The 144,179-nt window shown below is 40.3% G+C and overlaps 1 protein-coding gene and 1 long non-coding RNA gene across 2 annotated transcripts; both read left to right on the top strand.

Moving 5' to 3' along the window:
- The first annotated feature begins 4,838 nt into the window (after window positions 1-4,838).
- Window positions 4,839-27,871, top strand: LOC140250966 (uncharacterized). The gene is made up of 3 exons (XR_011903342.1): window positions 4,839-4,899; window positions 25,343-25,410; window positions 27,736-27,871. It is a non-coding gene; the product is annotated as an uncharacterized lncRNA (long non-coding RNA).
- Window positions 27,872-42,885: 15,014 nt separating this feature from the next.
- Window positions 42,886-100,145, top strand: SLC7A11 (solute carrier family 7 member 11). The gene is made up of 12 exons (XM_072334878.1): window positions 42,886-43,373; window positions 46,001-46,127; window positions 49,862-49,977; window positions 57,048-57,173; window positions 59,913-60,012; window positions 62,442-62,486; window positions 85,659-85,782; window positions 86,960-87,063; window positions 87,549-87,645; window positions 90,480-90,629; window positions 92,746-92,923; window positions 97,736-100,145. The coding sequence occupies exons 1-12, from the start codon at window positions 43,103-43,105 to the stop codon at window positions 97,801-97,803; spliced, it is 1,506 nt and encodes a 501-aa protein (XP_072190979.1). The 5' UTR covers window positions 42,886-43,102; the 3' UTR covers window positions 97,804-100,145.
- Window positions 100,146-144,179: the final 44,034 nt, after the last annotated feature.

Consider the following 144,179-nt stretch of genomic DNA (forward strand, 5'->3'; position numbering starts at 1 on the left):
GCGCCTTCCAGTATCTCTATTGAGTTGCCAACAGGTTTTTAGTCAGTGTTTTTCCACGTCTTTTTACATCTTCTGTTTATTCAGAAGTTTGAGGTAACCACGCTGCTCCAATGGTTTAGCTGATTCATTGTAAAGTCCTGGAAGAGTTGAAAACATGAACAAAAATCCATCCAAGAAAAATAATTACGGGATTTGGAGGAGACAGGTAGGAGACCTTGTTTCCTGTACGAGTACGTTCCATTGGCAGCTCTACTACTATAGTTCCCTTGTTATAACAGAGAGCCACATTAACAGAGGCTCTTCAAGTTTTGGAAAATTTGAGCTCTTGAGTATATTGTCTGTGTAAGTCTGTGCTGCAACTGATCCTAAGCCTGATCAGCTGTTTAAAATTCTTCTTTTTCCATTAACGTGCAGGAAATATTTTTATGAGGGGGAAAAAAAAAAAAGCCAGTGCATTCAAACACTTTCTTTTTCCCTTTGTTTTCCTGTACAATGTTATGGTAGTATTAAATGTTCAGCATGCTTTGAACATTTGATCTGAAAATGAGAAATCCTCATATGCTTCATAGTGAAAGCAGCTGATACTGAAAATGGACAAAAATAAACGCTACAGAAATATTGAAAAATGTTTAAAATTTGTGGCTGGTATGTTTTTGTGAGTAATAAATAGGCCTAGGCTTCTCTTGGGGTTTCAGCCATTCATTTCTAATGTTTCAGTCCTTTCTTCTTTTGAAATGTACAGGAAAAGTGCTAAGGTAGCCACCTTATTCCACAATCCATTATTTCAAAATAGGCAATTAGGAGAGCAAATAATTTAATATTAGTTGACAGATCATTAGCCTGTAATACAAAAAGTAGATGAACAAGTAAGAAAAGTCAGGAGCCTAAGGAAGCAATAGCTAAATTTGGAATTAAGTGGGAGAAAAAAAAGATCTTAATAGTGAAGCATGGTAATAGCTAGAGGATAGGCACAAGAAAGCAGAAAATTGCTGGTACACAAAAAACTTAGACTATCTTACTACTGAGCTGAGTCAGCTTGAATCTGAGCACTAATTGGCACTCATAGGCTGCTCTCTCTACTTCTCCTGCATGACCTGGACCTGTCTTGGGTGATGGTGTATGCTGAGTACCTTGGTGAATGACAGCTGTGATGAGCAAATCTGGGCCTCATTTCCCAGAGGACTGGGTCTTCATTAGGAAAATTGTTTTTTGAATGACTGAAAATAGAGTTAAGTCCTGGTGAAGAAGTAGCCTGAGTATTTAATTTGTTAAGATTAAGTTTATAAGTCACCCTGAAATGGGAGGATGTGTTGCGGTGAGGAGGTACTGACTGGTGCATGAGATTGAAGTGGGAATTTCATGAGACTGAAATGGGAAGCTGGATGGCCCCAAGAGTAGTTTTTTAAAATAAAGATTTTCTTTCAAAGGATGACGTAGGGCTGCCTCAAACCTAGAAACTTCTTGGCTTTCTAGGTAATCTCATTCATATTTGGGGAACAAATCTAGTTACAGATCTTCCATAATGAGAAAAGAAAGCTACAGGAAATGCCTACTCTGTATGTCAAACTGCTGCCAGATTTGTGCATGGTAATGCATTTGTCACATTCAGAAAAGCATTCCAATAAACAACAGCAGCAGCAGCAACAGGAGATGGATGTCCTAAGACAGAGGAAAGCACATTCAGCAGGAAAACGGGATAAGTGTTTTTCATTCAGGAATTTATAATGAGATCACAACAAAACTGGGCTGGAACTAATAACTGGTTAATTTTTCACTCTAGGCAAATCAGTACAATGCATTCTATTGTTAACATATACATATTTTATTTTAATTTTGTGTCTGATTAATCCCCAGCTAAACATTCACTGAAATTCAGTTTGCTAAACACTACATTGTGATTTTGGATAGATTTTGGATGCACCTTTCGAGGTATTATTCTTTGTTTCCCCATCTTTTTTAAGGAAAAACCTAAAAAACTTCAAAGTAAAGCAGAATTCTATTCTTCCCTTTCTAGTGTTCATTTGTAATATTTACCTTTTGTTAAATTTTCTCTTCTCCCAGTATTAATGGTTGCCTTTGCCTTTGCTCTCCATTTCCTCATGGCAAATTATTAGGAAACAGAAGTAGTAACGGTGTCTAAAAATAAACACCAAGCTTGAAGTTTGCTGTATTCTTTAAGAAACATAGATCCTTAATAGCGTAGAATAGTATGCAGTTCTTGAACATTATATAGTTAAATATTTTTTATTAAAAAAAAAAAAATCAAAAAAAATCTCAGGAGAATAGATTTACTGCATGCTTTTGTTGCAATTAAGAGTTTCCATTCTGCAAAGACAAAATGTTTGCATCACATTTTAACTAATTGCAACTTATAAACCATATAGTAGTCTGAGTTTGAAGAGCAGTTTTAGAGAGAAAGTTTAGGATATCTTTAGATTGATGGTTGAATTTACAGTTCTATGAGACTATTCTATAGACACAGTATTGAATAGATCCCAGTAGAAGTGATATGAGACTCCTATTCTTCTGTTTTGCCTTCAGCCATGGAGCTGGTTCTCCTCTTGACCAAACTGGGTTCCTCTTTAAGTTCTGTCAATGAAATATGTACATATGAGTATTCTCAGGGAACTACTGGTGCTGGGTTTCATCTTACTCCTCCACTTCACATGCCTTGGAATCATAGGCAGACACCTTAAAGTATGTCGCCAAAGGAAAGGAAGATATATTTTTAGCTTCTGATTCCTCTGATCCATTTTCAGTTTCTTTTGACTTATGCCATGTCCCCTTGGCCAAGGATATATGTCAGTATGTTCCCTTTGCCAAAGGAATGTCACATTTCAGTACAATAACTGGAAATTTTTCTGTGTGTTGTGGAGCAAGAGGGATCATCTAGATCAGCAGATTAAAAAAAAAAAATGTTTCCTTTAGAATTTAACTTGACATTAAAAATTTCAAACACTGCCACTTTGGCTTGCACTGCTTCTTGGTGGAGTGCTGCTAGTCAGCACAGGTATTAACTCTTCAATGCGTTAAAAATGTATTAGCCTCAAGTTAATTTGTTTGTTCTGCAACTTGTTTTACATGAGCTTTTGTGGTCCAGATTTTCTGCATCACTTTGAGTTTACTTGCCTGAAAGTACATGTTCCTTAAAGTATTTTTTTGAAGTTAGAGGAACCCTACAAATATAAACTATGGCCACAGAACAGGGGATTGAGCTGCAATTACAGCTGACTGAAATTTTCTAGCAAGTGGATATGAACAAACATGTTACGTAGTTTTAGTTTCAAATCAGGATACTCAAAATCCTTGTCTGCTCATTGGTGAGGCATAGAATATTATTATTATTATTATTATTATTCTATGCCTTACCAATAATAATAATAATTATTATTATTATTATTAGTGTTTTCCCCCTGAGAAAAGGTAAACAGGAAAACTCTGCTAAAGTAGTGTCTCAACATTGGATCTTCTTGAGCTAGTCTAGAAGTAAAATAATTATTGTTTTTATATGTGGAAAATTGATATTTAAGGCCATTGAGAGTTACCCTTGGTGCCTAGAACTAGGCAAATAGTTTATATTTGAGTTAGAGACATCTTGGTGTTTGTTGTGGGTGTTTCTCACCGGTTTATCTGAGAGTCTTTAATATATAATTGTTTACAGTTCTCTACTTTTTCTCTGTTATATGTGAAAATCAATTTCTTGTGTTTTAATTGCATCATGGATTCATCTAAAAACATTCCAAAACTCTAACGTGATCTAATGCTTATAATATATTTCACTCATAATGTCACTCTTGACATGACTGCATGGCACCATGACTGGTTTCTTTCCACTGTGTCGCAGAAGTATATGTAGTGTTGTTGAGAACCAGCATTTTCTCAGAGACCTCTGCAGTTTTCTGAAAACCCTGAATGCCAGTAGGGAGATAGTTATTAGAAAAAAGAGGAGGATGTGTTTTAGATCTCTTGGCTCAGCTATTCTGCAGGGAAAGGCCAGAAAACAGGAGCTTAATTCTTCCTCAGTGTCTGGACAAAGGACAGCACACCATGATACAAAGGGATAAATCTTCAGATAGAGATTTAAAAAAGACATTTGAGGAAAGGGATTGTTGTGGGAGAGATGAAGGCTCACTAATGGATTGATAATGCCAGGAACTGGCAAGACTGCATGTGTTCTGGAACTGAATTCTGCCCATGCAACCAGTGGCACAGAAATTACTTCTCTCTTTTATCTCATGTGTGACAGCTAACAATTTAATCTGCTCTGTTCATTATGCAGGTTGGCTTCTCTTCCTAGTTAGTGGATTATGGGAACAAAAAGCACTGTGGTTGTGAAACAATTACTCTGATCCTCCGATTGTTTGTGTGCTATAAAGCAAGATAATCTTTCAGATATTAAGCAAATACATTTAGGCTCTCAATAACCTGACATTCAGCAGTGTGCTAGGTATTCTGATAAGCAACTTGTAGGCTCAGGTTTCATGTGGAAGTCAACTTAACAAGAGGTGTCATGGGAACAATAACTTGGAGTCCCTCTTTGATCAATCGCTTATGTGGAGTTACTTCATTTCCCTTTCAAAGAACAATCTCCCTTGAGTCTGAGGTGAGGTCTATAGGAATCTTTGCTGATTCAGTGTTGGTTGCTGTGTAAAACAGCACTGGGGATGACTGTGGTCTCTTCTGATCCTTCCAAGCTCTTATTCAAGCTTATAAAATTGTGCAGAAGTGGGTGAGTGGGGGGAACAGGTGGACTGAATGGGATGGAAGCTGGGAATTCTTCAGTGCTTGTTTGTCTCTGATAGAACGGCTCTTTCTCTTTCAGAGACCCCATTTGTCAGCTGAGGAGGACCCTTTCTAGGTCAAGGGACTGCCACCTTGGGGCATACTCTCAATCACAAGGTAAAAGTGGACAAGTTTAAACTCTTTGGCATGTATAGTGTGAGAAAGCAGGAAGTTTTTTTAGTTGCCAGGAACCTCTGTCATTCTGTCATATCCTTTCCTCCTCTGTTTGTTTTTTTGTCTGTGGCATGGGTATGTGCAAAATGAGCTCTATCTTTTCCCCCTTTTCAAAGGTGAGATAACAAATACTACTATAATAAACGTTTGTTTCCTTTGAACTAAATGTCTTCATCACTTAAGTCACCCTGCCTCATGTTCATCTTCTTGAAAAAGTTTTGTTTCAGTTTGATTTCTGGTTGACAGAGGAGAGGAAACGGATTTTCTAGGAGGAGAAGGCTTATGGCATGCACATTACTGTTGGCAATATAGGTGTTTAGAGCACAGGAACTTCTAGAGAGGCTAGAGCTTGGGGGTGTTTTACTTTAGTCCAGGTGGAGGTGGAATCCTTATGGATCTTTACAGATAAGAAAGGCATCTGAGTCTCATTCCTGGCCTGCTGTCTTCCTGCTTGAAGAACTCTAAGAGTTGATGTGGTGCAAACCAAATCTTTTTTCCATCCACCTGCTCTTCTTCCTGCCTGTCATAGAACAGCTGCTCAGATTGGCTTGCACAGATGTGTTCATGAAGCACAGGCTTTCCCTGTACTGTCACACTGTTTGGGGTTAGATGCTTCAAAGGTAGGTGTTTTCATTCATTTGTTCATTGTCTCTCCATCTCTTGATTTTTAAGAGCATCAGCGTGTATGAGAAAATGACAACTTGTTCCATTAGAATTATCCCACAGATTGACACAGTCTCATTTCCCTGTGTGTCCTCAGATTTTGTTTCTGTCGGTTTTATAATTCAGGTGGTGTGAATAAAATCTGATGGCAGAGAACTGTTGAGATATAAGTACTTTAGATCTAGCGTGATTTCATTGGTTCATTAAGTAAGGGATGAAGAGAATTTGCAGACTGTCACATTTTCAGTTATTTGAATGTTCTGTTGCCCTAGTCTCTCCATGTGCTTTTCACCAAGCTTTAAGTTGTACAAAACCCTTATCCTTTACCTGCCCATGTCCTGGCTTCTCCATTGCTTTGCATTTCTAAGCCTGAGGTACTTGGAGTCTAGCAAAACTCCTTGTCTCGGCACCCCTGTATCTTTTCATCTCTCTAGTATGTCTCTGATACAGAGATGAGATATCACATGGTTAGAAAGAGAAGCAGCTTTCCCTTTCCTTGAGGGATGCTGGATTAGTGTTGCTTAGCTCCTTGGCTGGCTGGCTCTGTGAACCAGCATTTTATGTTTTCTCCTCCAATGCTGCACTCTTAGAAAAGGGAGTGCAGCAGGAGTGTCAGTGGTTGAGAACACTTAGCCTGGATCATTTTTGATTTTGTGTCTTAACATATAGCAGTTTTAGGGCTGTGCATAAAGCCAATGAAGCATAAAGAGCATTAGAGATTTGGAGAGTCTCAGGATGTGGCTTAATTGTTCTGGAAATGAATCAGTTGGGATATGACTGTAAATCTGTCTTCTCTGTCTCTGTAGTATAGTCCTTCTGCTTCTGGGTAAAATGTTTGACATTTCAGAAAAGAAAGAACTAGTATGTAATGCAGGGCAGCCTCTTCTCCATATCGATTGGGTGATGTGGAAGATACAGCAGCAACAGTCTCCTGACTCACGCATGCCATTGTATTCATATTGATTTGTCAGCATTTATGAAGCTGTAATATCTTTAAAATAAGTGTAGTCTAATCTACTGTCTAAGTTCTAATTGTCTTATTTTTGCTTTATAATTTTCTTATAAAAATCTATTTAGTTCTTCTCTTGAGCATTTGTTCTTTTGCCTCAGACATTTTGCAGTGATGAATCTTGGTTTGATCTTTGAGACAGCCAGGACAGACTTCTGACATAGTGTAGCAAATATAGCAGTTTTTGATGATATGGGTAAGTCTTAGCTATTTTTAAAAGGTCCCAATCGTAGTGCTTTGAAGTCTTTACTTCAGTAGCCCACAGTGAGGATCAGCTAAAATCACAAAACCAGGATCAGAGTTAAAAAGCATTAGGAAACGGAATCTTTTGTTATCTCCCATATGTAGAAGATCCTGTGCAGAGACTGCACCTACTACCTCACCAGAGCAGTTCTGAAATAATTTTTACTGTGTTGTACTTGAAGGCTGTGACTGAAGGCTTCTCTGTAAGTGTACTTAGTTTAGCAGTGAAGGAGAATGCAAGGCCACTGAATCTGTTTTCCATTTTGTCATTGGTAAGAGAGGGAATCATTTAGCAAAAAAGATTACTAAATAGGCAGTTTTCCTACACTCTGTCTCTCTCTTCTCTCTACAATTGCATACTTCCACCCACACACTGTTTTCTCCACAAGAATTGTCTGCATGCAACTGAACTACAAAACCATTTCCAAATTTGTTACCAGAAAGGAAAACAATTTTTCAATTCACTTTTACCTTGTAATTCCTTCATCCCAATCAGTGGCTTGCGCCTCACGTTTATTATTCATGTCAGGAATTCTAAAGTGAGCCACTTGTTTTTTATTATGAAAGACAGATCTTATTTTCTGATCATGGGCTGTAGATACAAAGGGATGTTGATTATAAAACCATTATTTAAACTCTGTGCCCTTCTCTTAGTTTATAGAAAATATTGCAATTATTTTCCTACTTGCACAAGGCTTGGACTGCTGTGACTGGACTACAGTACAGATCTGCACTATTCAGACTTTAAACTTCCAAGCCTGTACCACAGTGGATTTGAAATGCAATGCTTTCTGGAGAAAAGTATATTAATTTTTTCAAAAAGGTCTGATGTATCAACACAACTATGCCTTTGCTGCTTGTTTGTGGAGCTTTTGGATTTCCATTGCCAAGGTTCCACTGTTCAGGGAAAGAAGATCTAGGTTTGAAGGCTATATCTAATATAGGGACAAGGTCACTGTATACCAATAATGGCTATGAAAATGCTGCTGAAATTGTCTATGTTTTGTATGTAGATGTTTGTAGATCTTGAAATGATGGGACACAGAGGTTTTTTTCCTCGCTGAAGCTGACTTTGTTAGCTGACAGTAGCTTACGTTGGGAATCCTTTTTGAGCCTTTTTAACAATATCAATATGTATTTGTTAGACCAAAGGTTGAATTAGCACACAGTCTAGTGAAACTAGTGAATGTGATGGGTGGCATCAGCTGACAAATCCACCACAGTGTGTGTTGTTGTGGTTGGCAGGGAATCCTCCTCTGTGAGCCGCCTGAATGGTGCTTTTCTCAAGCTGCCCTTCCTTGTGTTGTCTGTTTTATGTGTGCAAGTCAGGGATTGTTCAGGAAAGCCATCTAGTGAAATCATCCAAGCATTGTTGTGTGATAATAATGAAGTATGAACATTAGTACATCTGCATTTGCTACCTCTGAGGGAAATATTTTGGGAGCAGAAGTTACTGAACACTTGGAAGGATGTTCAGCTAACAACATTACACCTTTTTCAGAACATCACTTCTGCAACTAGCATCTAGTCATTTCTTTCATGACCCCTTTATCCTCCTGGTCATCCTGGTATGTTTTTCTACCATTACTTGTCCACATAGTTCTCTTCTGTTGCATTATTAATGGTAACCTTTTCCCTGCATGCTGTCTTGTTAGTCAGCCATTGTTTTGACCTCATGGCCTGAGTTATCCAGGAGGAAAATGTCAGTGGACAAGCTTGTAGCTTGTTTGGTGTCCCTTCAAGAAAGCTGAGGGTTTATTTTGTTTTATTTTATATATATATATATTTTCTTTCCACCTGTGGAAATTTATAGCAGCTGCCACTGTTGAAAGTGCAGAGCACAAAGGTGAGGCTATAATTATGGCTAAAGGCAGATCCCTGAAATGTTGAGCTTTGCCCCAGTGCTGTGGATTGTATCAGAATTTCAAATAAGGTGAATCTGTGTTACAGGAGAAGCAAAACAGCAGCAGGAAAAGCCCATAACTAACCAAATAATACAATCCCTGCTTGGCCCAACACGTGATTATAGAAAAGCAAATACAAAAGCTTTCTCTGGAGAAGTGTTTGTGAATGGCAGGGTATGTTTGTTTTTTGCCATCATATCTAGGCTCGACGGAATGATTAATTTTTATCTATCTATCTATTTATTTATTTATTTTTCCAAAGGAAGTGTGTAATGATTGCCTGTTGATCAGTAGTGTTTTTTGCAAGGTAGAGTAATAACTGCAGGATTATCGTAGCTCTTTTGACAATGTTACTTCCCTAAAGATTTCTCTCATTTCTTCTTAGACAGAGAAATGGAAATAAATACTTTCTTTGGTCTTCTAACAGTCCCTAGACTGCAGAAAGATTATGACTATTAGAGCTTTTTATCTGGACATGTTTTATCCCATTTACTGTTTCCATTTTCAAATAAACATTTAATTGTAATGAATGTTAACAAAGACTCTGGCATACGATCATTTGAAGTGACAATAAATTCAGTGTTGAGCCAGTTGTAACAATTTTCTTTTTTCTTTTCTGTTGACTCCTGTAACTTTGGACCATGCCCAAAGTGCTCTTTTGACTTCTGATGTCTCCTTATCTTGCCAATGAAATCTGATGATCTTAGTGCAGCTGAGATGCTGAGGGTGTTTGAAGAGTGAGAATAAAAGGAGGAACTGAGTTATTTGACAGTAGATCTGATAGAGAAGGAAAAGAATGATGTTGTAGGAAAGAAGATGTAATCTTAAATATTTACCACTCTGTTGTCAATGTCTCTGGGCTGATTTAATATAGCATTATATAAAAAAGTAAATTGTGTCAGACACACTTTCATTTTATATGAAAAAATAAATTTAGCTGCAATCCAGTAAATGTTTAGGAAAGTAACAGATATTGTCTTGTATAAAGAACCCGAGATCAATATCAGTAACTTTTTAAAAGGACCTAAAGTTGTGCCTTTATTGTATGTTATAAATAATACTGTCCTTAATATTGTGTCCTCAGGCAAACAGACCCGCAACTCTTTAAGGAGTAGAATTTCAGTGTTCAGCGTGCTTAGTTTTTGCAACCTGTGTCTGAGTTCCATATACCTATGGAACTTATTGCTTTTTTTTTCCCCTAGGAAAGTTTACTGCCCTTTATTATTATTATTATTATTATTTTGTGATGACTGTCTTTTCTAGGATTATTTCGTTAGCCCTGGTTCAGACATATAGAGCTAAAGAACAAAATGCTCAGAATATTCCCTTTACAGGTCATCAGGGATACAGCACCTGGGATATCTAGAGAACTGTAATTTTTCAGTTGTTTTACAGGCAAAGAAAAACACCCAAAAAACAACAAAGTATAACCCAAGTATAATGTACCTCTTGTTATTTTATGTTTAAATGTTAATATACGTGGATTTATGTGGAAACCAGACCCCTGCAGCCTGCTCCACTGATGTCAGATTGCCATAAATTGATGGGCTAAGAAATGATGGGGGTTCAGAGGTGATTCCTGGGTGGGTCAGACATCCCTGCCTCTGGGGTAGCGGTGCTGGTCAGGCAGGTGGGGAGGGAGACTGGCAGCAGCCTCAGCTGTCTGGTTGCCTTCTGCCGCTGAATGCCTTCTGGGCCCTGTGACCTGGAATGAGGGTTGTTGCTTGTTCGCAATGGGATGGTGCTTGACACGCCGTCTACAGGCCTCTGGCAAAAAGGAGCTCTTGCTGGGAGGTGAGCCTCAGCTGGGCTGCATTCCCCAGAACCTGGCACAGACAGCATGGGGAGATGGATGACCGTAGTTTGAAACACCAGCAGTCGCCTTTTCCTCCTGCTTTTCCAATTTCTCTTACATCTTTTGCACCTTTCCATATTCATTCATACCTGCACTTTTACAAAGCTCAGTCATTTGCTCTGTTTCTCTTACAGAATGCTTTTCTAACACAGCTGAGGAATTAGGTTGCTCTTTCAGATGTTAAATATGGTGTTCATGTGGCTGCAGGTAGCAGCCACCCAGACACAGAGTTAGCCTGGTCATCAATATGTTCTGAATTGGTGTATCCCAGTTGCTTTTGATCTAAGGACCACCTATCATGGGAAAAAATGCATGGACTGTTGTGGGCTTTGTAGTTAAAATGATTAACTTTAGAAATTTGGATATAATTTATGCTTTCTTATGCTTTGTTTGGTGACTTGCTTTTGTCTATAGGAGTGCGTATATGGTTTTATTAAAAAAGGTGACTATCATTTCTTTCCAAATGTTTTGCAAACCACAGATGGAGGAACTTCTCAGTCACAGACAAAATATTTCTGAGTCAAGCAGAAGTTAACGTAACTTGTCAATTACACCTGTATTTTCTTGTCAAGCTCCCAAACTTAAGGAAGTTGGAAGGAATTGTGTTTACCAATGAAATTCATCTGGAGGCATAGTTCATAGCAGCCTCTAGGACTTTAGCTAAGCCGCACCTGGACTGTGTGCAGGAATCAGCTATGATGTGTTCAGGTGTCCTTGGTATAGAAGCTAGATTTCAGGAATAGAGAAAATATTGTGCTTGCTTGGGATGCATGCAGATGTTGAATTGAGGAGCAGGTATGCACTCCTGCCTTGTAGAGGGGAAATCTCTAAGGCTGGTAATAAAGATATAGCTCAAACAGCTTCTGTTTCTGCTAATGATGACAAAAATAGGGCTGCTAAATAGCACTGCCTTTCCTTCTGGCATGAAGTCCATGACAAATAAAAGACAGGCATTTATTCTGGTCTTTTATGCTGGAGAAACTGGTGGCATTGGATCTGGTCTGGAATAAAAGGAACCACAGTGTAAGATGCTCTGGAAATGATTATTCAGGTGAAATGAATACTGGGGAGAGAATGAGAAAGGAGAGAATACATAATTCAGTCAAACAATAGAACTAAATCCTTTCATGAGAGGTTTCATCAGAAACAGATTTTTTTCTTCTTGTCTGGCTTCACCTCTTTTTTTTCTTTTTCTTTCCAGCCATGGGCTCTTATTTAGATTCATTAGTGAGGAGCAGACTAGTAGCTTCTGGTGCTCAGTCCCTACTGAAGTGGAGCTCGTCTCAATTACCTTTTACTCCAAACACTGAGGAAAATAAAAATACCAGAGTCCATAATAGGGGAAAAGCATCAATAATAAAATTGAAATGCAACCTCTTGCTCAAAATTTTGGTCTGCCAAGAGCCCTGTGCTTTTTCTAAAGCCAATTCCCATCCTATTATTTTATAGTTAAAGGAGTATTATTCTTCTAAAATGCTGGATTAGATACACACCTTAAATTAATAAAAAAATAAGGCTGTTATATCTATCTGCTCATTTTTAGTCTGCAACAATGAGCTGAGATTGGCCTGACAAAGAAAACATGCATATCAGAGAAGTGCATATCTAATATGAATCTGTAGATTGATTAGATGTGCACAGAGTACACTTGCATGATAGGAAAAACATTTTCAGAACTCTAAAATGAAGTTGCCAGTTCTCTGAGATAAAACATTCCTCTTCTGTATTTCCATTCACCCTCTTTTTTTTTTTCTTCCTTCTGCACATCTCCTAAAATTCTGAATGAGGGATATATATATATATTTTTCCCAGCTAATTAAACCTGTGATCTGTATGATTTCATTATCTCAGCTTCACTGGATCACTTTGTGTCTAGAGTAAGAAAGAAAGATTTGATCAAGTAAGTATGTACAGTTTGGGAATGCTTCAGTTTCACGTGGGAGTTGGTGTAGGTTTGTGCCAGATTTTATTTTAGATTATTATTTTTTTCTTAGTAGAAAAAAGCAAGATGCAATTAAAGGTCATCAGATATTTAATCTGTTAGGATCTCTCTGAAGCGGGTGCCTGCGTTGCTCAGGTGTGGTGCTGGGTGTGTTCTTACTCATCTCATTGCTCTCCTGGGCAGACTGGCACCAGAGCCCAGCAGGCTCCCAGAGCTGTGCTGAATAGCCCTTGCTGCACGGCGCGTCCCAGCGTGTCTAATTGCACTGTAATGAGGGATTAAAATCCACAGCTATGACCTGCCTCAGAAGGAGGGAAGGGGGAAGATGTTGCCAGACACAAGTTCTGAGGTGCTCAGCCTTTCGGACTCTCTGCTTCTTAGCCAGTCCTCCCCAGCTCCTGTTTCTGTATGCTCAACTTTGCATATTTTCAGCTTTTACTCTAAGAACTGCTATTGAGAAGGTGTAAGTGAAGTCATCCACCAAATGTTTTCATTGTAACCTTTGATCATCTGTTATTTTGAATGCATACCTCAGATAAATGTTAAAACAGCAGATTAACTTTCACAGTTCCTCTCTTTTTCCTTTCTCTACCAAACCAGTACACTAACTGGGACCCGGACAGGATGCTCTGAATTATTTATCATCACTGGCACAGGTGGCACCTTGTTGTCTCCCTTCTTCTCACAGTATTTATCCATGCAGATGTTGGGGATGCAGAATAGGATGTAGCTCAGACCTCACTGGTAGCTTCCCTCTAGTGCAAAACCTGGCCTTTTTTTCCACCTCTTTTGTCTGGTTATTAATGCACGTTGCTAATTTTCCCCTTCTCCCTGAGTACTTTTGTTTTGAAGTAGACTGGAGGTTTGGGTGTAATTGAGGACAGAATGTGAACCTTTGGAGTCTTTGTATGGGAGGCTAATTAAGGAGGGGGAATTCTGGATTGTACTCATCTTTTCTTCTTCAGGAACAAAGTTGTAAGTAGGGTAGAGCTCTCAGAAATCACAAAGGAACAAGAAGATACCCAGTGCAGGCAGAAAAGCAAGCCTCCTTTAGATGGTTTGGTCGTTGTTGTGGTGTCTTAGGAATAGCATGGGTATTTCTGCTAAGCGCTCTGTATCATTAAATAGTGTAAGCTCTTTGCATTATTAATTGTTCTCATATTCTGTGAAGCAGGGAAACAGCCAAAGGTGCATAATCTTAATTCCCACTCTCCTTATATAATTTAAATAGTGTTCACTGACCTTTAACTGGAAAATGATTTTTCAAAAGCTCTTTCCAAATCTATTTTTTACTTGACATCCATACTGTCAGCTATGCCTGAGATTTTGCCAAGCTTAAGAGAAGGTCAGAACGTTATAGAAAACAGATCATCTTGCTTCTAGCCACACTCCAATAAAAAAATAAAACAGATCAATAAAGAGTGTTGAAGCCATATAATCCAAATTTTGGAAATTCCTGTTGGCAGAGGCACTTACAGGTATTAACAGAAAATATGTTTTCTTTAAGGATGAGTGGCTGCAATAGCTGCTGTCAGTCAGTGACTGGGAGCTTTCTCTGCATTCAGATATCATATCCAGCTCAAGAGTGTATCATTCAGGTGGCAGCTTCCTTTTGGCCAGACTAGCAAAAGGAGAAACACATCAGTACCCTCACGACCCTTCCAGCTAAGCTAACATTTTTTTGGTAACTTGGAAATGACCACGTTCAATAGTACGTCACAAGTGATCAAAACAGCAGAAAGGAGAATTCATTGCTATTTTTAAATATTGCATATATATATATTTTTTTCCCTATACCATAGCTATAAAAGGTTCCAATGAAGACCTGATATATTTTCTAACTCTTCATCTGACTTTTGTCTAAGTAAATGTTCAAGGCTAAATTCAAGGAGTTAAGATGGCAGCAGCCAAAAGAGATCAATAGTTATTATCTTTTTTTAAAAAAGTTGTACTTGATTTGAATCAATCTGGTTGTAAACTTTGGTCCATGCATTGTACAGTTTGAACTGCATCCCGGGATGATCATCCACATTTAAAACAACTGGAGAAGGGCATAGATATGTTGGCACATGTGATTGATTGATTTATTTTTAGGGAAATTGTTCAATCATGCCTTCTTAATGTTGGGAACAAAACACCAAGCTGGAAATGATGAAATGTGTTCACCTTCAAAATTTCAAGTTTTAAATGAATCTAATTTTTTAATATAAGCTGTTTTTCCGCTACTTTTCCATGTGATGCTTGTACCAGCCCAGGCAAAACAGTATTATTCTGTCCTGAGACAGCCAGGACTGAACAGTCATCAAAACAAGTGACTAAAGGTCTGATTAATTCTAAAGGAGTGGAGATAAAGCTGCTGCAATACGGTGTCTTTATTTGAACAGTTTATAATGATCCTAGCCTGAAGTGTTTTGCTAAGCACTGACATGTTGTGTTAACTGGTGTTGTAGGGCATGTGTTAGTTTTCTGTAGTTCTGCTAATTATAAGTGTAACAGATCTATAAAACCATAAAGTTGATTCTTCTGCCAGGTCAGGATTGTTTTTCAGGGCAGATGTAGTACTGTGTTAGGTATTTAATGTATTAAGTGTTCAAGCTTCCAGAGCATGTGAGTCTGCAACCATGGTCACACTCTGAGATTCTCTGTGGAAGCAGAAGAAGCTCAGAAAACTGAATAGGAAGTTAAACAGCCCCCCTTTGAACACATGGGATGTGGGCATGAAGACTAATGCATGCTTTCCTATTCCCCACTTAATCTCATTATTCTACTTCTTACCTCTGATTATTCTCCAAGATGTAATCCTTAAAAATACGACTAGTTAATCCTAACGGACTTCCAAAGTGCATGCTGACTTGAGGTGTCGCTGACTGGGATTCTGTAACATCAAAATACGTTTCTGTTCCTCCTAGGGAGACAACAGGTGCATGCAATCCTTTTCAGTGGTGGTGGTTGTTGTGCTGGGAATAAAATACCTGGTCTTTATGTCTGACTTCTAATGCCCAAGGCTAAATTTATGGGACTGACAGTTGTTATAAACGTAGTGCTGTCTGTGGAATGATCCAGCTTGTTCTGGAAACTGCTGACAGGGAGCTCTAGCTCAACAGTTTCTGAGGATAATTTTCTGAATAAAGTCTCAGTGTAACTGCTAGAGAAATTAAATAACTTCCAAGGAGATTTTAACTTGCAAAAATTTCTTAGAGTCCGGAGACCTAGATTTTATGTGATGTCTCAACCAGACATCCCTGAAAATGGACTCGCTAATGCAAGGAAACCAGTCAGAGAATGGACCTTCTGTTCAGTGTTTATTAGTAAAACTGTAACTTCAGAACACAAGTACCTTTGTTTTCGAATGAAAACACAACCTGTTCCAATAGCCATCCTCAAATAAGTCCTGCCTGACATCTGTTGTTCCTACCCCCAGCATCACCTGAACATGATGGAAATGAAGCTGCTAAGTGTTGCATCAGCAAAACCTTTTCTGGTGAAGGCACCAGTTAGAAAATCTTTCCATTTAAGGCACATTCAATCAGAAGAACTGTCTCTTTCTCAGTAGCTTACATAATCATTTCTTATTTGAAGGCATTTGCTTAATTGTGTGATGTTAAAAGGTTATTTGCTGTTCAACAGTACTTGTTTATAGGGGAAATTACAGGAAAGATCTTTTGGTTTTTTTTGTTTTTTTTTAATTTGTTTTTAGTTTACTTCCTGAATACTTTAAATATGAACTCTTGTGAACTAAACTGTATTTTCACCAAGTAATGCCTGTGATTTTAGGCCTGTTTTGCAAGGGAGATATCAATGATCCATAGTTGTAAAGTTAACAAGCTGTCAGGTATTAGGCCTTTAAAAAAATTAAACTGTCATTTACCATTAAATATCCAGTGGTACCAAAATACAGACTTTGCCCTAGTTTTTAAAGTCAGACTCTGCAGTGCAAGGGATGTTATGTTATTCTTGTTGCATATTTTGTATTATTATTAATAACATATTTTTCCTGGGCTTGTAAAATATAAACAAACCTTGAATCATCTGAATCTTTGCATTAAGTAGTGCATAGTGATAGGACAAAGGGGAATGGTTTTAAACTCAAGGAGGGAAGGTTTAGGTTAGATGTCAGGATGATATTCTTCAGAGAGAGAGCAGTAAGATGTTGGAACAGGCTGCCCAGTGAGGCTGTGGGTGCCCCATCCCTGGAGGTGTTCAAGACCAAGTTGGATGGAGCTCTGGGCAACCTGGTCTAGTACCAGATGTGAAGGTTGGTGGCCCTGTCTGTGGGTAGGGGGGTTGGAACTTGATGACTGTTAGGGTCCCTTCCAACCTAGTCCATTCTGTGATTTGCGAGTTTCACTGAATCGTAGAATCACAGAATGACTTTGGTTGAAAAGGACCACAATGCAGTTTCAGCCCCCCTGCCATGAGCAGGGCCACCAGCTACCAGACCAGGCTGCCCAGAGCCACATCCTGCCTGGCCTTGAACTCCTCCAGGGATGGGACATCCACAACCTCCCTAGGCAGCCTGTTCCAGTGCATCACCACCCTCTGTGAAAAACTTCCTCCTAATCTCTAACCTAAACCTACCCTGTCTCAGTTTAAAACCATTTCCCCTTGTCCTATCATTATCTGCCCTCGTTAACAGTCATTCTCCCTACTGTTTACATGCTCCTTTCAAGTACTGGAAGGACACAATGAATTGTCCCCAAAACCTTATCCTTTCCAAGATAAACAAGCCTGGTTCCATCAACTCAATAGTATCTGATGGTTTATATTCAGCAAATAGGTACAAAATAATGTTTCCTGGTGTAAAGGACTGTTCCTGTACCTCATGCTAAAGGTACTGAATTTACACCCACAAAGTTGGCTTTGCAGAACTTGCAGTGTCTTGAATGCAGCACCCCACTGTCTTGGACTGATTTTGCTGTGGCTCTCAGCTACTGTCATCATCAGCTCAAAGATCTCCACCCAGCCCTTTCTCTGCAGGGCCAATTTGCTCTTTGCCTCCTTGGCTGGGGCTTGTTTGCTCAATTGCGGGTACCTGTAGTGAGCCTCCACCTGTGGAAACCACTTGGCTCCATTTACAGTCAGTGGAATGAAGATGAATGTCTGGGGCAAGACTGGTCTCATTCTGCAAGTAGTGATGTGAAACAGTTTATATGATCCTGACCTTAACATGATTTTTTAGCAGAGTCTATGGAAACATCTGTGGCTGATATGAAGCCTAACTTGTGTGACCTATGAAAGCTTAGTCATCTAAGCTTAGTAGTTGGCAGTTATGTAAATATATCTTTGGGTAAATTCAGAAATGTCTTAAACCAAGGAGCAGTAGTAGCATCAGGTTGAGAAAGCTGTGGATATGAATGCTCACCTAAGTTGAAGTCTTGGCTTGCTTGGAAGTCTTGTTCTTTCTCAGTTTGTCTTGTAAAATGTAATAATGCTTTTTGATTGTCCATAAGGTAAGCTGCGGCCATGGTCACAGTTGTATAAGCTGTAGACCACCAAGGTATGGCAAGTGTTTGTGCTGGCTTTACTGGAAAATTTGGTGAAGATAACTTGGTGCAAAACCTGACACTTAAGTCCTGATTTTCATGTGTTACCATCTGTACCTACAGGATAATAGGATATGAATTTTACAGGATTTGCAGGTGCATGTGAAATTGATTGCAAACAGCAGCACTCAAGGAAAAGGCATAGGGGTCCTCTGCTTCTGGATATGTCCATGCACTAACATTGGCATTCATATGATGTTATTTACATTATCGTGCAGCTCTTATATATTGACCTTTTGCTGCTGGAAAATGTTGAAAGTGCAGAACTGTCTGTTATATGTAAAACACCAGAACTGTCTTGGATACACACCACAGGCATATCAGTAATAAACAATCGAGTGTTCCCTGATAACAGCAGCTGTCTAAGTCCCTACATCCAATTTAAGAGATGCCTGCAATAGAAATTCACAGTTTGGCCATTGGAATTTAAATTACACAGGGTGAAAGCACGTTAAAATGGTGAACTAATATAGCTGCTTGGGTCTGTAAGAAAGAAAAATTAATAGGAGACCATGGGATCAAGGTTGGCTAGCTGTGATTGAAAATTAGAAGTGTTGAGCACTGTGTGATTTCTTCTGTGTAAATGGAATGAAAGCAATTTTGAAAGCTTAACAAGTCTGTCTCCCTATTGCTTTTTGTAATTCAAAGCAAGTGTCTGTGCTGGTAATTTCTGCCAGTCTCCTGAAACCCCAGTAGTTGGAGAATATAATTTTGTTAGTTTTCTAAATTCTAATCTTTGTTTCTTCTTACAAGTTCTGTATGTGGGGGTTAGTGTTTCTTTCAGGGAGGAAATGCAATTTGAGTATTACAAGGTGTGGCATCTCTGCAACTTGCACAGGAGCTCTGGTGGTGTGCCCTGGAGTGCATTCTGGTGGAGCTGGGATGCAGCCTGAGCATGGATGTGGGAGCTGCAGTTTGATTCTTGAGATTCTGCCTTCTTCTTAAATACTTTGCAATTTGTCCTTGTCCATTTGATGCATAAATTTGAATATTAAATATACTTATCTCAAGTGTGGTCTACCTTCCATCTGTTTAAAGGCTGCAAGTCTTCTTAGTACGTGGTATTATGTAAGTGTGATAGGGAGAAAAATCTGACCTTTTTCTAAAACAAAGTACTGAGTGTCCCAGTGCCAATAGGTTGTGGTGGACAAAGTAGTGGCACTCAGAAGTAGCAGTATGTCATGTATTTATGAGCTGATAGTTCCCAGACTGTGAAAGACAGATAGAAGGGTAGTGATTCAGGTACTTAATTGTGGACACCTAAAGCATTTTACATCTAGCCTTGGTAGGATTGGTAGGTGTGAAACTGGAAGAATGGGATACCCATGCCTACCTGTAATGTCAGCTGAGGCAGAGGGACACCTGAAAGCATTGCAGGTGGCTGAGGCATCAATATCTGGGCATGTGGATCATTGTCGAAGTGGTGAGAGGTTAACAGTGACCTCCTGGCCTTTCTGCTTTGCTGAATTCATCAATATGAAACACTCTGCTCTTCTCTTCCCTTACTGTATGAATGGTGCTCTCATGTCTACTAGAACTTGTTTTTAATATTCAGCAAGGACCAGTCTGGGAGTATAGCATTTTGGCCATTGCAGATGTTAAGAGAAAGATGGATTGACACATGTAAATTGTTACATAACTTGTATTCAGAACTCATAATTTCTGTAATAAATAGAATATTTTTGTGTTGTATTTCCTTTCAGTTCACAAAGAGGAGCTACATACTCTCTAAATTATTTTGAGCTTTTTTTCCCTTGATATTAAGAGAGTAAATAGGAAAGGATCACAAGGTTTCCAGAATTTATTCAAACATGCAACTCTTTGGTTCCATGGTATAAAAAATTTGCTTAGAAAATGACAGCTGCTACAGCGGAAAAAAATGCAAACAGTATGGTACAGAAAAAAGGTCTTAAATTATCTTAGTATCTTTGCAATAGTTAACCACTAATTGAGAACCGGACTCTTATAGAGGGGCAGTAGTTCAGGTATGTGACCAACACAATCATTAATGACTTCATGTAGTTAGTGCAAACCAGAGAAAACATCTATGTACATTCATGCCTATTTTCAAGTTAATTATTTTATTTTGAAATAAAAGCAGCAAACATACTGCTTATCTAGATGCAACATTATTTTTCCCATTAGGACATGATGAACATACAGAAGGGAATGGGAGATGTGAGCTAGTAATGCATTGCTTAATTTCCATCAGTACCTAAAGTGATGAGGATTTGCTCTCTGTAAAGCCTGAATTCTAATGAATTTGGATGAAATTTTTCAGTGAAAGTGAGGGAAAAAAGTGATACCTGTGACATTCCTGGTTTCAGACAAATTGAAAAGAAAACAGCTGCAGAATAACAACCGAGTCTGGATTTAAATGCAACATTTGAACAATTGGGACTTCCGTAATGCACACTGTGGTAGGAAAACTGGATGTATTATAGCCTAATGAAAATATAGTTAGAAATTTGTTTCCAGACTTAGGATAGGCAGTATTCCTTAGGAGAATATCTGCTTGGAATAATGCCTAAATAGTTCTGCTTGTTGATTAGGTATGCATTTATTGGCAAGTGTTGTTGTACTTCTCTTTCATATATATTTTTTTTCTCCTTAGAACCCTCTTTGTACTTAGCAGTTTTTCCCTTTAATTAGTTGTCTTCATTGGTCCTAACATGTAGGAGAATTAAGCAAGGCTCTCCAGGCTGCTAGTAAGATCAAAATCTGTAAAATGAAGTGGAAGATGGAAATGAAACTTTGTTTGAACATTAAACAAAGAAAAATAATTATGATGAAGATCATCATAACAAGATGACTCCTAAATTACTACAGAGCAGCCTGGCCACAAAACTATAAAAAGAAAAAAAGAAAATCCATCCTAGCAGTTTGAATTTTAATTAAAATGTGTCACATTTAAGTGCTGTCATAAATTGTACCCCCAGGACAATGATTCCTGATGTTGGACCTAACTCTGATTTTGAATCAGGAGCTACTTTCACTCAGGTTACCATGGATTTACTTGAGAATAACTCTAGAGGAAAGGACTTTTGCCTCCTTTGTAGACCAAAACAAATATACAGTAAGGAAAACAGGTTTAAAGAAAACAGCTGCAGAATAACAACTGAGTCTGGATTTAGATGCAGCATTCGAACTTTTTCGCTTTATGGACTTTTCATGCTTAGGCACAAACAATCTGTGAAGCCCACTGGAACTGGGATCTTCTAAGAACTCATAAACTGTTCTGTGTGAAGCCTGAAAAAAAGGGTATCTGTAAAATAAGAGATGCAATGTTATGAAAAATGTACAGTAAAAATTGATGTTAATTATCTTGTTGGGAATTTATTTTGCTTATTGAAAAGTTTTGAATTTCATAAGAGAATAGTTGACCTCAGGTTGTCTGAAGATAAAGTCATCTCTTCAAGTGTTTACAGTGTCTTCAGAAAGAAAATACCATATTTGTGTGCTAACTGCAACTTACTGAGACTCCGCAGCATACAGGTAGACCGAGCTACCTTTGCCCACAGCTGAAATGCAATAGTCTCTGAAGAGTGCTCAACTGCATTGAGTGGTTTTGTAGATGAAATGGAGAACCAGGGAGGTGGGTGGCTGGGGCCCACAAGAGGCTGCTCATTGAGTTGCAATTACCTGAGCAGAAATTTAATTAGGGCGCTGATGCTGGCAAAACTGATTTTGTAAAGTTAGTACAAGATCTGTATTGATTGTAACTGCCTTTGAAAAACTAGCTAGTTTATGTAGCACCTGTGGCATGCCTTTTTGAATCTTGGCAGGTAGTGGCTTTGGGATGGGGAAATGCTGCTAAAACACGTGATGGATTGGGGTCATTCGTTTACATGGCAGACAGCTTCAGTTTTCTCTCTCAATAAGATACCATCCTTTCTTTTATTTTTATGGTAAGAAAACCTGCCTCTGTAATAGCAAAGAGATGCTACTGGAAACTCTGCAGAGGCTGGGGAAATGCCTGAAGGTCAGATCACGACTCACCACATCCCTCAGGTGTGCAGGCAATATTTCTTCAAAAATTGCTCCTGTGCTGTAATCAGCATGCTTGTGACCTTGCAAAATGAAAGAAGGCCTACCTACTTGTTCATCTTCAATAGGCTTTCATTTTTGCTGCAAGAAGAGGAGTCTTGCTGAGCCCAAATTACCATCTCTGGGCATTGTGAAAACTCTAGGGGATTCACTTGTTAAGTCAACCCTTCAATGAATATACATAAAAGTTGCTTTTTTTTTTTTTCTGCAGGTATGAGACTAGCACATTCATTTAGACCAGTGAGAGACCTTTGTTTTAGGAACAGCCTATTTCTCTTGTTCTCCACAGGGATTTTGTTGTGTTTATGCAGTATATTTCACTGGCTTAAAGTTACATTTAGTCTTCTATTATATGCCTGTTACTGAAACTTAGACTTGTACAACCTCCTCTGTCTTTGTGCATTTGGGAATATTTGGATTTTTTCCATCTTTTCCTATTGAATTTGAATGGCACCATTTTGCCCTCATGTCACTGCTGGAAAAAAGAAAAAATGTTATGACAGAGGTGCGACTGCAGACTTGAATAATGACTTAATACCCACCCTCTTCTCCTGTTATATTATTGGAATAATGATATAACTTTACTATAACAAGATCCAATGGATGGAACATCTTCCCCACAGGGATGGACTGAGAGAGCTGGAGCTGTTCAGCCTGAAGTAGAGAAGGCTCCAGGAAGACCTGATAGCAGCCTTTCAGTATCTAAAGGGGGCTGTAAGAAAAACTGGATGCTCTTTAGTAGGATTCACTGTAAGAGGTCAAAGGAAAATGGTTTCAAACTAAAAGAGGAGAGATGTAGACTGGATGTAAGGAAGAAGTTTTTTATAAGGGTGGTGAGGCACTGGAATGGGTTGGCCAGAGGTGTGGTGGAAATCCCATCCCTGGAGAGATTCAAGGTCAGGCTGGATGGGGCTCTGAGAAACCTGGTGTAGCTGTAGGTGTCCCTGTTCATTGCAGGGGAGTTGGACTAGATGACTGTTATGGGTTCTTTCCAGTTCTAATGATTCTATGATTGTATGATGATTTTAGAAACTATTAGTGGAATTAGAGACTAGCTCTATTTTGACCAGTGTGCAGTTTTCAGTGATACTTCACATCTTGCTGAAGGTTACTAATATGCAGTATAAATGGTAAAATATATTGTAAAATAAAGTAAATACTATAATCATTTGGCTCTGATAAAGCTGCTTCTGCTGTCACCTATCTAACACTAATCTCGATACTACATTAAAGCAGAACGCAGATAGCTTTGTGGTCCTCTGTTCTACGGGTAGAATCAGTGTGAACACAAAAAAATCACCATCCCTTGTAGTAAAAATAATACTAAAAAATTCAGAGTGCATTAAAGGTTTAATTGTCAAAAGCTATTCATCAGAAGTGAGATGAGAACTACATATTGTCATGTCCTCGCAGCGAAGGTTGTGCTTTGGCAGTTTCCTATTCAGCAAAAGTCCTAGCATTGGCATTGCCTGCCATGGCACCAAGGTGACTGCACAGCTCAGCATTACGCTTTGGTCACTTGTATGTGGTTAAAGATTCCCTTACAATGGTCCTCTTTGTATTCTGTTGTGGTATTATTTTACTACTCTTTTTTTATACTGCTGGGCTTAGGGAGACAATTGTAAGTAATGAAAGATCAAGTGCTGGGATTGTGGCCCTGATAATTTAATGTGCCCAAGATTTCCTTGTGCTATACTCTAAATAAGTGAAGATGTTTCAGTGGAAAAGAAGATATTAATCTTAAGGAATGCAAAGTGCACTTAAAACTGAAGGGAAAAAAAAACAACACACAAACAGTGTTGTGAGTGATTCAGTAACATCTTCATTTTGATTTTAAATGTATTTGAGTCTGTGATGGACAAACTGCTAACAACAAAATCAGAGCAGGCAGAAATACCTCCTCTCAAATCTTTTTGACCTGACATACCTGACATGCAATGATATGTGATTTCCAGAAAGAAGACCTAAGTATGAGGCAGCTGTCAGGGGAGTGAGGAATGCAGGCACATATCATGGTATGTTTACAAAATGTCCACCTCCCACACTCCCTTATATAGAGTTTTCAGCACAGGAATGATGCAGAAGCTATGCATTAAACTCTAGACTTCGTGGTAAAAGCTGTCTGCAGGTCTGTTTTATGTGTTATTGTCGGAGTAGATTTTAAACATAGGATGAGCCAAGTTTTAAGTGGAGGATCTGTTCCGCAAGGTCATTCTGTAGAAACGTGAGTAATAGGATGCTAGAATCGTGTCATCTTCTGTTAGATATTCATAGTCATATGTGCTGTCTTTGGGGGAAAATGAAATAGAATTCCTCTTCTAAAATAAAATCATGCTAGGTCTGTGCAAGTGACACACTCAGGAAGCTGTGCTGTGTGGTCAAAGCGATCAACAGGTTTGTTAACTGAGGGCTCCCTGCTGCCCAGATAGCACTGTTGTCTTGGATCCCGTACAATCCTCTGAAGTCAGGAATGCTTGGTGCTGACTTCAGGTGTAGCAGTGTTGCACTCCAAGAGCCATGGGTTGGTGAAGGCAGAACTTTAGAAGGAACTAGAGCCACAGAAAGTGCAAAGCTATGAGATAGGAAACGTGGTCGTGTATATGAGGTCACACCATTACATGTTGAAGAGAGTGGAGCTCCACATCTTTGTAAAGCTACAAAATGTAATAAAAGTGTATTCTCAGGAAGTGCTCAGGAAGGGTATTCTAAAATGTGTTATTGAACATTATCCCTCTGACCTCTTCTATGTGTTTAAGGCTCACTGTTGCATTTCCTCAGTAACCACATTGTTTATAATTTTGTAGAGAGATGTTGCAACTAATGTACTAATTCATGAGAGGTTTCTGTTCATAGATGACCTTTAGTTAGACACAGTTTTAGCTGGAATGATATTGCCTTATACTTCAGTATTACCATTACTTTATTTTTTTCCCCCTCATAATTCTTACTACTTCTGGGCATCAGCCCATTTTCTATTTTACTCCGTTTCCTGCTTTGTTGACAAAGCAAATTCCATTATTTTCCAACTCAGAGATCTTCTGCCTGAAAAAGTGCTGTCTTTCAGTATTTATAATACAACTTTCAATTTATTTACTTATTTATTACTGAGTTTACTTTAATGCATCGAATGTGAAGCTTTCATAACACTCTTAAAAACCCGAATCTATTCTTCTTTTACAGATATCTTGGAGTGATCTCGAGGAGGAGAACAAGTCTCATGCTCAGAGATTTTTAGGGAAAATTCTTCTGTAAGCATTTTCATGCAATCTTTTGACAAAATGGTCATTACCCCACTAATCTTAAGGAGTGTAAGATGTATATATATATATATATAATTATAAGATGCTATATACAATACCGAGAATCAATCATCTTGGTAAAATTTTGTGCACACATTGGGTTCCTTCTCTAAAAACAAAATTCATAGAAGATTAATAACAAGAAATTTATCTAAGCATCTACCGACAGTGGCAACAAACTCCACAATTGTCTGAAACATTACAGTGCTTCAGTCACCTCTTGTTTTTCTGAAGAACTCTACTCGCTGTTGTGAAACTCATTACAAAGCTGGGCTGTTTTTCAAAGCTGACTGCTTCTATGGGTGGGGGCAGTAATAACTTCTTTCTTCTGTGTTTCTTTTTATATTTCCAGGGTCTGCTAGTCCCAAGTATGAGCAAATTGTGCATGGCCATGCTTACATGGGCAATAATATATATATATATATTTATCTCCAGGGGCAGCTTCTTGTGTTTTTCTGCTTTAAACAAGATTCTGCAAAATATTGTCCATCTCTGTGTCATGATAATACATAGCATTACTTTTGTGTTGCTAGAGAGAAGTTTGTTGTAGCTTGGATCTAGCACAATATTATCTTGACATACACTAGAGTACACACAATTACTTAACTGATAGTTAATGTCCATGAGAAAAGCTTTTCCTAGAGAGATGGAGCTTAAAAATAACCAGTGACCTCTGACTCTCCATCTGGCTGCACTTGGTTTAAAGCTGGGCTGTGTAATGCTAGATAAGCAGAGGAACTACACCACCTTTTGTTGTGAGAGCCTTTTATGGCCCAGGATTATATGGATGTGTCTGAAAAGCAGAGAAGCTCAGGGACAGGTCAGAGAGACAAGCAAGGAGCGAGGGAGTGGAAAATCTATTTATTTATTTATTTATTAAGTTCCTCTTGGAACAGGAGTGTACTCACAACCCTCTTTGCCACTTTTCCTAGTGCTGTTTCCTCATTTATCAATGTTTTTTTCTGCTCCCAAGTGGGTCTGTGCAGGGATATTTTGTGTACTACTGGCTTTATTTCAGTGCTGGGGCTTGTAACTTGGATGGGTGGTCCTGTTTCTTGTTTTTATGATGCTGCCAGTATTTGACCCTGGAGCACTGCAGAGGGGCATAGTAGCAGATACGCTCTGCTGTAAATTTGCCTCACCTAGAATGCTCCTTCTACCCTGCTGGAGTGCTATGGGGTAGTCTTTTTGGTAGAAACCTCAGTCTGCTTGCTCCTCAGCAGAAGGAGCCCTTAATTTATCCCTCTCACTGATGCACATACACACGCATCTTAAATGGATTGGTAAGTAATCATTATCTTGAAGTGGCAGGCGGTAATTGCTGTATTAAAATTCTATGTAGCTTATTTGCTGTGCAGAACTACAGCAGAACTGTATGTACTTGGCCAAGCAAGTTGATTAGAGATGCCTTAGGCATCATCTTTTCCAATTTTTAAAAGATTAATCATGCATAGTTTTCATATTAACTTAGAACAGGGCAAGGGGTGAATATGAGACAGTTCTTGCAGCATGCTCTGCATGTTCTGTATCTTTTTATGAGCCCAGGCTAACCTCTGTCTGTCTCTGATGACCCATTCTTGAAAGAAGAAAAGAGAAATATTGTAATGAATCCACCTTCTCCAGGCAGGGTTTCTGTTCCCCTTGGAAAAGATACAAATGAAAAGAAATGTTGGAGATGCTGAACGTTCCTGTTGACCTTGCCAGCATTAGAATAGCTATGGTAACGTACACTAGCATATGTCACAGTGTTAACATAGTCAAGGTGGAGAAGCTGACTAGCAGAGGTGCAGAGTGTTTGCATTGTACGAAAAATGACAAATGACATAAGCTAAGCTTGCAAAACTACTCAGCTGTTAGTGAATCTGTTTCTATGCCAGAGATTTTGCTATCTTTGTTTGAGCTGACAGTGATTTATTCTGCCCTCCAATGCCAGCTGATGTAGTTGTGATGGAAAACCTTGTTGTACAGTGTCCTGTAGTAAGTACAGGAATTACAGCAGTCTAAAGAGTAAGTTTTGCACATCTAACAATATTTAGAGAAGAAACTGAGACTAGCAAGTGCTTTGGTGGTCACTTGTCTTCCTGCAACTGCACGCAACAATTCTGCCTAAGTGAAGATATTCTTGTTCAGCTTCACAGGTTGTGAGGCTGTCTGGTTCAGGTCTAACAATAAAACTAGAAGAAGTATGTTATACCATATGGCTTTATTTCCATTGTGATGGGCCCAGCTGAGTTTTGAGAATGGACTGAGTCTGTTGATATCTTTATACTGCAGACTGGAGAGATGCCTGCCTAAAATGAACTGGGGTGGATGGTGGAACCAGAGCAGACACAGAAGCGTGAATATCCCAGATGAGAAGATGCCCATGCCTGTCCCTGTTCAAGCAGTGCGAGGCATTTCTGTTGTGTAGGTGGGTGTTCATGTGTAATTTAAAGACCCAAACCATGCAGTGAAGGCTTGCAGCCCAAATCCCACTGAATTATGACTATTAATCAGATTAAAGTTCAGTATAGAAGGCACTGGATAAGCAGTGAGACCTGTGATGTTAGCTGTGGATACAAGAAAAGGGAAGTTTGAGTGTAAGCTGATGGTAAAAACAGAATTCTCAGGACCTGCTGTCCACAGTCATTTGGAGGCTATGAGTTGTTTTTTTGGCTGAAAAGCAGTGTGAAAAATTCCCTTGTTTGTTACTCACAGGGGTGGAAATTTTGCAAAAACCACCAAAACCTACTTTAGAAAACTTGATGTACACTAGCCTACATGATCCTTGAGGTCCCTTCCAACCCGGGTAATTCTCTGTGTGTGTGTGTGTGTGTAAGTAAAAAGCTCAGTTTGATGTTTGTAATGATTTTCACAGCAAACAGTGATATCAAAAGCACAGGATTATGATGAAATGTATGAAAGAGTGAACTTCATATTGATAATGGGTATACTGAACCCAGGAGACAAAGGAGGGTGGGTTGCTTTCTCTTTAAAGCAATGGAAATTACTTGATTGCCATGTAAAAATAGAATGATCAGTATTGTCAGTGTCTCTGTGATTAGATGCTGAGGTTGGTCGGTGATTGTCATTGGATGAGATTCTGAGATAAGCGTAGTTAAATCACATAGAGTTGGCCGTGCATTTCTTTCTGCACTGTTGTGCAAAAAGTAAGTGTGCAAAAAGTGTGCACAGTTGCTTCCTTTTTACTTCTGTGCTGCTTGTGCAGTATGATATATAAATTTACTGTGTTCTTGATTAGTACTGCCAGCTGGTAGAGTTAATTTTGCAGTGAAGGTGGTTTATAGCATAGGGTTCGCATTTTCTTGATGGTTCATGACAGAGGTTGTTGTGCAGCTTATACACATTTCTTTCAACAACTGGATGCAAGAATGTACTTATGGAACTTCCTCTCTGTCCCTTCAGGAGAACATGAAGCTGAGTCTTTCTTCCTCTTAATTTGGTTTCTCTATTTATCACATGTAAACTGTGTGATGTGGCCAACAACAGAGTTAGAAATTTCAGAGTATAAATGCTGTTTACTTTAAAATGAATATCTGCCAGATTTTCTCCCTTGCATTATTGTGTTCCATTCAATCTGTTTGAATATGTATTCTTGTTTTTAAAAAATGTTATTTGCCATTGAATAAGTATTTTAAAAGATCATCAAGCCAATATTCTGCTGAAGTTGTCTTTCTTTCATCTAGAAACCTCTACCCAAATAAGCAGGAGCTAAAGATCTCTCAGAGAACTGAATAGCATTCAGATTGTTAATGCCTTAAATACTATTAACAGGTATCCCTTGAACGGTATTTTGTCCTTGTTAAATTATGATACATAGATTATCTGGTTTAAGATAATTGAATAAAGACTAAATGAATTATAAGAAATACGACTATGGTGGAAAATTATCGTTCTTGTTTTATTTTGTCATCTAAACTACCCCCATTTTGGGCTTTCTCTGATAGCAGAGTTGGCCTGTGTGGAGTTAATATCACTCGTAAAAGGACACAACAAGAGGAAGGCACTGTACTGGAGCATCAGCCCAATGGTGAAAGTCAGTCTCTTACCATGCTGATGTTCCACTTCTTCCCCACTGCAGATCATATGGACTCAGACAACTCTGTACTTCGAGAGAGTTTTTACTAAAAAAAGGTGAATAGAGATCATATGTTTTTTCTGGGGAATGAGTTTAAAATATTCAATCATTACAAAGGTTTCTGACCTAAATGAACAATGTAAGAGAACCAGGGGCCTACCTTACCTCTGGCTTTTTTTTCCACCTGGAGAACACTCTACGTAATAGTTAAAATTCACTATAACCTGTTTCTCAAAGGTCTCATTTGTAAATTTATCTTCCTCATCTTGGCACTGAAATCTGACCATTACTTCCCAAGGAATTTAAAAGAGAAATTTGGAAATGTTTAAGTGCGTATAGATGCCAAATTGCTCTTCTGAATTATATTCAACAACCTTAATGGAAAATAGAATCAGGAAGATCAGGGTTCATTGTTATTATTATCTTTTAAAAAATCTATCTCCTTAAAGTTGTTGAAAGGTACGATCTTGAAAAATGCTCTCTAAAGTGAATCTATAAGAATTTAAAAAAGGAGAATGGTTGTGGGATTTTTTTGGAGGGGGGTGGAGGTAGGCGGGTTTTTTGTTTGTTTGTTTCTTGAGCATATGGCCTAAAACAAAAGAAAAATTTTGGATATAAATAAAAAAAAATACCTTTTTTCTCCAAAGTGGAAGGATGTCTGAAAAGTGCTTGTGCAAATTCATGGTGGAGGCCATTCATACAGTAACAATTTGGATGCATCTTCTGCGTCAAGAACCCTTGGACCCACAGCTGTTGCAGCACTCTTTCTTGGGAGACCCAGTGAAGGGGTGGCCTTAATCTGATGTACAGAAGTTAATGAGGTAAGTGACTTGTTTGTTGTCAAAAGAAATGTTCCTAGAGGAAGAAGATGAATACTATTGGCTCAGTATTAACTGCAGTACTCTGGACCCACTATTTTTCCACTGTGCTGTGTTTGAATGGTGTTTACAGGACTGGACCAAGCCATGATGTCCCTCATGTTTCGAAGGTGTAGGTGAAGGCGAAAGCAGCCCAGCTGTTGGGACGAGGTGGCACAGCCTCCCTTCTCCTTCTGAGGGGTGCCACCCTGTGAAGGCTGCTCTGCCCTGTGAAGACTGCAGTTTAGTTTGATTCATCCAAAACATTTCTATTCTGTTTCTGTCTGAAGTGGCTTTGGATGCAAAGCAAAAGGTGTTTTTCTGACTGAACAGGTTTTGTTGATATACGCACTGGGGGCTGGAGAGAATGCAGAGATAAGCATACAGCAGCTGAATTGTGTAAATGAGCAGTTGTGACCCTGAGTTGTTCCAGTAGTTCTGTGATTTAATACTCTCTGCTTCGAGTGCGATTTACTGCACAGTCTGCATCCGCAGAGTCTATAGCGCGAAATTTCGTTGTGCTAGATGCATCTATTAAATGGCTTCCAGCTTCCTTTATGCATTATTCCAAGAGGGGAAAATATATAGAATAGGAGGCAAGAAATGTTTTATTGCAAGATATAAAGAGAGGAGGATTAAAAAACCAGAAAGAAAGAAATTGGCAATTGCTAGTTGGCTGTTCATGTTAATCCTCTTTAACACCCACGTGACTTCAGCTGGAAAGCCTCTCACATTTTTCAATCTGTTGTGGAGCACCGAGCTTAGTGACAGCTATAAGAACCTTTAAAAATCTTTAAGCAGTCTGTATCCCCTCTCAGTGTCACTCTGTGCCTTGGCAGGCCAGCACTGCTCAGAGACCTAGAGCTGAATGATAAGTACAAACCCCATTTCTATGTATTTCCAATAGTCTGTTGTGCCATGGCTAGTGGTTCAAAGTGACGTGTCAGACACTGATATGTGGATTTCAATAAAAAATTTTTGGAAGAGGGTTTAAGCAGGATTTTTATGTTCAAAGTGCAATTTGATAATTTTTAGTGTGTGCCATAAAAACACACCCTGGAATTCCCTGATTTCAGAGGTATTTCAGAGGAACTGTCAGAGAGCATAATTACGAATGCTTTCCTTCTTGAAAGAGGTGATAAATAAAAAAGGCAGAGTACAATAGATCATTTTTGTCTGTTGTATTGTCAAGGCCATGGCTCATATATCATTTGCAGTACTTATCCAGGTTGATTTTGATATTGCAAGGAGCTCAGTTTTGCTGCCACGTATGCTGAGACCTGCAGTCACAGGGTTATTTTTGTTGTTTGGTTTTTTTTCCCCTCTATTGGCAGGTCTCTTACATGGATTATGGTGAGATATAGACTAACTGAGAACAATTTTACAAATATTTCTGGCATATGTGGCTTGACAGTGGGGAGAAACTCTATCATAATTTTTTCAGACCTTAAAACGTAATGTGTACTCTGGGCCATTCAGAAGAAATATCAAACAATAAGGGAATGGTCAGGCTTATGGTGTTTGTTTTTGTTTGTTTGTTTGTTTGCTTGCTTTTCCAGCATTAATTTTTTCTGTATCATTTAAGCAGGAGAACTGAATAGCAGAGCTGACTGTTTGAAGTGCTGCTGTTATGCTGAACTGTGCAGTGGAGCTGATTTTTCTGTTTGGTAGTTTCACGCTGTCTTTATTTTGCTGAAATGTCAAACATGGTGATACTGATGAACTTTACTAATGATCCCTTTCATTTTGTAAGAAATGAGATACGTCATGGCCTGGAAGCACCAACCAAGTCATTTAGCTATTCACAGAAGTCATCCTTTATGAGAGCTTGGATTTTGCTGTGTAAATGCTTCAGTTAGTTTGGATCCTAATATACACAGTAAACTTACAGAAATTAAATGAAGGGTAAATCGGAGACAATATATCTTAAAAGGTTTCTCTGGCATAATGATTGTGTATATGTCATAAATGTGTATGTGGATCTGTTTTGTCACACAAGGTATTATCCTGAAATCAAATTTTGATTTACTTACTCTTGCAGAGTCTTTCTGCTACTTGGTTGCCAAGTCCTATTAATGAGCACAGCAGCAATTTTAACACAGTGCTTTCTAAACGTAAATGTTGCCATTATGGTTTCAGGCGTAGCTTCTCTTTTAATTCAAAAAGTCACTGTGAAACTCATGTGTGCAGGTAAATTAAAAACAAATGGATTGTATGATTTTAAAATGATGTGGTGATGGTAACTAAAAATGAAACATTGCTGAGAGAGGGAAAGCGACCCCTACAAATCTGGGCATCTGCTCCACAGATCCTACCCTACCAGCCCTACAGTTCTGACGGCAGGTAGTACAGCTCAGTGGGAATGCTGAATAGGATTTAAAATGATTTTTTTTAAATGAAGTAACAGTGGAGCAGTGTATGACCGCACTTATATAAACCTTCCACCAGGTGATATTTGAAAGATAAAACCTAGAAAGGGACAATGTATGAATGGAAGCAGCCAGGCAGGCTGGGGGAGTGGCCATCAGTTTATGCGCACAACTGCATTTTCGACATAATTAGCTGTCTAATTGAGCATTATAATTTAACTGACACATTTAAACATGTAATTTATTTGAATGCACGCTGCTTGTAATCTGTTTATAATGTTTTCCTCTTCAGGATGGTGTTAGATATTTTTATCCTCTAGAGTCCTTCTGATGAACAGAAAAATAACCAAAATGAATACATCAAAGAGCCCCAAATGGGGAATTAATTTCTACAGTTCTGGATTTGAAGAGGAGTTAGGTAGCAGAAGTGGCATGCAGGTAAAGTTAAACAAAATCTGGCTATCTGCTCAGCATAATCATAAGCAGAAGCTGAATTTCATTATTTTAAATACCAGGGAGGTTGTACAGAACATCATATCCTCAGGTTTTCATGCAAAGCTGACTAGTTTGCCTGGCAGCTAGATAGGAAGGACATTTTGGTAACTGAGAGGTTTAAACTGTACATCTGTCTTGTCTGGAGCAAAGAAGCATCCCTTTCTCGAGGTGATAGATATTGCCAATAGGCACAATTCAATTTGCTCAAAGAGGCAATTGAAAATGTTTGCCCTGGGTACTTCCCGCACAATCAGACCGATTTATATTTATTTTCAGGGGCAGATTCTGGACCTGGAGCTGATAGGCTCTGCCACAAGTAATCACACAGATACAGGTTTTTCTTCTGCACTGATGATGCTGGGGTTGTGCTGATGCCTGCCTGCCTGCCTGCCATTTTGGTGTTATTTCTTGAGGTCTTACAGCAATGCTTTGGGTATGACTGGCTCTCTTCATATCTGAGCAGGAACAAAACCACATATTCCCCAGGCTCTGTTAAAATTCAGAGACCAGCCTGTCAACTGGTTAGAGACGAAGGAGCCAAAAGTCCTTTCATCTATCCTTGCACACTCCCTGATGAGCTGAAATATGCAGTTTCCTATGCACCTGGATGTTTATTTTCAAGGATTAAAACAAACTAATACATATTTATTTTTGTTCCCACGATATTATTTTTACTTCCAGGCTATATTTGCTGAACAAAATAGTTGCAGGTTTCCTTTTAACCTAATAAACTTCTGTACTGTTACACCTCATTATTTATTTTGTGGCACTGAGATTTGAATCTGCTGCTTCAATTACAGAAACTGCCAACAGATGTGAAAATCCAGAAGACAGAGGCTGAAGTGTTCCTGCCTTTTAGCTTTGGAATTACTTTTGCATACTCTGACAGTTTTCCCTTAAAAACGAGGTTGGTGATAGCTACAGCTATGGAATGCAAGAAAACTGATGCAAACTTTGCCACCAGAACCAAGAAAAGAATATTTTTTTTTAACCAGAAGTTGTCACAATTCCTGTTTTTCTGTCTTCACCCTCCTCTCTGCTCTCCCAGGTCTGTTACTAAGTATCAGAAGTGGGGAAGAGGAAGTATATTCAAGGTCACACAAGAGGAAATACAAATGTGCAGGTATTTTGCCCTGAGGAGTTGCCACTTGCTTTCTGAGAAGACATACTAGGATTTTATGTTATTTGAGTTGATTGTACTCAGAACAGGATAAGAATTGATGTAAAAAGTTCAACCCTTGGTGTATGTAAGGCTTGGAATTTTAGCTTTGGTCTTTAGCCTAAGTGATTGAAAAGTGCATTTGTATTATTTGTTTAACTGACCGGAAAATGCACTGAGTGGATGACACGTTGGACTGTGTGGAGGGGGTCATTTTAATTCTTTTTCAGATTGAAAAAGATGTATTAACTTATGAGGAGACCGTGAAGTTTAAAGAGATGTTTTCTATCTATGTGTGTAGGTTAGGCTGGGGTAAGATAATCTCAACAGATGAAATTAAAACAGGGTATGTACAAAGTTCTCCCAAATCTTGGAAAGACTCACCAGTCACTATGACTTCACTGTGTTGGTGCATTGGTTCCCAAATAACCTAGTTGCATGTGTGTCATGCAGAAGGCTGGAGGCTCAGAACTCATCCAGGAAAACTGGACTGGAGGAGACTGAAGGAGAGTTAGGAAGACAAATTGTTTCTCAGAGCATCATTTCTCATTTCCAGGTCTCTGACAGAGCAATTGTCAAGAGATTGGACTCCTATTTTGTCACCTAGTGTGTTCAGAATAACTTTTGTCTTGGGAACTAATATTAGATATATAAAGCCCAATACATTCTGTTAAGTAAAATTATTTACTACTTTGACCTTTCGGTCCTTTGCGCTGTGGTTCACAAAGGTATTCTCCATTCTTTACAACTTACCCAGGCTGTCTGTATAAGGAAGACAGTCCATCAAAGCTACTCCTTTCTGGCATCGGGATCTGTTGGCACTTTTTTGGTGTTTTGACTGTTATTGCCTGTTCTGCTATTTTTTGTGGTGATAAAGGAGCGGTTAAGCCTTTTCCATTTGAAAAAGGACCTGCTGAGCTTATGGCACACCCCACATTTGCCATTACCATGAGAATGACCCCCGAAAGCCAGCTACTCTAATTGTGTGCTCACAGCCCAGGCAGAAAAATGCTCTGAGAATTTATGTTTTTTAGGAGTTGGTATTGATAGCGAGGTGTATTAAAAATTTGAGTTTTTCTTTTATTAGTGAGTAAGGATGGTGCCTACAGAAGGGAAGATGAAACAATGAAAGGCATGGATAGTTTTGTCCATGTTACATGGATAGTCTAAAATGTGATTTTGGCAAAGCTGGCAAAGCTTACAGTGAATCTAAGATATAATCTTAATGAAGCTAGCTAACCTTAAAAAAGAACTATTAGTCACATATCCAGAATCTGCACTGGCAAGACATCTTGTCATCAAGGTGTAAGGGATCTCTGCATGACCTCAAAAGGCATCCCTACTTGATGTGAGACTGTCTTGCAGCCTCACTGCTGTGCAGGAGAGCTCAAGGAGCTCTTGGGCTGCTCACTATTTATGGAGTAAGATAAATGGATTCACAGGCATGCTTTTCTTTTAGGTGCCTTAGTTGTTGAACCAGGTGTCTTCTATCAGTTCTTTCATCTTCCCAGTTTCAGACAGATTTGTGGTTGTTAATCTGTTTTAGTGAGAGTGCTATCAGTACGGTTGCTCATTGTCTTCCTGTGCAAGGCTAGGCTGGAGGAGGATGTTAGGAGAGAAAGGTTGAGAACACCCTTACAATGAGGCTGGCTCAGAGCTGGTTGGTCAAGTCCTCCTCCTCAAATGAGCAATGCTGAAATAGCCGGAGGGGCAAGCAGGACAATAAAATAGCCCTGAGGTAAGCTGTTTGTTTTCTTGATACAGGTTTAATAAGCTATCTGCATTCATGATGGACGCTGAGATCAAAGAATGAATGAGACTTTGTTCACAGAAATTCATATTTTGCCCTGGGAAGGGGCATTGGAAAGTATGGAAAAATAAGAGAAATTTCTGAATAGCTCCTACCTCAGCTCAGAATTTATAGAGTGTACCTAAAGTGAGAGAAAAGGTGAGAAATGAAAAAGGAAAATGAAAGGATCAACAAATGGCGAAATAACCCAGGCATACCAAAATTGTTACTATGGTGTATGAGGATGTGTCTTTAAATCGATGTGGCTTTCAGAAAGTCAAATTGGGATGCTGTACTTTCCCTATTTTCTCTGAAGGAAATTAATAAACCAAAGTTAATTATTAGTAAATAATATCTGCAAATGATTATCTCGATCTCTCTGCTTAGACTATCTTCCTGTCAGTAAGCATAGAAAAGTCTGCATTATGTAACCTGGACAAAAATTGATACAGGAGAAGGCCAGGCTTCCCCCAGCTTAAGTTTCTGTTATACTTAAGTATTCATGTGATTTACAGTACAGCGTTGGTCAGTACCTTCTTCTAGTCCTACTTGGATGGACAGTACCTCTGAAGAGTATATTGTGAATGTGGAAAAGAGGAACTCCACTTTCAAAGAAGAAACAGAAGCTGACCTCAGCACTAAGATGCTCTTCTCTATTGAAATGTAGGAATAATATATGGAGCAGGATTGTACAAACTGCTGAACTGCCTTGGCAGCACTCCAAACGACTGCTCTTTCTGATGGAGTTTTTAATACTTCAAGAAGACATAGTGTGCACATTTAGATGCCAATAAAACAATTCCCTGTAGGATCCATAAGCCACATTTCATTGCTAAATTATGATGCCAGTGTGAATGATTGACCGCCAATTGCCAGTGAAGCATTTCTGCACACCCACGTCGAGTAGTGCTTTTGCTTTTCTCCATTTAATCCCTCCTTTTCGTAAACTCTCCCACTGCTTCAGCCCTTGACTGGGAAGATTTTGTCCATCTTTAAATGCACGTGTTGTGCCATTGCTGCTGATGTTAAAGAAGTGCTAACTACCTGACAATTTATTGACTGGAACCTGACCCTGTTGTGTTCATGAACGGCAAAATGCTGTGGTCAGGACTTGGTTGGTCTCCAGACAAAAAGCTATATTAAATGAACCAAAGGAGAAATCCACAGGTGCAATTCTACTGCTGCATCTGGCAATTGAGAGAGGAATGAAAAGGGAACTAAAAATCCCATTACAATTATTCTTGGGTGCTTGGGTGAGAGTTTTTTGTTTCAGAAAAATCAAATAACTGAATCTATGCTCCATCTAGTCTAAGTTGTATGCAACAGGAGGGGAATGAGCTCATTAAACTCGACAAGAAGGAAGGGTGACCTTCTTTTGTGGTGAGTGTAAGGAATTGGAGTTCAGATTAGGAAACGTGATCTGAAAGATTTCCCTGGGGAGCGGTCAATACATTGAAATTTTGCTCAAGTTTTTGAAAACTCCCCTTTCCAAGATTTAGTATAGATTATTTCAGTAACAGGATTCAGTGGCTGGATTTCGTTGTCACACCTGTGATTTGGGATAAGTATCGTTAACTCCTTAAAAGGATTTCATAGAAAATTTGACTCATCATGGGAGAATGTGATTTGCATGAAGTGTGGGACCTGGCCAAATAGAGGAGGAAGGTAAGTACCCCAGCATCCTATTTCTTGTGTATGTAATACAGGATACATTGCATGAAAAATGCAATAAAAGCAAATACAGATTAGTTAAACAGCCAAGTCTCAGTATGATAATCTAAGTAACTGTTACATGATTTCTTCACATTACAAGGTTTTTACCTAGTGTGAAGCTATGTTAAGACATCTCAACTTAAATCTCAGCTTACTGAAGCCAACAATAAACTTGTATTTGTTCCAGGAATCTGTGCATTTTTGACAGAAATTTACCACAGTCTTGATTCTTGAAAGCCATGGGATATCTCAGTGTGTGCATCCAAAAGATGAGGAAGGATAACATAGTGACTATGAAAATTGTTGTCTCATTCTGCTGACAAGAAATGCAAACAGAAAAATTAAGAATCATATTTATGTACAGCATTGCTTAGGCTATAATTGCATAGGTTCCAAATATGAAAAACAAGATGGTGTAAAGCACAATCCTTTATCTATGTATGTAGGGCTTCTGTAAAAATTGGCTATTTCTCATTTGAAGTTTTCTTGCTTGGCACCAGGCATTAATGATTTTTGTCCATTTGAAAAAAAAAATAAAATAAATCATTAAAACGTCCAACTGTTCAGTTGGAATTATCATGGTTGCAGCTGGAAATAAAACTCTAGTAGTAAAAAACACAGGAAGGATTTCTGAAAAGCTTTGTTTTTTCTTTTCTATCTGAAAATGGATAGGCAGGTATCAGCTAATTGAATCATAGAATCCTTTGAGTTGGAAGGGACCTTTAAAGGTCATGTAGCCCAACTTCCCTGCAATGAACAGGGACACTTAGAGCTACAGCAGGTTGCTCAGAGCCTTGTCCAGCCCAACTTTGAATGTCTCCAAGGATGGGACATCCACCATCTCTCTGGCTGACCCATTCCAGTGCCTCAACAACCCTATGGTAAAATAAACAAAGCAAAAAGCAACAAAACAAAACCCCTCTTTCTTACATCTATGCAAAATCTCCCCTCTTTCAGTTTGAAACCATTTCCCCTTGCTCTATCACAGCAGACCCCTCTAAAGAGTCTGTCCCCTTCTTTCTTACCACCCCCCTTTTAGATACTGAAAGGCTGCTATCTGGTCTTTCCCAAGCCATTTCTTCTCCAGGCTGAACAGCCCTGGAAATGGAGATAGAATCTTTCAGAAGTATTTGCTTTCTAAACTGCTGTCGTTGTCTGTAGGCTTCTTGGAAGCAGATTTCTATTTGCTGACTGCATAGGCATTTTGTTGGAAGTCTTCTACTAAAAATTCATGAAGTAACATTTGAATTGCTTTTGGATTTCTTCTAGGCTTTTGTTTGATTTTTAAAACCTATGAACTGGGGAACTATTTCACTCCTTTTTTTTCTTTCCTTTCTTCTAAGTATCTTTGTATCCAGCAGAAAATGGAATGCAAAATAATTGAGTAATTTGTGAGACTGTCTACAAAATAACATCCCCAGCTTTCTCTATAATTCCCTTTTTTAACTAAAACTTTGGCTGGCAGTAGAGATCGTAGCATCTTCTTGCAGTCCCAGGTTTTCTTTATAACATTAAAACCCATCTTGATCTACTGGGATTTCTTTGTATGATGATGCTTTTCTCACTTAATTCCCAGTAACACCTGAGCACTTAAATTGCTTACAGGTATATTTTTTTTCCCAGAGCTAGTTAAAATATTTCTTAACATTACAAAAGGAGCAGAAAATCCCCAGTCACAAGTTTTTACTGCGTAGATAGTCTACATGAAACAAAGACTTGTAGGTATTTTGTCCTCCTCTGACATGTGAAACCAGACTACCGCTTTCCTACAGAACTGCTTTCTGAGGCTCGCAAGCAGTTTCAGGTTATGCAGAGAAGATTCAGTTTTCTAAACAACTTTTTCATGCCGTGACACCCACACGGAGAAGTTTGGGGTTTTCCTTGCCTCACCATACTTCCTTTTTATTCTGTGTCTCCAGTGGCTGTGGCAATGTGTGGCCTGAAGGCTCGACTTGTGACTCTGGAGTTGCTTGATTCCATGAGCTGATATACAAATGCCTGGAAGGATTATCAAAATATGCTTGCTACACCTCAAAATCAAGGAGTTTATGTGGGCTTGAGAAGTTGAAACTCAAGTCCGGACTTGAATTTTAAGGTGTGTGTGTTTGTTTGGTAGCATTTCTCAGGGGAAATATCCACTCTGTAGCTTCTTCAGAGTTAAGGTTTAGTCGTGTCCAGGAATCTAGCACAAGCCCTGCTAGTAACAACTCTGCATCAAGGCTTTTTCAGTCTGTGCAACACTGTCCCAGGGCTGATGGTGCAGTTCAGAAGAAAGCCATCTCACTTTAAGGATCTCTGTTTGAAAGTGTTTGCTCAGGAGAAAATGTCTGGGGAGGGAGGGGGAAAAAAGCAAAGAGAAACAATAAAAATCCGTGCACAATGCCAGCTGCCATCGGGGGCTGAAGGTTTGTTTTCAGAGCACTGTCTTTACTTCCACTGCTTCCAATAATTTCAGCAGTCTAAAGAAATTTGTACCTTTTATCTTTTTGCTCTGCTTCCAGTGCAGGTTTTTATGGAAGAAGGCGGCTTTTCTTGAACGTCAGGCAAGTTAAGCCCCACACCTTCAGAAGAGCTCTCTGAAAAAGGCTGAGTGCTGTACTGTGGTTGCCCAGGGAAGGTACGACAGCCCGTGTTGGGCTGCAGGTAATGGAAACAGGTTTGGAACATTCTGTGTACTGTGGGGCAGCAGTGGGCATTCTCAGCAAAGGATTCTCGTCAAATTTACAGAAAACCACAAACCATCCCCGAGCACCAAATAAGTAATCTCTGTTCTCATAGTTTGAAGTAAGCTTTGAATGTAGGAACTTGTTTGATATTAATGGATAGCATAGAGAAATGCTATACACTGCAGCGCTCACTGGGAAGGCTGCAAATAGCGTAATCATGAGCAAGCTGCCAATAGTTCAGAAAAAGGGTTTTCTGCATCTATCCCTCCTTGATTATTCACACTTTAGACAGTTTGGTGGGAGTTCTACGTAGTCTTAAGCTTTCCATGCCCACTATCCTCCCCTGGTAGAAGCAGCAGGCACCCTTTTCCCTGTGTGGGGGAGTGTTACTAGCGATGTCCAAAGGGCAGTTGTGGATTCAGAACATATTTGCATTCTTTTGGCTAGGGATCAAATGAAAATAGAAAGCCATTTGACTGCCCAGTGCTTATACTGATGCAGATGGCTGGGTGGTGGGGAGCTGCCTGGGGATCAGCTGGGAGCCCACTGAGCTTTGATGTGATCCTAGAGCCATCTTCCTACTGAAACAGAGGGTAATCATTGGGTAAGAATGACTACATTATGCTATTAGATGTTTCAAGATGTCATGTGTTTCTTCTGAAAACAGCCTTCAGAAATGAGAATAAAGATCATGAGCCCACTCCAGTTCTGTGGTGAACGGTTTTTCCTGGTTAGAACTGGTTATTTACTTCAGGCATTAATAATCTCATGGAGGGACTGCTTAACAAATGTACACCAAGGGAAAACAGTTCTGTGTAGTATGACACCTCCTCGTGGCTTCATTTGTGACCAGTACTGGGAGAGACAGCTCGGTTCAGACCCAGCAGTGCTGCATGAGGAGCAGGTGTGTCCTGAGGTCAGGTGCAAGCTGTGCTGGGGCAGGCAGGGCAGGATGTGTTCAGAAAACAGGCAGTGCCAGTCTGCAGTCAAAAGCTGAAATGCCTTCTGTTTTTATCTGCATGCATTTAAACCAGATAAGCTTTTAGCATGCCTTGTTTCACCTCGGTGCAAATTATTACAGGTGAGTGATAACTGAAAATGTGAGGCTTTAAAATCACCATAATTTTACAGCTGCAGTTTTAGTACTCCAGCATCTCCTGTTTCCCAAATAAACGTGAAAGCACAGTTGTGCTCAGAGCCCTGTGCCTGTTTTTCACATGATAAAATGCTGCTTTATTGCTATCTTTCCCCACCCCAATCCCAGGTCCCAATTAAACAGCAACCCCAGGAATCACTTCTCTGTGCACTGATCTGATGTGAAGCCACGAGCAGCTGCAGAAGTTAAGCTGGGCAGGATTTTTCCCTTTGGCACATATTGCATGCCCCTTAATTAGCTGACAAGCACTTGAAGGCTAGTGATTTTCATTCTGCTTTAGGAGAGGGTTCTTCTTTTAAAGATTTTAATTTCTCAGGTTGGAATTTGAGTAATCAGGCAGTGAAAAAGAAGTTTGTAGGGTCCAGCAGTCTGACTGCTCTGAGGGGCTTTGTGAGAAGGAACGCTTGGCTTGCTGAGTGGCCGGAGACCCCATGCTCCCTGCAGCTCTTCTCCTGCCAGAGCATGGCATCTGCAGACAGGGATGGTGTTTCCAAAGGGGAAGTGTCACTGTTGAGTTGCTACCAACATCCAGAAACACCGCCTGTATGAAAATTACTGTTCTGGGGAAGTAACCTAGATTTTCACGAGTCTGATTTGGGTGTGTTGCCAGGCAACACAGGCTAACAGGGGTCTGTATGTGTTCTTTAGGAAGGTGGAGGCAGTCCCCCTAAGCTTGCAGGTAGGCAGAGGCTGACCCGCTGCAGCAGGACGAAGAGTTCAGCCCTGAGCGCTGAACTTTCACTAAGAGAGCTGAGAGAAAAAGCAGCTGGATCAGACCCAGAGCTGACGTATCCTGTTTGATTTCTTTTCCCCTCGCGCTCCGACACGCTTTGTGTTTCGGCAGGCTTTTGTTTCTGCGTACAAGTTGCTGTAACAAACTAGGGAGCGTGTCTGGGGGTGCTGGCGGCGATGTGCTGAGCTCGATGGGCTGGGTTTCCTGAGAGGGCTTTGTTCCTCCTACCACGCTCAGGTCGGTTGTGCAACATGCCCCTACGCTTTGAGAAGAAAAAAAAAAAAAGTGCTGAGTAATGCCAGAGGTTTCTCAAATGGCTGATGCAAACCTGGAGAATTTGCATCATCATTCAGCTGGACTAACTTGGTACGACAAGAGCTTAAATACAGGTCCTCGCGGAAGCTGAGCTGGTTCCCAACGATAGGGCAGTGCCCGTGGGCAGGGTGAGGGTGCAGGTGCTGCGAGCACTGGCAGGCAGCAGGGCAGAGCAGAGCTCTACCTGCACGTAGTAGCAACCCTGCTGATAAGAGGCGGTGGAGGAAGAGGCTGGGAGAGGAAAAAGCCTTGAGTTGCTGCTGGGAACTTTTTGGCTGTGCTCGCCATTGGCGCGCTGGTGGCACGGTAGCATGGTGAGGAAAGCTGCTGTCATGACAGTTTCTAATGGGAGCTACTTGCAGGGGCAGCCGAACGGCAGGTTGCCTTCCATGGACAGCAGGCAGCCACAAGAGAAGGTGGTGCTGAAGAAGAAAGTCACGCTGTTGAGGGGGATCTCCATCATCATTGGCACTATCATTGGGGCTGGCATCTTCATCTCACCCAAGGGGATCCTGAAGAACACGGGTAGTGTTGGCATGTCCTTGACGGTCTGGACAGCATGTGGCATCCTCTCGCTCTTCGGTAAGTCTGCTTCCAATTGGTTTGGAGGGGCAGCTGGTGGATTATTCCTATTTTTTGTCTGATTTTCCATTGGATATCAAGGCTCAGCATGGAGCCTGAGGACCAATGGGGCTGCGGAAGGCTTTTGCTCTGCAGAATGCTGCATGCAAGGCACAGCAGTCCACAATCCTTGTCACCCAGCATCGTGTCAGCGCTGGTTGTGAGTGCAGGTTGTTTCTCATGGGTTCCTAAAGAAAAAAGCAATTAGCTGCTTTCTGCTGTTAGCTGTGCTGTACATAATGTGCTGTTCTTCTGGCTGTAAGAAGTAGCTCACAGTTTGCTTGTGAGGCCCCTGCCAGCTGGTGTGCAGGGCAAAGTGTTGAGGTAGTTTTGCTTGGTTCCCTGGAGACTTGGTCAAGGTCTCAGGGAATAACTCCCACCGTGTGTAATCTGTGTTGGTATGAGAGGGAGCAGAGTAGTAACACCAACAGCCCCTCTCCCCTGTCTCATGTTACTGCTTTTCACTTTATTCCCTGCTCTCAGTGTGCCTTGAAAAGTTCAGGTTGCAAGGATGAATGCAGCAGAAACAAATGTGGAAAATGAGTTTTATTGTTGGCCTGTTTGTTGTGACAGTTTTTACTAATTTTGCTGTGTTTCTTTTTAACAATATTACATTCTGAAGAATGCCGGGTGGTTTGTTCTGTTCACAAAGCCCCATTCAGAGCTGAAAACCTCACCCTGACTCCTGGGGGACAGAGGGTCCATTGACCTCCTTAATGAGTTAATCTCAAAGAAGCGGAGGAACTAACATGAGTATTGGCTTTATTTAAAACAGAGGCGACTTGTTTTCTGGCACGAGGTAGGGAGGACAAATAGGGGCTAACACGTGTCTGTCTAATAGGTGGAATGTGCAAATGCCACCCTGTATAACTTGGCTCTGAGCTTAAAAGCAGCACTGAGTGTGTGGAGGCTAAGTCCACCCAAGCCAAACAGACGTTTCAAGAAAGTTAGGACCTGTTCTGGTCAAATGTTAATTGTACTGGCACAATGTGCAACGTATTCTGTTGTCCAAATGTTTAAGTCCTGCCGTAACAAAAATTCCCCTATAAAGAAGCACCTCAAGTACAATTTGTAACTCTGTTGTAGGACCCCGGTCTTCAGGTGTAGTCAAAACAGAATTTGCTTAAGCATCTCCCATTTAGCTTTAACTTCAATAGCAGTAATTTTCTGACTGTGAAGTAAAGTCTGTGGAAAAAAATCAGATGGCTTTTCCTGGTCATTTTCCAGATCTCAACATGTAGAGATCTGTCTAATTTGCTCCAGTAAAAGATATTACCTTTTCCCTCTAAATGGACCTGTTATGGTTGTTATTTCATAATATTTTTGTCAATAATGTTTTTAATTTCCTACAAGACTTAATTACAGTATAACCTTATACAAAGATCACCTAGGCTATTGCTGAGGTTGTCTGTGTAATATGTACCAAAGCATGGTTTGATTTCATTCAGAATCATGCCAGAGCAGGTTGAAAAGAGAAAGCCTGTCAATAGTCCTTTTATATTTCTTTTAAAATGTGGCTCTAAGAATTTCTGTAAGTACATTTCCAGGAAAGCTAAAGATGATTGGATAAAAACTGTCGTATTCTTGCAAATCCCCAAACAAAGCAAAAGAATGAGGATGAAATGTGTTGTAAAGTCTTATGGCTTCAGTGGGCTTGGTACGTGTCAGGTGGTCTTGACAACTGTAGTTTTCACCTTAACATGTAGCAGCACAAAAGCAGGTGGGGAGAAGGCTTCGCATATGTTGCTGATCTCTGTTATGCTCTGTGTAATGCAGTGCTTACAAACTGGTTTTCTTGTGGCTCCTCCAAAAAGGGCTGCCTGCATTGTGCAAACCCAGTGCCCTCTTTGCCCACGGAGCTAAGAATCCACTGGCTGTAAGGCTGGGTGATGGCCATCATGCAGCGTTAGCAGGTGGTTCGTGTAGGCCTTCATGGTCACAGTGTGCTGTTGCTGCTCCATAATGCCTGGGGTGACACACCATGCTGATAGCATCCTTGAGGATCTCCTTGGGAGCTGTTCTTTGCTGGGAAATCCAATGCTGCCTCAGTGCTGATAGTGCTAAGCCATTCCCTGAGTTTGGTGTGCAAGACGTTAGGAGTACCGGTGAGGAGAATCCTCCATCTGTGATTCCTGATTCCAAACATGAATGAGACAGTTGCTTGCTCCCCCTGTGGCTGAGGAGGGAGGGGAATGCCATATTTCCTCCAAGGATGAGATGGGTTTTCTGAAGCTGGATGGTGCCAGGCAATATTTGCTCACAACTGTGTGTCAGAGGGCTTTGCACTGTTGGCATGATGCAGCACTTTATGCCACACCAGCGTAGGTGAGTAAGAAGCACCTTGCTTGTAAACACTTTGTTGCACGGTTTACACATAAATGTAACCAGCTACATTTGCAGCTTGGCTAATTGCACGTCCGTCTGAATGACATCAAACTTCTGACCCTCTTGAAAAAAAATATAAATATGGAGGATTAGAATGTATCAGAAGTTGTTTTGTTACCATAGTAGCTTGGTTGTTCACCTTACAGATGTTTGGAAAGGTGTTTCTGGATATCTCTTGTGATGCCTCAGTTTCATTCTCACAGGTGCCCTCTGCTATGCTGAGCTGGGAACGTGCATTAAGAAATCTGGTGGTCACTACACATATATCCTGGAGGCTTTTGGCCCGCTTCCTGCTTTTGTGAGAGTCTGGGTGGAACTGCTTGTTATTCGGTAAGTGTGTACCTTCTCTTGTGGCACGACACTTCTCAGTCACGATGAAAACTCTCCACTATGTGAAGTGCAAAGATATCTTGATCTATCAGCTAAGTTTTTTAGTGTGGCTGCTCCAGACAATTTAACAATGCTATTTTGCTTCTCACTGTTGAAACATTCAAAAAGACATAGGTGTATGTATGGGAAAAAAGAGATTCTACAAATGCTGTCTGTCACACAACTTCAGTGACTTGTTTTGATTTTGCTAAGCTTACTATATCCGTTGATGTTAATACCCATGCCTACGTGAAGTCTAGTGGAAGAGGAATGTCACCTTTACATTTTCTAAGCCTAGGTGCTGGCTTTTGGAGCAGTCTCTATTGTCTGTGGATACAGAAATAACACCTGGCACAGTTGTCACCCAATAGATTTCAGATCTGTGGGTGCTGTGTCTTCTCTAGATGACAATTCTGGTCCCCATCTTTTGTTATCATGGTGTGTTGGAGAAGCTACTACAGAAAGCTGGCCAAATAAAGCAATAATAAGTCCTTATGTATCTAAAATGCCCAAAGTACTGATATTGCATGTAAGTTTGTGGTTGCTACAGCCCTTGGTATTGTATAGGGAAATTACAACACAAAGATGCAGATTCACTAGATCATAGCAAATAAATTTGCATAAAGTTAATAGATCTTTTTGTTAAACTAAAATGTGGCCCTTTTAAAATATATATATATTATTTTACAGTATTACAGGAACTGGAGAGCTCGTTGCTTGTAGAATAGGGCAGTTCATTTGTGTGAAATAAACTCAGGAATGCTGCATTCATGCCCTAGGCCAATCAGCACTCCTTTGCATTCTCTTCTGATATAAGCACATGAGTCACCGGCACACAAGCCTCATCACAAATCGCAGCTATGTTTACATAATATTGACGAGTTCTAGCATAGACTGTTGAGTTTAAAATCACTAACAGTGCTGACTCATTATGAAACCGTAAATCCTTATCTCATTTCCAGAGGAAATGATTATGCATGTCAGATGGCCCCATGCATCCTCCCTACCCATACGTAACCTTTGAATAAACTCCATCAAATGTGACGAAAGATTGGATCCTTTAATCGTATTAAGTGTTTTCTGAAAAGAAAGCCAGAAAGAGGAAGTGGAGTTACGGATTTCATTGAGGGAGACAGTGGTGTGAACATAGTTATACCCTTGCACAATCATGAAAGGAGAGTCATGAGAAATCCCCTTGTTAACCTGCACCCTAGTAGGTGGGTAGATGCTGTTCCTAGGCATGAGTACCTGCAAGAAACCAGACCTTGTAAGGTCTTCTCCTTGATTATTTTTTTCATTATTTTTCTGTACACATGACAGCGTCCCAGGAGTGTCATCAAAACAGTCTTAGTCACTGCACTCTGCCCCACACCCAGTAAATAATCATGTTGCATGGGAAAGAACATCAGTGGGTCCTTTAATCATCCAACCCAAGAGGCAGTGAGGGAGACGGACTTGTTGTAACTTGTGATCAGAGCGGCACTGCCAAAACTCTGGGCACAGTTTTAGGGCTGACTCTGGTATGGCAAACTAGTTGGCTGCAGCTACCAAAGGGGCTGAGCCTCAGTGCGCAGCAGTGTTATTGTCAGGGGGCCAAGCTGCACACACACTTCTCACTTCAGCCTGTTTTTCCTCTGAATGATTGCAGGATTTTCATGCCCACAACCAAAATAAACATTTCCTGTTCTCATATATACATACAGCCACTATTTTATGGTCTAAGACACACTTAGCTGTGCCTGCATACTGAGTAAACCATGCTAGCATCGCCTGTAGAAGCGCCCCATACTCCTCATCAAGTACAGGTGGGAACATCTTTTCTCTCAGGAGTCAGGTGTACTGTATACCTAAAAAAAGGAAGAGAGAAAAAAGAAGGCAGGTTCTCAAACAAGTGAGGATGACTGAAGGAGCTGTCTGCAGCACTTGGATCTGGTGCTTGCTCCCTGCAGGTTGGGTAGGAGCTAGCTGCAAAGAGGTGACTCATGAGTCTGCTGTGTGTACTGCCGACCCTCTGTCTGCCCCCACCCACTGGCTTTCTTCTTCAGGCTTTTTCTTTTCTCTTTGCCTTTAAATGAAAGCTGCTAATTTGCTTTGTGTGCGTTTGTGAGCACACAGCTGTTAGGAGCCTGCTGATCCTTATGATTGCAGTCAAAAAGGAAAATGCCCCATTCCCTATGCTTTGGCCTCAACTGGCTGAGCACACTGCAAGCAGCCTGTCTCCAATTGTGTGAGAAGCTGGGAAACCTAGCTATTTGTTAAAGTTATAACCTTAGGAGCTTTGTTTTTAAAAGTGGATGGTGTGGAGCTAGGCTTTCCTTAAAACAAGAGGGAAAAATCCAGGTTCTGGAGGAACGAGCAGAGTCTGAGGAGACAAACCAGGGAAAGCTTTGGAGATCTGCTCTTCTGTCTGATCTAGGTCTGTTCAAACTGGGCAGGTAAGAGTATAAGAGATGGAGGCTGGTGAGCTGCTTATGTCAGTTAGATAGGTAAAGGCAGCAAATGGATAGGTAGAACAAGTGCCCAGGCCATCATCTGCCTTCACTTAATGTAGAAGGTCTCATAGGAATATGCTTCAGGTCTTTGCTTCCTGTGGTTTTGTCCAACACAGCGTGTGATACTTTGGTTGGGTTGTAGTTCTTTTTAGTTCAAAGGCAAAACTCTCTGGTGGGAAATCCCTTTAGCATTCCAATGAACAAGAACAACTTCTCTGCAGTGTTTTCACACAGTTCTTAGCAACTATGTTTTAGTTAAAATTCAGCTGGGAGAGGTATATTCTGTACTTAAGGCATTGTTTCATTAAATGCCGTAGATTTTTCATAACAAATTTGCAGAGACTCTTATTTCACTCCTTTGAGTGAAATCCTTTGAGGCCCCCTTTCTCCTTGCTGTGTGTAGCAGTATGATGGAGCTCAGATCCTGCGATCTATCCAGTGGAAGGTAACATGTGAAGGTTTCTGGCAAATACTTAGCTTGCCTCAAAGAGAAAGGCTGTAGGGATGGCATTTCAAATTGGGAAATGCAACAGGCTTGCCTCCCTTTCATTACGTTCCTCTGTTGCGTGGAAGGGGTTTTCTGTGCTTTGAGGATTTTCCCTGTCATGGTGCTGGAAAGTTTGTCAGTAAAAATAACACGCATTTTAAATAGTGTTTGCATGTTAGGAGATGCCATTTTCATTCGTCTTTTATATTGTCTCGGATTTCAGTAACAGACTGGGGTTTATTTTATGATTCCTATTTCAGTAAAGCAGAATTCTCATCTTCATTGAAATTAATATGCTTGCTATGAGGGGTGGGATGTATCTAAACCACCACACTTCAGTCTTCAACAACTTTTAAACTTTAAATTTGCCTATACAAATTAAATCTGGCCATGTCCACTGCAAGCATGGGTATGAATATTTGCACTGATGCATCTCTTTTCTGTGTATGGCTGCTTCACACCATGGAAATAGTAAAACCACCCAGGGTAAGAATTATCACTGGCAGGATCAATGCCACTGAGCAAAGCCAAACCGTTTCTGGTTGTCTGCTATGCTCAAGAAAGAGAGCACATGGTGCCATAGTCACCAACAGGCTGGGTACACCTTGTGCTTCTGTGATAATAATGTTACAGCATGATTCCAAATGAGTATTGTTTACATGCTACTGCAGAGTAATTTTGTGCTTTTTCGTTTCTATTCTTTCTTTTCACTCTAGCCCTGCAGCCACAGCAGTGATATCTTTGGCATTTGGACGCTACATTTTGGAACCTTTCTTTATGCAGTGCGAAATCCCAGAACTTGCGATTAAACTTATTACGGCTGTTGGCATCAGTAAGTATCTGATTTTAATTGTCAGAAAGAGTAGAGATGATGGAAACTAAAAATACTACCGATAAAAAAGTTAATCAGACAGTGAACAGGTAGTTGTTTGCTGTGAGTTGTTGCAGAATGAGTGTGCATCCAGTTCCAAGGGCACTGGTGTGATTTTTTTGCCTGAGTGTGTGTTTCTGAAGGTATGCAATAGTAAAAAAAAAAAAAAAAAAAAAAAAAGAAGAGCAGACTTTATTAATGGCAGAAAAAATCTATTGCTAAGCCTGATTCTGTTGCCACTTGAATTAATGGCAGAACTCTTATTACTTTCGTGGAAGCAATTTCAGTCCTTGGGAGATGACGAGCCGGTGCCAGAGATACGGAAGAATGATTACTTGATTTTAAGTGCATTGCTCTACCTCTGTTTTAGCAGGCAAGCACTTGCCAAGTATGATGCCATGAAGAAATGTAGCACTTCTGACTGGAGCACAGGCAACATGAGATCATCATCCTCAGTCCCTCACTGCCCTGTGCAGTGATAAAACTTACTGAGGCACTCACAGCTTGGGAAGCAGGAACCCAAATGACTTTGGGAGCAGGGTGTACGGTTGGCTTGAAATGCTCATTTATTATAAGTAGCTTCTTCTCCTTCCAACTTTACAATTAGTGTAAAAGTGACTGTTTGGGGACAATGAGAAGCAAAACATGCTGATGGTAGGAAGGAGTCTAGCCCTTTGCGCGGCATTCTTGGGTGCCTGGACAGTGTGTGAAGCTGTGTAAAATGGAAGGCATGACTCTGATGGGAAACAGAGCCATGCAGCAGTAGAGTTTTTGTTTCCAGTTCTGTGCAGTGATCATGGATGATGCTCCCTCACTCACTCCCTCACACACACACTCACTCAGCTGTGCTGGGAGGGGCGTGCAGAGCAGATCGGAGTAATTAGTAACAGATTGTTCCTTTCAGTTCGGCCAGTGCACATATCAGAAACAAAAGGGGTGGAAAAAGGAATTAAGACATGCAAAGTGATCAAAGGCATGCAGGGGGACCACTTCAATTTTGCACAATAATAGGTTCAGATGACTTTTTCTTTCTTTGGGGTAGAGAGTTCAATTGACATGGAAATTTTCGGTCTCCAGGTTACTGGGGCTTTTTGTAGGAGCTCTCTTGATGAGAGCTCTCTTCTGCCAGGAGTGTTAAAAAATCAGTGTGTGACCACATTTCTTTCTGACTTAATTATGCACAAACTATAGGTTTCATAGGAATAATTGAATTAAGGGCTTGAATTTCGAGGTCAATGACTTTTTATGGCTACATCTGTCTAAAATATTTCAGTGAAAGATAAGGATGAAACAGATGTTCAGTAACTTCAAGGTCACTGAGACAGAAGGAATGTTAAGCGAGGACTCCATTAAAAGTGTTTTGTTAAGTGCATTGCGATTCAAGCACAATAAGTGAACAATTTGAAATAGATTTTTATTGCTTTTAATTTAATTGAAAATCTGTGGGATAAGCCGGGGCTACACAAAGTAATTAAACAAAGAAGTAGCATTGCAGGTCGGGGGGGAGGTGGGGAGATACGCTGGAATAATTACACCCTGAAGGGAGATGGGAGTTCACAGCAGCCTGTTCCTATGGTGACCGAGGGTCTGTGCAGAGCAGGTAGGATGTGCTGCTGTCTCACTGAAGCGAGAGATTCTGGTAGAAAGTTTGTAATTGTGAATGGGATGGTGCTGAGAAGAGCAGGGGACCTGTCAGACTGAGGCTTCATTTTAATTCTTCTCACTGTGCTTTGTAGCAGATTCTCATTTGTGGTGGTTTTTGAGCCGATGCTACATTGAGTTAAGCTATCTGAGAACATACAGCTGTTATTCTTGCACTTTGAGAATTAGCTGGTGTGGTGACTGTGATGAATGTTCTGCGTTGTGCTGGTAGGCAGAGTGATAGGTGAGATTAAGATGTTGAGCTGCACAGACACATTGGAGCACTGAAGATCTTATAATCCAATTTAACGGTGGCAAAGGTAGTGTTTACTTCCACTGAAGATTTTGTTAAGTTAATGAAAATATGAGCTTATGAGCTTTTTGTCGTCTTATCCACTCTTGGTCCCTTCTATCGCCTACACCTGCAGAGTGCTCACTACATACCTATTGCATGGGGAGAAAGGTAGTACCAACCTGTATCCTTGAAAGAAACTTTACTCTGTAGTGTTATCTTGTATTTTCTGATCGTACTACAGAGGGAAGGAAAAGATTTAGAAAAGTCTCCAGGCAGTCCCCTGCCTCAAACACAATCAGTGCATTTCTAAACAGCTCCCAACAGATGTTTGTCTACAATGGTTTTCACAGTCCCAGGGGTGAGTTCCTACACCTTACTCAGTGCTGTAGCCCACTTTTTCCTGTCCTTTTCACAAGAAAGTTTTTCTTTTTGTTTTCTTTCTTCTTTTTTTTCAATCTAAACATTCTGTTCTGCAAGTTAAGTCTATTATTCCTTGTGTTATATAGAGTGAATATGGAGGGCAGTTCTTCCTTTCCACTTTATGGTCAGCAAAACAGGTTTGTGAATGGAGATAAGTGGGGGGGAGTAGTGAAATACTGTGTACCAAAATTGTGTGTGGCCAAGAATGATATTCCTGAGAGTTCCTTTTGAGCTGCAATGCAAAGGTTGCCTGAGATGGATGCAGGCAGGATTAAGATGGCAGTGGCGGACACTGCTGTCTCTCACCTAGCTGCAGAAAAGCACTGCTTATAGAGTGGCTAAGGTTCACTCCTGTCACCACCATTCCACCTTGGTGTCTCTGTGATGCAAAAGAAAAAAGGGTACTCCAGAGGAGATGGAGATCATATGAAAACTAAAATGGAACCATGGAAGATGGTGACCTTAAAAAATATTTCCATCTTTATTTGTTATTTATAGGAGTAAAGGTGTGCTGGGCATAAAATTCCCCCTAAAGTCACCTGTCCTAAGCTGTAGATGCAAATTTTCTGTTCCAGGGTATGGTGCTTTTGTCATAGGTACTTCTTTATTTCTTACTTTCTTTTTACAACAAAAAGTCTTCTCCATATTTATTGTTTTTCTGAATGAAGAAAACATTTGCAAAGCACAGAGATAGGCCATGCAAAGGAATAATAAAAATCGACATTCAAATGTTGCTTTATTAGTATCTTTTAACTCTTTTCATGTTAAACGTATTTGTAATAGCCAACGAGAGGTTATGCTGTGTTAACTTATTGAACTGTATTGTTGATGTATAACCTGAATGGCCACGCAGCCTTAACTGAGCCACTTCTAATCTTTTCACTTGGTCTAAATATCAGAAGTCAAATAAACAGGGTTCAGCTATAAAAAACTGAAAGTGAAAGCAGGTTACCAACTCTAACATTCATAAAGTTTTTCAACTCAAGCTCATTTAGAGTAAAATATGTGATTTTTTCCTCTCTCTTTGTGTTCGGAGGTCTGCCAAAAAGACCTAATTACCCAAGTTGTGCCTGCTAGACAGAAGCCATATCGTGCTTGGAAATCAAGGTCAGCTCTACAGATCTGTCAGGGCTCACTGGCAGATACTCTGGGAAGTTTTGTTGGCATCAATTGGATGTTCCTGGGAGCCAATAGCTGCTTTTTCTACCTTCATGGTGGATGCTGTGGACGCTGCTCTCTCCCACTGACAGTTTTCAGACAAGTGGTTTAAATCAAGACATCACTTGGCTGTAGGAATAGCAAAAGCTGCTCCGATGGGTGCTTTTGTGCCTCCTGTGACTTCATTTTAATTGATGCATTAAAAGCCACAACCTAAGGATACTTTTTGCTTTGTGTAAATGTCTTGACCCTGAAAGCCTGAAAAGTCAGGGGAAGGCAGCTCCCTTGGCTTCCTGCTGAGGCAATGGTACATGTGTTCCTGAAAGGTAGGCTGGGATGCTTGCTGCTGCTTCTGTCATCAGGTGTTATCCATTTATAGCTGTGGCTATGTGAAGGGTAAGGATTGTGAAAAGCAACATGATTAGTGTTACCAATTGTTCACAAACCCTATTTGTTCTCTCTCCATAGATTAGAATTCAACTCACTTTTAGTTAGGTATTTAGTTATAGCCAGTTGCCACTGCTCCCTGTAAAATTAGTGAGGACGGGGGGTGGGGTGGGGGGGAGGGAATATCCTTCCTGAAGGCAACTGTTCTCTTTGCTAGGCATCTGAAAGATGGGTGATTAATCATCCTGTGGAGGTAAATGTCTTTTCATGGAGGATGCAGGCAGACCAGCCACCTGACTTTTAGCTAGCCAATTTAGAGGTGAGTCCTGCTTTTACTGTCCTTTTGTCTGGGGACTTGCTGTGTCCTTATGATCTTTGCTCTGATCCTGTATCAAAGTCTCTGCAATCTTGAAATATCTCCACAAGATCCCATATGTAGAAGTGTGCTGTTGATAATGACTACAGACCCAAGATAAAATTTCCATCTTCATTTGTGCAGTTGCTCAACTCTGCAAGGGACTTGCTTTTCTGGAGGATCATCCAAACTAATGGCATTGTGCACTGGACTGGCTGCAAGCATAGCCTTCCTTTACCATCCCAATCAAATGAAGATCCTTGCTGTGTCCATTTTGCTTTCTCCATTTCATTAAGAAACCTTAGCTGAAAGCACTTTGCTGGTTTGAGTTTGCGGGCAGGGATAGGAAAAGTTTAGCAGCCTGCTCATATGGAGGTTATCTTCACAGAAACACTGCTCTAAGTGCTTTTCTTTCAAGCCAGTGTGGCTCTTAGGCAGATTTGTGATTTGTGCGTGGCTGATGAGCAAGCAAGGTGATGAGTGGATCAAAATTAGTGCTCATTTTAGTTTGCCATCTGATGACATTCTCATATGTGTATCTGGAGGCTGAAAGAGATGCATTAACGACACTCAAGGAGGGTGAGGATGCTCACATAACCTGTTCTGCCACAGGTAAAGCAGCAGACTGATTGCTGCAGGGGTCCTGAACTCTGAGCATGCTTGATGTCAAGTAACAGATCTTTTCCCAAGCCTGGAATTCTTTGGTGACATTTTTTCATAGCCTGATCCCTTCCTGGGCTTGTCCCGTGGAATAGAAAAAGGCAATACAGCGAACTTTGCAAGAAATCTGAAAAGAGACAGTGCTTGATTATGGCACGGGATCTCTTCATAGCTTAATCACTGTTGGTTAAATAACTATGTTGATATGCTATGCTTGAATGACAGCTGCTAGCCTTTTCTACCCTATTTTCCTGGTGATCAAGCCTTAAGAAAGAGGGAGAGCCTCGGTAAGCCCTGCTATTTGGCAGTGACTTAAGGGGAGCTTTCAACATCTCAGTGAGTGAAGTTACATCAGGGTAATATTGGGAAAGTAGAGTAATGAGTTGGACCCCATGGATTTTCTGTTTCCTGCCAAATATGCACACACAAGGATTTAATAAAGCAAAAAAAACAACAACAACAAAAAAGTGTTTGGGTCTCAAGTGATACTTTCTGTAAGTGCAGCTGGTATTTTGGTGACTCAGAAAATGACATCCCAGTCCTAAAATATGGTAAAATACAGAACTGGAAAATTAATTGTAACCTTTAAGATCTTTTTGTTGTTGTTGTTTGTTTGTTTTTGTGTGTGGATTTAAAACTAAGTGATAGTCTGAGTTCGTGTTGACTTTGGTCAACAACATTAGTTGATTTTGGTAAATTGCCCACTTGAGTGCGGGGCCTACAAGTTTGCAAATGCAAATTCCAGAAAATGCTGTGTGTGTGTATATGTGTATATATATATACATATATATACACATATATATGTGTGTGTGTGTGTGTATATATATATATATTTTTATTATTATTATTATTTTTTTTTCTGGATTGCTTGTAGTTTTCTCACTTTTCCATGAAACACGAACTCTTTTTTGATTTAAACAGTGAGTTGCTTATAATACATTCTGGCCTTGCCACTGGCCAAAATCGATACAGAAGGCGTGGGACAGCCCAGCTGTTTCTGCAGTCAGAGCCCTGTGCTGTGCCAGGTTTGTGATGCCAGCTCCCACAAACCTGCAGGGTCTGGTGGGAGACAGTGCCTCACAATTGTATGCATCCTGTGGTGCGCTGTGTGGCTGATGAGGCAGATAGAGCAGCGCTCTTGGGAGAGCTGGAGGGAAGGAAGAGCTGTGATGAAGGACTAATTCATTAGTTCCACACGATGGAAGGAGCGAGATGATCAATGAGTAGGCTTGTTGTGCCACACTCACCTTTCCCTGAGGCAGAAGGGAAAGAGGAATTCTTATCTAGTGAAATGACTCATGTTTTCCATTAAGTTAGTAAATATTATTTTTAGGTGAACTACTCTATTGATTCTGTTTTGTCAGGGTAATTGTTTATGTAAACTGGAATGAGTGGCACTTGAGCTGTAGGACCTCCCATCGCTGAGCTCCAGCAGCAGCCCAGGGAGATGTGTGTTGGGCAGGTGGGGCAGGGAAGCTCCACTCCCCTGGGCTCCTAGGCTTGGCAAGGTGCAAACTTGGGTTTTGGTTTCCTCATCTGTTCCCAGTGTGGGCGGAAATGCTGCTTGCACTCTGGCCCTCCTGTGTCAGCATGGAATTGCTGTACAGGAGGGGAAATAGCAAGAGAAAGGAGGAGGTGTAAACAAGGCAGTGAGTGACAAATTCACGTGGGACCTAAAAGGGGGTGAGAAAGTTTAATGTCATTATTAATTGTTAGTGTTTTCTGAAAATGCAAATCTCTAATCAAACTGGCACCGGTACAGAAATCTGGAATGACAGGGCCTGTGCAATTATTTTTTTTCATCTGAGGCAGCTTCTGTCAGCCCGTCACCTACCAACAGCTAACAGTCCTGGGTAAACGAACCTTTAATTTGTTGCAGAAGGAGCTAAGTGGAGAATGAAGTGGAAGGGTCTAAGAAGGGCTCTGCTCCAGCATTTAGTATGGAGACTATAAGGGAAACATGAGAGGGGTGGGAGGGCAGCAGTTAGACAAGACTATCAGGGTGTTATTTCCTTCAGTGCTGCAGAATCTAGTATCTCTGCAGCCTCAGAGACTTTTGTGGTGATTTCTGTGGAATGAATATTTCTTTCTGACTTTTCTTTTTTCCTCTTGCAGCGCTAGTGATGGTCCTGAATAGCACAAGTGTCAGCTGGAGTGCCCGCATTCAGATTTTCCTTACCTTTTGCAAGCTTGTAGCAATTCTGATAATTATAGTCCCTGGAGTTATCCAGCTAATTAAAGGTATGAAATGAAAAGTAAATGCTTTTAAAGTGCTTTTATCTTTACCCTCCGCAGCCTCCCCCCACCTGCCTCCACCAAATAATGCTTATAGCAGCAAAATCTCTTAATTAGTCTCTGCTTGTTCAACTGGAGCTCTGTACTGTCATGTAATTGATTAGAGGTGGAACTACACTGGGATGAACTGGTATTTCCTTCTGCATGCCAATGAGACTATTCAGATAGAGTTGGTTTTCAAGCCAGTGACAGGATTGCCCTTCTCTGTAAATTGCATTGTGCATGAGCTTTGGGAACTGTGCTGGTGCCTGCTTTTCTTCAGCACAAGGGTATGGTGGTGTTAGAGGCTCAGTTTTGGGCATGTATGAAAGAAACGCTATCGTGCAAGCTGTTCTAATTGTGGATGCTATTCTTTAACCAGTCAGTAGGAATGGTTGTGATCATTCATTATCAGAGAGAAATGAATGGTGAAGAGGTGCTGTCTTGGAGGACAAGACAGCTAGCTGCTGTTTTCACAGGCTTCCTGCCTGCAGCTCTCTGGGTTGCTCAGCTGCATGAGTGCTTTACTTCTTCCAATTGAAAAACAGAAGCATACAACTATATCATAGACTAGAATCACAGAATCATTAAGGTTGGAAAAGACCTTTAAGAACACCTATCCACCTGTCAACCCAACACATTCATGCCCACTAATCATGTCCCTCAGTGCCACATCTCCACATTTCTTCAACACCTGCAGGGACAGTGCCTCCACCACCTCTGTGGGCAGCCCATTCCAGTGCCCAACCACTCTTTCTGAGAAGTTTTTCTTAATGTCTAACCTAAATACAATGGTGTGGCCTATCCAAGAGTAAGATAAGAAAGCAGGCTGGATAGTTGCTGCCTAAGCAAGGAGTGTGAAAATATCCTGCATGAATATGGTATGCAGCCTTTTCCTGCTAACAGTGAAGCTCTGCTGGTCCCCTTAGAGCTGTCTGAGAGGAGACTCTTCCATTAGAACCCTGATGGCCGTGAGTGAGAAGGTGACAAGCCACAACTCTCTCTCATTACAGTAAAGCTAGATAATAATTACACAAAGCACAAGGAGCCATTCAGCACAGTGAGTCAGAAAGAAGGACAGATTTAATGAATTGGTGGCAGGTTTTATCTAGCAAAAATGATGGCAGTGGTTGGCCCAGCTCCTGGGGCCGCTCTTGTGCCCCACAAGGCTCCCTCTCACCTGAGGCAACTGCATAGCACTGGGTCTGCCCATGAGCTCAGTGCCTGACAGGGACAGGCAGCTCACTGCCCTTAGTCTCTGAAATAAATGTGACCCTATGCAGTGTTCTGCTAATTCATTATTTCTATTTGCATGTTTTTCACTTGCTTTCTGGATATTGCCATGCCTTCCCTTGCCTCCTTTCATGCACAGACATTTTCTCTGTTTCTACCTGCACCTTTTCCACTAGGCCTTTGGAACAGGTCAGACCCAGATTTGGACTGGCTTTGCCCCTCTTATGCAGCTCAGTGTTCCCAATTCCTTTAGCTAAATTGCCACAGTTCCAGTGGAAGTTCTGCCTGAGGGTTCAGTAAAAATATGTAAAGAGGAGAGTGTTTGACCATTGCTCATTTAAATCTCAGTGAATTCTCCTTTGCCTACTGCTTGCTTTTTGTTGTTGTTATTGTTGATACAGACGATCATTTTCTTCTCAAGAAATCTGGGCCCTATGGGTTGGTCTTTTGAACCATAGAGGACCTTGCAGACGGGTAATGAAATAGCATAACCCATTGACTATGTCAGAGGCACACAGATAAAGCTCATAATGTGGCGTTAGAATTTCCAGTTGTTTCTCTTACAATTTTTGGAGGAGTATATCCTTAATCATGCTTTGTTCCTGCATGGCTCCTCCACATTTCATCATTCAGCTGCAGATACCCATCCACAAGGAAAGATGAATGTCTGGTGTTCTTTAGTGGCAGTGCATTTACACTAGCAGAGAGACTTCTGGCTTTGTCAGCACCTTCCTCTATTATCAAAGGACTGGAAAGATCTTTACTGAATATTTGGTCTCATGGTGTATATATAGTGTTTTTTGGACAGAGACTTTGGCTTTCATGCACTCATTTTGGTACTGATCTTTGGCACTCAACTATTCCTACAACTTTTCTGCTACCTGCTTTGCACTTTTTCAGAATGTCAAAACATTTGCATGTAGAGAAGCATAACTCTCTCTATAACATAAGCTACAGTACTGCCTATAATGCAGAAGAGAAACTTACTAAATACAGAGAACTTCAGTCATTGGAAGGCTTAAGATACTGGGTTTGTTTACTTTACAAATGTTTCTTATAAGTGAAATGCTATTAATGCTCCATCTGAAGAAAATGTTAATAAACAAGGGGAATGTTTATAGCAAAAACCCCAGAGCTCATTTTGCTCTTCAGTGTTGTATAAGTCACTGCTGGAGACAACAGTGTGCTGAGTGTCATCAAATTCAGAACACTTTACAAAAACTAACAGGTCGAATTCTGCTGTGACATGGCTAAGGACACCACAAGAGCCTTTTACAATTGCCAGCAGAATTTGGCTGTGAGGGTTGGGTCAGAAATTAAGGTCAAGGGCAGAACTTGAAGTCAGTGAACTACTGGGTGATTAAATGTTCCATGGTGCGATATATTTATTTGTTTTAAAGTAGGAGGTGACCAGAGAGCTTGTTTTTCAATTTTTATTTTATTTTTTTTAATTTTTATTTTTTTATATTGCAGGAGAAACGCAGCACTTTAAAAATGCCTTTTCAGGGAATGATGCCAGTATTATGGGATTACCACTTGCTTTCTATTCAGGAATGTACGCCTATTCAGGCTGGTAAGTTGTTGAAACCTATAAGCATTTGTCCTGAAAGCAAACACTAATATGAACTAACAGAGGCATTTATTTATACAACAAATTGAGTCGCACATTCTGCCTCTTTTCCCAAACTCCATCATATATAGCAAGGATAGCTCTTGCTGCTGTCCCATATGCTCAGCAGCTTCTCTGCAAGCAGCTCTGAGAAGGAAAGATTGTTCTTCTTTGATATGCAGTACGTAAGCACCCACTGAACACGAAAAAAATCAGGCATATTTCTGTTCTCAAGGCTAGAAATAAAAGCAATGAGAAATGAACGCTCTTAAATTCTTACTAAGTATTTTAATAGAAGGCTAAAAGGGATCATAATGCTTTAGATTTTGTTAAAGAAGACAATAATTATATGAAAAAGATCTCTCTGAACTGATACAAAGTTGTAGTTCTCCATCCCATTTGTGTGGACCTCAGCCTTTGCTTTGTGAAAGCAGCATTTTAGAATCAGAAGCAAATTCTGATAAGGCGAGTGCAGACCACAAAACAAGATGAAAACACTGGTTCTTGTGGCTTCTGCTCTGACAAAATTGGACCTCACTTAACAAGAAGTGCAACTCGCTTCCACAAAAGTTAAGTGCTATTCAAAACGTAATGAGAATCTGCCTTCAAGTATCTGGCTCAGAACTTTCTTTTAAGTTCTCCCCACCAAAGTACACTGCGGCTTGTTTGAAAGAAGCTTCTACACTTCAAATCTACCTTACGATTTATTTGTGCTTAGCAAGGGCTCCACTCTGCACAGTGCTGATGTGCTTTGCAGCAGTGGCATGAAAAAAAGACTACAATATACAACAAAAAGACTGCAGAGTGTGGGCTTATTTTTGAGATAGCTTTGTCTGGAGGTCTTCCCTTTCCCTTCCATAGCCTTCACAGACAGTAAAGTTCTTACCCTTGTACAAAAGCTGGGGAATGAACGATAAGGGATTTATTTATTTCATTCAGAGGGACAATGGGCCCAGCATCTGAGTTCTCTGTTGGCCTGTAACTCCCCCACTGCAGGAGCAGTATAAACATGCACACTAAAGCACTGAACAGCACTTTTGTATTAAATGGTGGTAGTGTTGGGGGGGGGGGCAGGGTAACCTGAGCGAGTCCACAGCTTTTATCTGTGATAGATATGTAAGAAAAGAGCCTGGCATTTTGAAGGCTCAAAGAAATTGAACTCATTATAGGGACAGTCTCTTCCTTCTTCCTTCTCTGATACAGCCACCTCTGTCTCATACATCCATACACATGATGGCTTCTCACTTTTAAAACATTGCCCTTGGTGTACACATTTCTATGGTGGCAACTTTAAAAGGTCTTTAATATTATTCATTGCCAAAGCAGAGCTGGTTTACTGTGAAATCTTACATCAAGAAGATTGCTATTCTGCTGTTGTTTCTTTCCCATTTCTTTCCTTTTTCCACATGACGGTCCAAACCTAAAATAAAAATCATCTCTGTTTTTTCCCTTACACTTTCTGACTTTTATTTCATGGTCCTGATTTGCCACTTATAGGAGAAATTAGCAGGAAAAGATCTCGTTTGGATAGTGCTTCTCCTAAGCTGCCTATTTGTCTTTGTCACCAGCTCAAATTGATTGCCTCAGAGCACAGAAGAGCAGACCATTAAGTGGAGTGTCAATACCCTTGCACTATCAGTTTCATGGGGCTAAATCAATCCAATAAGCTAGATGTGAAGGAGTGCTGCAAGTGCTGGTGATGTGTCCCAGGATGGAGGCAGAAATTTATGCATAGCCTGCGACACTATTATCTTTTAATGATACAGCTTTAAAGTACAAAACAAAGGTGGTATTGCTTATGGATGTGGGCTTATCCTGCCAAGAGCAAGTGTAGACTACCTGGGTATAAAATGCTGGAAGAAAAAGGACAGGTAGAGAAAAGAATGTAAAGAAACATGTCTTTGCATTAATAAAATGACTAATGCAGGACCACCAAATTATTTCTACCTGTTAGCATGTAGGAGGGGTCCTGTTACAGAAACCATCTCTCTTTGGAACTATCCTGCGCTGCACACACTAGCAAGTCTAGAAACAAATGCTGAAGAGGCTGGATGAGATGGCAAACCTGGCTGTGTGGAATTTCATGCTGGGTCAAAAGATGGTGAAAGACTCGAGGGTGCATGTCTTTGTGTGTGTCTGTGTAGCATTAGGATGAGCATAGTTGGCCTAGTGTGTCAAGGCGACAGATATGATTTCATCCCACAGTGACATGACATAGCTCTTGCCTTTTTTTCTGCTTTGCTGTCATTTCTGAGAATTCCCTTCCTGAGCGTGAGGAGCCTGCCAGAATTAACAGCACTGCTTAACTAAGTGCATCTTCTTGATTCTCTATGAAATAAATACAGAATTAAAATCTACCAAGGTCTCATGATATATTTATGACTCTTTCCTAGGTTTTACCTCAATTTTGTTACTGAAGAAGTGGAAAACCCTGAAAAGTATGTACCTATTTTATTTTATTTTTTAACTTTTGAAGGGTATTTGTAAAACACAAAATGCTGTAAAAGTTGTGATCTTCAGAAATTCTGCATGCTGGTCAAATTGCTTACTTTCCAGCAGATCTGATATCTGTCTGAATTGCAACTACTTGAAGATTTGCTATTTTTGGCCTGTCGTGACCTTATTATGTGTTCTGCTTTCGTGTGCATGGAGAGCAGAAAACTAAGCAGCTCTCCAGGGCTCCAATCTCGCCCTCAGGATGCAAGTAACTACCAGTGGCTCCTTTCAGTGAAAGTTCCTGGTATCCTGTCAGGGAAATTTTGCCCGAGAAACTTCTCTGCTGCAATATTTGGCAGTTTTGCTATGTTTAAATATTAATCCAATACTTAGTTCTTCTTGCTTTAGATGTCTCTATGTTGCAGGAGATTGAATGTGTGCAGAACAGCATCCCATCCAATTAAGCCTAACATGGAGTGTTGGTGGGAGTCTATTTCAAACCAGAGATGAGATCTCTCACAGCACCTGTCTGCAAAACGTGAAAAGAAAAGCTCTCCTGTTACGGACAGCTTGACTTGGCGGGTCTGCTTTGATAGATACATCTTGGTGGAAGTGGCCAATAGTAAAACAATATCAACCTTTTCTGCAATTAAGTAAAATATCTTGCCAAATCCAATTGGGTTATTTGAGGGATAAAGTAACAATTTACTTGCTTGAAAATGGTTAGATAGATGTCATTTCCTTAGGTTGGTTGTTTGTTTTAAATGAGACGCGTGGCTGTGTACCAAATAACACTGTTTAAAGAGATCTCCAGCACTGTATGATCCTATAAAGCTGTACATCTGAGATGTATAAAGAAAAATACAACACACAGCCATCAGAGTGTGCTGAAGGGCTTTAGTCTCAGCTGAGCCTGGTGCCATTCGGTATTTTTCTGAGAGACCTAAAAATAATTATATAAAAAAAGAGTTGTTTAACATGAGAGTGGCAGAAAGACTGTCAGATTTCTATTGTCTCAGTGTCTTTGAGGGGTCCTGGGTGTTAACAGGCTCTTCAGTGCGGTAAGGATATGTATACCAAGGCATTTATGACTGGGAGCTGAAGCCAGACAAATGCAGGTAGAAATAGCATTAATATTTAACAAGGTTGACTAATCATTAGAACAAATACCTGCGTAAACACTGGATGCCTCATCGTCAGTCTTCCATTCAGACAGAACATCTTTTTAGAAGCTTTGCTTTAGTGAAACCCAAGTCATTTGGCTCCATGTCAAGTAGCTGGCTGACACTTTCCATCCTGCGACACACAGGGAATCGGGTTAGAGGATCACATAGCAGATCTGGGTTTAACTGCCAGGAATCTGTGTACTTTATAAAGTTAAGGGAGGCAGAGCTGTGGATTTTGATGCTTTTAAAAAATCACTTCTATGGCAGACTGATTTAAAAAGAAATGAGAAACTAAATGAAATGAGTTAAGTGATTCTGGTCCAAGTCTTTTGCAGGAAATGTTGCCCTCTGCTGCTTAGGACAGAAGGGCATTGCTGTCCCACTCCCCTTGTCAAAGCAGGGCTGGCCTTGCCCACCTGGTTTGATTTCTTCCCAGGCAGCTCTGGAAAACTAGCTCCCTTTATCCTCTGCAGTGCTGTCACAAAGCTGTTAGGGCTTTTCTGCATTACTCTGCTTGTTAGGTTGCACTTGGAGACCAAGATAAAGGAAAGAGCACAGTACTTGCAGCAGGGTGCCTGAGATCACAACCTCTGGGCGCCAGGACAAATAAACAGTGAAGAAGGCTGGGACTGTCCACCCTGTTTAGTAATTGGCGGGTGGGGATAGGGCGAGTGGCTTCTTTCCTGCTGTGCTGGGAGAGTCCTCTGCACCCTCTAGAAATGGGGAAGCAAGACTCCCTTCACCCAAAAAGGTGAAATGAAACAGTGGTGATATTTTTCAGCCATTTGCCACCTGTGAATGGCAAAAAAACCCCAAGCAAGCCAAAACCAATTGCATACAGGCATCATGCAAGCCACTGATCACATTTGATGTTACAAGCACTTTTATAATTTATTTTGAGCTAAGATACTGTCTTTCCTCTCACTCTGGTAGCATTCCTTATTTTAAAGATGACACATAGTGCTGTGGTGACACTCCAGGTGTTTTTAAAATGGAAGAAAAAGTGCAGCTTTGAGCCGCTTGGGGCTTGTAACAGCTCCAGGTGTGCAATTTGTAATATTTGTCAGTGTTAGGGATGCAAATTGCTTACAGCGACAGAGGCGAATGTGAGGATTCCTTCTGCACTGTGCATGCCAAGGTAAATGTTTGTCAGAGAATCAGTCACAGTTGCCTGTTTCCAGGTGTGAGGCAGCTTTAGAGTAACAAACAGCAGGAGCTTGGGCAGTCAGCCTGAGCCATCCCCTCCTGTTGCAAACATGCAGGGAAATGTGCTGAGAGAGTTCTGGGGGCAGCAGTGCCCTTACGTGAGTGGGAATGCAGAAATGCTCCTTTCTGCTGGGTAAGTCGTGGGCTCTTGTGTTATAGAGAGAGAGAGAAGGACCAGAGCCGTAAATTATGTCATAAAATGCACAGGAAGATGCGAACATCTGCTGGGTCATCTTTTAGATAGGGATTTCTTTGATGTGATGCGTGGTGTACCAGGAAGCTTGTTGGTGTGTAGCAATTGCCTCTGGAAGGGCAATGGGGTAGGAGAGATACAGGGATAGAGGGCGCGCTTAGCCTTACCCAGTGGAAAGCTGACCTTGTGCTCTGGCAGAGAGGCTGTTTATATGGGCAGAAAGGGCTCCTGAGGGCCTAGGAGCCTATGTGGGTGCAGCACTCTGCCTAGGCACAGTAAATTGCTGAGTTAGGTGTATAAATAGGATAAAATATTATGGGCCTGAGGCACTGAGATACCCAGGTGATCTGAAATCCTGGACAGAGAGAGTGGAAATGAGCCAAGTGGAAAGGAAGTGCCGTTTAAGCTACAGAAAGGAAAATGGGAAAGGAAACAACTTGAAAGTGAATGCTATTGCTGTCTTTCCAGACTTTTGAAGCAGCAATGATTCTCACTTTGGAAATGGTACAGTCTCTTCTTTTGTAAACTAAAAAGGGCATTAATATAGCGTGAGCTATCATAAGATGTAAAAGCAGCTGTTTCTGTCTCCTGCTAAACCCCCTTTTGATGTCTCATTTTTAAGCCTGAACTTATTTCTTTTATTCCTTTCTGTTAAAGAGCTTCCCGTGATCAGTGCCAGAGGGCCCTGAAGCAACACCAAGTCAGTGTTTGTTCCACTGGGAGCTGTGGTTGCAGCGCTCAGCTTCTTTAATATGCAGTATTTTTAAAAGGAGCCTGAAGTAACTTTATTAACATGAGTAAGTGGAACAACACTGAAATGTAATAACGCATTCCTTTTTTACTTTTACTTTTTAAAATCATGCTTTGCATATGTGTGCTGGCTCAATCGTGATTGCTGTTTGAAATGGAATCTCTGACTAATCCCCGAGGCAGAGCTTCCCTACAATAACCTCATGCAGCCACATCATGTGCGGCTTTGATCTTTTCGATTTTCTTACATTATAAGGATCAGCCCTACTCAGACTGAGGTCATATTGTATTGTCTAAATAATAAGTGAGCGAAGGAACAGCCAGGTCTCTGAAAGAGTATTTGTCACCTGAAAATTGACAGGAGCTGTGTTGCCTGGAGCAGTAAATTTAGAGGACTGGAAATCAAGCGTGTTGAACTTTCAGACTCATTCCTTATACATAGTCTTTGAGCTCATCTGTATTCTTAAGCCTATGTTCTGTACTTCCAAGAAACAGACCGAGTTATTTCAGTCAAGACCCTAGAAGCAGCAGGTGCCCGGCCAGCACTTTCTTCCTCCCTTTGCAGGTGGAGCAGGCTCTGAGGCTGGCGTTCGACTCTGTCAGGGAATTTGACAAGCTGCAGAGGAGGAAATGGTACAGCAGTGTTTTACATTACAGCACTGCCTTCAGAGCCTCGTCAAAGTTGGGGCCAGCTCATGTCAGGTGCCGGCCAAAGAGAACCCTGCTTTAAAAAATTCATGAGCCACGTCCTCAGTGTGAGCAGAGGATGAGCCTGAAGGCTTCATGTTATAAAGATTAGGCTCTTGGCGGAAGAGCAAAAATATTATTTCAGTTTAAGAGAAAGGAAACTAAGACTTGAACTCATTAACGACTTAAAGGATGTCTGTGATCAAGTAGGCAACTGCAGGTATTGATTCACAATCCTTTTGGAACCCCAATACCTATTTTTATTTTGGCAATGTAATTTTTGTTAGTGCTCTTGAACTTAAATATTTTTTGCTTTATTGGCCTTCAATTTCAGTTGCATAAAATGATGAAGAGGAGATTTTTTAAAGGATATGGAGCCTGGAAATATTTTAGAGCAGATAGTTAGATTCCTTAGCAGTTACAGTTAAGCAGATCTCCTATTTGGCCTCATCTCTTTTTTTCTTTTTTCTTTTTTTTTTTTTTTTTTTTTTTCCCTCCCTGTCGAACTATTTCATTTGCAAAAATTCTATTTCTGTTTGTAAAATAACTTTGGTCCAGCCCAAGCAATCTATCATTGTTTAAAAAGTTACACAGTGCAAAGAACATATTATTGAGATGTATAGTGTTTATAAGCCGGGTCTCAGATTGATAAATCATGTCTTGTGCTGTTGAAAAGCCAAGAAATGAATTGCTTTGCTATGACCTTGGGGTCTGAGATTAGTCAGTTTGTCTATTAGATTTTTCCAGTGTTCTTCTCACTTCATTTATTCCTTCTTTTCTAAGGAAGCAAGAAACAGTAGATGTATAGCAAGTCACCAAGGCTTGATGTCATTAGACATTTTGTAAAATGAGGGTTTCAAAGTGTTTGCTGTAATCTGTTTTTATATTGGATTTAAATAATGTGAGTGTCGTGTCTAATTAATCTAAAGTGTACCACCCATTTGTATTAATTAAAGTTGAAAGTCACACTTGGCATCTAGGAGGACCAAGCGAGGCTTTTTCAGGGTGTCTGAGCACCATAGGGATGCAGATGGATGGGAGGAGAATTGTGGCTGAGACACTGAAACTCCCCCAGTTCCCTTGTTTGTAGCTGTCTGATTTTGGCACTTCACATTTGGATAAGTCTCCCTTTCCAAAATCAATATCAGGAATTTGGATTGTGCTACTGCTCTCCTACAGTCTAGACCACCAGTAGTTACACCATGTGCGTGATGTGCTCAGTAATCACATTGGAAAATGGTTTAAGTGGTCATTGAGAGGACAAAAGCCACTGCTACCTCTGTGCTTCACTCTTCACTTTTATTATTTTATAATTTAATGCCAAGCTCTATTCTGAGGCAGAATATTGATGATTATAATCTTAGGAACTGGAAAATGAATGAAGTTGGAGACTGACCTCTCTCCAGCTATCCTGTCTGTAATTTGTAACCTGCCTTAGCACTGCTTTTTATTTGGGAAAGAAAGACAGTGGAGTTAAAAGCACCAAATGGGCACTCATGAGATCTGGTCAGGCACAGGCTTGTTTAGAAAATGAAGGATTATTTCATTTTTTCTTCTCCCATTTCCCTGCTTTCTCTTCTTCCCTCTTTTTTGTATCAGCCTTATGGTGTGAGAGGTACCATGTCCATGCTGCAGTTTAGGAGTATGTATGTTGTTCCAAAGTTGGAGAACCCAAAAACTTATCTTTAGATTTAAAACTGCATCTTCTGCCTGACCGGAAGGCCTGTGTGTGGCTTCTTTAGGGCACAGTTCTTCCTGTAGGGCTCATGTGGTATCAGCAGAACAAGGGAGCATGTAGGTACGTACACAAACCTGACAGCAATTAGCACCGGAGGGTTTTCCCCATGGGGCTACAATCTCTTTTTTTTTTTCAAATGAACTTTGGACAAGCTTTCTCACAAAGTAGCTGGATAGAAGCACAAATCCTTTTAAGTCCAAAGCTGGATTCAGATATCCTGCCTTTATGTGGGCGGAGCAGCTTCTCTACCTGGAGATTGAAACCTTCCTTGTTTTATTCTGGTCCATTTACTCATAAAAGATGCATTTGACTGCAAGTTGTTTTGTTCATGTCAGGTCACAGTGCCAAATATTCTGTGCAGAAATTATAGGATTACATCTGGAGATAATCAGGAGGGACAAATGCTAATCTTTCAGCTATTTTGCAAAGCCCATTTGCTCATGTGAATTCATCAGATTACCTTAAAGTGAAACTCAGGTCAGTACATTGTGTGTTGAGTTATTTTTCTCTTTGAATATTTACTCTCCATCTTGGAATAAGAATGTTCTATTTAAAACTCTCCAGCTTACTTCTAAGTCATTGTTAAAGAAATCTTACTCTTTCTAATTTTCCTTACACCCAGCAGCATAGCAAACTGCCTAAAATTCCATCCGTTCTCTGCTAAGCATCTCAGAAGAAAAGTTTCCCAAACACCAGTGAATGTAACCTCCCTTTCCAGAGTTTAACTGTGCCCTGTGTCAGGGGTAAAATGATAGATTCACAGCCTTCAGACCTATAAGGACCTTTAATGGGGGAAGTGAATCTCCTGAATGCAGGAAACAATTTACCAGACCAAGTATCCTACTTAAACAGAATCAAGAATGGGTTTTGCTATTTGTGAAGTATATAAAAAAGAATTTAATTAAGTCTGCAGTTCAGTAGCATTTGTGTGTTTTTGAGAGGGAGAAAGAGATCATTATTAGATCATAGGGGAGCTAGTTCACCGGCATGAAATTGGTCTTGATAAAATGAACTTGCTTTTACTTTTGCTCTTTCTCTAAGCTTATTAACTGCTTACTGCTTGCATGCCTCACATCATCAACTCATTCATTATAGTTTCTTCTTATAAGGCTGATAATTCATTTCTGAAGCTAAGCTTTTCAGTCTTGGATGCATGTTTTTAGATGGATTCAGATTTCTGAAATCTCAATATGGAAATACATTTTTGCACTTTTTTTCTCCTTTTGCTGCAAGCTGGAGATTCTCCTAGAGTGGGACACAAATATTGTGAGTTGTTTTGTTCCTATTTATCATCTTTTTCTTTTTATCAGTAAACATCTAGTTTGGAAGAAGTTAATTGACAGATAACTCGATAGTTTTTTTCTGATTTCTAAAGCATCTGTACTGCTATGTGCTGTGCCTCCATGGTGCCCGTCAAGCTCAGCTCTGGGGCAGGGTGTGCAGTGTCTGTGGCTCAACCTGGCAGCCTGAGCAGGATGCAGTGCTCAGCCCCTGGCTCCTGCCAAGCTTCCCTGTGTGCAATACCCAAAGGCCTCAGGTACAGCATCAGCTAAGAAATGCCTGACAAAATATTATGTGGGAGGCAATGCAGTTTTAGCCGTGACATGATATGCTTCATAAATACAATTCATCGTTAGGAAGGAGTAATTATTACTTAATTTGTAGTTGATTCCAGCTAATTTTTGCTGATGGTTTGGGGCAGCTTAGATTCTAAGCTAATTGCAGAGTGTGGGGGACTGAACGAGCCACTTGGCCAGCTGGGATGTCAGCCTAGGAATGGTAGTATTGCAGCTGGGAAAATTTTCTTGCAATTGCTTCCTAATTCCTAGTGGGAATGTTAGTAAATCAATAAGGAATAATGCTCATTTATAAAAGCAGACAGACTTCCTTCAGGACATACTGTTGTGCACGTCAGAGAGTGGAGATTTTAGAGTCATGAGTGAAAGGATCTGGAAGAAATTGTCCACGCTAGAGCAGCAGATGCTGTGGCAGGTTCAGCTGAGTTCTGCCTTCAGCTTTTACTTCTCTCTCTTCTCCAGCCCCCCCAGGAGACCTGCTGTAGATGGCCTAGTCTTCACAAGCTGTTACTTCTCTGAGGGTGAATGCAATTAAGCGATTTATGAGACGTACAAATGTTTGAAGGGCTTCAGAGTGCTGGTGAGCCATGCTTGGGGGCTGTCTGTGATGGGGTTTGGTGGGAGTTACTGAATCCCCAGAGTGTTTTCAACCACCTGGAGTGAAGAAGGGATACTGTGACTGTAATTGTTGGTAGCTTGAATTAAAACAGGGAAAAGGTCAGGATGGAATTGAGATTGGTGACCCAAATTAAAATCCAAGTTTTTTTTTTTTTTTTTTTTTTTTTTTTTTTTTTTTTTTTTTTTTTTTTTTAAATCTTCAATTGCGCTGAACTAGATTTTTAGGTTGAGCAACATGAGTTACCCCCACAGTCTTGCAGCACAGGTGTTTCTTTGGCACCGCAGTCTTCAGGTGTTTCAGCAAAGTAGCTACTCTAAGTAATACCTCATAACAACTGAGGATGTGAATTCAGCCCTTTAATTTTTGTTTTTCCTGTTAGAGGCTATTTAACACAAATTTCTCTACCACACCTGGGTGACCCTTGCCCCAGGGATGCAGTGTTGCCTTCTGTATAGCAGTCAACCTGGAAAACAGGATGTGCCATGCAACATGAGCTTGCAGTGGTTGACACCACATACGCAAAGACTCTGCCAGGCTGGATCCCCTGCCTTGTCTCTGACATGTGCACCTTTTGCTTTGAATTCACCTGAGCAGTGCAAGCAGACAGCTGAAGGACTAGGAAGATGGGATGAGTCATGGCATCAACTCACCTGCCATCTGGAATAGGGATCAGAGGGAAAAAAGGCTTCAGCAGCAGGGATAACACATGTTGTCCATTTCACTGGGCACTATCAGGTAGCTGTTGCATGTGTGCATTGCTTTCCAGAGTGTGCACATTTCCCTTGTACATTTAGTTAGGGACTGACCTCATGGGTGTTATCACCATTTGTAATGGCTAGGAATGTGCATGTAACGTGCATTCAACAGGCATTGCTATTTCTTTCTCCTTTTCCCTCGTGTGTTTCTGTTTCTTTCTCCAGACCATCTCTGATGATGCATATATCATCTGGGGCAATTCCATGCCATGAAGAGGAGAAATGATCTTTGCCTGAAGTTTTCAGGCCCTGGTACTTGTGTAATTCATGGCTGCTTTTTAAACACCAGTGTAGCATTTGAACTGGTTCAAGGGACTGCCAGTCTTTCTGTCCTCTGCTTCCACTTCATTAGAGCTACCTGTGACCGGTCAGGAAGTGTAAATGAGAAAAGAGACTGATGTAATCTGTGGTGTCTGTAAAGGCTTCAAATATATACCTTGATCATTAATTAAGGCAATAAGGATGTCTCATAAAATTGCAGTTGGGAAGACTAATAATTCACTATTGAATGAAGAAAGGCAAGGTCACTTGTATAATTACCTCTTCTAACATTTATATTCCTGGTACGAAATGCTCCTACTCACACAAAAGTCGAGGTGACAGCTGTGGAAATATTCAGCACTGGGAGACGTAACTTTGACAGCTTAAGCTTTGAGGTCATAATAAAGGAAAGCATAGTTGTCTTTTCTGTTCATTTGTTCTGCTTTATTTTCCTAGTGTGAGCATTTCAAACAGTCGGAGCTAACTTAGAGCACATGGATGCCTAAGGAAGGGTGATGGGCAAAATGGAAGAAGAACAAAGATGAATGCTGTGGATGCAGGGTTCAGTATTACTGTGCTGTCTTTTAGCTGTGGATATTTGTATTGAAATTAATAGAGCAATTTCTATTCACTTTCTCCTAATTGTCTGACGTAGTATCTAATTCTAATCCCTTCTATATTTTAAGAATGAAACAAAGATATTGTAAATGGTTTTAGCAATGAAAACAGAAAGGTAGTCAGCTGCTCAAGAAATCAGAAATATTCAGCAAACATCACTGGAGGATGGAAGGAAAAAAAGTGTGGAAAGTATGTAGGGAGGTCAGGGCCATACTGCTTGCTGACACAGCTGGTGATGGCTGTGCTTCTCTGGGGTGTGAGAGGGGTGGTACAACCACCTTTCTTCTAAGGCATCATCTATATTAAGGAAATGCTTCCTTTTATTCAAAATAGATTTGCTCATGTTTACATGGATTCTGTGGTTTAAGACAAAAGCCCAACTTGAAATGAGAATGACTGAAATCTCTCAGAATTCTGGAGTCAGTAAAAACTTTCTGAAGATTATTTGTAGTCCTACAAATGCATCAGTGTGGGGCAATCTCTTCTGTGTGTGTGAGGGGGGAGGGGTGTTGAAAGAGGAGGGGGACTGCTACATCCTGATTTTAACAAGTGACTTTCCCTGTCAGTTTGATGCTGAGGATGTAAGTTGTGACCAGGCAGAGGTGAAGCTATTGTCCCAAGGCAAATAACCACACTGTGGTGGATACTAACGAGGTGAGCCCACAGCCTGGCTTCTCATCCTCTGCTGAGCTCTTTCAAGGAAGCAGAACTCAAGGACCTCAGCTGGTGCTGTTGGGCCTCTCCTTGTCTTGCTAGGGGGCTCTTGGTTGGCACATAACCCCCAAGAGCCTCGAAGAGCATTGCTTTTTTCCCAAGAGTTTTACAAAGTTTTGGTGTCTTTGGGCATAACAACAAGGTGTGTGTCCATGCTTGCATCAGCACTGGGAGGTGGCTGCCCAGCCTGTTGCTGTGGCTGTGCTGTGTTTGCTTTGCCCCGTGTCACATTGCTGCTGAGCAGGTTGCCTGCTCCAAGCCCTGGCGGCCCACTTGGCGTGCTGATGTGATAACCTGCTGAGTGCAAGGTGTGTTTGCTTTGCTTTTTGCCTTCTCTGTTTGTTTATATGAATCATTGTTGCTGTGAATCAGCCCTGCTAGAGAAGTAAAACAAATGTTTATTCACAATCTCCCTGGGTAGTTGGCAATATCCTAATCTGCGTTAACAGCAGGCTCATGTAATGTAACAACTAAACAATGTAACCTTCTGAGTTTCCACTGCCTTGCATTTTCCTTCATTTTCCCCACTTTGGCGCCCAAAATATATGCAAGCCTCCTCTTTCTCTGGGGAACACACGGCCCTGGATCCACAGCTGTGCATGTATAGGAGGATGATGGCACATGGGAACTCAGAACTGCTTTGCAGGATATTCACTGCAGGAATAAAAGCCACTTGCAAGAATGATGCTGTACTAAAGCTCTAGAAGTGTAAAACCAATTCAGTTGTACTGGAGAGATCACAACTCAGGTTTAAGCTAGTGAAGGCCTTGGACTTTTGTTGGCCCTTTTTTGTTCATTTTTGGGGTTTTTAAGCAGGTTTGTCTTGGTGGCCTGTCTGAATTCACCAGAGAAGAGGTAAGAGGGCAGTGCATTTATGGTAGATATGAAAGTGAGCATACTCACCACATCAGCTAACTAGACAAGACCAAACAGTGTCCCAGATAGGAATCAGATAAACTTAAGTCTATAGACTTACAGCGTCAGCTACAGCACAGTGATATGATTTGTTAATGTCAAACATACCAGCCCAAATTAACAAGTGCTTTGGCTATCTAAGAATTACTGGTTTGGGAACCAGTTTTTCATTCAGCTTTGATGACCTGCATGTTTGTATACTAGTGCGATGCAGGAAAACCTCGATTGTACCAACTGATAACTGCTATCAGGTTGCACTTCAGGCTGGCAGCCAGATAAGGTAACAAAGCATACGGGGACTTGGCATGTTTGGAGCCTGCCCTTTGATATAGAGTGCAGTTTTGCAACTCTCCAACTCTCTTCTTGTTCTCGAGTACTATTATGTAGATCACATAGATAAGAGGAAACCTGTGACCTAGGCTAACAACTTTTTTTCCTGTTATTTGCAAAAGCAAGCCAACACCTGCTACCTAATGGTAGCAGAAACTGCTGGGTTAATTCAGCTTTATGGCCTGTGCCCGATACAGCTTTTCCTGATTGCAGAATTGGAAGAGTTTCTTTGTGCCCCCCTTGTTCCCCTTTCCCTTTAGCACTGAGCCTCAGAAATGATAACACATGGAGGCCTAAGCCAATGTTCAGTGTTATGTCAGAATCAGTAGCAGCCTCTTGTATGCCATTTATAGCAGCCTTTTACTAGAGCACCATGTTAAACATCTGTAGGCTGATTCCAGCAACTGACTGAAAGTGCAATAGTGTTTTGTTTTGTTTGCATAAAGGGTATGGTGTTCTTTATTGTCCCCATGTATATAAGAAGTGACTTACAGAACTTCATAGTCTGTAATTACCATGTACCATGTCTTCAAGGATATTTATACTTTAGAACAGCCTAGTCAAAGCATCAATAGCAATGGTATCGTCATACATGAGAAACGATGTGTATTTCACTTACATCAGCTAGCAGAGCAACTTACTCAATGTTTATGCTGTCTTATTTGTTCAGCTTTAATGAGCAGTGGAATTGCTGACTTGTATTTAAGTTATACTGCAGTTATATCAAAACAAGACCATTTGGCTTTGTGCATCTTTCCTGTAGATGAACGTCTCCCACTCTGTGTGATGGCAGAATTTCCATCAGAGAAGGCTGTAGGCTCCTCTTACCCAGTGAGTGTTGAGATTCATGTTCCTCTGCATACCTCTTCCCTACACAGTAGTTGCTTTGTGTGTATGCGTATGGGTTTACTGTTATTTTGGAAGTGGATTGCTTACTGTGTAGCTTGTGTTTTGATATTTGGCTTTGTGTGTGCTGGAAATTGAAATATGCGATGACAGAGATATTTTATTTAAGTGAAGGAAATGGTTAACTAACATCCCATAAGGGTTTTCAATCATTTAAATTACAGCGTAGCCTGTATCCATGAACTGTAAACTAAGTGGATTTATATAAGACTATAATGGCTTCAGAGGATCTGTGAAGTGAATAATCTGCATTTTACAAGTTGCACTGCTGTGGTCTATTATGTCAATCCTCATTCACTTGTAGCGCTTGTTGTTGAGCAAGTACTGTTATTTGCATCTTCACCTTGTCATTATGTTTTCTTCATTGCAAGAAATATGGAGTATATAATAACAGTATTTAATTTTTGAAGTATGATGGAATGAAGTGTCCCTTAGAAGGATAGTTTTGATATCATCATTTGAAAGGATCTAACAGCAATGGAGAAACTCCCACCATAGGTCATGAGAATGGTTAGAGAATAGCAGCACTCTGGTATTACAAGAGGTTTATCTTGTGTTGGAATTATTTTAGTGAAAAAAGAATCAGGCTCATCCTATCATAAAGGACAAGCGTTTCTATTTTTTCTTCACATTTGCTTACTACCGAACAGCAGCAACAACAAAAACAGCTGCTAAATCAGAATGGATAAATGTAAATATTTATCCACAAAGATCATGAAATTGCATTTCCTTGAGTGAAACTTCATTGCAGAATGAGCTTCTTGTGGGTCTAAGGTATTTTTTCTAGGCTTGCTTTTAGGTGTGAATGTTAGAGAGGCTGGTGCTGGCCAGTGTTCTATGAAGTGCCAGGGCACAGGGCTTCTTGGTGGCACCATTACACAGCTTTTTAATGGGTTGATATTGAGTGAGACTAAGAGACCACATAGAAATGTCTGAAAAAAACATCACTGTCACTTTGTTTTAAGATTTTATCTTGAAAGAATAGCATCTTATTGACAGAAAGTACACTGGACTGTGTGCAATTGCAAAGATCCATCTTAAAAAAATATCCTAAGCCTCACTGACCATACTGTCCGAGATCACTGAAGAATAATTCTGGATAGTTCATGTCACGATCTGATTCAAAAGACCTTGAAGGAGCTGGCTTTTCAGGAGGGTCTTAATACCTTAATGTACTTTATACTTTAAGTACCTTCAACACCTTACACCTTAAGTATAAGCCTTTAAGGCTTAGACTTGAGAGTCCCAGCTTGAATACAGAAAAAGAAAATTGAGCTTCACCATTGATTCTGAAAATTCTGTATGCATATGCTTTTCTTCTCCTATGTGTGTGATTGTAGTTCAATTATTATGAATTTTTAGTGAGAAGCAATCAAGCTAATAAAATAGAAAAGTAGATATTCCCATTTGAAGTCTGTTCAGTTGCCTCTGGTTACTGTACTCAGCAAAGGCACATTTCAGCTCACACTTGGTATTGGATGGGTTTCTCTTCTGTGTCTGAACTCTGTCATTTTGTGGAGTTGTTTCAATGCTCTGTCCCATGTCTGGGGCCCGTCTCCTGGGCTGTCCTTAGTTGGAGCCTCATTTCCTTACTTACTGCATGGCAACATATCTGCCTGCCGGACAGCCCCTTCTTAGCAATGCAGTATCATTAAGAGCTCTCCTTTTAATTTCATTTAAGCCCTTTTATAGCTTTAAAATTCTAAGGCTGCAAGGCACCCACAGTTTCCATTTTTCTCATTTTGAATTCCTTCAGCAGAAGAGCGTAACTTGGTAAATGATATTTCAGTTTCCATGGAGCTTCTTATTACAAGTAGCTGCTCTTTTCATCACCGAACGGTGCAATTTCCATTCATGCCGAAATATCAATGGTAACATACAGCAGCAAATTGTTCCTTCATGATCTTTGGCATTGTGGAAACTCTCCTGCTCAAAATTAAATGTCAGGAAATTCAACAAGTATGAAAAATCCGATTCCTTTCAAAGACACACATGCAGACACACACTCCTCCCTCCACCCCTCCGTGCTCCTCAGCGTTTGTCTTATGTTGCTCCCATACGGCGTCATTAATATGCTAATGGCAATGCTTCATTAGAAGTTCAGATGCCGGATGAGGGGCAGCGTTCCCTTATGTATCCACACCAGGAGCTGGTCGAGGTGCTTGGTATGCAGGCTGCTTGTCACAGGCTCTGAGCCCCCATGGTTCATTTCCAGAATGATAGCAAATGTGCCAGCCCTTTCCCTTGCATTACTCACGGTGTCGCTTTGCCATTTTCTGTTCCATAAATCAGCAACATATGTCCTTAGTATAGACAATAGAAATACATACAGAGTAAGGCAGCGCTCTGCTTTCACCCCAGCCCCGTTACCTGAGATTGCTTGGGTACCTGTGGGAGTACAGGAAGGGTGCTGTGACAGGTGGTTTTAGTGGGAATCCAGTTGCAAGCACCGTATTTTCTTTCCTAGCATTAACATTATTGCTATTTGGTAGCTGCTCCCTGCTGGCTTAGCTTTCTGAGCTATGGGGCCTTGTCAGCCCATTTCCCATCTCTAGTGCCTTGTTTGTACTGCTGAATCCCACTCCAGCTACTGCCAGTTCTGCCTGCTGCTCTCGGTGCTTTATGGGAAATGGTTCTGTAGGTCCATAGCTCTGCAGACTGGAAAATGGGCAGGGAGCTTCAGGAGACGCCTCCTTTACTGCTGGAAGTGACTCTGCCTGGGGAAAGTCGACCCCATTCATAAAATCAGATGCTCAGAGATTTAATAGTTTCAGACTTCCAGGACAACCTCCTGTAATAGATAAAACCACTTTTAATAGGCAATTATCTCTCGACACCCTTCTTATTACATTTATTTTAAGTCTGGCAGTGAGATATGTTTCTGTGTGGAAGAGTTAAGAGGAAGTTAGAGCTGAGATCCTTTGCTAGATAATGCAGGTTGGAGGGAGAGCCTGGAAGTGCTGCCCTGTTCCACTCCCCTTCATTTCCATATGCGATGGAAATGATAGTCCCAGCTGGCTGTTTTATTTTTAGCATCTCGTGTCAGGTTGGTGGTTATAGCTCCCTTGCCTCCAAGCAAGCACTGTGATTTACTATTGCTTCTCATCATAACCTCCATGACTGGCAGGGCTGTAAGCACTGCTGGCAAATAGGCCTCAGAAGAAAATACAAAGCCAGAGTTTGTGAAAGAGCAGAGGTGCTCCCTTCATCTCCTTTCTGAATGTGAGCTAAGCAATACAAATAAAATCTGAGTTTTTGGGCCTCAAGTGGAAAAGGTTCCAAGCTTCCTAGAGTACATGAAAGTTTCCTACCAGTGAAATAAATAGAGCATGTCAAAATACTGACACTTGATAGGGAACAAGGAAGTCATTTATCAAAATCATGATTGAGAGCCTGGCAGTGACAGTATATTTGTATTTGAATTCTCTGAGCCTAGACTTCTATTTGAAAGACAAGCTTTTGTGGAAGAGAGTGGCAGACACTGTTTTAATTATGGGTCCTACCTAAGGCACACCTTTCTTGCCATACCCTAGATTATTGATGCTGTCGCTAAAGGTGAGCAGCTGCCATCCATGAAAGATCTGAGGATGATCACTCATTTTGGGCTGTGAAATGCTGAACACTGATCCCTCAGAGATCCTGCTCAACTGCTGCCAGGTTTCTCAGGCACCTGACTTTTCTCCAATGCTGAGCTCCCAGGGGCAAGCCTAGCCCATGCAGGGGTGAGCAGCGCTGACTGTTACAAGGAGAAAGAAAAGCTAGCTCAGATCCTTTGGACCTGCAGGTCCTCCAAAAGGATGTGATTTATGGTCAAGTTACAGTGCAAAATGAAAGCCAGGTTTGTTTATTTATACATCTCTCAGAAACGGTCATAAACTTTGTACAGTATGATTGCAAATGGAGCAATCTAGAAACACTAGATACTGACACTCAAGGGATATACGGAGATGGTTTATCAAAGAGCTGAGTGAAAAGTCACAGGAGGATGATTTATATCTTAGGTTTCAAGTCTATTTTATTATTTTTTTTTTAAGATGTATATTTCTTAAAATTTAGGCCTTGTTTTACTTCCATTCCCTGTCATGTTAGCAGCTCTGTTTTCCTCCTCTTGTGCTTATTTCTAGGTTAAGAATACCTAATGCTCACTATGAAGGAAATGTGTATAGGAAAGCAGAGCCAGTGTATCTAATATTTAGTGTTGTAATCTCAAAAGTCCTTTATCCTTAATACCTGCAGTGTTGCACTGGTTTTCCTTGGGACAAATAGGAGCTATCCACTCCATAGGAAATGACTCAGGATCCTGCTTGAATGTCTAGTGTCTCCATAGCTAGCGGTCCAAGTTTCAGATGAATAAATTCTGATCCTCAAAGAAAGTTATTTTGTAAAAGACATTGGCTTAGCAAGTTAGGACTTGGGCCTGGATGTAAATGATTTCTATGCTGTGGTGAAATTTGGCTCACCATAGCTTGAGTGAGTTGGTGATATGACTGCAGCCACATTCAAATCTCTCTTTAAAGAAAACAGATCATACTGCTAGAGAAACAATTAGCCTTAGGCTCTCCAGGACTGTCACCAGGTTGGCTGGAATAAGATGTTATGGTAAACAGTGCTAGTCTGTGCAGTTGGTACCTTTCTAGGTATTAAGTTTTAGTCAAGAGAGTATTTGTGCTAATTCACATGTTAGGATACCCTGCTGGAAGGGGTACTGAAAACATCTGAGAAGTTAATAAAATCTCCTGCCCTTCCCAGCACACTTACATCACAGTTTGACCCCTCGAAGTCAGTTGGCCATAGAAGACCCTTTTTATGAACTGTAACCAATTATAATCCAAACCTGTGAAGTCAAACACCAGGAAGAAAGCAAGTAATTAGACACAGCAGAAACCCATTTCTTCTCTTGCAAGGTGATGGAAAGTGAGATGGGCTTTAAATGCAGACTGCGATTTGATTCTTCACTCTATTATCCCGATGTCATGCTGCTGCATCTCTGCAGATGTCAGAGGTACAGAATCGGGGCATCAGAATGGAGACGGAAGCCCTTCGACTGGCACCCCAGCAACAGAAACGAAAGTGCTGCTAATAGCCACTCTCTCCTTTTTCATTTCTCCCCTGGGAAATTGCAATCAAAAGAAGATAAAGAGAATTCACATAATTTAATAGTGGCTGCACTGCAAGCCCATTGGCAGCACTTCCAGTCTGGAACAGAAAGCTGGGGGGCAGCGAAGGGAGAGATGCAGGGATCTGTTGAGGAGAACGCTTGGTTCAATAAACAAAATAATAATAGTTAGTTTCTAAAACCAGTAATTGCTGAGAACCATGTTAGCCTTTACAGATGCGTGGACTCAAGATGTGATGTGATGATCTCATACTTTCTGCTTCTATATTCCTACCTTTGATTCTGTCCTGGGAGGTGGCCTCTATTTATATTCTGCATCTTCCTTTTACTCCATTTATTGTAACCGATGAATGTGAGGTTGTAATTTTCCTCCACATCGATGTGTTGAGAACCATTTGATCCCTTCAGTGTGATGGGATGTCTTGTAGGCACTGTTTTTGACGTGAAGAGGCAAGTAAGCGTGTGTCAGATCCTACTGCTGTGTTGCCCAGGATTCAGTGTTGCCACTGTTCACGATCACCTGGGAATGCTTGGAGATGTAGGTCAGAGCCGGCACACAGTATTTACTAAGTTTGTATGCTTTCTTCTCTTGCAGTGAAGTCCTCGGAACATTAAATCGCCAGGGCTCTCTTTGCTGCCTTCTGTACCATATGTGGTTATTTTTTTTTCCAGTACCGGGATGTACTTGTGACTTATTCCACCAAGCCTTGGCCCTATGGACTGTGCGATGGATGATTAGATTTTAGGAGTGCCAAAATCTGGAAACAGTTCAATTGGAAAATTGCTTAACAGATTGCAAATGGTGAATAAATTATTGCACAAGGGAACTTCTGAGAAGGATCTTGAAATTCCCGTGGTTGTAAATTTCTGACTAAAGAAATGCAGAATATATAGGCTCGTGCTCATGAAAACCAAATCCCTTCCTGGAATCCATGCAAAAGAATTAGGACTTCTCCACTCTTCTTCTTTTAAATTTAAATACAACAGAAATTCACAATTACCACAATGCAGTAAAGATGCGGTTGATCAAATATAACTTTACCAGCAATTATTTCATTTGTTCAGGCCCTCTTACTTATGTTTTCTGATCGGGTCCCATCAATGCAGTTTTTTTTCTAGGGCAGCCGCCTCAGACCAAGCATTTGTAAAACTGAAATTTAAAGTGCACTCAGGGGAATGATTTTGTCATGGCCTCTAAACAGCACAGGATGTGGTGACAACGTATTTGGTACTTGTGACCTCAGCTGAATCTGTGGGGCATATTTTGGCGGTGTGCTTGTCGTTTCATAGAAAGATCAGTCTGCAGTGGTCACAGCTCTTAGCACTTACTGTTTGTTGTTATAAAATTTGTCATTAAGTTGAGCTATGAGCTGTAAACTTCTGGGAATGTTCCTCAGCTGATTTATTGACATTGTTCTTCCTATCCCCAGGTTCTCACTTTCGATTTCTTTTTATTTCCCCCCACCTTTTATTTATTTATTTATTTATTTATTTTTCCTTCTTACTCAATCTTCACTGTGTGTTTCTCTCAAAAATATGTGTGTGAGGCGGTGTGGTGTCAGAGTAGATTATCGGAAGATCTATAGTTCTGCAACACCTAGGGTCAAACCCAAACTGCAGTGGATATCCTGATTGACTGAACCTGTGCCCTGGCTCTGGGGCCCTTTCAGACTTGAGGAGAGAATTTATTTCCAGGCCATAGAGCAGAGCTCAGCAGTACGCCGCAATGCATTTCAGCCCTGCACAGTCACATGTGGGACTGGTTGTATTGCTGATACTACATTTCTTTGTGATAGTAGACACCTCTGTGACTTTTGTTCTGGGGAGCAAAAGGTAGATGTGACCTGTGCTTAAACTGTCGTGATCCTTCATCACAATTACTTTGTATGTAGGGGAGGAAGGGAAGATTTGGCTTTGAACAGTAGCTAGGGGTGGTGAATCTAAAAATGCGTAGAGATTCAATTCAGTTTTAATTACCATTTAAAAAACTTCCTTCGCTGTCTAAACCTCATTTCATTTGAAAAAGACTTCTAGTGATGTTGTCAATACTTTCCCAGCTCAGGTCTCCCCAGAATTCCTTCCTTTTGATACTGATTTTCTTTGAAGTCTCAGAGAAGCAGCATGCCTGAATGCCATCTTGGTGGTAACGCACAGGCCAGTTCCAAGGCATCCACACTTGAAGTTCTACTCAGAAAAACAGCTACCTTGAGAATGATTTCTCTTGATTTTGAAATGCATTGAGATTTTACTCTGAGATGAAATGCAAAAGGAAAACGCTGCCCTGCAGTAACCAGTGAACACTTCAGTGCAAGTTCAAGTCCTGGGTCAGCTTTGTACAAAACAAATATGTCAGTCTTCCATGTCTGAGCATAATGCTGTGGTTTTTAAGCCATAGGCCATCCTGAGGTGTGTCTGAGTTGGACAAGAATTTATCCTGGCTCTAAGACTTTTTTTCCAAAGAAATGTCATAGTGAAATGGTTAAGTTTCCTGTCAAAACTTTCAGCTTCAATGAATGAAAAACTTCATTCGAAACTGAGAAATACTTTCTTCCTTGAATTTCCTAACTCGTTCTAGTCCAAAACTGTTGTCTACCCATATGACAGTAATGAATTCACAGTGTATCAGAAACGTGACTTACTGGCTTGCTAACGCCTTGTGTTGCATTTGGTTCATAGGACAGAGAACTGAAAAGGTGAAATCTATATAGCTGGAGGTAATGTAATGGAGAATAGACTTGGATCTGATTTTTCCTGATTTTGAGAGAGGATTTGGAAGCCTAGGAGAGCAGATAAAATACTAGAAAACCTATACAGTGCTAATGGCATTACAGTTAACGTACAGTGTAGTACCTGTAGTTGACAGGAGTGAGTTTGATGGTATCCTGCTGCAGATTGGGAACTGCCTCTTGAAATGGAAGGATAAGAAAGGCACTGTCAGAGCTATCACTTAACAGCAATGCAAAGGGTTTGCACTTCTCTCTGCATCTTCAGATGAGTCAAGAACCAAGTAGAAATCTGAAGTGTCACCAAGAAGCAAGGCATGCTATAAGCCTCACTCCTGAAGTCCTGCACATGGCCTTTAACTTTCCTGAAATCTGTCATGGGGAGCAGCTACCAAACAGCCCTGGGCTGGCTGTATGCAAATGTGCTGCATCCCTCCCAGAGGCACTCATGCCGGGGGACAAACAGAGCCACAACCTGAGCATGCTTCACTCAGAAACTTGCAAGCAGCAACACTCGTGCTGCTCCAGGCATGAGTTGGGATCTCTGGGCTTCTTAATGAGCTGACTACTTCAGGCTTGTTTTGTTATTCTGCTTTACTTTTTCTCCTCAATGTTTTATTTTTTATTGTTTATTTTTTATTTATTTTTATTTATTGTGGATTTTTTGTTGCTGTAGTTACTATCAGCATCCGGTAGTGCTCCTCAGAATCGTGAGGCAGGACTTTGTGCTGGGAATGTTTGCATTTGGAAGCAAGTGGCTTTTCTGTACTGCCATTTTATTTTTGAGGAAATGAGGCTGGGATTTAAGTCAGAAGAAAGTATGGCGGCTGGATTTTGGAGATGGTTATAACAGACAGTTTCTTAAGTTTGACATAGTGTGCTTCAGTAATTCAAATGGTATTTGTGAAAATAGTGCAAGTTTGCTGGTTTTGGTTAGAAGCACATTTTAAGGCTGGAGTGAGTGCTGACCTACTCGACAGCACCATGGTTGAAGCATTTGTGGTGCAAAAGATATTAAAATGCCTTTTTTGAGGGGGCTTCAAACTATGCATTCCTACTTTGAATCAGATTCTAAGCAGGTCTAATTTGATTTATGCCAAGATCACGTTAGAAACAGAACCAAGCCAGCTGCAGAATATCTGGCAGCCGAGCTACAAAAACTTTGCACAGCTGTGTTATGAACACACAGTTCTGCAGTATTTCTTGAGTTGGTAACTTGGTGGTTTTTTCTGGCAATAAAGCACCTCTATTCTGGTCTTTGCTGTGGCCTAGTGCACCATTAATGAGCGTATGTTACAAACTGATTCCTTCCAGCTTCTTTTTCTGGGAGCATGGGCCTGAGGTAGCACTGATATCATGTCTGTCCAGATTTGATACTGCAGTACAGCGTAATATTGTGTAACTGGGTTAGCTACAGGGGTTTGCACCATGATTGCTAAGGCAGGCATGATGTGCAACTGTGATGCTACCCCACTTTATTTATATATTCAGTTTAGAACTTCTTTTCCAGCTTTATTCAGGCATACTAATGTCAAGGGTTTCTCTGATAAGTAAGGACTAGGAGTGAAGAGGATCATTAAATTTTGACCCTGCTGTGTTTCTTTAGGGGAAAAAAAATATGTGAAAATAATGCATCTTAGTATTGGCTTTCAAATTGCCTTCTCCTTTAAGTAAATACACTAGTCCTTTTGCACTGTTCTTCTCTTCTGGCATACCACAGTTCCTACTTCTTTCTCTTCCTACTTTTAGCTGGTCAGATGACCTTCATAGCAAAGTTTGCTAGTTGTAGCAGCCTTAACACTTTTTCAGCCTCTTGGAATAGGTAGCCAAAGTGGCTGTGAGACAGCAGCTCTCAGCTCAGGTCTGGTGAAGTGCATGTGCTGGGTCTTTCAAACTGCACCCTATGGCCTTGGAATCAAAGGGCCTGGCGTTGGTTCCTGATCTGAATTTGTACAGATATTATCTCGGCCTAGTGATGGCATTAAGTGGAAAGAAACTTAAGTATGCTTTAAACATCTAGTTTGTTTTCCTAACCTGATCATTTACTTGCAGTGTGCTTGCTCATGCCTCCATTTTTCTTCTTTAAAACAGATATAACTCTGCTTTTCTGTTTTGCAGAATGCGAGGACATACTCTGTACCAGTTTGAATTTATCATTTGTGCTATTGGTTTTTGTTGTTGTGACTTGCTTGTCACTATTCAGTTGTTGTTTTGTTTGTTTGTTTGTTTGGGCTAAGAGGTCAGAGGTTTTGTGCTGATTGATACAAATAGTACAGAATGGCACAAATTTGTGCCGTTCCTATTTCTGTACCTCACTCTACTCTCAGGTATCCCTGTAAAAATGATGGGGAGAACAAAGGCATGGTGAGGGGTACAAGGGAAGAACTACATAGGGAGGTGAGGGCAGATGTGCCAGATGTCTTGGCACGCAGGGGAAGGTATCAAAACACCCCTAAGTGTATTGCCAGGTTTGGAAAGCAATGCCCACCTTGGGCGCCTGTTGGAAATGGCACTGCAATTGCCCTCCTGACAGGCAAAGTGCTGGATCACCCTGTCCATGTCATCCATGCTATTGCTGGTTCCAGCATTAAGACCTGCTGCTTTACTATTGGGCTCAATCTGAAAAGAAAATGTGACACGCGTCTTATATGGGAGTTATGGAACAATGACCTCTTGGGATCCCCGAAGGATCCCTCCCTCTTTGCCATGAAACTATTTACTTTGTCTAGATGGTTTTGTTTAGATGTGTTATTTTCACTGGTAGTTTCTAATTATGGTATTGCAGGATCACCAAAATACACACTCACCACCATTAGCGGCTGCTGCTTATGTTTTTTTTGTTTCATGTTCAGGAGATAGCAACCAGATTGCAAAATAATGAGCTACCTTGTGTATTTCAGAAACATACCCCTCGCAATATGCATTTCAATGATTATCGTCACAGTTGGCTATGTGTTAACAAACGTGGCTTATTTCACTACAATCAGTGCTGGGGAATTGCTGCTTTCAAAAGCTGTAGCAGTGGTAAGTTACAGAAGAAAAATACAAAGCCATATCCCTGCTGCAGTTGTGTTTGTCCATATACTCTTATTTCCAAGGGGAAAAAGGTTGGGTGGGACGCATCCAATCATGCTTTGTATAGCTCCTCTCTTACACAATAGAGTAGCAACCAGGCAAGCGTTGATTATTGTCTGGTGAGTGGGATTGCATTTAAGGTCATAGCATATATAATAATAACGTTAGACCATATCTATTTACTTGATATAACAAAGTCAATAGGACTTGAATTGTCCAATATGTACTTAACTATAACATTTTTTACTAAATCATGGGCTGAACCCCTGGGAAGCAGAAAATACAGATACTTGAGAAAGTGGGGGGTCTAGCCTATTTAGTGTAGCAGGAAGCTGTAACGCTGTCTCTGCACATCGTGTATCCTGGGTACTTAGTAAGGGGGTTGCTGTGAATACTGGAGCTTATTTGGAAAGGAGCTGTAAGGCACCAGGCTTGGAAATACTGCTGTGATTGGTCTTGCTGAATTGTGATGACACTGATTTTTAGATATGATATCGGACTTGCAATGAGGAAATAAAAATTTCCATTTACTTTGCAGTAGTGACACAGCCTGTGACTTTTTCAATTGATGTGTCATTTAAAAAATGGCCAATTCAGTAGCTCCTGGGAGATTTAGAAAAAAAACCAAAACATTTTGCAGATCTCCAGAAAATTGTGCAGGTCTCCTGTGGTGCCCCAAACACCAAGTAAGGCTCTTTCAGTGACCTTGAACAATGAAGTGTGACTGGGTGGAATGCAGTGTTGAGTAGTGTCAGCTAAGGAAAATGAAGGCTGTGGAAAGAAATACAAGCTATGCAGATCAGAATCTGATCTGTTCAGAGCGAGTCTTCTTTTTGGAGGCATAATGATCTGACACAACAAAGTCAAGGCCTGATTCCACCTCAACAGCACTGCCTCAGCTGGAGGCCTAGCACGGACAGTCAGAAGTAAGGGTGGAAGACCTTATCTGCAGCAGTCTTGTGTTGGAGAGAGAGGAGTCACAAATGCACAACACAGGTTTCAGTGAGGGAAGCAAAGAGGGTTATAAATACAATTCAAATGCTTATTAATAATTTGTTAATAAAGTAAAATTACTTTCATGTTTTATGAGGGAAAAGTCACAGAATGTTTTTCTCTCCTCCAACAGACCTTTGCTGAACGATTAATGGGAAGCTTTTCTTTAGCTGTACCAGTGTTTGTTGCTCTCTCCTGCTTTGGATCTATGAATGGTGGCATTTTTGCAGTCTCCAGGTAAGCATATGTTAATATTACTGGAAGTGAAAGGCATAGGATATACACTGAAAGGAAGGAAGAAAAGGCCTTATTCCTTTAGTAGGAAATTGAAAATGACTGAAAAGTTTATAAAGTGTGTTTTTTCCCCCCTCACTTTGCTCCTGTTGAGTTTAGTATCATTGCTAAAACCCTTTGAACAGTTTGAAAACTGATCCCTTTGAGTGTTGCACTTCATTAATGGCTGTGTTGTTTCATGTGAAGAAGGTAAATTGGAGGGAAAACATTAACTACTTCTAAACACTGATCATAGTGTAAGATAACGGGGGGACACAAACAGAGTTTACTTTGATTTCTGCTTATGGGCCTCTCTTGCTACTCTTTTCATTCTGAAGACCTCAAACAAGCCTAAGAAGTGCTTCTGTGTTGTGTGACTTTCATGAGCTGCTTTGCCTTGTCACAGTAATGAGCACATTTAAAGTCTGTCCACATTTATTTCCCACCAGGATGTTCTTCGTTGCCTCCCGTGAGGGTCACCTTCCGGAAATTCTCTCCATGATTCATGTCCGCAAGCACACTCCTCTGCCAGCTGTCATTGTTTTGGTAAATCATACAAACAAATGTTCCTGCACAAGAATTCACATTACAGGCTTGCTCTGGAGGATTCAAACAGAATTTGGGCACTGCTTGAGTCTCATTTATTAATGTATATGCGGGCTTTGGGCAGGGCAGGGGACAGTAAAGAGAGGAATGAGATCTGGGAGTTGTTCTTATTCTATCATCTCCTCCTTGCTATCTTGTTGGTAGCGCCTGACTGCCTTTCGCTGGAACAGAATTCATGTCTTATTGCCCTTTTTTTCTAAGGACGTGCTAGAGATGGGCTAGCTCTCTTTCAGAGAGACAAATTCTGGTTAAACAAACAAACAAAAAAAGGTCTCCATTTCACTGAAAGTGCAGCTAAACATCGGTGTCTAGGGGCACCCTAAAAGCTCATTATACCACCTTACAGTGAAAAATGCAAACAATTATGCACTACGATAATGGAAAGCAAACCCTCAGCTGCGTGGTGTAGTGGTGATTAAAAAATGAGAGTATGTGTGCCTAGGCAATAGTCTATGAATCGTCTGAGGAGAAGCACCAGTATTATAGTGGAAATCTTATTACCGTGTTCTAACATAGAGGCAGAGCTAAGTGTTGGCCATGTGTTTGCATTGCAGGCTAATTTGTGTAGTAAACTGCTAGGACAAAATGTCAAAATACAAACTTCACACCAATTTGCATAGTGCCAAGTAGATTTCCACTTAACTTGCAGACTTGTTCATAGCTGTGGGTGTTCAGCCACTCTTTTGGGACCCGTGACTGTAATGTGTTTGGACAGACCTCTGCATCTGGGGGAGTTCGAACTACAGCAGGAGATGTGTGTACATATGTGTCTATGCAAGCAAGATCAGTTGCTTGCACTAGAATTTAAATCATTTTTTTGCTAGGCATGCCTTGAGCTCACTTTTGAAGTGCCAGCTGAAGTATTGAATCTTATATATGCCCATGCAGCTGTAGGCATCCAAGTTTGCAAAACTAGACAGCATAATTATGGTGAAAAGTTTTAAGGGAATTCATTTTAATTAAATGTTTACTTTGCATTTTATATCTTTGGGCTGAAATATTCATAGTCATCAGGTAAATTGTACTGACTTTCTGTGGAATGAAATGCCCTAAGTATACTAAAGTACACACACACATATATATATTTTTTCCCCTGAAAATGTTTTCTTCTGTTGCATCTGGTCCCATTACTAGTACATTGATCTCCTTTAAAAAAGTCAGATTCTCATATGAAGATGGTTTTCATTCAAGGATTATGTTTCTCTTGCCTCAGTGCAAGCACAGTAGTTGCAGGATATATTCTGTGTCAGTAGTCTGCAGTTTAGCATTTTCTTCTTTTATTTCTCCTTACAAGTTCTACATGCTATACGAAAGAGATCTTGAGGAGAAACTGAGAAAATGAGCATGTTCAGTGTTTGAGGCCTGAAAAAAAAACACAAAAAACCCAAACGTTTAGGAATAAGAAATTTGCGTTATTATTTTGTATCTCCTGATATTTGGTGGATGTATATGTGACAATTCCAAGAAACCATACAGTATGGTTTTGTTACTCTTAGCTCTCTTTCACTGGCTTGGCCTGTTGTTGCAGTATCACTCCCATTACTGAGATTTCTTCTAGGGACTGAGTCTATATAGCAGAATTCTGGCCCAGTATAATTCAGTGGGAAAACTTCCTTTGACCTTTACAGAGAAGTTTGCTTAATATCCATGAGTAAAGAACCAAGTGTTTTGTAAGTCATTAGAGTTTGGAAGCCAGATATCCAGATTTGAAATATTGATCCTTCTGATTCAAATCCACACAGTACTCACTGCTTTAAAAAAAATACAAAACAACAAAACGCAAAGAGGGGCTGTGACTCTAGATCTCTAATACAAATGTTCTTTATACAAAGATTTAGCCCAGCTAAATATTCAGAGATCTGCATTTCACCTGTGAATGCCTTGTTATAAACCTTGAGGGACTGTCGCCACTGGGACATTGTCTTTTTCTGAAGAATTGCACAATAGTGACGCTTGCGGGTGCCTTCATTCCCAAATGCAAGGGCTGTGTCATTGCAGGTATAGAGTGTCTCATATGGGAAGTGTGGACTACCCTTTATAGTTGGTCCAAGCTACAGATATTCTGCTTTTGTCCAGAGATAACGCTGGAGCAGATCCATGTAGCCTACACTAATCATCTAACCCCAGGTACAACACTCTGATTTATGCTTAAGCTTTCACCCATCTCACAGACACCTTATACCTCAAAACACCCATTTAATGAAGAATTGTATTTATTTTACTGTTGTTTTCCCTTTTTACTGTTCAGCAACCTCTTGAGTGACAGCTGATTGCTTATCTCTGCTTAGAAATGTTTGTATTTCCAATGTGCAGTGAGTCTACATCCCTCAAGCCCACAGGACATGCTGCTGGTACAAGCTGGTGTCAGCCTGGTGTGCCCTACCACCATCCCATGCTGTGTAGCCAACCTCTGATACGCTCCCTTTGTCATGAGCAAGCAGAGGAGTGGTGGGGAGGTCCTGTGAGAACAAAGCACAGGATGCACATGTGTTGTGGTGCCTGTGTATCTGTCTGGGTTACTGGGGACAGGTGTGTGTGGCTCATGTGTGGTCAGCCAGGATAGCAAATATTGATTGAACATGATCCCAGGGGACTGGTAGGCATTGATCAGACATCTGGTTACATGAGCTGGCCTGCTTGAAGGCTGTGGCTCTCATGTATCTCTGGATATGACTGTGTTGCTTCTCTCCATGCCGATGGATCTGGCATCACTGCTGTAAAATAACAGAGATCAAACCATTAAAAGCCTCTTACACTCTGAATTTCTTTTGCAGCACCCTCTCACAATGATAATGTTATTCAGTGGGGATCTCTACAGTCTCCTGAATTTCCTCAGTTTTGCCAGGTGGCTTTTTATTGGACTGGTAGTTGCTGGCTTGATTTATCTCAGATATAAACGTCCTGATATGCCTCGTCCTTTCAAGGTAACCTTCTCTCTATGCTGTTCTACATGAATTTTTCTCCCCTGTATCTATTGTCTAGTTAGATAGCAAAGCAGCATTTGCTGATGTAAAAAGTTAGGCTGTTTTAAGAAAAAAACAAGATTTAATAGAAAATAGTCTTTTATGTTGAAGAGTCTCCTCATGTTTCCCTTAAAGTTCTCCAGTGATATCCTGGCTGAGCTCTTTTCTGAAAGACAATTTTTATTAATTCCCTAGTGGCTGTAGGGGAGCGATTGAGCTTGCTGTGCAAAAGGCAAGGTGTTTGCTCAGTTTTGCCTGTTGTGTTGAGGCACTGTGAGGCAAGCTGAGGTCTTTATGCTCTGCCAAGTTGTGTGAAAATACCTCCAGTCTGGTGTAGCTGGAGCTGGGCTGGAGCACCTCTCCTATGAGGAAAGGTTAAGGGAACTGGGCTTATTTAGCTTAGAGAATAGAAGTCTCTGGGGAGACCTCATTGCAGTCTTCCAGTACTTGAAGGGAGCATTTAAACAGCAGGGGGAACAGCTGTTTACAAGGGTGGATAGTGATAGGATGAGGGGGAATGGTTTTAAATTAAGACAGGGAGGTTTAGGTTAGAGATTAGGAGAAAGTTTTTCACACAGAGGGTGGTGACACTGGAACAGGTTGCCTAAGGAGATTGTGGATGTCCCATCCCTGGAGGCATTCAAGGCCAGGCTGGATGTGGCTCTGGGCAGCCTGGTCTAGTACGTGGTGACCCTGTATATGGCTTGGGGGTTGAAACTGGATGATCTTTGAGGTCCTTTTCAACCCAGGCTATTCTATGATTCTGTGATAAGCTTCAAACTCAAAATACTGGGGCTAGTCATCTAGTCCTCAATTAAATCTATATTTTGTTAAAGATTTGAAAAATTTTTCCACCAAAAATCATGCCAGGTATTAGCATTAAATTTAAATATATATTTCATTGTCTATCCAATATAAATTATGCCAAATATGATGTGCAAATAAGTCAGTAGTAATATTACTGTGATATTTTGAACTCATGAGTGGTTTGCAGGCACTGTTACTGTGAAGCCAGAAAGTAAATAACAATAGCTTGGCCCACTGAACTACAGTTACTTAGAACTTAGTTCTGTTGCTGATCTTATTTCATTTAACATCTCACAGAGTGTTTTCCTATTATGTGTACGGAAAGGTAATGTGATGAAAAATGTGGAGGATTCTAGCCCTATTTACGTATTCCTAAGAAATCTATTTTATGAAGAACTGAGAATGTGCACTGTTGCGTTCTCGCAGGCATAACAGCAAATAAGAAGGTCAACAGCACAGCCCATTTTGCTTTGATTAAAAAAATGCTTTGACAGTACAGAAAAGAGGAACAGTAATGTTTCAAGGCATGAAAAGAAGAAAATAGTCTCCAGGGAGATTCTCCAGTTCTCCATTGCACCAAACAGTTCACAGGCCATGGCACAGGGAGGTGGTAACGTAGTGACTGTGGTAGCATTCTTTAAAATTGAGAGAATGAATTTGATATTGCTATTTTTTCATCCTTTCAACAGTGACACTGACAATGCTACCAGTCATACTGTCAGAAAAGTGCTTTTCCAGAAGCTATCAGTTTCATAATGGTATCAAATATGTTTATCGGTAGTCAAATGGGTGTTTAACTTGCTCTCTTCCTACCAGATTTTGATTTTTACCTTAGGAAGAAAATCAATATCTTCTTAATAGTTTTAAAAGGTGGCTTGAGCTCCGTGTTGTGTTTTAAAATGTTTTCTAATAGGTAATTATCAAAGAGGAAATCTTTACTGCAGTTAGTGCTGCTTACTTATCTACTGGAGGATTAGAGAAAGGAATTTTGTAATGTAACATATTTACAACCTTTACATTTTAAAGGGCATAAAACACTCTAGTGTTTTAGTGTGTAATTAAAAGACTTCTGTGGTGCTTACTGCGTAGCACTTGGCTTAGCTTGGTTCCTGCAGTCACTGGCATTTTGCGTGCCTCTTCTAGAAACCTGCATTTCTCCAGGACTATCCTGTACTGCTGAGTTTTATCTGGTTTACATTTCATGGAACATTAAATGCCATTATCATTCAACAGCAAGGTCAGTGCCAAGTAATGATTCTTTGTATTCCAGGTGCCTCTATTTATTCCAGCATTGTTTTCCTTCACCTGCCTCTTCATGGTTGCACTGTCACTTTACTCCGATCCAGTCAATACAGGGATTGGATTCGCAATAACCCTGACTGGAGTTCCTGCCTACTACCTCTTTATTGTATGGGACAAGAAACCAAAGTGGTTCAGAAAGCTCTTAGGTAAGTCCCCAGGGGGCTTCCCTCCTTGATCTGACTCTAGAACTTTCTCAGGGCTCCGGGTGTTGTGAAATCCTTGCTATCGATTCCCTTGGCTGCTCTGCTCCGGGCATGACAATGCAAGTTTCTTTGTGGAGTATGCTGTAGCGTTGGTTACAATCAATGTCAGCTAACTAAACAGAGATGTTTACAGCAAGCCTATTCTTCAGTCAAAGAAAGTGACTTCAAATGTCTGCATGCCTCTCTTCCTGCTTCCTTTTCCCCTTCTTGCCCTTACAACCACGTGATTCCTTTTAAATTCAATCTCCCTCTCTTCTGCTCCCTTAGAGACAGTATCTCACTTGTAGCAGAATTGGTTTGGAAACCAAAATGTCACAGTTGTGATGGCAGGATGGGCTTGTTACTCACTGTTGGCACGACACATCTGTGTACCTCTGAGGAATGTAGGAAAATGGGACAGGCTTGGTCAGGTTTGGTGGGGGTGTATTGTCCTTGAGAATGGCTACCAACCAAGTGAGGGAAAATTCACCAAACCTCACACACCTCTGTGGAAATGGTTTCCATGCTTTGTGACAAACAGTTTCCCAAGTGACATGTAAAATACACAAATAATCATTTCTGTGCCATTTCTGAATGTTTATAAAAGCATTTGTGAAAGTTCTGGTATGCTTGAGAAGGGTTATTTGGAACATTTCTACTAGAAAGAAATCATTGTCACTTATTATTTTCTTCTTTTCTCAATGAACGTGAGAGGAAGTTAGCAACATGCAGGTAATTTTCAAAAGACGAATTAAGAATATAGGCAAAATACTTGAGAGATGGGAGAAATGAAACTAAAAGAAAATCTCTGCTGCAAAACAGAAGACTCAGCCCCTGAAAAATTTCAGCTACAGATAGTTTTAGTGAATATACTTTGTTGTGTATACTGTCCTATAATATAGGTGGTGAACTGAAAATCTGTGTTGCCTTTTGTGCTGCACTGTTAAAGGATGCTTTAAAACAAGATGCTCACAATAAGAGCATCTTGGTATTTATATGTATCACACTATAACCTATTATTCATGTTTTTATATGTGCATAGATGGTAAAAATGTAGTCTTTATATCTCATCTGTTGTAAAATCTATGATTTTTCAGTTCATTTCTGGAAATCCATAGACAATAAAGCAGAAAATATTTACATTAAGAAGGTGTTAGTTTAAGGCGATCGGTTTTTGCTCTACTTAATTTTATATCAGGAAAGTTGTAAATTACATGAAATACACTGGGACTGAGTAGAAGATTCAAGTGCAAGTGAAAATAATTGTGTGCAAAAAGGCATTCTATTAAATAGTTGTTTGTGTGTAATTTCTCAGACAAATAGACATTTAGGAACTTGGAGATTTTCCCTTATCATACTCTGGAGACTTTTAGCATTTTCTGTGAAGACTCGGAGGTTTTGGAATATAGTCGCTTGAATCTCTGGCCACAGGATGCCAGTGTTGAACCACATTACTTGGATGAGAGAAAAAATGTTCTCTTTAAGGTAGTCTGGGTGTATGTGGAGCTCATTCTGCCAGCTGTGACAATGAAGGTAAATCTTCTAGCTTTTCAGATAACACAAAATTCTCGTCCTAGAAGGGAGGCCAGGTGCCTGTGTGATGTGTGTGGACACACTGTGCTGGCTCAGGGGGGAGAGCAGCGGGTGCCAGGCGGTGGGTGAAACAGCTTGTTTGCTCTGCAATTATTATTCCCAAAATAACAACAGTAATGACAGAAAAGCGATGTTGACAGTTTTTAGGTGGTGTGGAGAGGCGATTTTCTTGTTAAATATAAAGATTTTTTTTTTTATTATTATTTTTTACCTCTCAGAGTAAGCAATAAACATTCAGCATGGAGTCATTATTAAACTGGCATGACTTTCTAAAAGCTAAGGGTGCTTCTCTGTATAGCCCGAGAGCGTTTTTCAAAGTCAATGAATGAGGATGAATTCACTTAAGGTACCTCTGTGAGATACAGGAAGAAACAGTCATGGCACAGCTGACAGATTGTTATTCCTGCTTTGAAACCATATGCATTAGATGAGTTTAGGCATGAAAGAGTAATTCTGGACACAGTGTAAGTGGACACTGTGGAAAAATTGATTGCAATTCACCAAAGGCAGATTTTTGCCAGATCAGCTGGGTAGCTGTCTTTGAGAAGATAACTGATTTTTCCAGACAGAAGGAAAATGCAATAGATCTAGTGTATTTAGACTTGAATGGAGCATTCTGTGCAGTACTGCTGGAGGTCGGAGCTGGTTGGTTGGAGCATAGTGTCTTGCTGGCAAGGCTGTGCCCAGTGTGCCGGTGGCATGGGTCTCTGTCTGCCCATTTGCAGTCACCTTGTTGGGGTGAATGTCACTTGCTCATCTCCCCAGACATGCCTTGCAACATGCTGCAAGATCCCAGAGGTACAAAACCATCTCCACATAACATTTGTCTGGATATTAAGTATAGATTTTGTAATGATCAGAGGAGAGGGATGTTGAACAGCTGGGAGTAGTGAGTTCAAATACCAGGCCTGAAGATGAGTATGCATTACCCAAGAAATTCCCTCCAAGACTGAATGTCTTTGTTCTTTGGATAAGCACATTTTGACTGTCCTTAATGGCATTTACATTGCCTATTCTCTTTACCAAATTACTGTATTGAACAAAAGATTACTTCACAGTTGGAGAGGTTAATAGGGTCTGGGTGGTATTTTGCAGTGGGAATAACATTTTGTTCTTTTCCAAAGGAAGTTTGCTGTAGTACCAAATGTTCTGGGACAAATAATTTTCAGCTAGTACAGGTTTCATTTGACCTCTGCTTGCTTGCTTTTTGTACAACTAATGTGAAAATGAAAAGAAGTCAAGTCTAGCAAATCCTTTGAAGCAGATGAATGTGTAAAAGGATGTGACACCAGCACCAGGACTCTTCCAGTTGGACTTCTCAGTTGAAAACCCAACCATAGATTCATGCTTTATTTCTTTACAGTGGATTAAATTGGAAGGTCTTTAAAAGTTGAGTGCTGCTTCCTTCATAGCCTGAGCCCATACTAGAAGGGAGACTGTTTATATAACAAAATGTCTCCTTTGGGATTGTGAACAAACACTAGAGGATGATGCTTCCTCACTCAGGACACGGTATCATCCATTGTTCTCTTTTTTGAGTGTGCAATGCTGTGATCCACAGGAAATTTACTCAGTGTATGTTGCTGACGATCATATGTTTGGTCTTATAAATATGCAAAAAATTACTGCTTTCTTTACCCTTCCAAGCTCTATGTGGCACTCACAGAGCTACCAGCTCAGGGCTTTTTTTTTTTTGGTGAAGGTTGTTGGACCTTATTCACAGTGACTTCTACACTTAAAATGTGAAATAAGAATTGAAAGTAGAAACAAAAGGTGTCTTTACTGATGATTCTTTGTCTCATTACAAATGGAAATGTGGTCATGTGAATCCAGTTATTGCTTAATCCAAATACTGACTGATGACAGAATGAAATGTTCTTACACTGTCTTACCTTGAGTATAGTGCAAACAAAACCAGCCAAACAAGCAAGTCAAACCCCTCACCCCCATGCTTGTGTGATTGCTTCTCCATTTGCTACTACTGCATGGAGGTAGAAGAAGGGCAGCTGCCTCCTACCATAGGGAGGGCAAGGCCTGGCTGCTGGGCCTGGTTAGTCTAAGAGGATATTGACGCTTCAGCTCAGCTTGACACAAAGTCTCTTTCTTCTTACTCCTTTGCTCATCTTCAAGCCTGGAAGGTGTGGACCAACCAGGGCAAACCCCTGCAGGCTTCCCACTGCTGGCTGTCCTCCTGCCCTTCACCCTAAATCAACACAGCCCAGATCTTAAGTCCCTGCTGCTGGAAGGGAGAGAGATGGAAGAAAATGCAGTCCCTGTTGAATCTCAGCCTCTCTGACTCCATCAATGTGTAGTCTGAGGGCACGCTGGCTTTGCGCTGTGCTGCTGACCTCCAGAGGGAAGAGCAGAAGATGGCAGAGGCTGTTAGACAGCAAAGCAGGAAAGCTGTTCTGGTTCATGTCTTCTGAGAGCTGCGCTGCTTTACCCTTCTCACTCTGCACTGGTGTAGATGCTGACACATAGTACTAGACAGGGAAACAAGAACTTTCTCTCAAAATAAATCCTGCTAGCTGAAAATGTGTTGCTGAAAATGAAAGAAGAAAGACAAAGAAGTGGTAAAAGAATGCTCTTTTACTCTTCAGTATATAAATGAACTGTGTCATTTATGAATCAGTTCTTTAAAAAGGAAACCTCTAAATACACAGGATGGAAATATGTCCATGGTGACCAAGAATGTAAAGTTTCTTTATACGTGTGACATCCTCAGATCTATGAAGCATTATAATCATTTTCTTTCTTCTGCTGTTTCTTTGTGTTGTTTCCTTTTTTGGTTAGGCAGAACTTGGCACAGCTGAATTAACTTGTTTGAACCCTTCCAGAGTTTTATTTTAACATTACAACGGTGTTAAAACTAAGCAGTTGCGGAGAGCAGTCATGTTTTATGGTAGTCCTTAAATGCATGCATACCTTTATTGAACAAGTGTATACCTATATACCCTTCTGTTGTTATTTTATATAAATATCATTAGATGAGAGGAAAAGAACACATAGTTAAAAAGACAATAAAATAAGCCAGGCATTTAAATGATATGTGCACCAGGTACATGTAACTCATGAACACTATCTGCAAGCTGGCTGTGTAGCAGATGAGGTAGTTTTCCTGGCTGCTTCTTCCTTCTCCATCCATCCAAAAAATCTCCCACGTGTATGCTTTTGTTTTTGCAGACACTGTAACTGAAGCATTGCAAATCCTCTTGGAAGTTGTCCCGTCAGAGGAGGACCAGAAATCATGATCTGCATCTACTCGAAAATGCAGCCTTTGGCTTGATGTTTCATTCCAACCTGAGGAAGAGCTTGCAGAGATGTCTTCCTCCTCCTAGTGCTCTGCAAAATGGAGGAACAAATCACAGTTGAGATGGATACTGAGTGTATCAGTTACCAGAACTGTATTTTATGATGTTGCAATGTTTTTTTTATGTGGTTTGTTTATATGCAGAGAGCAAGAACTTGAGCCATAAGGGCTCTTTACTATTTTTGTTAGTGTTATGTTTTAATGAAACATAGGTTCTTCAAGCAAGGATTTTTGCTGCATTGTCACTGAAAATAAGTTTAAGCATTGTGTAAGTAGCAGTCAGGTGTACTGTGAAGAACGTATCCTACTTGCTGTCCTGAAGAACCTGCTCTCACTAGGGAAAGGGGGAGATAAAGCTGCTGAGTATCACTTAATAATGTTCTTCCTCTCCCTCTGTTTGGCAGCCCTAATTTACTTATGTCTTGCTTGAAGCACCAGTGCATTGATGCAGAAATACAGTGGTTTCTACTGTGTTTGTGGTAGCAAGATCAAGGTACAATATAACATATAAATGCATCTTCTGAGAATTAGTATTTCTACCAGCAGGACAGGTAGATTTCAGCCTAGGGGCAGTAATTTCATACATGCTCAAGTTTCTACCAGTCAGGAAATTATGATTATTTTTGCCAACGTTTCTTTTTCTATGTTTCTATGGGAAATACAGCAACAGAGTAATTACCTTCAAATCAGTATTTGAATCCAATCTCCATTGGTATATGAATATTTTCTATCTGGAAGCATACAAACCTGCATTTATCAGTCAGGCAAACATGATTTTAGAGTTTTAGATAATTACTTGTGGGCAGCAAATCAATAATGGTCACTGGGTTTATAATCTGTGGGAATTTTGTATAGACACGGCAATAAATGCAATATTGTTTTATTTGTAAGGTGTAAGGCAAGCTACAACAGATTTATTGATTTGAGTTGGGAACACACCTAATCTGTGGGTTTTTTATTCAAGCACACTCCAGTTAATTGGGATTTGAAACACCCAGGAACAGGTGCTTTGCCATCTTCCTGGTTTTATCTCCGCTGAAACAGAGAAAAGCTATCAGAACTGATAAAATCAAACTAAACTGAAGTTTCACCTTCAGAATGATGTTTGATCTGAGAATTGGCTCAAATACGAGCTGAAATTTTGCCCTTTTAAAAACAAAAAAATGTGGATAAGGAATTTTTTTAATGCTTAAAAATTCAGTTTTATATAATTAACAAAGACTACTCAACCTTAAGACTATGGTTTGTTATCACTCTGTTAAGAATATAATGCTTAAACATTGAATGCACTACTTTTTGAGCTGTTTGCTATTAGCAAATCTTACGTTTCATGAAAACTTTCATGAAATTAAGCAACATTAGACTTCCTAAATAGGGAAGAAAGCACAACTAATAGCTAGACCACTACAGTAAAGGGAGACTGTATTTTGTACACGTGTTGTATATATCCAGAATATTTACCATTTTAAGGGTGTACAGTAAAATATCTTAAAATTCCTAAATGTTTTTCTTTCTTGTATTTCTATAGTGGAATTTCACAGAAGTGGGGAAATGGGAATAACTGATGATCTAGAAGAGTGGTAATTTAAGAGAGAGAACATTCTCCAAACTATTTTTACTTTAAGTATTTGCTGTTTACGGTAACTTAAGTGTTATTTGAAACTTATTTTAGGCAAACATTTTGAGCTAGATTTTTGTGCTGACAGTGCATGCTTTTTGTTAGTATTTACACATGGGGCAGAAGTGTGCTTTTGAGGCCATCTCCTGCCCATCACAGTCGCCCACGTTTTGGCCTGTGTCAGTGTGGAGCACCTTAGGTGTACACCATATCCATCCATTTTTAATGGAACCAAAGGCTTTTTGCCTTCCAGGAGCAGGGCTATCACATTCCTTGCTTGTGGAATCCCACCAGAGCAAAGTCTCCTTCACACTGATACTCTGGGCAGCACGGCTTCTACATCAGTTGTTTAACTCCGTGTATTCACTCCTGTTGTGCCCTATTACTTGAAGATTTAGGCATAGTCAGTGTTAATTTGTAGAAATAATGGCTCTGTAAGTATAACTGAATGTTACTTTATTTCTGTTGTTTTTGCCATGGTGGACTTTAAAGTTTAGGAATGTTTCTGAAGTCGGACCCAATGACTGTATTTTACTGTATTTTCTGTTCATGTAAGGGATTAATTTGTCCTGAGAGAGCTCCTTCAACTTATTGTTTGTGAAGATGTATATTTTGGGAGAAAAAATGTTGCCTGAAAAATTAAAAAAGACTAATTTTTTTTTTTTGAAAATGCCTTTTGATTCTAATTTCTATTTTAGCTTCTTTAGCATGCACAATTACCACACACTGTTCTAATCAGATCTCCATTGTGTTATAAAAGTCAGTATTGAAGACTTTTATTATGCATAGAAATGATGCGTGTCATCACAAAAGGAGAGAATACAGGTAACTATATATATATATATATGTATATATAAACTATATATTATATATACATATATATATAATATATATAATATATATATAAAAGATGTGGAGTTGTTTTTTAAGACTTTTGAAAATATTCTCTTCAGTCTCATAAAGGAATTTCTTCTGGGATAATAGATAAATTATATATATGTTCTTCGTGTTAGGGCCTGAGGTGATCATGCTGATGAGAGTGCTCTGTGAAGAATTTAAAGATCCTTAAATGTTTTGCTGTTTTTTCTTGCCCATACAACTATTGATCCACTGGGCTTTGTCAAACCATTTCTTTCTTTGTTTTTAGGTGGGTGCTGCTCTTCTTTTTTTTTCTTTGCACCAAAGGCAGCGGAAATGAACACTTTATGCAAGTAGAGAATACATCTGAGGTTTAATACATCTCTGAGAGAAGCAGGTCAGCATTTGAAGCCTCAGAAAACCTGACCTAACTTTGCTCCCCCTGATCCAGCCTGCTGTGTGGCCTTAGGCATGATCACATCGGCAGGCACTGCTCTGGCCCCTGCAGCCTGCCCGCAGTATGATGTGGGTGCAATGTGCCCTCCTTCCCTTCCTTCTACAGGACCTGTGTCCCACCCTGGAGCCTGCCTTGTCTTTCATGAGGCTATTGGGCAGGTACCAGTTTATAAACTTCTCACACATCTAGTATCTCCTAGAGGTGTTTGTTTGTGTTTGTGAAACAACTTCCTTGTTTTTTATTGAGTTTTTGGTGCATTTTTCACTTTATACAGATACTGTTGCTTACTTTTACTCTCATTTGTGTATATCAAATGTTGCCTTTTAATGTTAACACACTGTAAAAATGGGATTTAATCTGATTTGATATAAATATGCATTTGATCATAATAAATTAAGGGCCAAGCTCGCTTAGGGAGAGACAAGCTTGAGAAAACTGAGCTGTCACAGGTCATGATGTGTCCTGTGCTAAGACCTAAGATTCATCTCATGGGTCCCTCACTACAAGAAAGTCACGAAGGCCTTGGAGCTTGTTCAGAGAAAGGCAACAAAGCTGCTGAAGGGTCTGGAGCACAGGTCTTATAAGAAGTGGCTGAGGGAGCTGGGATTGGTCATTCTGGAGGAGAGGAGGCTCAGGGGTGACCCTATTGCTCTCTATAACTGCCTGAAAGGAGTTTGTGGTGAGGTGAGGCTTGGCGTCTTCTCCCAGGTAACTGTGATAGGATGAGAGGTAATGGCCCCACGTTGGGAGATTCAGGTTGGATATCAGGAAGAATTTCTTCTCCAAAAGAGTGGTCAGGTGCTGGAATGGGCAGCTGAGGGATGTGATGGAGTCACCACCCTGAAATGTTCAAGAAATGTGGAGATGTGGCACTTAGCAACAGAGGTTAGTGGGCAATATTGGTGGTAGATGGATGGCTGGACGAGGAGGTATTCTTAGAGGTTTTTTCTGAATTCAGTGATAAAGTTTCAAAAACAAGTATTTAGAGTAGATGAGATGATTTTTGGAGTCATTTGCAGTTCCATTCTTAAGGAAGGAGATGGGATGGCTAGTGTAGAAGTGCTGAGATGAACCTGAAGTTACTAAAAGCGCTTATAACATAAACCAACTGATACAGAGCATCACAATTTCCTCCTAAGAATTACTTTCTTTTTCAATTAAAATTGCAATAGATGTTTCTTTTGAGTGGAACACACTGTGTTTTCCAGACTTTCTAATTTGAATCAAAGTCAAACCAAGCAACTTTTCCAGAAGGTAGTTCATCTGTCTTTGAGTACATAGCCAGTTCGTATCTCAGCATTCTGTGGAAATGTTTTTGGAAGTTGCTTTAATATTTCAGCTGAATGTATATTCTTTTTTATTTCTGAGGAAAATCAACCTTCAATTGAGAATATTTCAAGTATCCTAAAGAAAACGATTAAGTTACCCTGTCCACAGCATAGGCAACTACTTGTGTCAACACAGCAAGAAGCAACAGGGTAAAAAGGACTTTCTGTAACATTTACTAAGTCCTGAAGTTTTGCTTCAAGCATCAGACAAATTCTAGAATACAGACAATTTTATCAGTCATGGTATTAGAAAACCAGCTGTAGATCTTTCTGCTCGCTGCCATGAATAGGGGGCAGGGTACAGATTCCCCTGTGCACAGGAAGCTGTCCTCTGCAGATTACTTGCATGAAATGCCTCCTGCTGACTTGCTGGGACATGGCAAACTGGTGCTGAATTTCTTGTTGATGTTCAGAAGCCTGTAGTTTTTCTTTTTCCTTTTTTTTTTTCTTTTTCTTTTTCTTTTTCTTTTTCCTTTTTCTTTTTCTTTTTCTTTTTCTTTTTCTTTTTCTTTTTCTTTTTCTTTTTCTTTTTCTTTTTCTTTTTCTTTTTCTTTTTCTTTTTCTTTTTCTTTTTCTTTTTCTTTTTCTTTTTCTTCTTCTTCTTCTTCTTCTTCTTCTTCTTCTTTTTCCTTTTCTTCTTCCTTTTCTTTTTCTTCTTCTTCTTCTTCTTCTTCTTCTTCTTCTTCTTCTTTTTCTTCTCCTTTTTCTTCTTCTTCTTCTTTTTCTTCTCCTTTTTCTTCTTTCTCTTTTTTTCTTTTTCCCTACATGTTAGTCCATGCGTAATTTGATTTCTGCTATTGTCTATTGCAAAGGAACTGCTGGGGAGCATGACTACAATTGACACACCTATTCAGTTTACATTGGCTTTCTTCTTCTTTTTTTTTCCTATTCAAAGGAACTTTTGAAATACTCTTTTCCTTGAAGTGCAAAGACCCAAATGGATTAAAAACCTTTCTCAACAAAGGCTTGACTTTATCAAGAGAGCGTTTGGATTCTCTTTAAATCCCTTGCAACAGGAATATCTACAACATTGTGATCTAAACCACAGCTTTGATATTTTCTAAATATCATGTTGGTGGTGTTCCAACACGGTTATAAAAGGACTAGGATGGGTTTTATGCTTGCATAGCTCATTCTCTTTCCCACAGCGTGAGCTAAAATACATTCCCACTGCTCAGCTTTCCTGCAGGTCTTTTCCCACTCACAGGAATTCACCCAGACCTCCTCTGAGAGGGAACCCCCTCCCCTCCTCTGGGGTGCACCTCTCCACACAGCAGGATGCTGTGGAAGCTAATACATGTTGGCTGCAGATGAATGCTTGGCAGAGCCCAGGGCTCGGTCTGACAGGGGGGAGCTGGAGTCCTCAGCCTGAGGAAGAAACTGACTTTTACAATCCCCACTCCTACTCAAAACATATTAACATTGTTACCTAGGAATTTTGGCATTTTTTTTTCCCTCCCTGTTTGTTATAAGAGGTTAAAATGTTATGGGATATTTTTCTAATTTTACCCCCTGCTATTGGCTCTGCCTCAAGAAAGCTATTTGATGCTGTTTTAGCTGCCAATATCTCTTTGCCACTCAGTCATTACAGTGTAATTGGATCTAAAGTAGATGTATAATTTGCTGCTAGCGATGTTGGCTTGTCTTAATTATGATATCCAGCTGATTTCTAAGGATACTGATCAATGAGTATGCATAGCACAGCAAACAGACTTGTACATCTGGATGACTGAGTCTTTACAAGAACCAGAGTTTTCATGAAACCAGTATAAGACACCATGTAAAAGTATCAGGGCAGGACCTCTGGTTTAAGGCAGATGGCTACTTTCAAAATGCCCAGGAAACTGCACAAAGACTGATGTACTCCGGACTGTGTTTCTGTGTGTGCTCTGTGAGGAAATGAGGATTAAGTATGAACTCAAGCAGATGATTCCTCTGTGCATTTCCCCTGTGCTCTCTCCTGCCTTCACCCTGGCTGAAGGTTACAAATAACTTTTCACTGAGAGTATTTCAGTGCCTCCTCTGCAGGCCAGCTTTTCAAGACATCTGTATTTAATTTTAAGCTGGGTGCTATTCTTGCCCATGCACGTTCAATCTTTTTTTCTAAGGCTCATATTTTTCCTCATCTGAAAACTGTCATGTCATAGACAACCAGTTCTCCAGGCTATAACAGTAATTTTAAAACCTAAAATGATTGCAAGTTGTGGCCACATGAGTCTCACCCAAGAGCTTCTCTCTGCCAGGTTCCTACAGCTTTGCTTGCAGACTGCTCAGACAGCTGAGCACACTGCACCCAGGTCCTGCAGTGCATCCACACCATTGGACTTTATGTGTTCCAAGGTCCCATTGGAGGCCCCAGCATGGCTGCCTGCCCCAAGTCATCTGGGTACCTGACAAACCCAGCTGCAGGTTATGAAAGCTCCGTGGGGGTACTGGTAGGTTTGTACAAATTGAGTGATGGTATGCAGAGTGGTGAATTCTGTGATTAGCCGTCCTTGCATGCTTTATTACTTGCATATATTCAATTACCGAGTGCTTTACTAAAAATTTCCTTTTTACCATTTTTAGAGGGGTGTTTCAGGTTTTCTGTGTTCTGATTACCAAAAACCTGCAGCAGGCAAAAAAGCTTCCAAGGGAGTTCTTGCTGTATTTTTGTTTGACATACCACACCAAGCAATTCAATATTCATAAATTACTTTTGGCTGCTGTTAGTATTTCACAGCTCTGTTTGCTAATTCACGGGCCAGATATATTTAAAATGAATCATTAAATGTCAGGAGATTTGGTGCTCGTTGCGCATATAACAGTTCACTACTGAACAAAGCTCCAGCAGTTTGTACTGATGCTAAACTCTGGCTACCTTTGATTTTATAATAAATATAAGCGTCAGAAAGAGGCAGGATAAATCAGATCCTGCTCTGTCAACCTGGCAGAGATGATTGATCGCACCTTTCTGACAGCACAGCATTTGATTGCAAGTCCCATGCAGCTCTGCTTTAGATCATACAAAGGCATCTGGATGATGAAAAGCGTGCTAGCTGGGAAGATAGCATACAGTGCTGCACCAGTGTCGTATTTATCCAGCGGTATGTGTACTCTAAAATGCTTCAGGCTGTAGCTCATGCTAATAATTATCTCTTGTGTTGAATCCACCTTGACCCATTTTTATTCTTTTACCCATATTTTAAACAGAAATTGTTTTCAAATTCCTTCCCAAAATGGAAATGTAAAGCCTTTATCTAAAACAGACACATGTGGGAAATAAAATACCTATCTCCGTGCTCACTGAGAGTTGCTACATTTAGAAATGAAATCATTATAAGGTTAGGTGGTCATCCAAACACTCCCCTTCTTCCTGCCTCAGAAAAAAAAAAAACGGCCTTTGTCAAATAGAGCATCTGAAAGAAACCAATCCTGCAGATCCAGGTGTGATTTGTTTCTGTGTGCCTCTCAGCAATGGATGTCTGCTCCAAAGTATGTACTTGAAACAGGCTTGGAAATGGAGCAACCTCCCTGAATGGACAGGGTGTAGGAAAGCAGTGTGGGGCTACTCTCTCTTCCTGCTTTCCCTCCTCCGGGAGCAGCATGGATTGTTCAGATGCTGCCCATGGTGAAATTGTGTCATTTACCTTACAAATGTGCCAGTGTACAAAACACAGGCTGGTGCAATACGATGCTTTTTCTCACAACGGTTTTCAAGATGTCGTTTAAGATGTATTTATGTTCAACACGTATGCCTTTCATTTGGCTTCTTCTTACAGTGCACATGTGGTTTTATATATATACATATGTATGTATTGTTTAGGGCAAGCTGTGCAGTGATGCACTCCTGCGTTGCGAGTTTAAGAAAATCAATAAAATATTATTTAATGCATGTCAACTTCATTTTTAATACTATTTCTAAAGTAAATTGCAGAAAGCATATAACCATACTCCATGGAATAATAAATTGATACAGAATGTGTGGGGAAAAGGCAATAAGCCAGAATCATTAGAGAGCTCAGCGTGCTGCTCCAGCAACACAAAGCAGCCATAAACCTGAGGTTGGAATTTCATGCAGCAAATGGTGTACACCAGTAAATCTGGCCCTGGTAATTTTATTGCAAACGACATACAAGCCAGAAAAATGTTTAGATAATTGAAATTAACACTTTTAACAGTGATCTATAAAACAATGAATAATAATTAGGAGCTCCTTTCAAGCTCTCCGCAATAAGCTTGCAGTCTCTCTGAATGTTTTTCACTATTATAAATGAGTGAAAATAAGATGGACCCTCTTTTCTTTATGCACAGTTAATGGAAACATCTTTGTGGGTAGGGTGTCCTATCGGCACCTTTTTGCCACACACTGCAATCGTGCCTGAAGTGATGGCTTGTTCTTTTGAACTTGGAACAAAGCTAGAGGGAAATGAAAATGGAAAAGATTAAAAAAAGAGAGCTGCTGGAAAAGCATAACACAGATCATTATGATTATCATTATTTATTATTATTGTGTATTGATGCAAATCTGCACCTGTCTTTACCCACGGAAAAAAGCCTGTGCATGTCAGTTTGTGCAAAAGCAGTTCTTGGATACGCATAAATACTGCTACAAACTTTGAGAATGTGAGAGGTTTGGGGTAGTTTTTTTCTAGTACTTTGAGGCTGAAAAAATTCCATTTTGTACTTCATCAGTAACACATTTTTCAGCACTGCTCTTAAGATATGACCATTTCCTTTCTTTCTTAGTAAACTGATGAATGAAAGGATTGGATCTGTTGGGTCATAAATCACCTTTTTGATGTTGGATCAGTTGTATGAATCATAGTATGATCAGGTGATCGGTCACCCTCTGCATTTATGCTGCCTCCCAACAGGCATGTATCCAAGACATGCCTTCAAAACAAGCCTGGGAATAGGTCTGTAGGGTCTGGGAATACTTCCTTGCATCAGGTTGGGCACGTGGGTGAAATCTTTCTTTGTGGTTCGGAACAAAAAACCCAGTGGACCCCCACTATAAGCTGATGTTGTTCAAGAATTCCTTGCAGTGGTTCTGACACAGGTTTTGCTGGCTGGACTCTGTGTGGAAATCTGGCCACCGCTTCCCAAGCTATCAATCTGAGTTCTTTCATGAATACCAAATTCATTTAAAAAAAAAATAAATCAGATTCAATAAAACAATTTCTGTAAGGGAAGCGGCAGCATTGGGAGAGCGACTGAAATACGGTTTTGCATTAAATTCTTCTTTTTGCTGGATAATATGGATGCTTCAGAAGCACTACTGCAAACATTTTAAAAATAACATCCAATCCTCCAGACTTATATAAAACCTTTTCCCTCTAATAAAAATGGATGGATGTGGGTATGTGAGCGTGTGTGAGAGGGGGAATACAGAATTACAGGTGGTCTCAGCATCTAAAAGCAAATCTTTGGATGCCAGCACAGAACTGTAAGAGAGAGGGCTGTGCTGCCACAGTCTGGGGACAACGCTTTGGAATTAAGAATGTCACAACCTATTAGGAAGAAGTTTGGCTGTGATGGTTTCTCTTGGCTGGGTGGAGGAAATGGTTGTTTAAAGCAAACTGTGGTTTGCTGGCCTCTGCCCTGGCTGCACCCATGGGTGCTGCTGAATTAGTGATAATAAAGGCTTGGGAGAAAAAGGTGGCTTTTAGGATCCATCCAGAAATCGGTGTTTGTGACAAATGCAACCTGTCCGGACACTTGCCAGCTGTGAGGCCTTTTATACTGAGCAACAATGCAACTGAATGTATCAAGGTTTCCAGTGTCATGTGCATTTCTGTGCTCCTCTGTCCATAGGGGATAATTATTTCAACTCCCTGGAGAGCCAAGTCCATCTCAAAAAAGAAATAAGAGCCTCATTACTGGAGGGCAGTTGCAAAGGCTGACTTATTTAAAGAGGCTAGAAAAAAGAAGAAAGTTAGCAGTAGGGAGACAGACTGCATTGAGGATTAGGGCAATGCAGTGACAGTCACTGCCTGTTAGAAGAAATGGGAAAAGTTTTGTCCACATGGCTTTCAAGACATGGTGCCTTAAAGGGGCAGCTACGGGCTTGAAGTCCTCTTAAAGAAGGCTGCCAAAGAGCCAGCCCTGCCTTGCCTTGCCAGAGAAAGGCTGATGAGTGAAACCTGAGGACCAGGGGAAGGATGTCTGAGACAAGCTGCACTGACTAGCATGGAGCTGAAAAGAGGTCGGAGCTGCTGTGTTCATTTGTACAAATGCAAAAGGAACACTCATATAATCCTTGCGAGTTCATTGTTTTTCCTTCCATATTTCCCCTTGTTTATTTTCAGCCTGAAAATTATAAATTTGGACATTTTCCACCACTAGGCATGATTTGCCTTTATGTGCTTGTCCCTTTAAAGATGTTCTCCCTCTCTTTTTGAGCCCATCTAGGAAGAAAATGGCCATTTGTGTGTGTGTGTGTTAGTACTGCATTTTGGTTTTGGAATGGGAGAAGGGAGCTTCAGCGGGAGAAGAGAGAAGCCACGAAGAGCTCATGGGTGGATATGAGCCAGGTGGATATAAGCCTTCAGCAGGTACTTACACGTAGCCCCCTGAGCCCAGAGGACAAAGGTGACAAGGCCATAAGAATGTAGTCTGATCAGATTCAAGGATCCCTAATGCAAATAATTTTCTGGAAAGGTTTGTCACCAATACACAGGTATACTTTTTCTAATGATTCATTTGAAAATTGCATCTCCTTTCTTTGTGAATATTGTATCTAAGAAAAATTGTAGCTCCCTGAGACTCAGCTGATACTCAAGTGTTTCCAAGTAACATTATTTTGAGTTCTCTTGTATACGATTGAAGCAGTACATCAATAAAACAACTGTGGTTGATTAGGATAGGAAAAAAAATATTGTTTCTGTTTTGCTAGGATACCCATTACAAACACTGCAGTTCAAATGATGATGAAAAGAACATGCGCAAAGTGCTTCAGTTACAATTGTGTCTTTGAAGTAATAAGAAAAACATCTTAAAAAACAGTGACAGATTTTGGATGACTCTGATCTGGAGTGTCTAATTTCAAATATTTTGAGCTTAATTTTCAGCCTTAAGTGAAACTTTCACAGCCTCTATTTTGGAGCTTTATTTGATGCAGTATTTTTTTTCTCCTGAAGAGTGTAATGTGTTTCTTGTGCACAGCACTGGCTGTGTTACCAATGCACTTTGAAATTTTTGCCTGCAGAGCCTGCAATTTAACTTTCCATTAATAAAAGGTTTTGTTCTTGAGAGGAAAAAAAGAAAAGACAGATAGACTTTGTTTTTATTATCTGTGCAATGGATGTAGTTTATATTCCTGTATTCTAGGCAGTGCTGGGAGCGGACCAGGGGCTATCATTCCAGAGACAGTTATCTGAAGTCTAGGCGCAGTTATGGATTTTACATTAACAGCCTATTTTGCAGAAATCCTTTACTCCTCATTAACAAAATATAGGCCTGATGGGTACCATGATACTGCTGCTCTTTTATTTATGTTTCTGTTATTTCCAAAATTGATTGTAACTCCATTTTAGTTTGTTTTCCCATATATTACAATATGTCATATTTTAATGTGTTTCTTTCAGAAAATTTATTTTCAGAAGTTCTGGACGAGGAACTCTTATTTTTTTTTTCCCTGTCCTGTTTTTCATTATGTTTATTTGTAGTAATTGGTAATGGTAGCAGTACTGCATTTAGTCTTTCCATCAGACATCGTCACTATTAATCTATTTTTCTTGGTAGAGATTGTCCTTCCCCACTGTATCATTACAGGGACTTACAGGCACCCCTTACTGTTACCCAACCGCATATACTTAAAACCTAGGTTTGTTTCCTTGTCTACATACTTCAGTGAGCTTTTTTTCCATGTCCATGTCACACAAAAAGTTTTATTTTGCCAATTCATTTTATTCTCTCTTTATTTTAGACAGAGAAATGCATAGCTGTGCAAGGTCTACCACATTTGTACATACATTCATTTACACCTGGATAACAAAATAGAGAGTGCTTACTCTTTCACCTCAATTTTTTCTCCTTTAAATTGATCAGTGTGCAGCAAAGTTATATTTCAATTGCAAGAACAGCCTTCCAGAAATAAATAAATAAATAAACAAAGGGATGAGATTAAGAGCTAACATCACCACTGTGGAGCTGGTGTCTTCAAAGATGGATTGATTCCACCTGCATCTAACTATCTAAGAGCCAAGCACTTAGCCAATGAGAGTCCTGAAGCTCTCTATAGGCCTGGGAAAGAAACTGCCCTTTCCTGGAAGTAGAATAAGCACCTCTGGTGCCTGCTATCTGCTTCCCCAGAATGCTTCTTTCTTTGTGTCTGTAGTCTTGCTGCTTTTCATGTTGGCAACTCCTGGCACACTTCAGTTTACAGCTGTTGGAGTATGACAGGTTTTCTCATTGCACCCTCTGGAGGAGCCTGTTCCTTGTTGACCACAGAGGGTAGTCTACAGAGGCAAGGTAAGCTGTGCATGTGACTGCAAGTCAGCTGCTGTCAGTGGTTCACAACCATTCTACAAAAGGCATCTTGATGCCTGTCTCTGGGATGGAGGCAGCAATCTGCTTGTTATGGATTTTATACCTAAGGAGTAGGAGAAAAGATAGCTTTTCCCCTTTCTCATAGATAACCTCAGTACCAAAATGTTGACTGTTCAGTGATCTGACGAACTGATGGAAGATGAAGTTCAGGTCTCCCCTCTTAGGCACTGCTTTGTTGCTAGAGATACCCTCTATTCCCTCTCCTGAGCCTACTCCCCTCCACCTGCAGCTCTCATGTAGGCATTGCAGCAGGAAAGGACATGAGGGCATCAAAAGGAATGCCTTTATATTCTGCCTGGAAGAGGATTTTGCTCCATGTGCTTTCTCTCAGGTACTATTCAGAGCAAAGTAGTTCAGCAGATGACCCAGCAGTCTGCTTTTAGAAACAAATAAACTCTTGAAAGAGAAATCTAGTGTTCTGCACAGAAGAAAGTCAGCCTTAAAAACATGCAATCAGTGAGGATAAGAGGAAAACCTACTGCTTGTATAGAAGAAGAATGCTTTACAGCCCTAATCCATTACTAAAGGTTCCCATTCATCCTTGGCAATGAGATCAATTTGTGCTGAAAATTTAGCCCTATATGTGTGAATTGGATGCGATCTTATTAGTGTTTTACTGCATCAGGCCTGATAAACTCCCCAATCCATTTCAGTTAAGCTTATATTGATCCACTTAAGAGATCAATTTAGCTTTGATTATTTTTTGAGGTGGGAGGTGGAATGGGGGATTTAATTTGTCTCAGATTGAAGTTATGGGAAAAAAAAAAAGTAATTTAGCAATGGTAGTGTGTATGCACATGTGTGTACTTGCTCTCTCTCATGTCCACCCCCAGTAAAATGTTTAGGCAGTGGAGCTGCCTGCATGGTGCTTTGAATTTTCACTCTTGACTCTCTATAGTTCCTGATACTGCAGTTGAATGAGAGACTTCAGTGGCTGAACTGCAATACAGTTGAATAGTCAATGGGTAACAGAACCTTTCTGAAGTTCAGCTTGAAGTCAGCTGGTAGGATAGGTTAGAGGATTCTTGTCTCTGAAAAGAAGCTGAGAGTGGCTGAAGAAGACTGAACAAATGAATGTTTTCTATTCCAACATCCTAATTTCAGTTGGATGCAATTGTTTGAAGCTTGTAATTTAGGCTGAAGCAATGGGGTAGTCATAAATATTAACAGTGGACTAAGTTGCTACAGACTTCTATAGTTAAGGGCAAATTTTGAAGGTGGAGTGAAGGATAAGTTTAAAATATGAAATAGAAGGGCATTTATAGCCCTTGAGCAGTGCATTTGGGCTTAGTCTTTCATTACATTTACAGAGAGAACAAAGATAACTTCTTCCCACTAACTTGGATCCAAGGTTCAACACAGACATCTATCGTTTCAGAAATTTTAGGTGAAACTCAGTATGTATTTTCTATAATAGTTTTTGACTCTTCTTCTCTTAAAAGATACAACAGTACCTCCTCTAAGGGGTTACTGTCCTTTCTACTGCAGTGTATACATTTACAAGAGAAGGAAACTTTAGCTTTGCATCACACTTGCTGATATTTTTCTGTCAGCAATATAATGCTACAAATGACATTTTAAGAGGGAAAAACAAAGGGAAGGAAGGTCAGGATGCATTTAACATTTGCTCAAATACATTAGAAATGCAGGAATCATCTGATCACTATCAAAGGCAACTGTTCTATAGATATCTAGGTTAGAAGGGCCTACAAAATATCTATCTCGCTTGTCCCCAGCCTCACAGGTCACTAATCACTCTAATAGAGACAATAAGCAACGTGAGATTTGAAGTAAGAGAATCAAAGACAAAAGCAATCAATCACAGCAAGAGGCACAGGAGAAAAGCAGAAACAAAAATAGAGAAAGACTGAAGTTAGACCATGTGTATTGACATATGTGCCAATGTCCTACATCTCCAAGCCAAGCACAGAGTTTTGTTAGGTTAAGGTCAGCCCATCTGAACCTGTGAATCACTATATATTCTACACAATAGGAGCTAAAACTCCCACCTTTTTGTCATTGCCAACTCAGCAGGCCATCAGATCTGTCTAGACATGAGATCTGGCTTGTGTGTTGATACAGCATGTGCGCCTTTACATGGCATTTGCAGCAAGCCAGGGGAAAACAAGCCTCTCCCTTGGTGGGACTTCTTACCAAGTAAGAGGATTAAAATAGCAGTAAAAGCAATCCAGGCACCTATCAAATGCAGGATAAAACTCAAATGAAATATTTATTTTAGAGTTTAGCATGTAGAGATTATCTTCTTTTTTTCTTTTTCTTTTTTTAAAAAAAAATAAATGAAAAAGAAGGGTAGATGCTGCTGGCTGATGGGGGAAAAAAAAGGTAGATGGTGCCATCGATGAAATATTTAAGGCAAATGGATGTTAAAATGATAAGATAACATAGCTTCATTCTTAATATGGCTATCAATACCCCACCACTCCCAGCTACAAGGTACATCTTAATACCTCCTGAGTTTTTGGATTGTTTATATGGTTTTTTTTTTTTTGTTTATTTTTGTTTTTCTTTCTCCTGGCAAGAATGCAATTAAGTGTATATGCACAAATGGTGAGTTGTTTTTATGAGCAATTGTTGCCCAGGAGCATTTAATTTACCCCCCAGCTCTACCATAATGATGAAACCCAGTTCTGAGGTTAGAGAAATGTGGTTCTCAAACTTTTGGTGATCCTAAGCAAGAAAATAATGTATGGATTTTATCATCCATCATTGAAATTTATGGCATTGAAATAAAGAGCTAGCTAAAGGCTGACTCAGCCAAATGTATTCAGAGCATGGGCAGATGAGTACCTAAGTTATTTTTGAGGGGGAGAGCATGTCATCTAAATTAATACAGAAAAATTGCCTCATAAGTCATCTCCACCATTGCACTGCACTACACTGGTGAGAAGACCAGAGTTCAGTGCTGTACTCATTTTGCAGATGTAGCACTGATTCATCTGTTTTGGATCTTCATGTCGTTTCACACAGGCGAGTTGTAATGAGACTCAGATTAAGAAGAGGAGCAGCTTAGCTAGACCATTAAACTCACCATTAAATCTCAGCGAACCCTTCAAGAAGCCTAAGTCAGGTTCTAATGTGCTATATGCTATTGCTGATGACTCCAGTGGGAAAAAAAACCCTGAAATAGACTCTATTTTACCAAAAGGAATACTAGAAACAGAAGACTGGGCAACACTGCATAGCTATTAGTATGTGTCTAATCACTGTTTTTCCTGAACCTGCAGAGTAACCAAACCAAATATATTTTAAAGCATATGCTTACCACAGGTGTTAAGTTTTGTAGACCTACTTTTCACAATTATGATGAGCACTCTGGAGAAGTCACTATCAGTTTTCTTTTTATATTCTGAAGAAGTATTCTGAAGAATTCTGAAGAAGTGGTTCCTTTCAATGACAGCCTGTTTGGCTTGAAATTTTCTGGCTTTTTGTGTTTGGGAATTCTCTTGGATGAGTGCTTGAGCTTACCAAGGCACTTCTTTTGCATGGCTTTTCTCCAGAAAGGCACTGCCTTGCTTCACTCTGCTGCTAATGACAGCATAGCAGAGACACATACCAATCTGCTCATTAGAGAGCTGGAGAAACAGACTGCACAAAATAGCCTAATACCAATATGGAAAATGTAAACTTGACAGGGTTTAGAAGGAAGCTAAACATAGTCTGGCACAAGGAACTGTGAGAAGCGTAATGTAATCATATGTTCATGCTTTTATTGAGCATGGAATTTATTTGAGAAAGAAGAGTGAAGGATGCTTCACTCATAAGTAGTATTGCTTGTAAGGAGATAGCTGATTTCTCAAGTAGATTGCTTGATGAAGGACTGATAGTTTTTTCTTCAATTTTGTTTTTGTTATTATTTTTATTTTCTTTTCAAATTGAAACTCTTTCTGTTACAAATTACAACCTTTCTTTTCTAAGCAGATATTTCTTTTTTTTTTTTCTGATAGTTTTTCAAGGTTTTAGCGCATTGTGACAACACTCTGTAAACTAAGAAAATGACCTTTAACTCTCAACATATCTGTTTTGAAATTCATTGCTTGTACTGTTTGTATACTAACTGAGACACTGCCAGAAGAGTATCGAGATGATGATGACACACTCTTGCAAAAGGAAATCATAACCCAGGATATTCAGCACAGCTCTGAAAATGACAGAAGTGCACCAGAGAAAGCAACAAGCTGTGGCACTCTTTTAGAAATGGCTGGCTTTTGAGACAACTTTACTCAAAGGACTGAGCTGCCATGAGACCAGGAAAAACAGAGTTATGATTGAAAGAAAACACCTCTCCAGCATCTCCAAAAATGGAACTAATCCCTGTGCTGTGTGTGCTATTTTGTTGACTAGGCTCATAACAAAAATTAGAAGATGATATTTAAATACCATAAGGAGTGCAGAGAAAGGCAAAATGTGTACTCTGTGTGTGTGTGCAGAGGGGGAAAGGTAGGTTTAAGTGAATCTGTATATGAAATAGGTTTCGGAAGTATAATGCCTCAAGGCCTAGAAAGGTGATAAAAGGGGGTCTAACGGCACTACATAGTCCATAAGGAGGTCTGTGTAATAATATAGCAGAATGTGTTCACATTTGAAGGAAATGAATAAATAATCCATAGACCTCTTTTGAAAGGAAGGAATGAAAAGTTTAGAGTGTCCACTAAATCCCTAGCATTTTTCTCAGAAGACCTTTGATGACATAAAAGCAGGCTAACAAATGAACTAATTGTGCCAAGAAATAGATTTATGTATATATACGTACATACACAGATGTATACAATGGACTGGATGTATTTGATGAGTAGAGATGAAATACATTTGTTAATCTATCATAAATGACACACACGTATGTGGTTTTCCTCCCACTTGGTATTTACATTTCGATGATGGGGTCAGTCTTTCTGAACAGAAGCTGAGTCAAGTGTAAGGGCTGTGGGATGTGTTGTTATCTGCTTTTTTTGTTGTTGTTTACCCAAAAAGGAAAATTAAAAATCAAAGGTTCACAAACAAATGCGTGGCTAACATGCTGCATGGAGGAACAGAACAGAGCCAAGACAGCCCCTGGCAGTGGGCTCACACCACTGCAAACTACAGATTGTTTACAAAGTGGTAGATAAATTGCTATTGTAATTGTGAATAGCTGCAACACTGACAGATATGCTTCCAGAAGAGATGACAATGGTTGCTGCAGGCAAAACACAGCTAGGATTTTTTTAGCTGCAAGAATCCCCTGACTCTGCACCCACTTGTATATACTCGTGTGTATCCTCCATAGACCAGCTGTGCCCAGAGAGATGACACATGGTACAGCATGTTTGACATGTTTGAAGCACACCATCTCCTGTAGACAGAGAAGAGGTGACTGCACTTAACATGGCATTTCCCTATGTTTGCTTCCTGCCTTCAGTTGCCTTTTGAGTACAAAGCAGGTGAACGAGAATACTGAGCAGTGACCACCCTCATGAGGATGAAAGAGGTTGTCCAGAGATGTTTCTGTTAGCACATTTGTTCCAGAATTATAAGGTGATTTATTTAGACCCATGGAAAATGCAGGCACTTTGAAGCATCTTGAATCTACAGCAGAATTTTCAGTGCTAGCAGGTGATCTATTTTTTTTTTTCTCTTTAAGAGGCTCAATCAGGCCAAGCAGTTGAAATGACCTTGTCAGAACAAGATGTTCTTAGTCATCTTGAGAAATGTACAGAACAGGCTGCTAACTAGTGCACTTCATTAGGTAGCGTTACCTAAGTTTGGAAAGCTCAGAACTAGTTACTGAATCATGGAGGATTGCTCTCCTGTGCTTCCTGGTTGTGTATGTAACAAGGGCAGGCATTATAGCATCAGCAAATTAATTTTCTAGCAAAGTCCCTTAAATGTTGCTTTAAACTATATATCAAAAGGAACCATATATTGTCCCCTTGCACTGAATTGCTTCTGTTTCTCACAGCTGTCACTGCCAAATGTGTCCACATAGAACAAAGAGCAGACATGAGCCTGGCTGGTAGGCCATTGGCAGCACTTAAATTGTGTCACAAGTGCTGAGCATCAGATGGATTGCAGCCAGGTCAGTGGTTTGTGTGGCAAAACACAAGCGAGTTTTTTGGGACACCTGTAATACTTTTTCTGATTTAATCTCAGTCAATGTGCTGATTATCAGTGACTGGTAATGCAATGATTATTACTCTGACTAAGAAAAAGGAAGGACCAGTTTTTCCTCTGACAAGGCAATTTCTGTGTGTATAACATGTGCTTTATCTCTGACGAGGTTTTCCTGGATGTGAGAACCATTGTTGTTTAGATCTGAAATCTTCAGATACTGCCATTTTGAGAAAGTTTGAATCCTCTGAATTGCCTGAGCAATCACAGGGTAGGAACACAACAAAAGCAAGAATGTTTCATGTTTTTTTGGGGAGTGCACTCCTAACAGCAACTTTATGCCTTTTTGTTTGCTCTCTTCACAGTACAGATTTACCCTCTCGTGCAAACAATCAGCAAGGAAAACAACACCAAGATACCTGGAAATGAACCGGTAAGATTGTCTGCTCCTTATGTTAAGACTCAAGCCACTGTGTGAGGACCTTCTTTATCCAGTGCCCCTGACTGCACTGAGAGAGCCCAAACTGGATGACAACTCAGTCCTAGTGAGAAAACAAATAAGGGGCTTTGTGTGATGTGTTGGAAGGCTGAGGTCACTCCCATGTAAACAAGCTACTGGTGTGAGGATGTTCCTGGGAATGAGGGCCATAAATATGAACAAAGAGAATCTCTGCCACAATGTAAACTCATATCTACTGTACCACTCATCCTACAGGCAGCCATGTCCTCCTACCTGTCTTCTGCCTTTAATTCCCTCTTGGGTCCCTAAGACAGAACAGACTTCCTCCCTCAATACGCTGAAGCGTATGTTTGAAATTCAAATTACACAATACTGGGAAAACATCTAATTCAACATGTTTTAAAGACAGTCACGCTGCTGTAAAGTTTTGTCAGTCAGTCACATGGTGCAGAAAAATGCACAGAATATTTAATTTTAACTTAGTAGAAATCATTCTGATTTGAGGTAGGCTGCACGCTCTCTAATGAAAAAAAATAATTTAGAGGCATTAATTGTAAGAAAGAGAGATGCTTTTTGCTTCAAAGAGCCCATCAGCAAGCTGTCTTTCCTGTTTTATCAGTAAGCAAAGCTGAGAGCAAATAACAGATGGGTACATCCCTTAGCGCCAGCAATGAATGTTCATGAAATATAGCACAATCTCCCTCCAGTGTGCTGTGTTTTTTAACAGTAGTACTAGGTGTGGGTCAGGATGAATAACTAGCTCAGATCAGAGATCCTTTTTCTCCCACTGAGAACATGGCAGCAATTGGCATTTGGGCAACGACTGCATTATTTTGGTGTTGTTGTGGAAGAAGTGACAAACAGTTTCAGCAGACAGGTGGAACGGATTTTACAGAGTGAGAGGAGCATGAAGAGAGTTTATAGGTCTGGGTTCAAAACCCCCAAGGACAACAAAATTTCAGTTTTCTTACTACTATATGAGCAGTCAAACAAGCCTGTTCCAGGCATAGAAAACTCAGACTAGATTACCAAGTGCGCTTTGCACTGTGGTAGCAAACCTCATAGCCCAGGTAAGAAGCAGAGAGAGAGACAGTTGGCATCATGCAGTGAGCCAGTGGGTGGTTTGAGTACCAGGAGCATGGTTGTTAGTCAACAAACCTCCAGGCAAACACCAACTGTTTCTCGATGGGTAATGTGTTGACATAGCGTTTCTGATACCTACACTGACCTGCACACCTTGCAGGACTAAGGCTGGGATCCGTAAAAAAAACAGCACCTTGAGGAGGGAGCTGTTTAGCCTGGTCAGCAGAGAGGAACAGAAGAGTTTAGAGGCCTTGTTTAAAAATGAGGTAGGGAAAGGCCTTTGCATATTTAAAGTTTGCAGCTGTGAAAGCTGGCTAGGAGATATGGGCTGAGGCTGGTTAACATCTCCCCACTCCAACAACAAAATATAATGAATACTGGAGAGGCCACCAGCATAGCTCTGAGGGCTTGAGGGGATTTCAGTTTCCCTCAGTCCTTCTGAACAATGTAAAAAAGAGATTATTTCTCCTGGAGCATAGGACTGAAGTTGCTTGTTGATTTAATTTTGAATCCATTTTTGCAAGACAAGCCACTTCAACAGGGGAAATTTAGTATACCTTTAGGTGAGAGGGAAGTGCCTGCATGTGAGCTCTGCAGGGGATTGGCCATGGCACAAACGTTAAGTAGGTCTGTGGGGGTTCAGCTGGGACTAGATCAGCACAGTACCAACAGGCAGACTGAAGCTGAGTATTTTCAGCATCTAAATTTACAGTCAAGGCACTGACAGTGCCGGAGAGCCGTCTCTCTGAAGATCTCTTTCTTACTTTCCAATTACAATGGTTACAACTGTTGTGCATGCATTTGCTGTCTGTCAGTTTATGCTCAGCTACTCAGCTATTATTCTGGCTGTTCTTGATAGAAAATGCCAGAGGGCCAGATGGTTAAATAGTGTAAATTAACCAATTTCACTGATATAAACCGATTTTCATAAGCAGAGATTCTGGGCCCCTTGAGTTTATGTCTGTATTCACACACCTGGCTTTGTTCAATAAAAAAGCAGTGCCGTGTATTTGCAAACCAGCAGAAACACGCAAATCACAGTTGTGCTTCAATTGTGATCATTCAGATTTTGACTGTGAAATAAGTTTCAGAGCCACGGGACTTATTCTGGCCTGCTATGTGAGTCATCTTACAACTTACTAGTGTAAGCTAGGCTGTGCTTGTTTTACCACTACCAGAGCTTCCCAAACACTTCACTTATCTGGGCACTGCTATGTTAGGTTCAATGTGAGCTGAGCTTCATTTAGTTTACGACATGGACTACGAAATCTGAAAGTGAGGAGCTTGAATAGAGGTGATATGAACACAGTTTAAACTTAAGTTTGGATAGAAATTCAATAGGGTCAGATCCCTCATGTAGCTGGGAGCAGTAAAATTCAAAGGTATTACAGCCAGTCAGATTAGAGTCGAAGGAAAAACATCGCTCTCTGAAATAAAAACACAAGTTTTTTAGCATTCTTGAAGTGGAAGAATGAAGAACATTCTACAGAGCTCATGCACCCGTAAAACCGTAATCAGGATGATGCATTTCTATGAGTGAGTGTGGCATGTTTTGAAGCACAGTGCTATAAGAAAGAGACTGCAAGAAAACAAACCCCCTCAAAAAAAAAAAAAAAAAAACTAATATAAGAATCAGTATCAAGCAATGTAAATATAAGTTGCATACATAATTCTGGCCTGAAAATACTACTACGGGAAATTAACATGAAATGCTTGAATGATAACAATCAAAATTTGCAAAAAAGATTAAAAGATGTGGTGAATCTGATTAGCAAATATATGTAAAAAATATTTGGCCTTCATTTTTACAATGCTTTTTACACCACCATTGTTGAACACACATCAGAACAGCTGTAATACTGCTGTAAATACGTAGAACTGGATTCCTTAGAGTATTTAGCATCCTGCCAGGGGAAAATCTTTCCAAATTCATTTTAATAGCTTTTTGGTCTACTTCAATTTTTTTTTTTTTTTTTTTTTTTTTTTTTGCCCATTCAAATGAATCATCACCTCTCAAGAGGGCGTGCCACAAAGAAACCTGGATTAAATAAGCATATCTAATGAAGAAAGAATTAAATCCGAGTATTTAGGTTACTGTACTACATAAATGAATACTATACCACAGTCTGTAAGTTATTTGTGTCCATTATATATGAAGAACCAACTGAGAAAAACCTGGTGATAAAACACAGGAGGCAATACAGGGTTCTGATTGTAAAAAAGAGAAAAGCATGAGCAGTTTATGGTATCTTCAGACTCCCAAGACACACATATACCTCCATCATATTTTCTTGTTTCAACGCTCGCATTATACTACACCACTGTGAGTAGCAACATAATTTTCCTGCTTTTATGACATATAGTGGCCAGTTTAGAGACAGGCTTCTGAGGATGAAGGTCCCCATCGGTGCAATATTCTGCATATTTTGTCCATAAAAATGTTTTCTCCCCGCACGCTAAATCCTAGTGTTGTGTGGGACTGGGGACCCTAAAGATGTTTCTTCTGGAGTAGCAGCACTCTGAAATTTTAGAGAACTTCAGGGGAAATAAAGGAACTTTATATTTTATTTGAATTCAGTTTGGATGCCAGTAAGGAGCGTTTATGTTGTTTGCATTTGCACTGGCAGCGTTTCAGAATGTCAGGGACAGCTGCAGCACTGAGAAATACTGGGGTCTCAGTTTGTAGACTTAGGGTAGTTTCCCACAGACACAGAACGTGGACACCCCCGCCGCCTTTGCTATCAGCAGATGGCAGAGTGCTGACTTGCACGGAGCCCTGACTTGCTTTGCCCTGAAGGAAGAGCACTTTCTATCAATTTTTACCATTCGGCTTCCTACGAATGCCCAAAGCGCCAGGGCACGGCTGAAACGTTTCTTGCGCAGTTTCGGCCCAATGGGAGGCTCGTTAGATGCATTTCTTAAATGTATTATTATTATTATTATTATTATTATTATTATTATTATTATTATTATTATTATTATTTGCTGATCCGCCTCCCGCTCCTCTCAGTCGGCGGCCCGTTTCCGTTCCGCCCCACGCGGTGGCAGCAGCGGCACGACTGCGGGCGCGGCAGAGCGGGAGTGCTGTAAAATGGCGCCGCACCCCTCGGGGGGAGCGGGTCTGGATGCTCTGCGTTGTGCTGCCGATCTGACTGGGGAAAGCGGCGGGAGCACCTGGTAGGGCATGAGGCTGAAGGCTATCGAGAGAAATATGAGTTCAGAGCAGTATTCCCCCTTCCCTCCCACTTCAGTTTACAGGTACCTTGTGTAGAGCAGTATTTAAGGTAGATGGTGATGTCTCCTAGAGAAGAAGAGGCTCACTAATGTCCAAGAGTGAGTTTTATTTTAGCAGTTACTTCCTGTGACACGTGTTCCCTCTCCATCTAAGGTGCTGGTGTTTAAATGCACTGCTCGGTTAGATATGTCATGGGGAAAGAAAACCTGGCACTTGTTCTGTGTTTGCTTTATTTATAAGCATAACTATTCCAAATTAGTATTCCTTCAGAATGCACTATTTAAGAGTTGGGGCATCCTGACCTCAGGTACAACACAACAGTATGAAAAGGAGAGGGGTTGAAGCTTCCTGTGAGCTGAGCAGCAGCTGCTCGGTGCTCAGAGGGCAGGCAGGGCTTTTATTTGTAGCCAAACAAGAAGAGGCAGTAATGTAGTAATGAGGGAGAAAGGAGGGCTGCTTGTGTGTTCAGTGTTTGTGTTGCACCAAGACTTCTGAATGAGATATGGGTCACTGTGTGTTTTCCAGTTGTGGCATACTCAATTATTTCAAATTACAGGATCTTCTTGTTTTCTGATCTGCTCTTAAAGTATCTGGGAAATGACATAAAGGCTAATGGTGACAGTGTGTTTAAAAACCCAGATATACTGCTCAAAAGGCAAGTTAAGGCATTATCCCAGCCATACTAACGATATGCAATTGTGTTGCTGTCATCAATTACATGATCACTTGAACCAGATCTTCAATGTGCATAAATTGCTGTAGCTTTATTAAAATCTATGTCAGCATACACTAACAGAGAATTTGACTCCCTTTCTTGAATAGAGCAATTTTCTGGAGAAGTACGTTTCAGAGAGACAGACATTCTTTGCTTGAATTCAAAGGTATAAAGTATTTTAATGGCTGTTTATCCACAGGTGTAGGAATTTACTGAGAGCAGTGCACCAGGAAATATGTTGTTGTTATATTTCATCATTAAAGACTGATCATATACTTAGAGACTATATTATCATCCATATGCAAAGGGGCAGATCCCTGGAACCCAATTTTGGCTGGCAACTGCTTAACGGTGCAGCTTCCCTGTTCCCTTAATGTGTAATTTTACTGGGCTGCCCTGGAGCCCTTTTTGAATATTATAGCAGCATTCCTTTCATTTATCTTTAACATGCCAGGATGCAAATACAATACTACTAATGCCTCAGCCTATTTTGTTTTGCATCAGCAGTTAAGGCGAAAGAAGCTAAATCCAATATTTCCAGCCCTCCCCATACAATTACCTTGATTATAAACACATAATGGTTTTGGATCTCTGTGCCTGTTTGCTGCAGGTTCCCTGTGAGGATTAAAGGCTGCTAGTAAATGCTGACCAGTTTTCAATAGCCCAGTAGGCAACAACATGAGACAAAGCTGCCGACTCAGACACGACTTCCCTCTGAGAGTGCGGTCACACCTGCAGGTTGTGGTTTGGAGCTTCAGCAGCAGACGCTGCAGAGCAGACCCAGGTGAACCCTACATTTGCTTCCATATGCACACTCCTCCTCCACGTCTTGTTTTTGAATCCAAACTTTCGTTGTTGCTGTTTTTTTTTTTTTTTAAACTTTCTGGAGCTTAATTAAGAAATACGACAACTAAGTGAGAGTTGGCATGAACTCCTTTTCTCATCTAGCACATGGGCATAGTAGGGTAATTGTAGTTATTTACATTTGGCATCCAGCTGACTGAACTAACTGCACAGTATCTATTTTTTTTTTTCCTCTCTCTTGGAGTAGAGAGGCTATTAAATTAAACAGGTTAATGTGGCTGCAGCATTTCACCCCCTGCTATCCCCGCAGCCATAGTAAATCTGCCACCTGTTTATTTCCATAAAAATTCAATTACAGCACCACCAGTTTATTCTTCTTATGTGAGCTGTTAACTTCAGGCAGTTATCAGACTCAAAGAAATGCGTGACCTGTTCTATTCTAAAGCTGTTCTGTCTGAAGCTCCTCCTTAGCTAGAAGCCCTTTTCATTTTTTTTTTCATTTGCTATAACTTGTCTCAGCCCCACACTACTTGAGAATGTGAGAACACATTTCTGCCATGGTGCCTTGCCCTGATGGTGCAAAGGAAGTAGCTGCATGCATGCACACACACATACACACAGAGGTCATCCCAAGCAGTGGGTGCGCACTGCAGGGCACAGCAGAGAAGTGGTTGTAAGACCAAGGGAACAGCAGTCAAAGGAGGTTAGAAAATCAGGCTAACAACTGCTATGGAAAATAAACAGACTTTTAAATTTATACTCCTCTTTTTTCCAACTTTCTTCTCTGAGAGATACAAAATCAAATGACAACAGGCATAATGCCTCCCTTTAGAATTTAGGCTGTGATGGGAAAAAAACCCCACAATCTTTACAAGCTCACGCTTAAGGCTCTTGTCCTTGAATCAGATGCAGTCAGGAAACAATGAGTTTGAGCATAATACATCACCTAGAGCAATGTATTTGCCTTACACAAGAAGGTTTTTCTGCTGGGGCAACACTTGTGAGCAGGGTAAGCATGTGTGTGGGATCTGGGCTGGCTCTCCTCTGCTTGGAGGTGTTCATGTGGCTGCACCAGGAACTGAAGGGTGCAGCAGGATGGGGAGGGGAGGGGAAGATGTGAATCAAAGCTGTATAGTAGACTTGTTTCTTGTTATCACTTTATCCTCCCATGTGAACCAAAGCAATGATAACATGTCTCCATTTTATGCAAAGTTTAGAGAGTGCTGGACAAAATATGAGTATCACTGTGCTGTTTGTTGATGTTGGTTTTGTTTTTTATTATTTTTTAAATTTTGTTACTACAAATCCCACCGTTCCTGCAGCTGATGGTTTCAGAAGCTATCACAGCCCTTCTCTCCCATATTTCTGGTGGGAAAAATAACTAAGAAATGTTATTATTCCATCAGTCTAAACTCTGGCAGATGTGTGATTTTTTTCCATTTCATCACTGCTGCTTCCTCTCCCTTCTCCTTCTTATTTTGTGGTCAAGAACTGTTGCTTCTGCCAAAAGCAACAGTTTTAATGGGGAGCTTGAAGGTCAAAACTCAGAAAGAAACAGCGTGTGACTCAGAAACTGAGTATTTATGCTATCATCCTTGGTTCTGCTATTGCTTGTTAGCACAGACTTTGTGGAAACTAAGGACACTTTGATACATGCTGTTTGCTGAGGGAGCATCATACATTAAGGGGGTGAGAAACAGAGTGCTCTGACTGCAGAGAAGGGGAAAGCATTTGCTTAGATTTCAAGGCCAGAGGATAGCATAGCTTCATTTTAAAAGTTGCAGTTGAACTTAACAAGAGATTCAGGGGCTGGATGTCTCCTACCTCACATTGTGCTGTGCCCTGGGGCACTGCAAGCAATCTCCAAGTCTGTGATTTCTCTGTCATTTCCTCAGTGACAGCATTTGGCAGTGGTACAGGATACTCTGCACTGAACAAGGCAGTGAAGACTCAGGCTTGTGGAGCTCCTATGGGAGACTAGACATATTAAACATACCACTGTGGGAAAAAAACAAATGTTTTTCTCTATATCCTGCTGCCAGAAGAATACAGATTTATAAAAATGTTGACTGCTGCTGTTTCCAGATGCATTATTATTTCTGATTTTTATGACTGCAGACCTACTCACCTTGCAGATGTTCTCAGACTTGCTCATGCAGCCTGAAATGAGCCAATAGGACTCACGCTCGTATACTGCCTTCTTGTTCTGTCTGAATATTGCCTTGATGGGTGCACCTGTCTGTGAAGATGCGCTCGCTTGGTCCTACTTTACATGAAAATATTAGTTATAAATCAATGGTGCTACATTTGTAAGGGAAATCTGGAGCACAGAGAAATACCAAATCATGCAGTTTTTTGCTTGTATGTTCAATAGCCATTAAGACAAAAACTGCGTACTTTTATGTACTTTCCTCTGGTTTGCATCATTACTTATTACTTACAAACAAGGCATTGCTCATATAGTGTTACATACACTAACAGTTTTTGGAGACCTCCATTTCTCCTCCCTTCCCCCACCCAAGATTTAATGTCATAATGATACTGTCAAAAGGCATTTGAAAGATTGGGGACGATTTTTATATCTATGTTATGGTATTTTGTCTGAATCAGAATCAGACGCCTTGTCACTGGAAAGCAAACTGTTTATCTTAAATGCAGCTGAAAAGTCAATTTTTTTTTTTTTTTCTTCTGGCTGGTTAGATTCTTCCACATAAAATTCTAATGAATTTCTTCACTCCTGAGTATCTTTTTAGGCAATATTTAGTAAGCAATTTGTGCCTATGCTTATATAGTAAATGATTCAAGTGGGGATTATATACACACCAAAGTTCAAGTTTCAATGCCAGTTCATGCATTTGCATAGGCACATTCAAGTCAGTATGTGTTAGTGCAGGAAGGAGTTCTTGGCAGTAATCAAAGCAGAAGAGTCTAATCTTTCTGCAAAATATGGGATAGTAATTTTTTTGCTGTACTTGTTGAACAATAAGGGCTCACTTAAAAAGGAAGATCCCAAATCCTCTTGGATGATCTGACATGCAAACTACTGGAATATTAAAGCTGTGTTATTTGTGTTTTACAGCAAATTACATTAGAAAGAATTTCAGGAAAATGATTTAAAAACAACATGAGGATGAAATAACTAATCAATAAAAATATGAATGACCATTTAACTGCGCTAATACATAGCCAAAGGAGCCAGCTTCCCACTTTCTTCTAGAGAAACTCTTTTTCACCGTGAGGAGTGATACCACTTTGGCTTGGGTTTTGTTTTTATTTTACGACGTTTTGTTTTGTTGTGTTACATGGTGTTTTGTTTTAATCAGTTTCTTTCAATAGAACACTATATTTTTGTGCTCTTTTGTGATTCCTTTTAACACTTTTTTTCCTCCAGTCATTACCCTTTGTATGGGAGATTGGTAATCACAGCCTGAACCTCTGATTAATCAGCTGAGGCAAGTGTGGGGTCAGCTGTGGGAGCACAGGTGAGAGTGATGTAGCTGTGCTCCCGGAAGGGGTGGAGCTCAACTCCATCCCCTCTGAGACCTCATTTAAGGACTGACTCCCACTGAGGCAGCATCTCTTGGAGATTGCTTTCCAGTGAGTACTGCCCCAGCTTCTTCAGCTAAGGCACCACCACTGGTGAGTTTTCCTTTGCTTATTCCTTCTGTACATTTGCTACCATCTGTATATTAACAACCAATACACCCTTCCACGTGGCCTATTCAATTAAGAAAGCACTAATGCATTTAGTAGAAGTCCAGACATTATTTTTATCACAATTCCAGCAGCAACTGTGTGACAAAGGACACTGGATTCAGATGATCTGAATTTTACCAATTATTTCTCAGTTCTCTAGAAAAGGGGACTGCTAATTTGTCATGCATAACTTCCTGGGGTATTAGAAATGGGTGTTTCAAAGTGGAAGTATGTTGCTGTTTATTGACACTAACATTCCTTTGGCTGTCTGTAGGAACCCTTCCTTCCCTTATATTTATTATTTGCTGTCTGTAGCTTCTCCACAAATGGAAATTGACTTTAACATATATATATATATATATATATTTTAGCATGTTTGCTTTGAATTAATCCAAACTGAGTGTTTTATTTATTAATTATTATTCTTATCGTATAGCCTAGATTTATTTAGGTATAATTTATTGTTTTGAGGGTAAGCAAGATATGGTGTACAAGAAAGAAGATGTGATTATGCAAGCTGTGTTGTCATTATTCTGAGTACTGGCCTGGTGAATAGGTAGCTATCATCTGGAAAGGAGTAACTAGGACAGCTAGAAGAAAGAACATTGTATCATCCTCAGCTGATTTTACATGGGAGGAGAAAAAAAAATCCAAAATAATTTTGAGGTTGCTTCTTATCTCAAAACAGATTGTTTGGAAAAGAGGACCATTTTCTCTCCCTTGACCATATTTACTAAACAAAGATTGATTTTCCCAGATTAGCAAAGAGAATACAATCAACTGCCTTATCAAACTGGCTTATCAACTGTCCAGGAATAAAGGAAGTCTTGAGACTGTTGCATTCACAAGTCAAGAGCTAGACAGTAACTTGCAATGGTTCAGTGATGGTTCTTAGCTGTCCTGGCTGTCACAAGGGTGACCCAGTACTGAGAGAATGATGTCTAATTATCTGGAAGCCACAGGACATCCCAGATAAACTCAGTAAAACCTCCTTGTTGAGGTGTAACTGATAGGACAAAGAAACTCAATAGGCACAGAACAAAGAAACCATGGTGATGAAGTGATGACCTCTAAGGAAAATGAAAGTCAGCCACAGAAGGCCTGGGGACTGATGTCCTGTGCCCATTTATATAAATGCCCCCCAAACAGTAGTAAAAAGCAACTCACTGTCTTCCGAAAATGAGCTTCTCTGCAGGAGATCTCACAAAAACAACCTGATATTTGCTGGGGATGCCCAGCTGGACTTTTTAATGTGAAATGTCTATGACATGAGACTTCTACTATTGATGAGCCCTGCTCTTTGGAGTGCTTTGGAAAGTGTCATACCAGTAACACCTTACATAAAATATGTATGTATAGGCATGCATATATGTAAATGTTCATGAATATGTACTTGCTGCGCTAGTTGGAATCCTGTAGTTACTTGTAACATATACTAGCTTTACTCTTATGATATATAGTTGCTTTCACACTGGTAATTTTGTGATACATGGAAGTGTATATTTGTTCTGCTACTAGTAACTTGTAATAAAGAAGTATGAGAAGGCCAGGGCTCCCTGTGCTTGTGCATTATTGATTCTTGCATATTGTCTTCACATCAGCAAGTTGGTTATTCTTCACTGATTGTGGTCTTCACTCATCCTCATACATGTAACCCCAAACTCACATATATTAAAGTTGAAGCTTGAAGGACTTAGTACAAGCATTTTATAATATAAAGTACGTGTGTGGGTGGAAGAGCCATACTGTCCATAATTAACGTTTTGTTTTTCTCAGTTTTAATTGCATTTGCTAGCATAGGTTAAAAGAGTGTTCAAAATGTTTCCATTAGAAATATGTTTTCATGATTAATGTTTCCTGATTTGATCCTTTTGAAGTCAATGGATCTTAAAGCAATGAAAGAATGAATAGAGAAAAGGTAGAATTTCCAAACTGGTGTTGTTCTCTCTATTTCAAGAGGGTTTTTTTTGTTCATATTAGCTTTAAATTAAATTTTTATAACAGTTTAACAGTCAGAGAAGAAAAAAAAGGTGCACTTACAGCATCACACAACCCACACTGTTTTTTAGTGAGGAACAGGTGCCACTGTTTTTCTTCTTAAAGAGTAGATGTTGTGAATGTACAGGTGAAAGGTTGCTTAGAAGATCATCCAAACAGAGTATCTCATCCAAATAACTGTGGGATGGCTGTCAGCTCTAAAAAACAACCACTGACAGCCAGAATCTGGGGTGTTTGCTAGCAACATCAAAGTGTCAGTGGCCTGGCAAAGCTTGTCTGTCACTCCACAGAGAGCCAGTGTGTTCTGAAACTTGTGAGTTTTAAGAGGGTAATGACAAAATAGACAGTCTAGGAGGTCAGTTCTCTGGGGTGTCTGTCGGGACAATCTTCAGGCTAAGCACTGAGTTCTTGAAAGTTTTTGACCAGAACTTTATGGGGGTATGAGGATGACCAGTGACAGAAGTCTGGAATTAGCAGTTTTCTGCTTTTAGACTTTGATTGACTTTTGCTATTTGAAAAGGCAGAGTGCAACTGAACTCTGAAATTTGGATAGTGCTTGGCAGTCTCTTTGCCACTCATTCTTACATTTCTTTAATGTTTTCTACCAACAGCAATATTCCTAGCATAATCAAACTAAATGAATGATGCCTGTGCTGCTCTTTAAGAGCAGCAGTGATGAGCTCTGCTGGTCAGCTTTGGGCTAATTATCCTCTCCCATCTGTGTGTGAAGTAAGGATTAAGTCTACTGACCCAGTGCACCTGTATAACTTAAATAATCCAAGGGATAGATAGTCTCTGCTTTGAAATTGTCTAGGTGAAATGATAGTGAGCTGGGTTGATGATCTGTGTCTATGTATGTCAAGCTTATAAAGCTTCAGAGCACGCTTATTTACTCATGTATTATTTCTGTTCCAGAAAGAAGTAATATCAAGGAACCATGACTTCTGATTTACAGGCTACATGGCAAGGTGGTGGGTGAGAGGTGAGTACTATCTTGGGACAGAATTCTTTAGTGCTACACACAGGAGGGAGAGTGGGAAATGATTATGTTGTTCATTGTGTTTGTTGTTATGTTTGCTCTGTTGAAGGTAAGCTCTAGGCAGGGAGTTCTGAAGCTCTTGATTGGACACCTGGGAAGGTATCAAACTGAAATGGGGGAGCTACTGTTTCACAGAGTAAATACAACTGAAAAATCCTGATCTGCTGTAATTTACAAATGTTGTCAATGGTGAGGTCTTTAGGATGGAATTAATGCCAAATCTCATCAGGATTTTAAAGAGAATATTATTAGTGATTTTAATTGCTTTAGTATACTATATAGTTTAGCATTTATGTATTACAGCAAGTTTGTATGAGGTTGGGATGTGAATATGTTTTTTCTTTGATCTGGTCAACTTATTTTGCAGTGTCCAAAATTAAAGCTGATTATGGGTTACAGACGTTGAGGTACTCAGGATGAAGTGTTGTTATCTGATCTGAAGGAACTGTAACTTTTGTCAATGCAAAGACAACTGGAACATTGACCTCTAAGAGTTGCTTGGCTTCTCCAGATTAAGCGTGGGGCACCATGCTTCTTGTGCTTCACAGACGTGCTCTGTATTAACTTGATATGATTGTTGTCCCCGTGAGACTATCCTGAAAACCACTGGAGGTGTTTCTTCCTGACAAATTAATCTCAATGATTAGCATGTTGTATATATTCACATCTTAAGAATGTGCTGTGGCTTTTGAACTTGAAGTGATAATTAGTCCAATGGTGATATAGATAGGAATCTCTACAGTGCTGATTTTTTTGAAACTTCAAACTCTACTTTCTGAACATTCCTGTTAGTATCCATGGCAAATCTGCTCTAACTCCAGTTATTGTCCTTTTGTTCTAACGCAGTAAAGTGTATTGGAAAAAATACCTTACAGGTGTACTAGTGTTTTTCAGTCAGCTGCTACTGGGATCTGCTTCTTTCTCCTTGTAGTTCTGTATCTATGAAAGCTAACTGTCAGGGGGTATTTTGCTCCAGTTACATTCATAAGACAAATGTGAAGCAAACTGAAGTAAATTATTACTCTTGCAGAGTCCAGCTGACAATCTCTTGCTGTGAATGGAAGTTGCATGGGCTGGGCAGTTATGTTGGGCTGGAGAATTTCATAGTGCTGGCAGTAGAGCATGGTTTTGATGCTAGCATTTTGACAACTGTTTTAAATGGATTTTGAGAATCTCTGAGGGAAATGAATTTTATTTGCATATCCATGCATATTTTCAGAAAGAAATTTATGACATGTTTGAACCTGAAATATTTTTGTAGGTGTTTTGATCAGTCTTCATAGGCAGCCAAGAGGTAGAACTACTTGATTAAAAAATGAGAATAGAAAGCACTGGTTTGGTTCCTACTGAATCAGTGTGAGTATTGTATTGCTATCTGCCAAATACTGTTTTGCAGATCATGCAGACAAGTTCACTGGGGCTTTTAGTTGGTGTTGAGTGAATGCTTCCACAAAACAAAGAATGAAAGCTGCCAGTAATAGATGATGGAAAAGAATGAACTTCTTTGGATACCCAGAGTGTCTTGAATATCTTAAAGATACTACTCTACTTAAGACATTAAAGTATTTGTGACAATTTTATTGTTGGTTTCCTGATTTGAATTGGTGGCAGCACTTAAATGATTAAGGGAGGATACTTAATTTAGGGAGGAGTTAGGGAATTTAAATGACTGTAGAATTCAACCCCAAGCACTGTTTTTAACTAGTTGGCTCTATGAAGCTTGACTTTTAAGATGAAATTAACCTTAGGTCTGTGTGGATTTCTTTTCTTTTTCTTTTCTATTTAATCACTTATTAAAAGATGTAAATCCTTGCTTGAACAAATTCTACCTCAGGCTCATGAATTAAGGATCTGTAAATGAACAGATGAATGAGAGTTGACCTGACAAATGGTTTTTTTTTGCTTTTTTTTTTTCCTGTTAACTTTTGAAATTCCATTTAAGTAATCAAATGGATGCTAAAACATTTTGTTTTGCTGTGTTGATGGTGCAGCAGCGTGAAAACTGACTTTAAAAAAATATATACTCTGAGGGCAAACAAGTACCTCAGATATGTCAATCTATTAATACAATATTAATGAAGTGCTTTAAGGTCAAATATTAATGTAACTGCTGACTATACGGAACACTAAGATTTTACTGAAGTTTTTTTTTTTTTTTTTTTTTTCTAAGGCAATGAATATAATGTTGTAGGATATTGAGATATTTTAATTTTATAGGTAATTATGATGATCAGGTTAAAGGTGGAGAAGTTGATTATAAGACTTCCCCAGGAGATGCTGTGTTCTGGTGTCAGGGTTGGGGCAGGGATCTAAGCTGCTTTACAGCTTTGCAAGACTGCCTTTCCAGCTGAAATTATTTGGAAGTTCTTGGAAGAGAGAAAGTGTTTTTTTGGTTTTTTTTTTTTCCCCAGATTATTTAGGCTGGAAAGTTTTAGGAGGCTCTAAAAAGCTGTGAGGGAGCCTCTGGATGTACTCCCAACTGGACCTTGCCCAGGTGATGCTGACTGGGAGATGTCTGGAGTGACAGGATAGTTCTGCTGGTTTGGAGCATGAGCTAAAGAAGGAAGCCAGCTTCTCTAGTAAACTTGTTTCTGCACGGTGTAGGTGCTGTTACTTAAGATCCCTGTCAGAATGGCTCTTAGCTCATAAATGCTCCAGTTAATGCAAATGCTCCTGAAATGTGGCTAAGGTTCCTCAAAACCCAAGAGATAAGATGTGAAACTGTATCTTCCTCTTTACTCTTAGCCTTGAGGTCAATTCAAGCTTAGACCTACATGTGCTTGCCTAATCTTTCAGAGGAAAAACGTGCCTGCCCTAAGAAATCTGTGTACATGGCATGTTCTGTCTGTTTTCTCAAAGAGGTGCTGAACTGTGCTGGTGGATATCTTCTACTGCCTGTTTTGCATCTACTTTTTAGTTTTAAGAGTCTAGTCTCAATATAAACTTAACACAAACAACACAATTCTCATAGCAGTTTTCAGTTTAACTAAAACTGGTGCTCTTTGTTTAAGCATACGATGCATTTTTCTTTCTCACTTGCAATTGCTTTAAACAGGAGCTTCTTGACAAATTCATGATAATTATTCTTTCACGTTCTTGTACATGAAGACTGTGCCTATATGTCTGTTTCTCAAAGAATTGCGATGTAGCCTTAAAAATGAATGGGCAGAGCACCTGCAAAATACTCATTTCTAATTTTAAAGCAAAAAACTTGTGCTTTGTGTTAGATCTAATTCTTATATTACATTATTTATCAGCTTGTCACTGCTATTTAAAATATATACTATACTGTATGTTCACATTTAGAAAGAATTTTTATATTCACTGAAATGCCTTAAAACGTTCTGTATAATTTCTATTCTGTGCAAATATTTTTAAAGCATCTCAAGGTGAAGAGTTCTTTAGAGTTATCTGCCTTTTAAAGATTGAAAGATTAAGTGTAAATGATTACTTAGAATCTTAGAAAGTGTGACAAGAAAGTGAGGTTTCAATTCAAATTTGAATTCTACTTTGTCTGATGACAACAATTTTCTGTTGTCCCAATGCATTTGCCTATACAAAAATGTCCTCAATTTGGATGTGTTTGTGGTAATGGACAGGAGTGGGTATGAGTACGTAGAATCATCATAAACAAATTAAGTTAGGTTGACCTGGAAGTTCTTAGGTCATCTCACTTGGGTCAGCCTTGGTGATATCTCATCAAGTTTTTGTGTGTGCGAATTACTTGGTGCCTTCTAATTCAAGAGTATTTTGTAGATATGCAGAGCTTTTCTGTTTAGAATGTTGGCCACAAGTAAGCCTTCTGAGCTATTAATTAGGAGTGCCTGAAGCTTGATCTGTGCATTCCTGCAGAATTTTGTGTGCTACAGTTGCACGTGGAACACACATGATGTGACATAGTCTATTAAATGAGAGAGATTATTGTAAATAATGCCTGCTGCATGCTGTCAGCTCAGATGTGCTGAGAAGGGGTGGCAGTGAGGTAGATCAGGGAAATAAGTATGGGAGCTGGTGTCCTTGCATACAAGACGTTTCAGGCTTCTCAACTTGAGAGCAAGCTAATGCCAAAGTGTGAGAGGGTATGGAGGAACTGTTGCAAAGTGGAGATGATGTAGTCATTTTTCCTGTTGGTCTCTAGTGTGTGGGCAGCATGCTGGGGTGGGAAAGATATAGAGGAGAGTATTTCACCACTCTGCGAAGAGGAAATTAAAGCATCCATGTGTGATTTTGCAGTAATGAAGTATTAGAAGAGGTTTGTACAGGTGATGATATGCCAGTTTCTAAATGAAGCAGAATGGATATTTCAGTGCTTTTCTTATGGTGTAAATAAAGTCCAGCACTGTGTAATAACTCTTTGCTCTTCTGAGAGTTGTAGGAATGTGACAAATAATTAATTTCTCAATCATATTTGGGTATTGATAATTTGGATACCAAATACATTCTGGCTGATGATAGATGTTTGTTAGTCCCTTTTTCAGTGCTTTGATATTGATGTTACAAACACAGTTTAGTTACCACCTGAGAATAAAAATAAGCTTAAACATTCTGAAATGATTCTGGTTATGAACTTTACACTTTTTCAAACATAAGAAGCAAATTAGCTGAGATATTGTCATGGTTTTGCAATGTTGTAGTTTTGCTATCAGTATTCCACATCATAACATCATGTTAAGCATAGATAATTTTGACGAATCTGCTGCTCACAGAAAGAAGACTACATGTCCCAGGGAGCACCACGGTCAGTCATATGACCAGGACTATATAATCTCACTTCAGTGCTGGACTCGCTCTCTCGGATCCTGCCAGCCATGGGGGAGTGTGTGGAAGCGTTCCAGCCGTTTCGCCTAGAGTTACAGTAGGCCTCTCGGTTTCAGGACTCACTCTCTCTTATTTTACTTGATTCGTTAGCCTTAATTCCAATTATATTGCATTATATTGTGTTATTCTGTATTCTGATATAGTATTTAGTAAAATAGTGTGCCTCTTTAGATCGCTGCCGCTGTATTTATTTTCTCTTTCCTTGTTTTCTTTTCCTTTTGGGATAGCGGCCCTGCAGGCCGTCTATACCCCAGTCATGGGTGCCGGTAGATTTTAGGGTAACCTTTGACATAATTGGTGGAGAATGCGGGCAGATTGCCAAGAAATTTGGGCAAAAAGGGGCAAAAGTGGGGAAGAACTGCAAAAGCTGCTGTTTTCCCTGCTGTTCCTTTAGCTTTTACAGAGCTACGAGTTTTTTTTTCGTTAAGGAGCTATCTAAAGTTTACGTTTCTGCACCTGGGAGCTTGACCTTGAAAGTCCAGGCGGACGGCCAATACCCCAGAATATTTTGTAAACTTTTAGCTCTGCTATCTCGTTATTGAAGAGAGGAAAAAAAAATGTGTGCTCTGTTAAAACTGCTTGTAAAACTGCTTTTCAGGGGACTGCATGCTCCTTGTCCCTTCCCTGAATTCATTATGCAGTTTTTGAATGCCCATTTGACCACACTGTTAATTTCCCTGAACATACTGTTGGTTATTTTATTAATCTCACTCAGTATCTGGATTTATAACATTCTGAGGAAGTCTTCCCCAGAACCAGAGAATACTGAGTGGCAGGGAGTGTGGAGAGGCTTTGAGGAGACTTTAAAAAGGCAGACATCTTCAGTGTCATGGAACTTTACTCCTGAACACTTGAAGAATCCTGAGAGCTTGATCGCATATTTGAGGCAGGAATGTTGCGGCACAGGCAGATCTCAGGAGGCACAAATGATTTGGGGCCTGGCTAATGCCTATTGGGCCTTATTCAATTTTGAAGCTGAGAGAGAGAGTCTCAGAGCTGAAAAGGCAGAGAGGGAAAAAGTTTCTGAAGCTGAGATAGAGAGTCTCAGAACTGAGATGGAGAGTCTCAGAGCTGAGAGAAATGACCTCCTATATCAGCGTGACACCCTCCGGTCCAAACTTGATGCTTTCTGGTCCAGGCAAGACGCACCCCAGTCTGTGAGAGACACCCTTCAGTCTGAGCGAGATGCCCTCCAGTCCGAGTGTGACACTCTCCAGTCCGAGTGTGACACTCTCCAGTCCAAGTGTGACACCCTCCAGTCTGGACATGACACTCTCCAGTCCAAGTGCAACACTCTCCAGTCCGAGCGCAACGCCCTCCAGTCTGAGCACGACGCCCTCCAGTCCGAGTGTAACAACCTCCGGTCAGAGCAAGGCTCCTTCCCGAGCCCAGACGAGGCAGCCTGTAGCGGAGCAGCGCAACCCCAGGCGGACAACACCGGTCTCGGCTCCCCCGGTGGGTCTGTTCCATATCTGGAAGGGGTTGGTGCGCTTCCGGGCTGAGCAGGCACCTGCCGCTATGGCCACGGAGCAGGAGGCCGCGTTGCCCCTGGTCCAGTCCGCTGGAGGCCCGGCCAGCCGGCATGAGGGGCTGGCCTTAGATGTGGCTGAACGGGAGAGGTGGCCGATGCTTCATCTTTATACTGACTCATGGATGGTGGCAAATGCCTTATGGGGGTGGTTGCAGCAGTGGGAACAAGACAACTGGCAACGAAAAGGTAAACCTATTTGGGCTGCTGAACTGTGGAAAAACATTGCTGCCCAAATAAGAAACATTGTTGTAAAGGTGCGCCATGTAGATGCTCACGTGCCTAAGAGTAAGGCTACTGAAGAACATCAAAATAACCATCAGGTTGATCGAGCTGCCAAAATTGAGGTGGCTCAAATAGACTTGGACTGGCAGAACAAGGCCGAATTATTCCTAGCTTGATGGGCCCATGAGACCTCGGGCCATCAAGCAAGAGATGCAACATATAAGTGGTCCAGAGACCGAGGGGTGGACTTAATTATGCATGCTATTGCTCAGGTCATTCATGACTGTGAAATATGCGCCATAATTAAACAAGCCAAGAGGAGGAAACCTTTTTGGGGGGAAGGGCGATGGCAAAAATATAAATATGGGGAGGCATGGTAGGTTGATTATATCACCTTGCCATGATCTCGCAATGGTAAGCGTTATGTGCTCACCATGGTGGAGGCAACCACTGGGTGGCTTGAAACATACGCAGTACCCCATGCTATCACCCGAAATACCATATTAGGGCTGGAGAAGCAAGTTCTATGGAGGCATGGTACTCCAGACACTGCCCCAGCAGTTCCACTCCTATCCCTGTCACCTGGGCATGAAGCAGAAGCCCATGGTGAGGATGGTGTGGATGTGCCAAGTGAGCCACCCCGCAGTGAGGGGGGTCATCCTGCAGCCACGAGGCCTGAGTTCACTGTTCCCCTATGAGGGTTTGGAGCTGAACTCTCCAGGCCAGGATGTGAAGCTGCTGGCACAATCGTGTGCCCCGGTGGCGCGGTGATAGAAGTGCCGCTTGCAACACCGGAGGTCCGGGTTCAAATTCCCTGTGACGCAAGTGGTAGAAGTGCCGCTCTGCTACACAGAAGTCTCGAATCCCGGGAGTTGGACTCAATGATCTCTAAGGTCCCTTCCAACTCGCACAATACTGTGATACTGTGATCACCTGCTGGGGAGTTTCTTGATGAGCCTCTCCTTGATGTTTTCTGTTCCACCGGAGGGAACAGATACTTGGAGGATGGCCATACCACCAGCAGTGATGCTGGTCTGCTTCTCCCCTCTGCTTATGCTCTGGGCTCCTGACCTGATATCCAGATTGATGGAGACAGAGGAGGACAGTCCCAAGAAGTCCTCCGTGCAGCGGCCCTGTAGCTTAGGGAAAGGATGAGTGCACTTTGATGTGGGGGAGGCCCCACTAGTGCTGCCTTTCCCCTTTTTTCCCTCCACCGTTATCATGTTCCTCTTTTCGGCAGTTTTGTCATTTTCTCGACTTAGCAAATAATAGTGTGTTAAGTTACGGAGTTTTATTTTCAGCCTAAGGATTTGCATGAAATAGATATAAGTTGTTAAGAAAATAAGGTTGCTGATTGCTCACAACTATATATATAAGTGTGTGTATAATAAGCATAATGTAATGATGTAGAATAAGGGGTGGAATGTCATGGTTTTGCAATGTTGTAGTTTTGCTATCAGTATTCCACATCATAACATCATGTTAAGCATAGATAATTTTGACGAATCTGCTGCTCACAGAAAGAAGACTACATGTCCCAGGGAGCACCACGGTCAGTCATATGACCAGGACTATATAATCTCACTTCAGTGCTGGACTCGCTCTCTCGGATCCTGCCAGCCATGGGGGAGTGTGTGGAAGCGTTCCAGCCGTTTCGCCTAGAGTTACAGTAGGCCTCTCGGTTTCAGGACTCACTCTCTCTTATTTTACTTGATTCGTTAGCCTTAATTCCAATTATATTGCATTATATTGTGTTATTCTGTATTCTGATATAGTATTTAGTAAAATAGTGTGCCTCTTTAGATCGCTGCCGCTGTATTTATTTTCTCTTTCCTTGTTTTCTTTTCCTTTTGGGATAGCGGCCCTGCAGGCCGTCTATACCCCAGTCATGGGTGCCGGTAGATTTTAGGGTAACCTTTGACAGATATTTTTCTAGACAAGGAGAAAACCTTTTCAATTGGAAACTGTTTATAGCTACCATGTTCTCAGATACTTTTTACTTGTTGTTAGCTAGCAAAATATATTCTTATGGTCAGAAGATAAATTTTGTACCTCCCTAAGTAGGTTTTATCATAACTTCATTTTTTTTAAACCTGTTTGGACATGGAAAAAGTCCCAGAAAGAAAAAGAATTGCAAAATTGTACAGCCTTTTGTTACCAGACTGAAGTTAAAATGATATTTTTCTTTTGTGAAGCAATTAATGTCTGAGACTGCAGGAGGTATTTAAGTGAGTATTGATTTAAGGGAGTACTAATTGTTGCTTACTTAAGTAGTTAGAATTTGTTGAATTGACTTTATCTTGAGCTTAGTAGAGGCTTTTAGACAATTAGTATTTAATCTGTATTTAACCTTTGCTTTAAAAAAAAAATTATAAAAACACGTCTTGGAGGATCTAGATAAAGATTTTCTGGAATATCAAAACTAAGTGTTTGGAAGATACTAACATAGGGCAGTAGCCAGCTGTTATGATAATATTATTTTATCTTGGGTGTATTAGAATGGCATCTGCATTACCTTCAAATGCCAATTCAAGGTCCTCTAATTTTCAAGCATGTACTTAAAAGTTAAGATGTAATACAGATATTTTTGAGTATGTGCTCAGTGTGTACATAAAAGAAGACATTACCTAGGAACAGAGAGTAACGACACTATTGAAGTGTTTGACTATCCTATTTTTCTAAGCTCCTGTTATAGGACTTCTTCATAACAAGACGCCAATGACGTGTGCCACAGCAGCCTGATGTGATTAGCAAGGATGCATACAGGTAGATCAGGAAGCAGGCAGATATTTTGGTTTTCCTGCCTTAAAACCCTGCCTTAAATACACAGATATGTTGTGGTTTAACCTGGCAGGCAGCCTTTCACTTGCTCTCCCCACAGTCAGTCAGACTGGGAAGAGAATCAGGGGCAGGGTGTGTGCATGGGGGGAATAAATAGAACTCATAGATTGGGATAAAAACTATTTCCTGAGACAGGAAAGAAAGAGAAATAGTAGCAGTTATTGTGTGTGCGTGTATAGATATTTACTGAAAAAGTGATGTGTAGAGCAATTGTGTGTGTATATGTTTATCAAAGAAGTGATGCGCAAAGCAATTGCTCACCACCTGCTGACTGATGCCCAGCTTGTCCCTGAGCAGTAGCTGCCCCTGCTAGCTCCCCACAGCATTATAGCTTTTCACGTGGTGTCGTAAAGGATGGAATATGCCTTTAACCACTCTGTTTCCTCCACAGTATCTTGTGCTTTCTCAGCCCCTTGTTGATAGGACAGTAGAAGCTGGATAGCTGACATATCCTTGGCTTTTTTGCAGGACTGGTCAGCAACGGCTAAAACAGTGCTGTATTATCAATATTGCTTTTCTTCTTCCGCTAAAACATAGTGTCATACCAGATGCTATGAGGAAATCAGCTCTGTTCCAACTGAAATAAGAATAGTGTAAGGGAATCTCCAGATGGTTCCCTAGGACTGTGGGAAACATCATTTCTATGAATAAAAGCCTTCTTTTCACTTACTGTGCACAAAGATTATCTTCCAGATAAATGCCCGTTTTTTTCCAGAGAGAAAAGGAACAGGTACCTCCCACTTGTTGTGTGTGTGTGTACAACGGTTATCTCCTTCAGTTTTTCATTGACTACTGTCAAATCATCTTTTTTATTGCACTTCCTTATCCCATGAAGCTTATCTTCTGCTTTCAGTTAAGAAATCAAACGGTGGTAATCTTAGTCATAAGCATTAAAACTGGTAACAAACATTAACTAATTCAAGGTAGTTGTAATACAGACATTGATAAAAACAACGTTTCTACAGTAAAATTTGTACTTTTGGAAAGTGTCCCCCAGTTGTTTTTGTCAAACAGATTTGTAAGCTTTTTGTATGTCTCTTTATCTTTTCAGGGCCCAGGTACTTTTCTGACAGATTTTTCTGCACCTTTCCTTTTGCCTCTGTTTTTCTGTAAATTTCTTCCACATTGGTAACAGAATTAACTTGGATGAAGTTGTGAATTACACCCCCAGGGAGCACTTCTCTTAATTCTAGCTCTTTCCGAGAAGCGAAAAGAGGGGTTAGAATTCATACATTCTATAAGAATGAAGTTAGTAATAATATGATATTAGCCACTTTGAAAATGAATTGTGAATTGTCACATATGTGTGTGACTCACACTGCTCTAACCAAATGGGTAATGATATTTCCATTTCTTCCTCAATGGTTCCTAATTTATGGATGTTAAAGTTTGTTGAATTTTGAGTCTCAGTGTTGTGCAAAAAAGTTTAGTGTCATGGGTGCATACCTCTATTTCCTCTTTCCTTGAACACTTTGCAAAAGAAAAAGGAAAACAAAACAAAACCCCTGTGAGTTTCTGTAATGAGTTGTCACAGAACTAAGATTGGAACAGTGAAAATTCTGACTTTCAGACATCTGCTGTAACTATTTTAAGCTTTCTTGTTAATAATAAGATGAATAGTTCAGTGATTCTTCCTGTTGCTTGTAATTCAACAGACGTTCTCTAATAAGATTAATGTTGCTAATGATGATAAATTGATATTAGACCAATCGTGTCTAAACTGGCAAGTCAAAAGATAGAAAAAGTGGAAATTATCTTTGAGACAGAGGACAGGCAGTTTAGCAAAAGGAAAAAGTCCAAACTTTTCCTCATATTCTGTTAGTTTTTAGTAAGTGTACTTCAAAAAAGTTCTTTTCTCTCCAAAAGAAACTAATTTGACATAGACTGAAATTGCTTACAAAATCAGCTATGTTTTTGTATTCAACACTTACTGCCTTCCTCGCTGTTCTTGGTATTCCTGTGCTGAGGAGGGCTCTATAAAAACTAGATGAACAGAATAAATGTAGTTATGTCATGTTCCTAAATATGCAATAATTCTGTAAGCCTTTTACCAATGTGGCTTAAGAGTAGAAATGGTTTCTTTGCTTATGAGTATCACTTTGATTTCCTAGAAAATGACTAGAATGTCTTATTTACACAGATATATTTTTATATTACTTAGGCTTTTTGATTCCAGTAAAAAAAGATGGTGCTGATACTCTCTCTGTGAGACTGCTCTAGTTACAAATGTAAGAAGCACAGCCTATTTAATACATGTCTGTAATGCATTTAATACATGTCTAGGCAGACAGGCATGTGAGCAGAAGCACAGGTACTATTTGTTTTCTACCTAACTTCTGGAAACAGCTGTGCTGTCACATATGGATTGACAGGGAGGGAAAAACCCTAGAGGAGGGCATGCCTGATGTCTTCAGATTGTCGGGGATTGTCTTGCAAGTTAATGTGGGAGCAGATAAGAGCAGTGACCTGATGTCTCAGGAACGGCAATTCATAATTTATGCTGGATGAACAAGCATGACAACTGGCTTCAATAATGCAAAGGTCACTTTGCTTTTAAAAGTACAATCTATTCCAAGTTTCTTCTCCATCTACACACCCTTGACATGCATAAGCAGAAGCATCTGTGCGTAAACACAGATTAAGCATGTTTCCCACTGGAAAACAGGACCCAGCAGGAAGTTTACCTAAAAGTTTCTTGAAAATACATGTGGGATTAAGGATATTTTTATCCTTAATGCTCTCTGCATGTGGAAGGATGGAACAGATTTTTTCATTGATTATTTATGAGGCAAAATGACTATCTACAACTGATACTAGTGACCTTTTATGAAAAGATCAGAATCAGCAATATTTTGTGTTAATAATGGAGAACAAAGTGGGATAGAAGAAAGTGCAGTTCAGTGCTACTCACAGGTACATGAACACTTCAGACACAGAGTGCTGTAGTGTTTTATGCTTTGATGAAAGATTGGCTCTAAGAACTGTTGGTTATGGGAAGCACTGGAATCTTTTTGCCTCCAGGTGGATTTCATGTTAAAAGAGAACAAACTACTTCATGTCTTTGAGTGAGTTTTAAGTTTGAGGCTAAAAGCTGCATAGGAGCCCTAATGGAAGTACTTGACCGTGGCACCAAAAGGGAGAAGGCTCTAAGCCCTTCTCTCATCATTGCTGCTCTCTACAGATCAGCTGCATTGCTGTGGTAGAAGAGCTTGTGACTTGTTGTGCTGGTGGATGATATTGCTGGAAAGCCCGTCCTGCCCTTGGTACATGGAACTGGGAGAGAGACAGTGGTGCGGAAGCTGCCAATTTATGATTTAAAAAAAAAAAAAATAAAAAATGAAAAAAACCTCCCCCAGAAATCTCTTAGAATTTAAAAGCAGTTTCAAAAGATGGATGTATGGAAGCCTGTGAGATGGTTAGATGAACAGGGCAATGCAAAGCAGATAAAGTATGCTCATTATTCTGAGCATGCCAGCTTTCTGGTATCTGATGTGTCAGAGTTTAAAGCAATTTCATAATGTAGAAGTATAAGATGACTTTGCTGGGTTGTTTGTAAACTACAGGGAAAGAAAACTGTATGTGTATAGTTACTGAAGTATAATATGCTAACCATCTTCCGGGTAATAAAAACATGCAACACACACTTGCTGTGATTCCAGAGCAAATCCACTATAACTTTATGGGTGCAATTTATCTGGAAAAGAGTTGTATAAGGAGCAGATTGTTAAATGCCTTTTTAGAAACGTTACTTAATGCTTAACAGGCTGCTTTGAGTGCAGTGTCTCTAATTTGTTGAGAAAAGTGCAAATTGGTCTTGGTGATTTTCTAAATCATTCCATTATATTTTGGTATGCTAACTCTTATTGCAGACGGTGAGATAACTCTGCATCTTGGCTTTAAGCTGGTTTTCAGTCCTTTTGTGGGCATGTGAGGGCAGATAATTCTTACTGTTGGCATGTAACTAGAACTGGGCTTGATTTTGTGGGGTTCATTTTGATCAGGTTTGTGTTTTCCTTTAGACTTATCTGTCAGGAGACAGACACAGTTCTAGTGTGGGTTCTCTATGTCCTTGTTGGAATCCTCAGGTACACCAGCATTGTCCTTTAATGCCCTCAAGTTGTTTTTCATCAGGAAAAAAAAAGCAACTTTCCATCCCACCTTGTTCTGCAATCTGACACATTTCATAAGCTGTTGTAATCTTAACTTGCCTAGATCTATCCTTGAAAAGGAGACTCCTGAAGACACTGTATGGGGTAGAGGAATAAATATTGCAGGATTCTCTGAAAAATATCTGATTTATTGTACTGAACAGGTCTCCCTCAGTAATATGGAGTGTTTTACTCAGAGTGGTACACATTTTTAGGCAAAAGCTGAAGTAAATGTTGCCGTCTTAAGTCATTACTGATCCTTTTTTTCATTTTAGAGAATTACATAATTAGAAACACTGAAGATTGGACTGCTTAAATCCCTCTAATTTGCTAGTCATTTCTTTTTTCCTAAATAGTAACTTTTTTATGAGCCTTAAGGTCTCTATTTGGCTGAAAATTCACTTGAGGCTTTCATCTGAAGTCAGGGGATAGGGGTCTGATTCTTCAAAATCAGATGTCCTGTCTCGTAGACTTCGTTAGGAATTAGATTAAGAGTCTTCGAAGGTATGAGTTGGTCTCTTCAAATGACTTACGTTCCATTTTCATGTTTTTATTTTAAAGACCAAACTCATTATGGATTTGCAATTAATGTCAGTAGTAGAATAACAATCAACAAATGGCATATATTTGCTATGAGTGCTTGGGTTCAGCAAAGAAGCCTTTTCCTGCCCTGTGCCTGAGATAGCGGTGTTCCCTAGTTGCTGATAACCCCTAAGGGGACAGGTGTCCTAGTCTGACATCCGGCTGGTAGAGCAGGAATGCTGTGCAGGCCTCCATTCATGGCACTAGTCTGAATTAAGGTCTAAAGCTTATGACATATTCAACTGCT

The sequence above is a fragment of the Excalfactoria chinensis genome, chromosome 4 (assembly GCF_039878825.1).
Source record: "Excalfactoria chinensis isolate bCotChi1 chromosome 4, bCotChi1.hap2, whole genome shotgun sequence".
Taxonomy (NCBI): Eukaryota; Metazoa; Chordata; class Aves; order Galliformes; family Phasianidae; genus Excalfactoria; species Excalfactoria chinensis.

What these genes read in the sequence shown, in the direction of transcription:
- SLC7A11 (XM_072334878.1), top strand. Translation starts at nt 43,103, where the DNA reads ATGGTGAGGAAAGCTGCTGTCATGACAGTTTCTAATGGGAGCTACTTG. An exon ending in GAAGTGGAAAACCCTGAAAA is followed by an intron (nt 62,487 to 85,658) that starts GTATGTACCTAT and finishes TGTGTATTTCAG; the next exon opens with AAACATACCCCTCGCAATAT. An exon ending in GGCATTTTTGCAGTCTCCAG is followed by an intron (nt 87,064 to 87,548) that starts GTAAGCATATGT and finishes ATTTCCCACCAG; the next exon opens with GATGTTCTTCGTTGCCTCCC.